Source organism: Lepus europaeus, chromosome 10 (assembly GCF_033115175.1).
Source record: "Lepus europaeus isolate LE1 chromosome 10, mLepTim1.pri, whole genome shotgun sequence".
Lineage (NCBI taxonomy): Eukaryota > Metazoa > Chordata > Mammalia > Lagomorpha > Leporidae > Lepus > Lepus europaeus.
In genome coordinates, this window is record NC_084836.1 from 112,264,257 (window position 1) to 112,403,884 (window position 139,628).

General features: G+C 54.1%; 3 protein-coding genes across 4 annotated transcripts; 2 read left to right on the top strand and 1 right to left on the bottom strand.

The window, feature by feature from the left end:
* The first annotated feature begins 5,448 nt into the window (after nucleotides 1-5,448).
* SLC12A5 (solute carrier family 12 member 5) lies at nucleotides 5,449-39,249 on the top strand. Its single transcript, XM_062202384.1, has 25 exons — nucleotides 5,449-5,569; nucleotides 18,630-18,724; nucleotides 19,023-19,154; nucleotides 19,440-19,586; nucleotides 20,330-20,384; nucleotides 20,844-20,974; nucleotides 22,866-23,107; nucleotides 23,853-24,064; nucleotides 25,594-25,764; nucleotides 26,055-26,153; nucleotides 26,290-26,347; nucleotides 28,501-28,675; nucleotides 29,313-29,431; nucleotides 29,736-29,834; nucleotides 30,678-30,797; nucleotides 31,179-31,283; nucleotides 32,305-32,473; nucleotides 34,855-35,050; nucleotides 35,785-35,954; nucleotides 36,328-36,459; nucleotides 37,586-37,693; nucleotides 37,913-38,035; nucleotides 38,126-38,325; nucleotides 38,876-39,009; nucleotides 39,157-39,249. The coding sequence occupies exons 1-25, from the start codon at nucleotides 5,449-5,451 to the stop codon at nucleotides 39,246-39,248; spliced, it is 3,405 nt and encodes a 1,134-aa protein (XP_062058368.1). The 3' UTR covers nucleotide 39,249.
* Nucleotides 39,250-42,123: 2,874 nt separating this feature from the next.
* NCOA5 (nuclear receptor coactivator 5) lies at nucleotides 42,124-79,501 on the bottom strand. 2 transcript variants are annotated; one of them, XM_062204284.1, is made up of 8 exons: nucleotides 79,370-79,501; nucleotides 64,132-64,198; nucleotides 53,697-54,023; nucleotides 50,341-50,477; nucleotides 48,278-48,404; nucleotides 45,987-46,186; nucleotides 44,359-44,679; nucleotides 42,124-43,902 (listed from the first exon to the last, which is right to left on the bottom strand). In XM_062204284.1, the coding sequence occupies exons 2-8, from the start codon at nucleotides 64,167-64,169 to the stop codon at nucleotides 43,313-43,315; spliced, it is 1,740 nt and encodes a 579-aa protein (XP_062060268.1). In that variant the 5' UTR covers nucleotides 64,170-64,198; nucleotides 79,370-79,501; the 3' UTR covers nucleotides 42,124-43,312. The 2 variants fall into 2 exon arrangements, with proteins under 2 accessions (XP_062060268.1, XP_062060269.1); XM_062204285.1 differs by lacking the exon at nucleotides 79,370-79,501 and adding an exon at nucleotides 65,340-65,613.
* A 26,912-nt stretch (nucleotides 79,502-106,413) lies between these two features.
* CD40 (CD40 molecule) lies at nucleotides 106,414-117,535 on the top strand. The gene is made up of 9 exons (XM_062204286.1): nucleotides 106,414-106,519; nucleotides 109,470-109,548; nucleotides 109,848-109,973; nucleotides 110,492-110,638; nucleotides 110,882-110,975; nucleotides 113,703-113,764; nucleotides 115,724-115,810; nucleotides 115,913-115,941; nucleotides 116,216-117,535. Exons 1-9 carry the CDS (start codon nucleotides 106,469-106,471, stop codon nucleotides 116,372-116,374), a joined length of 834 nt encoding a protein of 277 aa, XP_062060270.1. The 5' UTR covers nucleotides 106,414-106,468; the 3' UTR covers nucleotides 116,375-117,535.
* Nucleotides 117,536-139,628: the final 22,093 nt, after the last annotated feature.

The following is a 139,628-nucleotide window of genomic DNA, read 5'->3' on the forward strand; positions in this document are numbered from 1 at the left end:
AGAGGGTGGCGGGGGGTCATACTTGGAGGGCACCCAGAGTGCGATGTTTCACACTAAAATAAGGTATGTGTGTGTGCACATGTGTGTGTGCGCGTGCGTGTGTGTCTGTGTTGTGGTTGGGGTCAGGGAACATTTCTCAGTCGTGATGACCTCGGAACTGGAACTGGAACTGAATTGGGGAAGAGGAGCCAGTGTTCCTTCTTGTACGAGTGGCTCCGTCTTCTTAGAACGCTCAAGCCTAACCACCCGGGTGCTCTCTAATACTCACACATGCGCACAAAGCAGCATGTAGAATGGTGTTGACTGCAGCATTATTGTACAGTGGGAAACTGAGAGAACCCAGGTGCCAGGAGGAAGGCAGAGGGTAAGAAAAAGATGGATCACTCCCCCTACGCTGTTTCCTGTGCTCTGGGTGTGTTGAAACAGCCCTATGAGACAGACACTATGATTATCTTTTGGTGCTGTTATTACCGTATAGCCGGTTGGGTTGTCATCACCAACTGCCCTGTTTTGCAGTTGAAAAACTAAGGCACAGAGAATTGCACAGTTCACCCCCAGTCCCGGGGCAGGACAGTGGCGACACATTTTTTTTTTTTTTTGACAGATAGACAGTGAGAAAGACAGAAAGGTCTTCCTTCTGTTGGTTCAACCCTCAAGTGGCCGCTACAGCCGGAGCTACACTGATCTGAAGCCAGGAGCCAGGTGCTTCCTCCTGGTTTCCCACGCGGGTGCAGGGCCCAAGCACTTGGGCCATCCTCCACTGCACTCCCAGGCCACAGCAGAGAGCTAGACTGGAAGAGGGGCAACCGGGACTAGAACCCGGCGCCCATATGGGATGCCGGCGCTGCAGGTGGAGGATTAACCAAGTGAGCCATGTGGATCCTTGGTGGAGTGTCGGGAGCTGCTAATGGCTCACAATTCTGTTGCATGGTGGTAGCAGGTGGATTGCAGGGGAACAGAGTGGTTCTGGACCAGTTGAGGGAGAGGTGATAGTCTGGGCTAGATGACACCGTCTGAGTGCAAAGCTAAATGAGGGCCGGCGCCGCGGCTCAGCAGGCTAATCCTCCGCCTTGCGGCGCTGGCACACCAGGTTCTAGTCCTGGTCGGGGCGCCGGATTCTATCCTGGTTGCCCCTTTTCCAGGCCAGCTCTCTGCTATGGCCCGGGAAGGCAGTGGAGGATGGCCCAAGTGCTTGGGCCCTGCACCTGCATGGGAGACCAGGAGAAGCACCTGGCTCCTGGCTTCGGATCAGCGCGATGCGCCAGCCGCAGTGGCCATTGGAGGGTGAACCAATGGCAAAAAGGAAGACCTTTCTCTCTCTCTCTCTCTCTCTCTGTCCACTCTGCCTGTCAAAAAAAAAAAAAAAAAAAAAAAAGCTAAATGAGGATGGACTTGACTTCCCAGGACGGCAGGGACCCTCGACAGAGAGTTGGGGTGGCAGGGGAGGGCTCGAGCGGGTCTGAGGGTCCTGTGGCCCCAGAGCTTGGCGGGAACGTAAGGAAGAATTCCGAGAACCCCCAAGCCTCCTCTGGGGGAGCCTCTCCTGACTCATCAGTTTCTGGCTCAGGAGTGACTTCTTCCCACGGCATACAAACATTCTTTTAAACAATATTAATGACAGGGCCAGCGCTGTGGTGTATCGGGTAAAGCTGACGCCTGCAGTGCTGGCATCCCATATGGATGCCGGTTCAAGTCCTGGCTTCTCCACTTCAGATCCAGCTCTCTGCTGTGGCCTGGGAAAGCAGTGGAAGATGGCCCAAGTGCTTGGGGCCCTGCACCCTCGAGGGAGACCCAGAAGAGGCTCCTGGCTGCTGGCTTTGGATCAGCGCAGCTCTGGCCCTTGTGGCCAACTGGGAAGTGCACCAGAGGATGGAAGACACCTCTCTCTCACTCTCGCTCTGCCTCTCCTCTCTGTTCTCTCTGTGTAACTCTGACTTTCAAATAAATAAATGAATCTTTTTTAAAAAAGTACTAATGACAGAGTGAGCAAGTGAGCACTTCTATCTGCTGGCTCACTCCCCAAATGCTCACAACAACATCTGTGGGCTGGGTCAGGCCAAGCCAGAAGCCAGGAACTCAATCCAGGTCTCCCCATGGGTGGCCAGGACCAAGTACTTGAGCCATCACCCTTGCTCCCAGGGTGCACACTAGCAGGAAGCTGGAGCCAGGAGCTGAAGCTGGGAGTTGAACCCGGGCTCTCTGACGTGGGACATGGGTATCTCCATTGCCCAGCTAAACACCTACCCCCAGACGTCACTGCTGCTTGTTTAAAACCCCTGTGGACCCCTCTCTTAAGGTGCGAATCCATTACTCCACCCCACCCCCATTCCCAGGAAGACTTCCCCAAAGTGCGACCTCTGCTGTCCGGACTTCCTCAGTTCCCATTCTGTGATCAGCCACTTCCAGCTCCCAGCCCCCTCCGCCCCGCCACCTAGGACCTGCCTGCAGCCAGAGGCCACAGCACTCCTTTGTGCTTGTCCATCCCACCCCCTCTGCCTGTGTGACAGGGTGGGGCATGCTGTTTGCCCACAAGCCTTTCTCCACTAGGTCTGGGGACACTGCTCCCTCAGCCCCTGCCCCCACCTGCTGAGCCCTCCTGCTGCTAACCTCTAAATGAGAGAGTGCCCTTGGGCTCAACCCCCAGACTCCTTCTCTGTGTGCATGCCTTCCCTGTGATCTTGTCTAGCCCTACAGCTTTAAATAGTAGCTTTCTGCTAACAGACTGGAATTTATATCCCCAGCCTTAACCTCTGCGCTGAGCTCAACTGCCGACTCCACGCTCAGCCTGATGCTCTCCAAACCTGCTCCTCTCTCAGTCATCACTGCTGGAATCCGAGACAACACCACTCTACCTCCGATCGACCGCGGCAGAGTGGCTGGGACACAGGCATCCATACAGGAGTGCCTGGGCTTGCGTCCCAGCTCTGTTCCAGATTCGACTTCCTGCTAACGAAGACAGCTGGGGACGGCTCAAATACTTGGGTGCCTGCCACCCACATGGGAGACCAGACTGAATTCCCAGCTCCTGGCTTTGGCCTGGCAAGACCAGCTGCTGTGGGCATTTGGGAGTGAAGCAGCAGATGAGAGTCTTCTCTCTCTCTCTCCAATAGAGAAAGAATTTCAAAAACCAAACAAGAAACCACCACCGCTCCATCCTACAATCTAGGAAGCGGTTCCTTAAACTTCTGGTTATTGTACAGCATTTCTCAGCCTCAGCATGGTCCCATTTGGGACAGATAATTCTTTGCAGTGGGGGCTGTCCTAACTCTGGCGCCTTCCTCTAGGATGTAGTGGGCCAGCCGCCAGGCTCATTCAAGACCGGTCCTCCCCCCGCCCGATGTGGGGGCAGGGCGTAGTGAGGCAAAGCTGGGACTCAGGGTCAGTTCACCTGCTTGCAAACCCAGGTGGCCACAGCGGCCTTGAGTTACTCCCTCCAGTTGTGACAACCCAAAAATGCCTCTGATCATTGCCAAATGTCCCTAGTGGACCACACTGCCCCAGAGAGAACCACTGCTCCAATATAACACGTATGTCATTAAATGGTCATGGCCAAGCACAACTGTGTAGCCAGCACCCAGTTCAGGGATCAGCACCTAGGAGCCCCTCGTCCTCCCTATACTCACTGCTGCTGCTTGCAAGCATTGCCACTGTCATCACTTCCAACAGCCTGGACTTTGCCTCCCTCTCTCCCTCTCCCTCTCTCTCTCCCTCCCTCTCTCCCCCCCCTTCTCTCCCTCTCTCTCCTTCTCCCCCCTCTCTATCTCTCTCCCTCTCTCCCCCCCTTTCTCTCCCTCTCCCCCTCCCTCTCTCTCTCTCCCTCCCTCCCTTTCTCTCTCTTCTCCCTTCCTTCCTTCTTTCAAAGAAGATATGCAGTCAATCTTTTGTATCTGGCTTCTCTCGCTAAATGTTGGGTTTGTGAAATTCACCCTTAGTGTTCTGTGTTCTGTTGTAGATTTTTGTAAAAAGATTTATTTGAAAGTCAGAGTTACAGAGAGGGAGAGAGGGAGGGAGTGAGGGAGGGAGAGAGAGAGAGAGAGAGAGAATGAATCTTCCATTTGCTGGTTTACTCCCTGGATGGTTACAATGGCCAGGGCTGAGCCAGGCAGAAGCCAGGAGCCAGGAGCTCCATCCGGGTCTCCCATGTGGGTAGCAGGGGCCCAGGCACTTGGATCATCCTCAGCTGTTCTTCTCAGGCCACAAGCAGGGGGCTGGATCTTGGAAGTGGAGCAGGCAGGACTTGACCCAGCACAGCAGGTGTTGGCTTTACCCACTACGCCACAACACCAGCCCCAGATCGAGTCTTCTTAGCACTGTGTAGTATTCCAAGGTGTGAATGGTCCATGACGTATCCATTTTGCTGTTGATGGACATCTGAGTGGTTTCCAGTTCATGTCCTTTGACACACATGGGCAGCCATGTCTTCTGATAAGGTATGTCCCTCGGTGTGTAGCTGCCGGGTCAAAGGCCATGTGTCCATTCAGTTTTGGCAGCTGTGGCCAGTTGTCTGACGTGGTCTTGACTCCACTCTTGCTGTCCTGTACTCTGTGCAAGCCATCAGGAAGACTACCTGCCATGGGACACCAGCCATCGTGTCTGGATGCCGGCACAGTCCTGGCCTCCTCCATCCAGGCCTCACCCAGCAGCCAGAGTGACCCTGTTGCAATACAAACCAGTCCCAGCACTCTCCTGTCAAGCGTCCCATGGCGCCCCTGGAGGGCAAGGAAAGAGCTAAGGACCCCTCAGCAAAGCCTCCGAGACCACCTGAGGTGTGCTTCTCGCTGGCATCTCCCACCCCTCTCTTCTCGCCTCTTTCTGCCACACACAGGCGGCTTCTCACCGCTTCTTAGAAAGTCCAGGTTCCCGCTCGCCCCAGGGCCTTTGCACTTGCCTCTGCTGCAGAGAGGCTCCCCCAGATCTTGGCGCAGCTGGCTCTTCTCAACTCCGCCTCCGCCCCCTCCAGGAGGCCTGCCGAGCTCACCCCTTCGAGGGGTCCTCTGCCCGCCTCTATCTTTCTTCGCAGCACACAGTCACGTGGTCTTGTCTTTGTGCTTGCCCACGTAGGATCTCTCTCCCCCTTTGCTCGTTGGTCGGCTGCGTCCTCGGTGCCCAGTCTCGCACCACCAGGAGCCGTCAACGTGTGCTGAATGACTGAACGGGGACGCCCCGGCTCCCAGGAGCCACACGGGGTCCCTTGCTCTCCGCTGCGGGAGGGCTTCTCCCGCGCTCGCGGCGGGATGGAGAGCCCAGGGCCTGCGCCAGCGGCCACCGCGTTCAGGGCAGCGCAGCCCAGCGGGCACTAGGACCCGGCGCGGCGCCGCGGCCGGCGGGGGGCGGGGGCGGGGGGCGGCGGGCGGGGTGGGGGGATCCGCGCTCGCTCCCTCCCGGAGCCGCTGCGGCCACTTGTGCGATCCGGGCTTGCACCGCGGCCGCCGCGCCCCTCTCCGCGCCATGAGCCGCAGGTTCACCGTCACCTCCCTGCCCGCCGCGGGGCCCGCCCGGACGCCGGACGCGGAGTCCCGCCGGCATTCGGTCGCCGACCCCCGCCGCCTCCCGGGGGAAGACGCCAAAGGTAGAGGCCGCAGGGGGCGGGGCCTGTCGGAGTGGGCGTGGCGAAGGTGGGGTCGGGGCGGGCTTTCGGGGAGGGGGCGGGGCTGCGGCTGGGACCCGGGGGTCCTCAGAGAGGGCCGGAGAGGGGAGGGCAGCCGGGACTCCGGGACTGCGGACGTCGGAACTGAACGTGTGAAGGGGGAGGGGCCAGCCCCGGGGGCGGGGCCATCGGCAAAGGGGGTGTGGCCAGGGAGAGAGTTGGGGCCACCGGCGAAGGGGCGGACCTTGTGATGGAGCAGCTAGGGCCGCACTGGGCACGGAAGCGACGGGGACAAGGGATGGGGGCGAGGGCCGGGAGAGGGCGGATTGTGTGGGCCAGGGTGGGTCCAGGAGGAGGGGGGTGGGCCGGGCTGGGGGTTGGGCTCGACAGCGGGAGGAACCATAAGTCAGGGTCGCAGAGGCAGATGCCGGTCAGCGGGCCATCGGTGCCTATCGGGTCCTCAGTCCTGTGTCCCTATGGAGGCGGCGCGGACGCCTGGGACCCTGGGAGGAGACGGGGAAGTCAGGTTGGATCTTGGGCTGCTGGGTCCAGGGACGACCCCGTGGGGACTTCAGGACCCCTGGGGACCCCACGGGGCCTGCAGCTCCGGGAGGGTCGGCAGGGGCAGCTCAGGCGGGCCGGGGGCGGCTTTCTCTCGGGCCCAGGGCATGGACTGGTAACGGAAGTTCCCCGCCGGGTGCAGACAGGAGACAGGGGGGCCCTCAGTGAAGAAGTAGCATCCCGCTGCCCGCGAGTCTCCCCGGCAGAGGGCACTCACCAGGGGCCTCCCCCGGCTCTGCGCCCCTCGGGGCTGGAAGGAACGAAGCGAGTCGGCTTGCAGCGGCCCAGGCCGCCAGGGGTCGCTGCTGAGCCGCAGGTGAACTCGCTCGGACCGAAGCCTACCCCAGCTCCGAAACTCCCGGCGGGGCTGGGAGCAGGATTTCGGCCACATGCCTCCTCGCACCGGTGACCACATCGAGGCCGAGACTCCGGCAGGTCTCCGGCCCTGTGGTCGGCCTCCTGCTGGACCTGGCCGCCCGAAGTTCTTGAGCTGCTTCCACGCTGGGTGTTTCCCATCACCTCTGCGGGCATGGCCGTAGCAGCCTTCCAGGTTCTAAAGTCTGACACACGGGAGCCTTCTCCACGCCTTCTTTTCTACCCCCATCAAATCCATCTGGTGCTTTAAAACTTACCCGAAATCTGGCCACATCTCCCAGGCTCTGTCTCCAGTGTCTCTCACCCGGCCATGGTCCCAGGCTCCTCACTGGTCGCCCTGCCTCCATCCTGCCCTAACCATCTTTCACAGAAGCTCCGCAGCTCTCCTAGGATAAAGGCCACACCCTCCAGCTGCACCTCAGTCCCCCTCGTCTCTGCCCTGCTGTTCCTGTATCTGTCCATCACCTGCTTCCTGCAGCCAGGGAAGCCCCTACTCGTCACTTTCCCTTGCTCCCAGCCCACTGCAGCATAGAGCACAAGTCCCAGCAATGTCTGAGTGTCTCCTGCGACAGGGAGTGGGGGAGTGCATCCTTGCATCTCTGTGTTCTGAGTTCCAAACCCAGAGCCTGGTACTTAGGAGCTGTGTGTGGGCCCCTGCTTCCCACGCCGCGGCTTCCTCTCCTCCCACGCTCTGTCCCCTGCCTGGGGAGTGACATGGCCTTCTCTCCTGTCCCCAGGTGATTGCTCAGTCTTCCCACTCAAACTCCTGTGCAGCTGAAATAAATCCAGGCTTTGGGTGTGCAGAGGAGTGTAGGAGGGGTGTGCAAAGTGGATGTGGGTCTGGGATGCTGGGTGCTTGTGGCAGAGGCTGTGTGTGTGTGTGTGTGTGTGAGTCTTGAGGGAGGAGCATCCCACGCCACCTCTGCTGGCCTGTGGGGTGCTCGGTGAGTCAGTGCCTGTGTGTGTCACTGCGCTGCCAGTGTGTTGATGGGCATGTTGATGGGATATTTTTGTGTCTGGCCGTGAGGTGGACACCAGTGTGCCTGCATACATTGCAAGTTCCATCCTGAGGATGACTGGAGTGACCTGTAGCCTCTTAACCCAAGCATGGGACGGCTTCACCCACCCTCTCTGTGCTAGGTCACTGCATGGGAAAGTAGACGAGGGCTCCCTGGGGAAACCTAGCGTCTTGTGGCATCGTTTCCACAACTGTTTTTTTCCAAATAGTTAATTTATTCGAGAGGCAGAGGGAGAGGGAGAGGGAGAGAGAGAGCGAGGGCTTCCATCTGCTGGTTCACTTCCCAATGCCTGCAACAGCTGGGGCTGAGCTAGGGTTCGAGCAGGGAGCTGGGCGCTCCCTCCATGTCATCCATGTGGGTGGCAGGAGCTCAGTCATTGGAGCCATTATCCTCAAAGGGTCTGTATTAGCAGGAAGCTGGAGTCAGGAGCCAGAGCGGGGACTCGAACCCAGGCCCTCTGATGTGGCACCGGTGCCTTAACTGGCATCTTAGCCACTGAACCAAATGTTCGCCTTGCTACAGCCTCCCTGGCCCCAGAGAGCTGCTCTCACCACCTCTCATTGTCACCCAGGCCCAAAGGGAGGGAGGGCAGCACGTGTCCAATTGGGAAAGGCGGGGAGGGGGTTGTGCGGGTCACACGTGTATGCTGTCATGGTCTTTTGCTCTGGGCCAAAGTGGTGAGGTGCTTCCTGCCACCAGGGTGAGCACGAGTTACAGAGAGTGAGAGGAAGTCAGAGACTGGGCCTAGAACCCACCATTGCCCCTGGGCAGTCGCCTCATCTGTACCCTGGGAAGACAGGTGGAAGTGAAGCTGGGAGCAGCTGTTACAACCGAAGCAACTCCCCCATCCCTTTATGCGCCCCCACCCCCACTGTGCCTCAGTTTCTCAGGGAGGAGAGCTGGCTCCGGGCCTGGTAAGATGAACAGGGGTTGGGATGTGTTCCCATGGAGGGAGAGGGAGCTAATTTATGCCTGGGAGATGGGAGGAGACCACAAGGTAGCCCATACTCTGGTGTGGCTCTGTGGCATGGCCTTGGCACACCGTTTCCCTCCCCTGGGCCTCAGTGTACCCTCGCAGTGTATAGATGAGTTGACAGGCAGCTGTCCGAGGGTCCTTCTAGCCATAGGAATGCCAAGTGTTTTTGATGATCTAGAGGCCGAAGCTCTTGCCCCCCGCCCCAGACCCGCCCCTCATGTTGCAGTCTCTCCATCTGTGAATTGGGAAGAGTGCTGCTGCCATGGGTACATGCACTCGGTGTAGGGATTTCCACTCTGTCCCACGAGTTCTCCACTTGCTCTATCCTCAAGCCAGGACTCAGAACCTCACAGCCCAGTACCTCAGCCCAAGGTGAGCCCTAGGAATCTCCATGGCAACAAACTGGTTATGAACGGGGCTGCAGTTGCTATGGTGACAGGTCTCTCTCTTTTTCTCTTCCCCCTCCGCTCCCCTTCTCTCTTCTCAATGAACCAGAGCGATCCGCAGGCCTCAGCTCTCCAGGTGGGGTGGGGGTGGGGGTGGGTGCATGAGAAGGGGGTCCAGATTGGGAAAGGGGGAAGATGGGCTGAGTCTGCAGGGGAATGGGGGGCTGTTGGGGTGCCGTTGCCATGGTGATGGGGCTGCAGCCTGTTAATTAAGCCCCCGGTTGCCACGGAGACAGTGGTGGTTGCCGTGCTCTGCGGTGAGCCCTGTGTGTGGGGAGTGTGCTGTGTGCTGGACTCATCAATTCACTGCTAGGGGCTTGGGGCATGCAGATGGGGGAGAAGGAGGGTGAAGGAGGGGGTCAGGGCCTTTTCTCCCCGAGGCCAAGGCTGGGAGTGGGTGACTAGGTCCTGGGGGGCATGCTATGGAGATAAGGATGGATAGGGACTGAACCATAAGGGGGAACTCTGGGCCTGCCTCTTGTGGAAGGAGGACCTAGTCATGTGGTCCAACTTCCTCTAGACAACCCCTCCTCCTGGCTCAGTGGGTGGAGCCCTGGAGGTCAGAGAGTGGGAGACGAGTCCCCAGGTGCTCCCAAGGTCACCCCATCAAAAAAAAAAATGTGTCCCTTTCCACTCTGGCTTCTAATTTCATTGTAAGTGGGAAACATATAAAGTCTCTTCCAATTTCTAAATTCTGATACCCAGGAGGCAGCTCCTCTGTGCTTTTTTCTCTCTGAGAAACATAAGGAAGGAGGGGGCCGTGAGTTTTAGAGACTCAACTTCAACCATAGGCCCCTGGCCAGCTCTGTGTCTTCCATTGCTTTAATGAGAAGGTTCCCCTGGCCTGGTATCTTCCTAGGGCTCTGGGCTGGCAGCTGGGTTCCTGGGGCTCCAAGCTGGGGTCACCTCTTGCTGGCCAATGGCAAGTTGGCATTGCAGGAGGTGCTTCTTAAAGCTTCCCCCGGAGGACTGGCTGGAAGGCAGGATGGGGCCCAGACTCCTTGAGAGGCACCGGTGTCCACTGTGGGCCTGGCGTCTGCTCATGTGGCCTGGGGCCCTCAGGGAGGGTCTGCGGCCATGCTCTGGGACTAGCACGGCACACTGAGTTTTCCTTTTATAGTCGGGGACACAGGCCCAGAGAGAGGAAGCCAGTTTTTCCCAGAATTTGGGGGCAGGGGCTAGGATGGAACCAGTCTCCCATATCCCAGAGGTCTCCTGAATCAATTCTAGCAAGGGTAGACAGAGGGGACACCCGGGGAAGAGTAATCACTCCTGCCTTCGTCTAGCGAGCTAGATTTTCCACCTGTAGGTGGGCTCAATCCCCGAGTGGTCAGTACTTCAACGATCTCTGGACCACACGCAAAGGGGAATTCGCCCAGGGGGACAGCAGACCGGGGGCTGCTGCAAACCTTCTGCCTCACTTTATTCCTCCGTGCTCCTCATACAAGCGTCTTCGTGCTTCACTGTTACCCGCCTCTGCTAGCTGTAGTGCTGCCGCCAGTGTGTGTGTCGTAGAATGCGCAGAAATTCTGGAACAGTGGCTTTCCTTCCTGCTGTCCTTTTAACCCCTATCACCGACCAAAACTCGCCTCACCTCTTTTGTAGTTTTATCAGGACAGCCAAGAACACCAGGGCTCAGTCCTTGTCTGCATAGCTAACTCTCCACCCAAGAGGGTACATTAGGCATCCACAAAACAAAGTGGTGGTGACATCTGGTTGGTAGATCCCTCAGAAGCACCTTGGAGTCAGCTGCTGAAGACAACTTGTTGACCCCAACCTGAGATCAATGACAAATTTGTGTAAGAGAGTCTGAGCAGCGATCCTGTCCCTGGTTCTAAAAAAAAAAAAAAAAAAAAAAGTCCTATAACAGAGTCTCTGTGGCTATGGATGGCTCATTAGGGCCCTTACAGGCCCAACTGCAAGCCAAGAGGCCACTCTAGCCCTACAGCTCTGGAGCCCAGAAACAAGAAGAGGGAGAAAGCTCATCTCAGACCCAATTCCTGTTCTTTTTTTGGAGCCAAAAATCAGGGGCTGCAGAGCCACTTAGATATGACTGTGCCCTTGTCCCTTCTACTGGAGATAAGGCCAGTTCCGAAAGAGGTTCTGTTGGGGAGGGGAGTCCTAAAGTAGAGTAAACCGGCTTCTAGATAGAGTTCTGCCTCTGACTGCCATTGTGACCACGGACAATCTTCTCACCTTTTTGGGCCTCAATTTTTTCGACTGTAAAATGAAAGCTGTGCGTTACCCAATCTAAGATGACTTCTGGAATTTATTCATTTTCATTGTACTTAAAAGGCAGAGGGAAGGAGCAAGAAGGGAGAGGGAGGGAGATCTTATATCTAATTCCACTCAGGTTGACCTTCCACATGCCTGCAACAGCTAGGATTGGGCCAGGCTGAAGCCAAGAGCCAGGAACTCAATCTGGGTCTCCCTCATGGGTGGCAGGCACCTAAGTACTTGACCCTCCACCTGCTGCCAGGATGCACATTACCTGGACCCTGGATGGGAAGTAGAGTAGCCGGGATCTGAACCAGGCACTCTGATATGGGATGTGGGTATTCCAGACTTTGACGTAAGCTTCTGTGCCAAATACCTTCCCCTATTTGTTAATTTTTAAAAAAAATTTTCTTGAGAGAGAGAGAGAGAGAGCGAAAGAGAACTTCTGTCTGCTGGCTCACTGCCCAAATGCCCACAGCTTCCAGAGCTGGGCCAGCCTAAAGCCTGGAGCCCAGAGCTCTCAATCTGGGTCTTCCATGTTGGGAGCAGGGACCCAAGGACGTGAGCTGTCATCTGTTGTGTCTCAGGGCGCATCAGCAGGAAGCTGAGCTAGGATTTGAACCCAGGTGCTCTGATACGGGATAGGAGTGTCTTAACCCCATACCAAATGCCCGCCCCTCTCCTGGAATGTAAGGCCCAGCATTATGACCTAGGGCGAGTCTGAAGATCATTTCTACTCCTACCCTCGGATATTTAGATTCCCCAGCTTCTCAAAGGCTCCAATCCTCCAATGTCGCTTCCTGGGATGTCTCTGCCGCTGGCTCCGGCCCTGATCTAGGGGTGCTGCGGAGTCCCAGGACCATCAAGCTTTTGTAGATCTGGACTCAGGAGGGGGAGGAATGCAGAGAGCACGTCAGCTCTGGAGGCCTCAGAGAGCAATCCTGGATTAGGGGATTAGACTCTCCTGCCCCAGGAGAAAATCTGGTCCCACACCGACAGGCGGCCTCATTCCACCCTCCCCCACTCTGTCCCTGGCCAGCCTCAGACCGACCTGCCCTCCCTGCAGGCTGCACCATCCCAAGCCCTGGGCGTTCCGCCGTCAGAAGGTCTTGGTCTTGGGGTGGGATGCTGGCACTGCTGTTCTCAGCAGGTGAGAGTTCACTGGAACTCCTGAGCTTCCATCCCACCCAGTTAAAGATCCATAGACCAGCTATCCCAGGGACCTGACCTCTGCCCCCTGCGGGCAACACACTCGCTTCCGGTCCCTGGGGTCTGCATGTCTCCAGCACCCACCTCTTAAACAGCCAAACGGGAGGGGGTCTGGTTCTCCACTCCCTTAGGGGCTGGCCTCTCAGCTTTGCAGCGGGCTGCCCAGGGCTCCACTTCCAAAGCACCCCCCCCCCCGCCGCCTCAGTCCCCTTCTTCTCCCTGGGGGTCACTCCAGACCCCCAGTCAGGCAGCCGCTGCGGGGCCGCCTCCCCGCGGCCGCGACCTAGTTCCCTGCCGTTATTTTTAGGGCGCGGGATGGCACCTGCCCACGTGCCGGGCCCCGCCTGCGCCGGAGAGTGGGGGGGCGGCTAGCTGCGTCTGCTCACGGAAGGCGAGGTCCCCGTCCCCCGCAGCACCCCTGCCATCCCACCCGCGCGAGCCCCTAGTTTTTCTGCGAGGGGGCCGCCAGGCGCGCTCTGCCCACCCCTCGTCCCCTTTCCCCCTCCCTCCCGTTCTCCTCCCCACCCTAAAGCCCCGCCAGTGGCTCACGCCTCCTGCATACGGGATGAGGTGAGCAGCGCCGCCGCTGCGAGGGGGCGCGCGCGGGTGTGAGCGTGTGTCCGTGTGCGAGTGTGTGTGCGCCGGGCGGGCGGGCACTGCAGCTTCTTCCTCCGTGGAGCGGAGAGCGACAGAGCTAGAGCGAGCGGGCGAGCGGCGAAGGCGGGCAGAGGGGCGCGGGCGAGGCGGCGCAGCCATCCCCGGCCCGGCGCCGCGCCGCCACCATGCTGAACAACCTGACGGACTGCGAGGACGGCGATGGGGGCGCCAACCCGGGTAAGCCGTGGTCTGGGGGCGGCGAGCTGAGCAGCCACAGGCGGCTCTGGGGTCAGAGCCGAAAAGGCTGCCACCGAAGCGGCGGTGGGCGCCCGCGGCGGCCTGGCGCCTGGCTCCATAGGAATGCGCTAGGCGCTGTCCGAGGTGCTGGAATGCGCCGCGCTCTGGGGCACAGCCCGGGGCCCCGGGGTGGTTTTTGCCCACGGCCTGGGGGCGGACCCGTGTTAGTCAAGCCGAGGAAGCGTTGGGAAAGGGGATGGAAGGGCTAGAGTGGGCTGACGTGGAGCTCGACGGGCGGGAGGAGAGCTCCTTTTCCTGAGAGGGGACCCCGGAGTCCTGGCGCAGAGCCGGGACCGGTGGCGCCGGGGGGCGCAGTGTACTGCAGTCCCTGCTCTGAGACTTCCAGCTGGAAGGCTGGGGGGAAAGGTGTCTGTGGGAGGCTGGGGCCATATGACTGCCCCCGTCTGGGCTTCAGTGGCTTCTTAGGGGACACTTGGTGCAATGGGGGCCCCCTCCCCCAAGGCTTGCCGGGGTCCGACCTCACTGTGAAACATGCCTTCCCTGTGGATTTTTCAGCACTACTTTGCGGCATCTCCCTCGCGCTTCCCCGTGGGTTCCTATTCAGGACGGGAAGCAGGCTCACCCTCCCTTCTCCTTTCCCCCTCCTCGGGGTACCCTGGGGCGGCAGTGAGCGTTCCAGGGCGGGGCAGGGGGGAGTCTTTCTAGTTAGCTCAGCCTGATTCCCAGTGAGGCCTCGGAAATGGGGTCCCAGCGGCCGAATCGCCGGCGCCGCGGCGCGGACACTGCGGACGCGCTGCGGTGGGTGCGGAGACTCGTCAGGAGCAGGGGGGCTAGGAGCTAGTCCTTTGGCCGCTCGCGCTCCCGCCGCCCTCCTCCGCGATTTCCCTGCTCTGAGGTCTTGGGGCCAGCCACCCCCTCGGGCTCCCAGGCCCCCAGCCGCCCCCCAGCGGCCTCAGCCATCCATCACGGCTGTCAGCCGCCCCCACCCCCCACCCTCCGGCGGCGCTGCGTCCCCTGCGCACTAGCGTGCCTCCCGCGCCTGCTGTCTGCGCTCAGCACCTTCAAACGCTCCCCTGGGCATTGCTTGACCCTCTGGGCCGAGACTCCCGCAGCCCTGTCTGGGCGACAGCTGGAGGGCCCCTGAGGGCTAAGGGAGCAAGGTCTTCGAGGGACTGGCAGCTTTCATTGAGACCCTGGGGACCCTGCATCTCAGGCAGGGTCATCAGGCCCCTTGGGAAGGCTTGGGACACGAGGGTCCCTGATCCTTGGTCTGAGACACCCCCCTCTCCATCCCAGCTCCCTGGGGCTGAGCCGGGCCAGAGCTACCAGCTGGCCAACTCATCCATCTCCCCAGTGACCCCGGGGTCACCTCCTCCCCGCGGGCTTTGACCGTAGGGGGAGGGAGTTTGGCAAAGTCCAGTCTGCTGCAGCAGCACTGAGGTGGGGGTGGGGGGTGGGAATTTCCACCCAGGATCCCCTCCAGACAAGTGCTCAGCCTGTGAGGTGATCTCTCGGCTCCCCCAGACACAAGGTGTGGTCCAGCCCCAGGCACCTGCTTCCTCTACCAAGGCCTCACTGGGCCTCCGGGGTTCCCTGGGGTCTCAGGAGGCCCAGACAAGAGCCATCTATGTGTTTAAAGCCGCAGAGGGGCTAGGAACTCTTCTGGTCTGTGCCCTCCCTGTTCATTTCAGAGCTGAGTGTAGTGGGCCTGTCTGGAGACTGTCTATATATAGGGCCTAGGACCTGGCACTGGAGGGCCAGAGCCTGGGTCAGGCGTTCTGGGTCCCATAGAGAGAGGACTTCCCAGCAACGCCGAGATGGTGGCAGGAAGTGTTCTGGATCTTCTGGACCTGAAGGGAGAGGGAGTGTCAGATCAGGAGCCCCTGGTATCTGATTCCAGGATCTTGGGCTGTTGACCGCAGGGAGATGGGAACGGCCCCCCCGTGAGAGGGCTCCTCTGGACTACAGTGGAACTCAAGGATATAGACGCTGCCCCCCAGGCCCTGTTTTCCTTGGGGTCTGATGCCCCCTCTCCCTTCCCAAGGTGGCCTGGGGATTCCCTCGGGCCCATCCCTAGGCCCCGGGGGAGGCTCCCTAGCCCGCGCTGTTTCGCCTGTTTCCTCCCTGGGAGCTCTGGCCGCCGCAGCTTAATTGAAAGCCGATTCGGGCTGAGAGTTCCCAGGGGGCGGGGGTGGGGAGGGCTCAGCCTCGTCTGGCCCTGCCTCTTGCGCCGCACAGCTCGCCGCTCCCGCATCACCCTAGCTCCTGGCTCTGGGGAATCAGGGCGAAATTCCCCTTAGCTGTCCTATTCCTTTGAGGACCCAGAAGCTCAGCCCCCAACCCCCTCAGCCAGTGAGCCCGGCATCCCCGGAAGGGGACGCAATCGGCTCTGGCAGACAGGGTCCGGAGCCTGGCGTCCCGCCCGAGCGGCGAATGCAAAGGCGAGACCCAGAACGAGCCTACCGAGCGGCCCCCTCCTCTGCCCTCCTCTCCTGGCCCGGATCCGGCCGGAGTCTAGCTCCGCGCTGCGCGCCGCGTTACATAAGCGACTGCGGGCGCGTGGCCGGCTCGGAGCTGCGCTCTCGGCCCGCGCGGTCGCCATGGAGACTGGTGCGGGGCCGCCAAGTTGCGGGGTCTCCGGCCCGGACGCCCACCTTCCTGCCCGCTACGCGCCTTCTGCCCCCGCGAAGGCAACAGAGCTTGGGAGCTAGCGTGAAAGGCGGAGGGGAGGGACTCGCCTGTCTGTCCTGGTCCTGAGGGGATATCGTGGGGAGAGGACCCTACAGGAGGCAGAGCCCCCACATTTTGCTGCTAAAGGGTGTGGGCTGGGGAGCTGAGGCTGGGGCAGCAACACATAAGGCTGTTAATAATCATAACCGTAGTAGTGGCTGCGGGGGTTGGCCAGTGTGCTGGGCACACCCAGTGGGCAGCCTTTCCTGGTCTCCCTGCAACCCTTTGAGCTCAGCGCACCCCATGTCCCTTTACAGAGGTGGAAACTGAGGCTTAGGGAGTGTAAGTGATCTGCCCCATGTGAGGATGCACCTGGATCCGCGTGACTTCAGCTCTCTCTGTCCATTAGGAAATTTCCTGGCACCTCCTGGCCGGTCAGCCTCTGCAGTCTGCGTCCTGGTGTGGGGACGCGGGCGGCCTCTGCCAGCAGAGGAGGGGACCCACCTCACTCTTCTTTCTGGTCCCTGCTCAGGAAGGGTGCCTGGAGAAGTTACTCCAAAGATGTTTTTTTATGAGCACCTATTGTGTGCCGGGCTCCCAGGGGGAGGGGGAGTCTGCTATGCCCAGGAACTCACACATGCTTGTGAGAGGCGCTGACGCAGGGCAGGTCCTATTTGGCAACCAGGAGCCTCGGCCTGGGTAGCTGAGGTGGAGGCGATGGGGGGAGGCTGGGCGGTGGATTTGCTGGAGCAGGTGAGGCACGCTTCTTGCCTCCTCTCCCGTGTTGGGATGGGCTTGGTTTGTAACAGGGACAGGGCGTGCTCCAGAGATGTAGCCTGGCCAAGCAGATGGGGACAGGGAAGGAGAGGTGTTGGAGATGAGGGCACAGAAGGCTAGCATCTACAGGGCCTGAGCTGCTCTTGGGGTTTGGTCCCTGAGAAGTTTCTCAGGACCCAGAGAAATGTCTGCTACTGGGGTTCAGCCCTGGGACCGGGGCAGGGTGATGGTTGGAGCCAGCGGAAAGAGCCTATGGGGGCTGCCTGTAGCTTTTGGAAAGTCCCCTCCCTGATGCCCTGAAGACTTTCATCCTGAGTGATTTCAGCCAGGTGCCTGGGTTTGCACGCGTTTACGGGGATGTCTCCATCTCCTTCTCCTGCCTCTTTTTTGGGTGCATCCTGACCCGTACACCCAGGCATGGATGTATTTGCTCAAATACCTTAGCCTTAACTAAATCTCACATCTTCCCCATCCCAAACTCCTCCCTTTCTTCCCATTTGCTAAATAGCACCCCATTACCCACTCATTTGCCTATGCTGGAAACCCCAGGCACTATCCAAGATCTGTCTCTCCCCTCCCCAAACATCTGGCCTAGGACTGTACCAATAATAATAATTATTATTTTTTTTGACAGGCAGAGTTAGACAGTGAGAGAGAGAGACAGAAAAAAGGTCTTCCTTCCATTGGTTCACCCCCCAAAATGGCCACTACGGCCAGTGCAGCCGATCCGAAGCCAGGAGCCAGGTGCTTCTCCTGGTCTCTCATGCGGGTGCAGGGCCCAAGCACTTGGGCCCATCCTCCACTGCACTCCCGGGCCACAGCAGAGAGCTGGACTGGAAGAGGAGCAACCAGGACAGAATCCAGCGCCCCAACTGGGACTAGAACCTGGGGTGCCGGCGCTGCAGGTGGAGGATTAGCCTAGTGAGCTGCTGCTCTGGCCCTGTACCAATAATTCTTGGCCCACGTTTCTCTGACCTCGTTGAAACCAGCCATTTCTCAGATTACCAGGCATCTCTAGTTGCTAAGGGTCAGAGTGATGGCTCTAAAATTGAGTCTGTTCATGGCGCTCCTCTGCCTGGAAGTCTTCAATGGTTGCCCATTGTCCTTTGGATGAGGTCCAAACCCTTGAATAGGACCCAGCCCATACCTCTCACAGCCACCGCTTGAACTTCAGCCCTGGATGTGCCTGGCTCCCGCCAGATGATACTTCCTGTGGCTCCTCTACCCGCTCTGTTCACTGTCACCTTTGGGCCATTGAACAGGCTGTTCTGCTGTTCTGTCTGCCTGGGACACCCCCCTGCCCCCGCCTCCCTCCCAGTCGTGTTCTTACTCATCCTTCAGTTCTCAGCCGACACGTCACTTCCTCTGGGAAGCCTTCTGTGATCTCCCAGGTTGGGCCGAGGTGTTCCCAGAGCCACGTGTTCCCATGCGGCTTTTCCCATGGAAGCTGCCTCCCTGGGTTGGCAGTGCTTGGCTGCTGCCTCGTCTCCCCCACCCCTGAGGCAGGGACGGTGGCTTGCTCTGGGTGTTGCTCCTCGTGGTGGTACCTGGTAGACGTACAGTACGTGTGTGTTGACTGAAGGTGAACGAACGGCATAGGAGGTGCCAAGGGGGTCAGTCCTCCAAGAGTGGGGCGTCCTCAGGGCGTCCTCAGGGCGTCAGGCTGCTCTCTGCTTTCCTCCCGTGGGAGAGAGCATGCTTCCATCCCAACACACTGGGCTGGGCCCAGTTTCGGTCCAGAAGGGAGCTCTGGAGAGGGGCAGGGCGCCCTGGGGAGCCAAGCGGGGCAGCACTCGCACGTTGGGCTCTTCCTACATGCTGTCAGCTGAGCTCCTGCAGGGCAGGGAGAGGCAGCTCCACGCTCCCACAGTGAAAGCCAAGGTCTGGAGGGCTAACGTGGCCACACAACCAGGCCCCTGACTCCTCTGCCTTCTCAGGTGATGGCAACCCCAAGGAGAGCAGTCCCTTCATCAACAGCACCGACACGGAGAAGGGAAAAGAATACGATGGCAAGAACATGGCCCTGTTCGAGGTGGGCTGCTGGGGGTGCGGTGCCCCCACCCACAATGCATCATCCCCTAGGGAACAGCACCCTCCTCTCCACCCCTGCCTCCAGGCCACTTTCTTCCTCGAACCTCCCCACCACTCCTCTCCCTCTCTGGCTTGACTCCTGTTACACCCTGCTCCCCTCTCCCCTCCTCCATTCGCCTCACCCTGCCCTCCTTGCCTCCTCCTTTTCCTTCTCATTCCAACCTCCTTGGTCCCATCTGTCCCTCCATCCCCACTATTTGGCCCACCCAGCCTAATATTGCTACCTTCCCTCTCTGTAGGAGGAGATGGACACCAGCCCCATGGTCTCCTCCCTACTCAGTGGCCTGGCCAACTACACCAACCTGCCCCAGGGAAGTAGGGAGCATGAAGAAGCCGAGAACAATGAGGGTGGAAAAAAGAAGCCAGTTCAGGTGGGGGCCCCGGGGAAGAAGCGGTGGGGGAGGGTGGAGGAAGGAGGAAAAGTGGACTTGGATGGAACCACGGATGCTGGAGGCGGAGGGTGGGAGGCTGGAGGCTGGAGGAGAGGAGGGAAGGGGGCTGAGGGCAGGCAGGGGCAGCTCTGGTGGGGAGGGGGAAGTGGAAGGGGATGGGCGTGGAGAGAAGAGGAAATCGGGGTGGGAGACGTGGAGGAGGAGTAGGCCTGGGGCACTGGTGATGCCTCAGGGCTGCAGCGATGACTCTGGCCTCCCTGGCAGGCCCCGCGCATGGGCACCTTCATGGGCGTGTACCTGCCGTGCCTGCAGAACATCTTTGGCGTCATCCTCTTCCTGCGGCTCACCTGGGTGGTGGGCATTGCAGGCATCATGGAGGCCTTCTGCATGGTCTTCATCTGCTGCTCCTGTGTGAGTGACCCCTCCCCTGCTACCCCCTGACTGCCGGGGCTGGGGGCTGGACGTGGGAGCCCTGAGCTTTTATAGGAACCCCTGATTCTGGTCTTTGAGAGTCAGTCAGATCTACCTGGCCCCTCCTGCCTCTCTCGACCCTGAAGGCTGCTGGCCAGGTCTCGCCTGGGTCTGGGCGTGTGTGTAATTACACAAGGAGTACAGGTTCATTGATGAAACTGGGAAGTGTAGGGAAGAAAGTCCAAGTCACCGGTAATCCCATAAGTGTTGACATTCCGTGGGTTCTGACCTCACAAAGTGATGAGTGTCACAACAGTATGGATTCCTCCCCTCCTCTCTGAAAACTCAAATGCTCCCCCGACACTGTGCACTTCTGGGCATTTATATGTCCTTGCACGTGACCCTGAGGTGCCTCTGCATATGATGTAGCCAGGGCCAAGGGGGTGTGCGTGTTTTACAGATGGATAACCCGAGGCCAGAGGAGCGACATGAGTAGTCTCGGGTCCTAGAGCTGCTCGGAGGTCGCCCCGAGGTCTCCGGAGCACGCTGACGCCCCAGGCTCTGCTCCTGCTGTTTGCGTGGTGAATCAGGGGTTTTCTTGAGAAGGACTTGGCAGGAGTAGATGTTGGATTGGGCCCAGGGAGAGGCTCAGCCGAAGAGGACGTGTGGGTCTGGCTGGTGTTTACGGGGTCTGAGGCCTGGCCCTCGCCCAAGCACCGCTCTCATGATCTCTCCCCCCACAGACGATGCTCACAGCCATCTCCATGAGTGCGATCGCCACCAATGGCGTTGTGCCTGGTACGTGACCGGGGCTCCCTGGAGGGAGGGGAATGGGGGTGGCGCCGGTCAGGTGGCGAGACAGGGCCCAGGGCTTTGGGGGCCATCAGGACCCAGGAGAGGCTACTGCAGACCAGGGGCCTGGGCTGCGACCCCTGATGGCTTAGTTCGGGCCAGCCCTGTTGGGGAGGGGAAGAGGCAGCTGGTGTTGAGTGGGGGGCAACGGCAGCCCTGCCCCTCAGCCTGAGACCCCCTTTTCTCCCGTCCTGTTTTCTGAGCATGACCTCCTTACAGAGCAATTAGCAATATGGTAATTAGTGCTGCAAAATCCACACGGGGTCTCCCACCAGGCCCCTTTCTGGGGCTGCAGCCTGTGGGGCCTGTGAGACCCAGAGCAGCTCCCTTCTGCCTCTGTCACTGCCCCCTCACCCCCCACAGCAGCCCCTCCCCCCTCATGCTGATACTAGGTTCTCTCTGCAGCTGGTGGCTCCTACTACATGATTTCCAGGTCTCTGGGCCCAGAATTTGGGGGCGCCGTGGGCCTCTGCTTCTACTTGGGCACTACCTTTGCTGGGGCCATGTACATCCTGGGCACCATCGAAATCCTGCTGGTGAGAGGGGCTGAGGAGGAGGTGTGGGGGTCCCAGGTTGTCAGCCAGTTAACCAAAGCTCCCTGGACACCTCCTGTAGGCCAGGCCATTCAGTAAAGCCACAGAGAAATCAGATGGGGTTGTGTCTTGACAGGGTTCCCAGTCTAGTGGGTGAGACGAGATACGACAATTATGTAACACAAACAGCTGTCGCGTATCAGGCACCCACTGAGCTCTCAGCTTCGTTCCAAGTGCTTTATAGTCATTCTCTTGAATGCTTACGAGGTTTAAGTATCATGATGACCATTTTACAAGTGAGAAGCTCAGAGAAGTGGGATAACTCGCTCAAGGCCACTCAGCTAGCAGGTAGGTGGTTGGCAGAGGTGGGTTAAGAGTTCAAGTAATGGTAGAATAATAATAGTAATGCCACCTGATGGCTACTATTTCGTGTTGCCTACCGTGTGCCAGAGACTGTGCCAAGTCCTCTGTGAGTGATAATTGTAGAAGGCTGTTGGGAGAAGAGCCATCCATTCCCTCTACTGACTCGGGGGCGGGAACAGATTGCTGGGCACTGTTTGAAGGACAGGACTGCTGACTTAGGTCTCTGTTCTTTCTGCCCTTCCAGTGCAGGTAAGGTGGTGCAGGTGAGGGTACCTTGGTGTGTGGAAAGCAGAGCTGACACTTGCCAAGCCCCTACTCTATGTGAGCTCCAAGGCTTGCAGTTTATCACTTTATTTTATCCCCACCACCTCTCATAAGTTAGAAGGTGGCCATTTCATAGATGAGGAAAGCAAGCTCAGAGAGTGTAGAGGATGCGTGGCAGGGATATGAACCTGTGTCTTTCTGACTTCCGAAGTCTGGAGTTGTCCCCCGTTTGGTATGGCTGCAGAGAACTGGAACTAACAGGTGCACGGCTCCTGGCTTGGGGCCAGGCTGGAAGAGTGCAGGCACAGGGAGAATGGATGGGAGTAAAAGGCCTGAGGAGGCAGTGAGAGAACGATGGACCCCAATCACTTCATTAAAAATTAAATATTTTGCCCATCGCATGAAATTAGAAACATATCAACATAAAGACAGAATGTGAAGAAGGAAATAACAATACCCAAAGAGAACTACCATTGACTTTTTGGTGTATTTCCTTCTAGTTTTTGTTTTTCCATGTGACGTTCTATTCTGCATTTGTCAATTCCCACATAACTCAAAACTCTGTTTGTAAATACAGTTTGCAAGTGAACTGAGGATGACTTGTAAGAATGTGAACATCTTGCTATTTGCTATAGAAAATTTAAAACATACATAGGTATAAAATGAATAAAGATTATGCACATTTTCAAGATTCATGGAAACTCCTGATAACATTTTGATAAACTTACACGCACACACAGATACATGTGTGTATGGGTATGTCTTCACACATAAATTTAAAATTATGAGATCATAAGACATGTTGCTTTTTAAACTTGTCTGTATTCACCTAGTGTAACATGGATCATTTTCTGGTGGGTCCATAGAAATCTATGTCATCCTGTTTAATAGCTGCATGGTCTATGTGGGAATATTATGATTTCTTCACCCAGCCTCTAGTGATGAAGATCTAATTTATTTCCACATTTCTATTAGAAATAATAAAAGCAATACATGCTTTTTAAGATTTATAATTAACAACCAAATGAATTGGAATAAAAAATTGCTCCCAGTATCTTATCTTTGAGTGTCATTTTTTAATGACTGCATCATAGCTGTTGTAGGACAGGTACTGGCTTCCTTGGCCACCCCCCAGTGCTGGCTGTCACTGTGCCATGATGAGCATCAACTGCCCCCAAAGCCCTCACACACAGGTTAATTCTCTGGGGGTGATTCTCAGCTGCTCTTTACTTTGTACTCTCCTGATCTCTTTTCCCCTTTCCTACAGGCTTACCTCTTCCCAGCTATGGCCATCTTCAAGGCAGAAGATGCCAGTGGGGAGGCAGCCGCCATGTTGAACAATATGCGTGTGTATGGCACCTGTGTGCTCACCTGCATGGCCACTGTGGTCTTTGTGGGTGTCAAGTATGTCAACAAGTTTGCCCTGGTTTTCCTGGGTTGTGTCATCCTCTCCATCCTGGCCATCTATGCTGGGGTCATCAAGTCTGCCTTCGACCCACCAAATTTCCCGTGAGTGCTGCCCCTCTTGGCCTGAAGCCTTGCCCTCCTCTTTCCCTGGCCCCTTTCAGGGTCTATACTTCAATCTTTGCTAAACCTTCTCTCCCTACCTCTTAGAATCTGAGTGGTGTGGGTTGGCAGCAACTCCCTTGGGAGGGAAAAATCCCTCTTGGTTTGGGGCAGTCTTCTCAAGTGAGCTAACCCTTCTGGAGGTGGGAGGGTCAACTGCTTGATGGTGGGATGGGCTTGGGGAGAACAAAGTGGGAATGGCTTCTAGAGTGAGCGTTCAAGTGGCAGGGAGACCTCTCCTGGGTGGGACACCTCCTGGAATGGCTCAACCTCCTAGTGTTAGACAGTTTCTCTGTAGTTGGAAAGGACACAGAAAAGAGGACCCAGGGACTCAGATCTCTGTTGGTTCTGCTACTGTCTAGGAGTCTCCCTCATCCCATTGGCCAGAGGACAGCACCCAGAGACTGCTGTCCATGGTGCTGAAGCACAGGGTTGCCCTGCTGTGGTGTTTGCTTTGACGGCATGTTAGAATTTCTTGGGGGAGACTGAAAAAGAAAAGAAAAAGAAAGAAAGAAAAAGGAAAAGAAAAAGGAAAATCCAGTGGCCACATTCCATCCAAATTAAATCAGCATCTTTGGAGATGGGGCCCCAGCATCCATGTTTTTCACAGCTCCCCTGGTGGTTCTGTTGTGGGGCCAAGGGCAAGGGAGTGTGCCTCCCCATCTTCCTCCCTTGTTTCTCTCCCTAGGATCTGTCTCCTGGGGAATCGCACACTGTCTCGCCATGGCTTTGATGTCTGTGCCAAGCTGGCTTGGGAAGGAAATGAGACAGTGACCACACGGCTCTGGGGCCTTTTCTGCTCCTCCCGCTTCCTCAACGCCACCTGTGATGAGTACTTCACCCGAAACAATGTCACAGAGATCCAGGGCATTCCTGGTGCTGCCAGTGGCCTCATCAAAGGTCTGGGGATGGGAAGAGGGCTGATGCCCAGGGAGTGCTGCAGGGATTGTAGGTCAAATGGTCAGGATTAAGGGGTTGTCCTGGGATTCAGTTAAATTCAATCAGTTTTAGTTGAGCATCTAGTCTGGGCTATGTTTTATCCTTGGTATCATGGAGGGGTAGAGATGAAAGAGAGAAAAGTCATCAATTTGACAAGTGTTCACTAAGTGCCTCCTAAGTGTCTAGCCCTGTGCTAAACACTAGGAACACAGACAAATAAGTCACAGTCCTTGGCCTCAAGGGGTCTAATGGCAGAGACAGATGTATTAGCAAATAAATTATGACGTGCCTAGACGTGCATTCATGGAATAGAGATGTATCCTCAGAGACCTCCCAGGGGAGGGAGCTTTCTGTGCAGAAGATGGCAAAAACAGGCTTCCTGGACTCGCCCGAAGAGGGCTTTGAAGGACAAAAAAGAGATTTTCAGTTATACCAGGGAATAGGGGAATTACAGACGAAGAACAGCTTGCCTAAAAGCATGCAGATGTAGAAGAGCATATTGTGTCCTTCCAACCACAAGTAATTTAGGATGACTGAGGTCTAAGTGCAGAGGCAGGAGGAGCAGAGTGGTGCTGGGGAGGATGCCAGGCCCCGGAAGTCATGCTGAAGAGTTCGGCCTGTATGCCAGAGGCACCCAAGGGTTTTGAGTACGGAGGGCATGTGGTCGGACCTTCATTCCTGAAAGTTTGCTTTGGCTTCTGCTATGAAAGGGGTTAAGAAGCAGGAGAGAAAATAGGTGGAGGCTGAGGCTGGTGGTCTGGGGGAGATGATCTAATGAAGTGGGGTGATGGGACAACGTCAGTGGGGTGGAGCCATGGTTCTCAACCTGGGCTGTTTTACCACCCAGGAGGCACTTGGCCTTGCATATCTGCAGACAGCTTTGGTTGGCAGAGTAAAGGGGTGTACACAGGGGCCAGGGCATTGCTAATCATCCTGCAGGGCATGGGGTAACTCCTCCACAACAAAGAATGATCCAGCTCCAAGTGTGGCTAGTGCCAAGGTGCAGGAACACTGGAATAGAGGGAAGGGGGCATATTGAGAAATGCTAAGAAAGAGTAAGTGGACAGAAGTTGGGGATGGCTTTGAAGCAGGGAGGGGAGAGGGCCATCGAAGGCAATGCCAAGATCTGAACAGGTGCTGATGCCCTTTGTTGAGACAAGGGATCTAGGAAAGGAACTGGTGTGGGGTGGATGTGTGGAAAGATCAACTTGGACACACCGAGTCAGTCTGAGAAGGTCTTTGTGTGTCTATTTACTTCAGTAGGTTGGGCTAGTTGAGGGTAGGGTCTGTATCTGATTCAGTTGTGTAACCACTGCATGCGGCCTGGCCCAAAGCAGTCACTTTGGGAATGTAGCACAGAGCCACAGCTGACAGGGGAAAGTAGGATGTGGTTGACCTTGACTCTTACTTCCTGCCCACTCTACCTCCTGCTCCCAGAGTTCTGGTCTCCAACCTCTGGACTTCCTCCTGAGCCTCCCATCTCTCCACAGAGAACCTCTGGAGCTCTTACCTGACCAAGGGGGTGATTGTGGAAAGACGCGGGATGCCCTCGGTGGGCCTGGCGGATGGCACCCCTGTCGACATGGACCACCCCTATGTCTTCAGTGATATGACCTCCTACTTCACCCTGCTGGTTGGCATCTACTTCCCCTCAGTGACAGGTGAAGCAGGGCTCGGGGTGAGTGGGAGGGACTCAGCTGGGGACTGGCAGGGTAGGATGATGTTGGAATTTGCAACAGCCCCATCACATAAGCAGGAGCTGCTGATTCTGTTCCTATTGGACAGATGAGGGAATTAAGGGCAGAAGAAGGCGAGGAACATGCCCAAGGCCTCACACAGTCAGTGTACTAGGACTAGACCCCAGGCTCCTATCTCCAAGCCTGTGTGTTTCTTCTGTCTGTCTTGGCTCCTATGGCCCTGGCCCCTGTGCTAACTGCTCATTTGTTCACAGGGATCATGGCTGGTTCTAATCGTTCTGGGGACCTGCGGGATGCCCAGAAGTCCATTCCTACTGGCACCATCCTGGCCATCGCCACCACCTCTGCTGTCTGTATCCTGTGCTGTGGCACTGGAGCCATCCTGGGTGGGGAGTGCTGGAGGGCGGGCAGCCTAACCTGGCCAGTGCAGGGGCAGCAGAGAGGAGGGGGCACTTCACTTCGGGGATTTTCCTTCATTCTGTTCTGCAGATATCAGCTCCGTTGTCCTGTTTGGGGCCTGCATTGAGGGGGTTGTCCTGCGGGACAAGTAAGTAAGAGAATTAGGGCTGAGGAGGGGAAGGGGAAGGCATTGGGACCCACACAAGCAGCCTGTGGGAGACGGGCCACGGGGGCTGCTTGCATTGTCACCTCCTCACACTACATTTCGTCTTTCTCATGACACTCCAGGTCTGGAAGCTTGAAAGCAGCCTCATTTCCTCTAGGATAACGATACTTTCTTTTTCTTTAAAAATCTAGTGATTCACTAATTCATCTAGCATTTATCGATGTCTATGTGGGCCACTGTCCGAGGCTCGGGTTGAATGGCAAAAGAAGTAACACCTGGTTTTTGTCCTGAAGGAGCTCTTTGTGGGTATTGACTCCACTTGCAAGTGAAGTGATAGGGTGGCCATGAAGGAAGTCAGGGCTCTGGGAACACACAGGGGGCCGAATCCAGTCCTCAGGTCGGAGAAGCCTTCCCAGAGGAAGGGAGGATACAAGTGTCGCAGGCACATCACTGTGGATTCTGCATCTGGGATTCAGATAACCATGGATTGAAAATATTTGAAAAAACAATTGGTATCTGTACTGAACATGTACAGATTTTTTTCTCGTGAAACTCTTCCCCAAACAATACAGCACAGCAGTGACTTCTTTAGCATTTGTGTTGCATTAGCTATTATAATCCATCTGAGATGATAAAGGGTAGAGGAGGATGTACATAGGTTCTGTGAAGACTCTACTCCATGTATGTAAGGAACTGGAGCATCCTGGATTTGGTATCCACAGGGGATACTGAGGAATGGCCATAGCTCATCTATCCATCCCACGGTCCATGCTGAGTAGAGATCAGTTGATGAAGAGGGTGAAGGGAGCCTCAGACAGGGAAAAAGTGGACAAGGGTTGGGACAGGAAGGGCTGTGCGTGTATGTACCTGTGCTTGTGCTCATGTGCATGTGAGGGTGTGTACACGTGGTTCGAAGCCATGTGCACGTACACCCAGCAGAGTGAAGGGAAGGTCTTATCACAGAATCACCTTCCATGGGCACCACCTGGGATTCGGTAAAGTGATGTCATGGGGACATAATTCTGTCACCCTAGACTGGAGCCAGGACTAGAGATGCGATTTTCAGCTGCAGGAAACTGGAAATTTAGTATATACATGAAGACAGAGGAAACCAAAGAGATTTAAACATAGGAGTGACCTGGACAAATGGACAATTTGCACACATTGCATTTGTTAGTTTGGTGCACTTCAGCCTGTTAATCTCATTTAATCGTAGTCTGCATAGCAGGTCCTTCCGCACAGCCCTTCATCTGGTTCCTGGGACACTACAGCAGTGGCCCGTTTGAGCGCACTGTTCTGCTGGGGCAGCAGCTCCCATTTTAGGACACTGTCATGGTTAGAAAATTCTTTTCTTTCTGACACCCTGACCCCATGATGAGCCCAAAACTCCCATCTTTTCTTAAAGTTTTACATTTTTATTTATTTATTTTCATTTTATGGGAGAGAGAGAGAGAGAGAGAGAGAGTGAGTGTGTGTGTGTGTCCATCCACTGGTTCACTCCCCAAATTCCTGCAAAAGCCAGGGCTGGGCCAAGCCAAAGCCAGGATCCCAGAACTCCATCTGGGTCTCCTATGTGGGTAGCCTGGACCCAGGTACCTGCTAGCTCTGCGGATGAGAATTAGCAAGAAGCTGGATTGGAAGCAGAGGAGCTGGGACTCGAATCAGGCACTCGGGAACATGATGCAGTCATCCCGTCCCAAATGGCGATCTAACCACTTCACCACTCTGTGGACTCCCTGCCTCACCCCCAGAACTCCCATCTTTCAGATGGAGACACTGAGTTTCTAATGGGCTGAGATTGTCCCAGGGTAGCATCCTATTAACATCTGACCATTTGCTAGGATCGATCGCATGAGCGCCTTGGATGCTGTCGTCATGGTAATGAGGTGGGTGTGTAGTGACTCGATCTACAGCCGAGGAAGCTGAGGCCCAGAGTAGCCACATGGTTTTCCTGTCTGTGTGACAGACAGGAAGTGCCCCGGACTTTTAGGGATTTGTGACTCCTCTCACCCGTCCAGAGCCTCAGCCTGTGGTAGGCATGCAGTAGATCCTGCAGTTGGTGTGGGGGACCTGCCCTGGAAGTCAAGTGGCATCGCTCACCTGGCATCTCCTGTCCCCTTACTGCTTCATTCCAGGTTTGGCGAAGCTGTGAATGGCAACTTAGTGGTGGGCACACTGGCCTGGCCATCCCCCTGGGTCATTGTCATCGGATCTTTCTTCTCCACCTGTGGGGCAGGGCTGCAGAGCCTCACGGGGGCCCCTCGCCTGCTGCAGGCCATCTCTCGGGATGGCATAGTGCCCTTCCTTCAGGTCAGTTTTGGAAGGTGAACTGCCCACTCCAGTGGACCAACCAGCCAGACCTCTGTCCAGAGAGGCCTCACGGTGAACCTCACAGGGCCGCCACCAGCCTTGAATTGCCTCCTGGACACATCTGCTCTACATTGAGGGAGTGGGTGGCCATTATTTGGGATTTGGCCCGTGGTTGGTGCCATGAGCACTATCTGAGCACTTTGAGTACTGTCTGGTCTTAGGGAAAAATTAAATGGCCCTTCTTAGGCCGAGTAGTTGGCCCGGGACTCAGAGAGGTAGCCAAAGGGCAAGAAGAGGGAGTACTGTCCATGGTTCTGAAAGCACAGCTTTGTGAACCAGTCACAGCCTGCGGGCCGACCTGCTGGCTCCTCTCCCACCCGTCCCACTGGAGCTTCTTTTCCCCTTCAGGGGTCATTTGAACTTCAGCTCACGGGGCCACCAATGTCAGGGTGGGAAGGACACAGCAGGAGCCTGCCACTCCCTTGAGTTCCCCAGAGGGTGAGAAATAGAGCATCCCCTGCCCCCCCCCCCACCATATGTTATAGCATCCTGCCTCTGCTCCAGGGTCCCCAAGACTGGTGGGGAGAGCGAGAAATCCTTAAGGTCCCAGTCTCCATGATGGTTGCTCTTTCCCCAGGTCTTTGGCCATGGCAAAGCCAACGGAGAGCCAACCTGGGCGCTGCTGCTGACGGCCTGCATCTGCGAGATTGGCATTCTCATCGCCTCCCTTGACGAGGTCGCCCCCATCCTCTCTATGTGCGTGTCTGCCCCATGCACTCCCCATCAGCTCTGCTGTGACCCTTGACCCCACACCCAGTGCTAATTACCCCAGGAAGTTCCCCGCCATTCCCAGAAGCCTCTCCTTTGTTCTATAGAGATTCACCCCTACATGTATCAGGGTGGGTGGTAAGGGGGTTTGGCCTTTAAACTCTCTCCTAATCTCCAGAGGCCGATTCTTCCATCTCCCTGGTTCTTTCCCCTTTCTCTCCCGGTGTCTCTGTTTCTGTTTTTGCTTTCCTTTTGCATCTCGGTCTCTCTGGGGGGCTTTTCTGTGTCCTAGGTTCTTCCTGATGTGCTACATGTTTGTGAACCTGGCCTGTGCCGTGCAGACCCTGCTGAGGACACCCAACTGGAGGCCACGCTTTCGATATTACCACTGGTGGGTGCCTACCCCGCCCTCCGCCAAACCGTTCTCTCACCTCTGCCCAGGGCTCACCTTACCCTGGCCCATCTCCTTCTGGTCTAAAGACCCCACACCTGAACAGAGCATCCCATTCTCTCCAGACTTGGTGGTCCAGCTAGCTAGCTCCAGGTTCTCCTTGTAGTCCTAGATAATAATGTACAGTCATGAGCAGTCTCAACTCTCACTCCCCTACTGTCTGCAGTGCTCCGTAGGTTTCAGTAGAGTGTGGAGGTTGGGACTCAGCCTGGCCCTGAGTTCAAATCCTGACTCTGCGCTTCCTAGCTGTGAGATCCTGGGTTGATGGTAGGGCTTCTCTGAACCTGTTTTCCCACCTGTGGAATGGGCATGACAGCTGCCCACCACCCTCGTGGGATTCTCGTGAGCATTACAGAAGGTGCTCAACACAGAGGCTGTGGTGCTTCTTGTTTTACTGCACGGCCATTCTAGCCCTGGCAGATGGCCAGGGGAAGGGACTGGCCCAAGGGAGCCCAGAAAGAAGCGGGCATAATGGGACTAGAGCTGGGGCTGCCAGACTCTCATCTGGGTGCTCCTGCCTTGCCGGTGGCCTGCCTCCAGGAGGCCCTGTCTCAGAACCGAGCTGGCCAAGGCTGCCTGGCAGGGACAGAGGCACAGGGCCTGGAAGCACGGTGACTCAGGAGTGAGCCAGGCTGGGGTGGTGCCCGTCGTGGCTGCCCTGCAGCCCTCCTGGATGTGCTGCTGGGAATTCCCCCAGCCCTGGGCTCTGACCCTTGCCGCCCGAGCCCTGGCTCCAGCGACAGCTCTGTCAGGGTTCAGAGGCTGGGTCTCCTCGTTGTCCAGGACCCTCTCCTTCCTGGGCATGAGTCTCTGCCTTGCCCTCATGTTCATCTGCTCCTGGTATTACGCGCTGGTGGCCATGCTCATTGCTGGGCTCATCTACAAGTACATCGAGTACCGCGGGTGAGTGAATACCAGGCTGGGATAGGGTGAGGGGTGGGAGCTGAGGGAGGGGGTGGGGCAGTGGGTGCCTGGGGTGCTGGGTGTGGGGACAAGGCAGGGAGTGGGAGCCGGTGAGGCTGGACTGGCAGGAGCTGGGTGATAAGGGTGGGGTTGGGACCTGGGGGGGACAGGGCCAGGAGCTTTGTGAAATGGACAGGCGTGGCATAGGAGCCATCTAGCCAAGGCTTTGACTTTGACCCAGCCTGGTGGCCGCAGTGGCCTGCATGTCCTTTCAGAGCCCAAGATGGGTGGCACAGCCCAGGGGCAGCCACTTCAGGTAGTTGGTTCTCCCTGCGGCTCGCTGGTTCCCTGCCCTCACGTGGTCCCCTTGTCGGCCCCCAGGGCGGAGAAGGAGTGGGGTGATGGGATCCGAGGCCTGTCTCTCAGCGCTGCCCGCTACGCCCTCTTGCGCCTGGAGGAGGGGCCCCCGCACACCAAGAACTGGAGGTGAGTGGGGAGGGTGCGTGTGTGAGGGGCTGTTGTGCTGCGTGGCCCCGTGGGTCCAGCCTTGTCTGACCCCTTTCCCCCTCCCATAGCAAGGCTGAGCTGAATCCCAGACGTTTGCTCACCCACTCCCCACCCGCCAGGCCAGCCTGCTCATTCTCTGTTCATTCGCTGTTCAGAGCTGCGACAGGTGGCACAGGGCCACACAGAGCCACACGAACATCCTGGAGGTGCCGTTGGCTCTGGGGGAGTGGACTCGCTCACACTCAGGGTGACGGGCTCTCGGGATCTCTAGAGCAGTGACGGACTCGTCCAATCCATTCCAAGTCAGCGTGTCAGGGGCCAGAGGGGGTCTCAGGGGTCACAGAAGGCGGGGTTGGGACCGGAGTCTTTGCCCCCCGGCCCGAGCCTGGCTCGCTTTCTCACCAAGTGCTCTGCAGGCCCAGAGCCTCCTTCATCTCTCCAAGTCCGGTACCACGTGCTGGGGACACTGTTGGCTCCTCCTTGCTAACCTGCGTCTCCTGGAGACCAGGGCTGCACACGACTTGTGTGTGAATTCTCAGTTGCTTGGCACGGGTGGTAGCCGGAGTAGGTGCTTAGGGCAGTTAGCTTGGTGGTGGTCAGACGAACGGGAGGGAGGGACTAAGGAGTAAAGACATGAGTGGATTCATGGCAGGGTGGATGGGTGAGATCTGTATGGGAGGGCAGCTGGGTGAGGAGACGGATGTGTGTGAATGGAGAGTGGGGGTGGCTGGGTGGGTAAATGAGTGAATAATGCATGCGTGGGTAAATTAATGTGGCTATGAGTGGGTGAGTGGAGAGCAGAATAGATGGGGGTAAAATGGCTGGATAGCGAGGTGGGTGGAGAGAAGCACGGGTGGGCGCGTGGGGAGCTGGGGGATGTTCAGATGGCTGGCTGGGTGCTGGGGCTGTCGGTGGGTGGGGGTGTAGGGTGGCAGTCGGTGGACTGGAGATGGGAGCGGGGGGGTGACGGAGACTGGGATGTGGCTCTGCTCTCTCTCAGGCCTCAGTTGCTGGTGCTGGTGCGCGTGGACCAAGACCAGAATGTGGTGCACCCCCAGCTGCTCTCCTTGACCTCCCAGCTCAAGGCCGGGAAGGGCCTGACCATTGTGGGCTCCGTCCTGGAGGGCACCTTTCTGGACAACCATCCCCAGGCCCAGCGGGCGGAGGAGGTGAGTGCAGGCCCTGGGAGGGTGAGGGGAGGCCAGGGTCCTCTGAACTCTCCTTGCCGTGGGCACCTTGGGGCCGAGGGGGCTCAGGCTTTTCTGTCCTTTTCTGTAGAAGAGGAGCCAAGAGCTCAGGGCTCCTTAGAATTCAACTCACAGAACCAAAGCCCATCGGAGTCAGGATGGCCCATTTTATGGATAAGGAAACTGAGGCCGAGGGAAGGCAGGTGGCTTGTCTATGGACAGAGCACCCAGGCTCAAGTTAGGACTGCTGGGCTCCCACTCGGACTTCTTCCTGCCCAAGGATAAATCTTTCTGTGTTTTCGCATCCGGACCCCACTGATCCCTACCTTGTCGGGAGTCGGCAGGGGGAGTATCCATGTTTGGCACAGGGAGCAGCTGAGGCCCCGTGGGGGAAAGCAGTTTGCTGAAGCCCACAGAGCTGGCTGGAAGCATAGGCAGGGTTTGCAGCTGGGTCCCTGGCTCCACGTCACCTGCTCAGGGCTGCAGCCTCTGGCCCGTGTGCACAGAGCCGCGTGCGCAGTCGGCGGGGCCTGGGGTGGCCAGAGTCTGCACTGAGCACACTTGGAGGTGTTTGGAAGCCGATGGGCAGCCGAGGAAGTGAGTTCTGCTGCTGCTCAGGCCTTTCTGCCCCCTCGGGGCTGTGGCTGGGATGGGAGAGAGAAAAGGGAGCCTGGGGGAGGCGAGGCGGAGTGGGGAGGGCGCCCCTAATGGCTTGTGACAGTTGCTGTTTCTGCCTCACTGGCCCGCTCACGCGGATCTGTCAGGGCCTGCAGCTGGGGGCCTCCATTGGTCAGTGCGATTCAGTGCTGTGGCCAAGGGTGGCTCTGTGCCAGGCACTGGGCTGAGCAGTGGGCGAGGGACGTGTTTAAGACCAGGTGGCGGCCCCGAGATCGAGGGCTGGTAGGGAACACCGGGCAAACTCAGCAGTCCTCAAACCCGCTGATGGAGATCAGTGCTACGTTAGAGCCGGTACCAGGTGGGACTGGGAGCCCCTGCATACACCACGCCGTGCCCTTCTCCCTGTTCCTAAGTGGGGCCGCTAATGACCCCATTTGACAGACAGGAAAACTGAGACTCCTGGAGTCCAGGTAACTTGCCCAGGATCACTCCGCCAGGAGGTGGGGACAGGGCTTGGACCTCTGAAATCAGGGTGGTGATTAAGAGGGTGGGGCTGGAGTCCCGAACCTGGACTCAAAATCCCCTCATTAGCTGTGTGTTCTTAGGTGACCCCCTGTTTTTTTTTTTAATTTTTAAAAAATTTTTTTTTATTTTTTGACAGGCAGAGTGGACAGTGAGAGAGAGAGACAGAGAGAAAGGTCTTCCTTTTGCCGTTGGTTCACCCTCCAATGGCCACCGTGGCTGGTGCGCTGCGGCCTGTGCACCGTGCTGATCCGATGGCAAGAGCCAGGTGCTTCTCCTGGTCTCCCATGGGGTGCAGGGCCCAAGCACTTGGGCCATCCTCCACTGTACTCCCTGGCCACAGCAGAGAGCTGGCCTGGAAGAGGGGCAACCGGGACAGAATCCGGCACCCCAACCGGGACTAGAACCTGGTATGCCAGCGCCACAAGGCGGAGGATTAGCCTAGTGAGCCGCGGCGCCTGCTGCCCCTGTTTGTTTTAAAATATTTTATTTATTTACTTGAGAAGCAGAGTTACAGAGAGGTAGAGTGTGGTCCACTCCCCAAATGGCCACAATGGCCTGAGCTGGGCCAATCCAGAGCCAGGAGCTTCTTCCGGGTCTTCCACATGGATGCAGGGGCCCAAGCACTTGTGCCATCTTCCACTGCTTTCCTAGGCCATAGCAGAGAGCTGGATCAGAAGAGGAACAGCTGAGATAGGAACTGGCACCCATATGGGATGCTGGCACCACAGGCAGAGGATTAACCTTCACCACAGTGCTGGCCCTTAATTTCTCTGAGCCTCAGTTTCCTGACTGATAAAATGGGCACAATAACACTCCTTTCGTAGTGCAGGTGCATAAAATACTCACTATTATGCTACTTGAACAACGGTTAAAACAAGCTGCCTGGTCATGCAGAGAAACCCAGTTTAATTCTGGTCTGGGTGGGGGTGGTATCTGAGGAGGCTGGGCCAGTGGGGGTGGGGCGGGGGGGACTGTGTGACAAGTGGGAGGGGAGGGTGACAGAGAGCCTGGATTGATCAAAGGAGCACGGATCCTAAACTGTAGGGAGCCAGCGGGATGCTGGCGCCCCAGGCTGACATGATCAGAGCTGAGCTTTGGGAAGATGGGGGCGGAGGGAGGAGCGAGGGGGAGGCAGGGAGGCTGCAGGGGCCCAGCCAGAGCCCGGGCAGGGGGAGGGCCCAGAGCGAGTCCGTGTCTGAACCCGTGCCCCCCACCCGCAGTCCATCCGGCGCCTGATGGAGGCGGAGAAGGTGAAGGGGTTCTGCCAGGTGGTGATCTCCTCGAACCTGCGTGACGGCGTGTCCCACCTCATTCAGTCCGGGGGCCTCGGGGGCCTGCAGCACAACACGGTGCTCGTGGGCTGGCCCCGCAACTGGCGGCAGAAGGAGGACCACCAGACCTGGAGAAATTTCATTGGTAATGTGGGGCGAGCAGGGGGCTTCTCTTGAGTCCGAGGGGTTTCCCAAACAGCCTGACCGCTGTGGATTTGGCCCGTGCCGGCCACGAGCTGGGCCTGTGCCAGCCGCTATGCTGGCCGCTGGGGACTCGGCTGTGAATGAGATGATGGTCTTGGCTTCTGCGGGCTCACAGGCCCTGGGAGGAGGGGTGTGAAGGGCAGTGCGGAGAGCGTCAGCTTTGGAGTTCCAGTGGCCAGGGGGCTGCGTCGGCTCTGGTGCTCCCTAGCTGTGTGATGGTGCACACGGGACTCACCCTCTCTGAGCGGCCGACCCCTCGGCGGTGCCGGTGGGCAGGAGCAGTGCACTCCCTCCCATCGTGGCGTGCGTTCTGTGCGCCTGGACAGCGAAGCCATCTGAGCCTCAGGAGGGCGAGGCCTTGTTAGTTCCGCGCTGTTGGTGTGAAACTGAGGCGCAGAGGGAGTCTGGAATGTTCTCCAGGTCACGCAGCTGGGACGTCAGGCTTGAAGCAGCCCCTCCAAGCATAGGTGGACCGTGGTGAGGAGGAGGGGTTGGGAGGATTCCGTGAGGCCGTGCCTCCGACGGGGCTGGTGACGCTGCCGCTGGACAGGGAGACATGGAGCTCCAGAGAGTGATGCTACCGACAACCACGTGATGAGGAAAGGCTGAAGCCAGGCAGGGTGGGGCGCCGAGAGGGCCCCCTCTGACCCTCTCTCTGCCCCACCCCCACCCCAGAGCTGGTGCGGGAAACCACAGCCGGCCACCTGGCCCTGCTGGTCACCAAGAACGTGGCCATGTTTCCCGGGAACCCCGAGCGCTTCTCGGAGGGCAGCATCGACGTCTGGTGGATCGTGCACGACGGCGGCATGCTCATGCTGCTGCCCTTCCTGCTGCGCCACCACAAGGTGAGCGCCGCGCCCGCGCGCCCGCTGCAGGCCGGGCTCAGGGGCCCTGGTGGGGCCGGCCCGCACCCCCTCTGTCCCTGTGAGCTCCTGGGAAGGGAAGCGGATGCCGAACCGCCTCCACCCAGGGACAGTGGGCATGACTGGGTGTCTTGGGCGGGGCTTGGCTGTAAGGGTGAGGGATGCGCCCCCCACAAACGAGTGAGACTTTAACAGGGGACCTCAGACCTACGCGGGGGCTTCTTTGCAGGGAGTGGTCCCGAGATACAGGAGCTCAGGCCCGCTGGTGCGTGCCGAGCATGTGGGGAGGGTGGGCGGGTGCCCCTCCGGCCCTGGCTGTCCTCCAGGCGTCTTCCACAACCCCCCCCCCCCGCAGGTGTGGCGGAAATGCAAGATGCGCATCTTCACTGTGGCGCAGATGGACGACAACAGCATCCAGATGAAGAAGGACCTGACTACCTTCCTCTACCACCTGCGCATCACTGCGGAGGTGGAGGTGGTGGAGATGGTGAGTGCCCAGCGCTGCAGGGGCCTGGGGCGCTGGGGTGCCCCTCCTCAGGTCTCTTTCCTCTTTGCCCCAGCACCTCACTGGGCAGCCCTGTGCCATGCCATTCGGCTCCTGATGCCGGATCTCTTCCTACTGATCAAGCGCTCAGGCCCTCACAGAGCACGCGAGAGTCCCTCCCTCTACCCCTCAGTCGCGTCCAATAGGGCTCATTCCAGGTCAGGCACGGATTGTACACACAGCAGCCAGTGCGGTGGATAGCTTATCAGCAAGTCCCTTTTATAGATTAGCAAGTGGAGGCACCAACAGATCTAAGTAATTGGCCCAGCACTACACGGGGAGGGGCAGTCAGGATTCGAACCTGGGCAGGCTGACTCTAGTCTGTGTGCCCGGCGACGCCACCACAGCCTCTCATGTATGTATCCATCCACCCATCTCTCCGCGTTCGTTCCTCTGTCTTTGTACCCATTGATGTTTCCACTCACTCAGCCCTCCATTCACCGTGGATATACTCATTCATCCTTTGTTCCTTTCCTTACTTCCTTCTCCATTCACTCAGGTGATTAATTAGTCCATTCATTCAGTAGTTCCTCTGTTCACCTGCCTGGTCCCGCACTGGGCTGAGGAGGGAGCAGGCTGCCTGCCTTCCAGGAATGTTGCCCTGTCTGCTCAGTCCTTGCCTCCACAGCCCTTGATGAGGTTAGACACCGGCTGGGTTAGACACCGGCTGGGTTAGACACCGGCTGGCTTAGATACCGGCTGGCTTAGATACCGGCTGGGTTAGACACCGGCTGGCTTAGATACCGGCTTAGATACCGGCTGGCTTAGATACCGGCTGGGTTAGACACCGGCTGGCTTAGATACCGGCTGGGTTAGACACTGGCTGGGTTAGACACCGGCTGGCTTAGATACCGGCTGGCTTAGATACTGGCTTAGATACCAGCTGGCTTAGATACCGGCTGGGTTAGACACCGGCTGGCTTAGATACCAGCTGGGTTAGGTGCTGGGAAGCCTGAGGCTGGCAGCAGGAAGGGGCCTCCCTGCCCCTTGACCTTTCACCCGGGCACAGATCTCGTGCTCTGCTCCCCTGCCGCTCTCACCTCGCACCCCCACCCCTGGCCGCCCACAGCACGAGAGCGACATCTCGGCTTACACCTATGAGAAGACGCTGGTGATGGAGCAGCGCTCCCAGATCCTCAAACAGATGCACCTGACCAAGAACGAGCGGGAGCGGGAGGTGAGGTTGCCTCGGCTGGGCTCTCAGAGCCTCAAGCTGCTGCCAGGAATCCTTTCGTTACTGGATGGTGAGGAGGTGGGGGAGCCAGGTCGTGGGGCAGCAGCATTGCTCTGTTACCACTACCGTTCTGGGAAGCGCGCATCCTGGCTGACCAACAGCTGTGGGGGAGGGGCGGGGAGGTGACCTCCAGCAGAGCTGTCAACCTGTGTCACTCCCCAGATCCAGAGCATCACCGATGAGTCTCGAGGCTCAATCCGGAGAAAGAATCCAGCCAACACTCGGCTCCGCCTCAACGTCCCAGAGGAGACAGCTGGCGACAGCGAGGAGAAACCAGAGGAGGAGGTGTGGCCCTGGGTGGCGTGGCCCCAGCTAGCAGGAGCACAGCCTTTGGCCTCCCAGGAGTCACCTGCTGGCCATTCATTCATCCTCCAGGTGCAGCTGATCCATGACCAGAGTGCTCCCAGCTGCCCCAGTAGCTCGCCGTCCCCAGGGGAGGGGCCTGAAGGGGAGGGCGAGGTGGATCCCGAGAAGGTGCATCTCACCTGGACCAAGGACAAGTCTGTGGCAGAGAAGAACAAGGGCCCCAGCCCTGTCTCCTCCGAGGGCATCAAGGACTTCTTCAGCATGAAACCGTACGAGCACTGGGCTGAAGGCTGGGGCTGGGGAGGACCCAATGGGTCTTGCTCCCCACGGCACAGCAAATGGGCACAAGGGGTCCTGGCTGGCAGCCTGGAGGCCCAGCCCAGGCACTGCCTTGCTTTCCCCATTGGAGGACTTGGGAGCCAGGGTCAGAACTCCCTGGCAGGTGCAGGCAGCGGGGAGGTGATGGATGTGGAGGCTGGGCGAGCAGGTGCAGACGAGTGTCTCAAGCCCCTGCCTCTTCCTCTTTTTCTGACCCCTCTCTTTCTCTCTCTTTGCTTCTCTCCTGTTACCTGAAGGGAGTGGGAGAACTTGTAAGTGCGCCTGCGTTTTTTCCTTCTCTGTGCTTGGCCAGGGTCCCTGCTCTGCTATTCCATCAGGAACCCCTGGAGTCTGAATAGCCCAGCTGGGAGGTGTCTGGGGTTGGTGGTCCTGGCCTTGCCAGGGCCGGAGCCCCAGCAGCCCAGGGCGGCCTGGGAGGGCAGCTGGCTCCAGCGCCTGCTCCCTGGGGCTCACGCGCTGCGCGCCTACGTGCTCCCGCAGGAACCAGTCCAACGTGCGGCGCATGCACACGGCCGTGCGGCTGAACGAGGTGATCGTGAAGAAGTCCCGGGATGCCAAGCTGGTGTTGCTCAACATGCCCGGGCCTCCTCGCAACCGCAACGGCGATGAGAACTGTATCCTGGGCTCGGCGCGGGGGCGGGGCGGGAGGCGGGAGGCCGGAGGGCACGCCGGCCAGCCGAGCCGGGCCTGCCCCGGGGTCAGCACCTCGGCCAGGGCCGCGGTGGGAAGGGCCCCGGGCTTTCTCCTTGACGGCCTCGCAGACATGGAGTTCCTCGAGGTCCTCACGGAGCACCTGGACCGCGTGATGCTGGTCCGCGGCGGCGGCCGCGAGGTCATCACCATCTACTCCTGAGAGCCGGGACCTGCCGCCCGGGCCGGGGCGCGCCTGGCCCGCGCCCCCCGCCGCCGTCACCGTTTACATACAGACCCCGTGCCCGTGCCCCGGCCCCTTTTCCCGCTGCCTGAAGCCCGAGGCCACGCCCGCCGCGGCTGACTCGGAGAGGGCGCGCCGCGTGGGCCCGGGGGTCTGCGGGCCCCGGCTGCGCTGCCCCGATGCTGAGCCCGGCCTCGCCCCGCTGGAGGAGACGCTGCAATAAAGGTCGGGAGGAGGCGCGGGGAGCAGAGGAGCTGGGGCCCGAGGACCCCAGCAGTCGGCGCGGCCCCTGCCCCCTTCCCCGCCGCGCCGCGGTCCTCGCGCTGCGCTCGTGCGCTCCGGGCGGTCCGAGCGCCCTTCTCGCCGCCCGCGGGGGCCGCGCCGGCCGAGCCTATACATAGTGTACAGGAGACATAGCGTGTATTTTTAACGTCCCCATATTTACATGACGAGAAGCGCAACGGACTTCTCTTCTCGCCGCTGTCGAGCTCTCCCGCCGGGGGCGCCCGGGGGAGGTGGAGCCCCAGGCGCCGGGGTTTCCCTGGCCGTCCGCGGGATTCGGAGAGCCCAAGTGCTTTAGGCCCAGGCGGGGGTCGTGGTCCTGGCCCCTCGACACCCCCGCCCTGCTCTCGCCTCTTGCGCGCGCCCTCGGCTTCCCCTCGTCCCCCCTGTTCTTTCCGGAGACTGAGACCAGCGTCCGACTCCTGGATTCACCCTCTCTTCCCGTCGGCTCTTATGCAAGTTGGGGCCAGGATAGGGGAGGGGCGCTCGTCCAGGCGGAGCGGGCGAGACAGCCCCGCGCCGGTGCCTTCGCCGGGGAGCAGGCGCCTCTCCCCAGTCGGCTTGTCGCCTGCTCCCCCTATTCCACGGCTCCTCGCCAAAGACTGAAATCGTGGAGCTGGAGGGCGCCTCCTTCCCAGCCTCCTCCCTGGGACAGGTGAGGCGGGGGTGAGGGGCGGCTACTCTGGTTTAGGGAGGCCCCAGCACCACCCGTGATGTTCCCTCCCCTGTCCCCAGCTCCCGCCTCCGGGACCCAGCTGGGGCCCGAGTCCGCTGCCCAGCAGCCGCCGCCAGCTGTCTCCTAGGCTCCTGGGCCTGGAGTCGCCAAGGCGCCTTGCTCTGAGCGCCTCTCTGCCCTGCTCTACCCGGGACCCGAGGCCTTCTGCTTTCCCACCTCCAGTCCCGGGCGCTTGGGCTCCACAGCCCGGCCAGAGGCGCCCTCGTGTCTGCGGAGAGGGAGAGGCGTTGGCTGGGCTCCCTTCCCCCAGGGCACGTTTCGCAGGGGGACAGGCACCGCATGCTCCTTCCAGTGCCCTCTGGGACTGGGTACAGAACCTCCAGCCCCAGAGCCCTGCCCCCCCAGAGCTGGGGACCCCGGCACTCCTGACCTCACCACCTCCTGTCCTTTGAGCCCGAGGCAGAGCTGCAGCTGGTGCCATCTAGACAGGGGTGCGTGCGTGCGTGTGCATGTGTGCGTGTGCAGAGGGGAGGTCTGGAGGGCTGCTGGTTAGGTCAAGGCCTCTGGTATTTCAAACGATCAGGGGGCTGGACAGATTCTCCCAGCACCAATCAGGAAGTTGCAGGCTTCAGACACCAGCCCCTGCATCCTTCCGACGACCTCCCTCTGCGAACACAGCTGGGTCCCTGAGCATCCTGGGCGGCTGCAGTGGGCTGGACGGAAGCGGGCAGGGGCTGCGATAACACCACTTAGGGAAAGAAAGTTGCACTCTGGGCCCAGACTGTCTGGTTGGCAAGAGCTAAGTTTCCGTTGATGAAAAAAAAAATCCCACAACAAAAACCCAAGTTCTCTGTGCTACACGTGCAATATTTGTTATGAATGTTATCCCAGTCATCCATCAGATTATCTTTATAAAAACCACTGTAGCTAGGTGTTTCATGTCCATCCAAGTGACTTTTATTCTGAGTGCAATATTTCAATAGCCTTGTAGTGGTGACTAGTGTTGCTTCCGTTTTAGCCAATCCGTGTGCAGAGCCCTTGTAAATACGAGAGGTTGCAGACCAAATCAGAGTATTTATTACTATTATCACTATTATTACTAGGCCTGCCTTTCACTTTGTGTTCCGGTATTTCGCATCCTGCCTCAGTACTGCTCTTGTGTTCTTTGTGCCAATACGAGAGGAGAGGGTTGGTTCTTTCCTTCAGTGTTGAATGCTCCCATTTAATGCTTTATGGCTTTTACTGTATTTTTTAGATTCCTGTCTGCACAAAATGCAATAAAAATAATTTTATTATACCCTTCACAGCCTGAGGTGTGCTGTCTGACACTCCAGGGGGCCCCTCCAGGACCCAAAGGCGTTGTCAGCAGTGCCACGGGTCCCTGACGGAAGGGGTGGCTGTGGCCCAGCTCTGGGTCCATCCTGGGCTGCACACCTCCCGAGACTGGCAGGCGCTTCGCCAGGGGGTCAGGCTCGGTGCTGCCGGCACTCGGGTCCCTAATCCAAGGGAGGCCTGTGCCGCCCCCTTCGCCACACTTACCCCAAGTTCATGAACACTCCTTCAGTCTGTGACTGCGGGTCCCTGGCACAATGGGTGACACAGAGGTGGCAAAAGAGAAACCAGGACAGGAGAGGGCTGCCTTGCCACGCTTCCGCCTGCTCCCCAGCACTAAGAGGCCGAGCCTGCCGCCACCCCGGGTGTCGCCTGAGGCAGACCTGAACACGGCGCTGTCAGGAGCCACAGGCTTCTGCCTAGGTGAGCCGCGCTGGGCTGGCTGAGGCTGAGGCCAAGGGACACACCAGAGCTCCGAGGGCAGGGCCCTCCCCCGGGATCCTGGGAAAGAAAGAGGAGCACAGCTTTGACTTTTTCATTTTAATTAAAAAGTAATCATTTCATCTTATTAACACAAGGGTTTTAAAGAGGAAAAAAAAAATTCACTATGTAACATAAACAGGTCAGAACATAAAATGCTGCCATCTGGGGGACCTTGAGTTTTGAAACCATTTCTTGGTCACTGGCAGGAGCTCTGCCAAAGCCACAGTGGCTCCCTCCCCCCTGCCAGGGGCCCCCCGAGGCTGCCCCACAGGGCTCCACTGCCCAGTCCCTAGGGAGAGGGCAGCTCCCCTCTGGCTCACTCAGAGCAGCGCCAGAAGCCCTCTCTGCAGTTTTGCTCCACTCCACAGCGAGACAGGGCCACCTCTGCAGCACGTGTGCAGCTACCGAAGGCTGGCATCGCAGTGGCCCCACCTCCTGCCGCTCAGAAACCAGAACCCGAGTCTGGAGGAGAGAGCCTGGGGCTTGGAGCCCAACACTCACACCAGTCAGCGAGAGGCGAGGAGTCCACGGCAGGGCCCAGAGCTGCCCCTCAGAGGGGCGCAGGCAGATCTGTGAGGGGAAGCACGGGGGGTCCAGAGTCACAGTCTGTGTCAAACGGCTGGTGACTGGAGCTGTTCAGTCCACTGGAGATCCTCCAGCAAAATGGGGGAAAAAAGCCAAAAACCAAAACCCAGCGCGCTGCCTAGGGCAGGGACGTTCTTCCTTTGTAGCTGCCTCGGCCACGCTCCCGCACCGCAGAGCGGCTGACCCAGGAATCCCAAGGCAGACCCCACGTGGGGGGAGGGCACAAGGACACGGAGCCTCCACGCGCAACCCTAGGGGAGCTCGAGCTTCTGAGGTGCGTGGACAGCCTTGGTGAGTTCAAAATGAACAATGGTGGCGGCCACCACCATGGCCAATGCCGGTCCCAATGCTGCTGGCTGGGGCTGCCTCCTCCCTCCTTTCCTCCCCCAAATCCAGCAGAGAGGGCCCAGAGACGCTCCCTCAAGTATAGGTGGAGCCCAGACGCCTGTAACCGCAGAGATAGTTATCTTCTATATCAAAACAAAAACAGAACAAGGAGGATACACCCCCAGGCATAGTATGAACTTCGACTCTGTAGGGAATAAGTAATACAGCTTTGGGCAGAAGAGAGCAGGTGGCAGAAACCCATGACAGTGGATGGAGACCTGGAGAAGGCGAAGGACGTCCTCCAAGCCGCTCTATTTAGAACGCAGTAGCTGGGAGGAGGCCAGGGGCCCTGGGGACGTCAGTAATGCCTCTGGTAAGAGCCCATGGGGGCCTGGGGCCGCCCCACCTGTGCCGTGGTCTGGCTAACCAGGTGGGAGAGAGCAGGGCCACTCTGGATCAGGGTGTCCAGAGCCTTCTGTACACTTGGATTGTCAAAGTTGATACCTGTGGAAGACACAGGCCTCTGGCTAGCCATGTTGCTAGGAGGTGCCAGGCGACTGGAAGGCTGGCCAAAGAGCCCTTGGGAGGGAGCCCCAGGCCTGGGGCCCATGTTCCGAGCAGATCCTGCCTGTCCCAACATGTTCGGAGGCTGATTGCCAGAGGCCTGTGATCTCTGCTGAGGCTGGCTGTTCGCTGCTGTGGGAAAACTCTGGTTCTGGGCGCTTCCGGCAGCAACCGAGGGGGACGCAGAGCTGCTGTTGGCCGCGACCGTGCCACTGTTGAAGAGGCTCAGGATCTTGGCCTGAAGCTCTTGCTGGGAGGTGGAGGGTGCAGCGGGGGCAGGTGTAGCGGAGGGGAGCACTTGGCCGCCCTGGAGCGGCTGGGAGCTCGGCTGTGTCTTCAGCGAGGTACCCGAGGTCGCCCCGAGTGGCTGGCGGGAAATCGGGCCTGGAAGACAGAAGAGGGAGGCATGTGGTTGAAAGCACCTCAGGGGCAGGAGGCCTAGCAGCCGAGGGAGGAACAAGCAGCGAGTCGCAGCGGTCACACAGGACACAGAAGGCAACGTCGGCTTCCCAAGGGGCCACACCACGGTGGGCACTGCTCACAGCACACAGCCTCGTTCCCCCAGAGAACGGCTTCAAAACCGAATGAAAACAAAGAGCATCCATCTCGGCTCCCAGGGCGCCAGCACCAGCCGTCGGGCCGTCCACCCCACAGTAAGTACTGCATCAGATTCAGTGCGCCCCATTACTACAGTCGCACGGACAGCGTGCGGGAGAGCCCCAGGGCCAGGCTCGTTTCCCCTCCCCACCCCAAGGAGCCCAGGAGCTGCCCTCCCCACAGGGCCTGCGGACTGGAGAAATGCAGGTGGGAACTTCGCCTCGGCCCTGGCATGTAGCTCACCGGGCAGAGCGTCGGCGCTGCCCCTCAGCAGTCTCTCCTTGCGCTCCCGCAGGTAGTTGATGATCTTGTCCGTCTCCTCGGCCGTGAGGTACCTGTTGTCTGCCAGCAGGTTGATGAGGCTCTGGATGGCCGGGGGGTGCCCCCCGCGCACGCCCTCTTCGGGGCCTCCTCGCTCTCTCTCCTGCAGGATGGCGTCATCGGCCATCTTGGCTGCCTGCCTGGCAATCTCCTCACGCTCCTTCTCCCGGCACTCATTCTTGTAGCGCTCGTAGTTCCTGGCCACCAGCACCATGGCGTCAGCCTGCGGCATGTTGCGATGCTCTACGGGAGGGAACGACAGGAGTGACTGCTCCCGGCGCAGGGCGCCCACCTGCTGCACTCCACCAAGCCTCTCCTCACCTCAAGGCAGCAGGAAAACTATTTCCACAACAAAAGCCTTGAGGTTGGGAATGGAGTGGGGAGGCAGGAAGACAGGTGAACGGGGAACACATACCTGTGGATAGCGCTGGTTCTCTGGGGAAATTCCTAGATCACAGACTTGTAGCAAAAACCAAAGACACATGGCAGCCTCCCACAGAGTCACACAGACCACGTGGGGAGCAGCCGTGGGGGGCAGGCCCAGTGGCCTCGGGGCCAGCAGCAGGCGGCCAGAGCCCCTCTGGAAAGCCTGGCTCTCTACTGTGCTCCTCAGGACAGAGCTGGCCTATTGTTTTTGAATCCATCCACTCAAAAGATATGGATTAAGCCCAAACTGTGACCTCCTCCCCTGCCCCAGAAGGCGCCACGGTTTACAGGACACTGAGAGACGTCTCAGGGCTTTCTAGAAAGGTCTTCACGCATCTCGAGGACTATTCCTGAGACAAAGGCCTCGCTGGGAATCTTCTGAGCTCTATGGCTGCAGACGCACTGTCAGGCACACATCAAGCCTGGCTGTGGAGCACTGTCAGGCACACATCAAGCCTGGCTGTGGGAGCACCGTCAGGCACACATCAACCCTGGCTGTGGGAGCACTGAGCAGGACATCAGGGGGCAGAGCTGCAACACCACAGGCTTAAAGTACCACGCGTGACCCCCAAGAAGGACTTCAGGAAACCCACTGTGGGCCCTGTGGGGGTCAGGCCCTCCTCCCTGTCCCCACAGCCCCCTACTCACTTCCCTGGCACACTTATAAACAGTATTCTCTAGCCTGCGACTTTCCGTGTCCCCCAGTTGAAAGCTGGGAGAAGAGAGGATTCAGTGGTGTCTGGGTTGTGCGTGCCAGACATGCCCTGGAGCCAGAGCTCATTGGCCAGTGCCAAACACGTGCACTTCTTTCCGACTCTCTTTAAGAACTTCATGCTGGTGACTTGAAATGGGACACAGAAATCAGTAAATGCGACAAACCAGTCCCCACTGCCCTAAAATTAGTTGTCAAAAACTACCCCGCACACCGCTGTAGTGTATATCTAAAGGCCAAGTGCAGCAGGCCCAGAACTGTATCCACAGAGTGTAGGTCTCCTCCAGCAGCCTACCATATCTGGGCTGACCCTCGAATTTCCTTCCCCAGACCTCCTTCTTCCGGGTAGAGCATCACAAATTACTGCACCAGAGACGACCTCTGGGAACACGACCCACTTGAGCCCTCGTACCTTGTGGAGTTCCAAACATGATATTGACTGTACAAGAACGGTGAATCTGGTGCTGCTGGGTAATGACGATGGCGAAAGGAGACCCTCCTCTGCTAACATCCTCCAAGGCTTGTGACAGCGACACTTCAGTGTTGAGGAAGATCAAGTCCACTACCATGCCCAGGTCTCGGACCTTCCGCCCCACAGATTCAGCATAATCTCTGTACGAGCAGACGGAATTTAGGTGAGCACTCCCTGACCAACCTCAGTCCTGAACACTGTGTACTGCAGCTGGCTGTACTGCTCCCACAGAGGACTCAAACCCGAGTCCACCCAGCGCTTCCTTCAGGCTACGAGGATCTGGACCAATCCCCTCTTTACACAGGCCCAGAACGGCTCTGACTTGCTAGGGTGACATGGAGTTGACAGCTGCCAAGTTTTCTGTCCCCTTCTCTAGTCTGCCAGCGCTTCCTTAACACCATCCTGCTGCCCGAGACCTGCGAACTTATCTGTCCTTGGGGAGACAGCAAAGCAGTGGAAAAGACACGGACTTTAATACTGGAAACGTGGGGGCCGGCGCCGTGGCGCACTAGGTTAATCTTCCGCCTGAAGCACCGGCATCCCATATGGGTGCCGGGTTCTAGTCCTGGTTGCTCCTCTTCCAGTCCAGCTCTCGGCTGTGGCCCGGAAGGGCAGTGGAGGATGGCCCAAGTGCTTGGGCCCTGCACCCACATGGGAGACCAGCAGGAAGCTCCAGGCTTCGGATCGGCGTAGATCCGGCCGTAGCGGCCATTTGGGGAGTGAACCAATGGAAGGAAGACCTTTCTCTGTCTATCTCTCACTGTCTGTAACTCTGTTAAATAAATAAAATCTTTTTAAAAAAATTTTATTCTCAGCCCAAACATTTGCCTGCAAAGTTATGGAACTTTAAGCGAGTCCTTTTAACTCTTAGAAACTTCATTTTCTTAACTAGTAAGACAGGAATACGACGACTCAGCCCACTTGTGTTTCCATGAGCTTCTCTCTAACTACTGACGTTCTCTTTCCATAGGACTCATCACCTATATATTTCTTGTTGTCATCTGCTGTAAACTCCACCAACAGAAGGGGTAGAGCGAGCTTTGGTTGTTATCATTATAGCCCTAGTACCTAGCATCTACCATGCATAAAAAAACCGTGTAACGTGATTCCTGGAGGATTAAAAATAGTCAATGTGAAGTGCTTGCCATGGGGCAGGTGCAAAAAGTAGGTGCTCTGAAAATGACTGCTATTACTATGTATCCCAAAAAGCTGCTTACAGCTAAAGCAGTGTCGGTCTACAGACAAGGCAGAGCCGATCCTGTGAACTCTGCCTGCTGCTGTCCCGACACCCATTTCCCTAGTCACTCTCTTGAAATTAGCTCTTTAACCCCAAACTGCTAGAAACTACATACAGTTACTGACAACCTCCTGGGAAAGAAACACAGCTGCCACTAAGCCTGTAAGCTGCTGTCCTGGCTCTGTTCCTCTGCCCTGCCTCTTCACGGACCGAGTGCCAACCCAACGGCGGAGGCAGTGCTGTGGACTCTGCTTGGCCAACGTGGGCATCTAACAGTTCTGTGAGGCCAGGGCACTTCACAAAGAAGGCTTCGTTCTTGACTGACACACACAGAGAAGCGTGCCTCCCAAAGAGCTCAGTTCAGGGTTGGCCCATGAAGCAGGTTATCCACGGCTTCACTTGACCTGCATCTACTCCCTCTCCCTATGGTCTACAGGGCTACTCCCACTTCCAACTCCAGGGGTAGGCATGTGACAGCTCTGGCCAGTTAAGAGCATTCTGGAATACCTGGCCAAAGTGACAGGTTCAGGTGTAGGAAAATAAGCCAGATTAGTCCTATGAGAAGCAACTCCAGGACTTCAGGTGGGAGGATGGGGAAAGAGAAGCTCTCTTCCCACTATTTTTGCTAAGCTAGGACTGTCTGGTATCAGTGCCATCTGCCTTTCCAAGCAGAAAACCTGCCTGAGAATGAAGGCATCACTAAAGAAATCAGTGCTTAGAGACCACCTCTTGATGACATAGTCTGACCCTGGCTGTGGCCACACCTGAGCTTCCTACCCACTCTCCAGTTAAATAAATGACAAATGTCCCTTTTGGGCTTACGTCAGTTTGAACTGGGTTTTCTGCCACCTACAACTGAGAACTCCCCAGCTAACAAAGCCTAGGAAGGCCAGATTACACAGCCCAGCGTCAGCAGGTAGGGCTGCCCAGGGAAGCCTGCATCTCTCTCCTGACCCTTTTCCTTACTTGGGAGAAGTAGCTAAAGGGTCCTTACTTAGTCTGTTTGTTGACCACAATCACAGAACAATCCACAGGCCTCTCGGCATCAAAGCGTCTCTGGATTTCCTCAAAATACTGACGATAGAGCTCCTCTCTCCGCCGTTCCTCACGTTTCAGACGCTCTGTAAGACACCACCAGGGAAAGCTGAAGCCAGCACTGTGAACGGCGAGCTGCTTAAACACAGAGGTCGTGACACACCAACACTCGGAGCTTCTCAAACCTGCCTCCTACAAATAACTATGATTACTGCCTTTTACAACTACAAATTCATCACAATGGAACGGGTGGACTGAAGGGCACGGCTGTTTCAATGCTTTTTTTTTTTTTAAATTTATTTTATTTATTTGAAAGACAGAGTTACAGAGAGAGGTCCTCTATCCGCTGGTTCACTCCCCAGATGGCCACAATGGCCGGAGCTGCATGATCCGAAGCCAGGAGCTTCTTCAGGGTCTCCCACATGGGTGTAGGGGCCCAAGAACTTGGGTCATCTTCCAGGCCATAGCAGAAAGCTGGATTGGAAGAGGAGCAGCCAGGACTAGAACCAGCACCCATATGGGATGCCGGCACTTCAGGCCAGGGCTTTAACCCGCTGTACCACAGCGCCGGCCCCCCAATGCTTCTTAAAGCATATTGGCAAAGTGCCCTCTAGAGAGACCGCTACTAACTTGTACTACCACAGTCATGGGCCACCTGGTGCAACGTGGAGACAGTCTGGCCCGGGAAGGCCTGCACACTCATGTGGTCACGGTCTGCCAAGCAACCGCAGGCAGGACTCAAAATCCAGTGAACCTACTGCAGGCTCATTTTTAAGTTAGTAACTTTGATGGCCCACAGATGATGTTACAAATATCCAAATGGCTCTTGGCAGAAAAAAGTTTCCCACCCCTCATAGTGCCTACATCTCCATACCTTTGTCAACACTGGGTACTGATATCCTTTTAATTTCTGATAACTTGACAGAGAAATAATAGTATTTCATTGTTCTAGTCTACATTTTTGTTGATGTTTTTTGAAAAAGAACATCCATGTAGTTAAGTTTTACAACAAATTAAAAATGTGGTTTGTGATGGGTACTCCACCTAGGGGTCAGAAGCCCAGTTAGAACGCCCAGGCGCCATAGAGTGGGTCCACGTCCACGTCCTGATCCCGGGGTTCTGCTCATGCAGATCAGGGAAAGCAGCAGCGAAGGCTCAAGAAGCGGAACTGCTGCTTCCCACGTGGAGCCCTGCGTGATCCCCGCTCCTGGCTGTGGCACCCTGGCTGCTGCAGGCATTCAGGGAGTCAATCAGCAAACAGAAGCTGTCGGTCTCTGCTCCTCAAATACACAAAGTTGTACAGCACAAACTTGGCCAGGTACAAAACAATTTGAAAATTAAAGATGGACTGAGAAAAAAAGTAGGCTTTCAAGAAACATGCTTGGGCCCAGCATCATGGCATAATGGGTTAGGCTGCCGACTGCAACACTGGCATCCCACATAGGTGCAGCTTTGAATCCCGGCTGCTCCACTTCTGATCCAGCTCCCTGCTAATGCATCTGGGAAAGACGCAGAAGATGGCTCAGGTCCTCGGGCCCCTGCACCCACATGGGAAAGCTGGATGAAGCCCCTGGCTTTGGCCTGGCCATTGTGGCCATTTGGGGAGTGAATCAGCAGATGGAAGCTCTCTCTCTCTAGCCCTGTCTCTGTAACTCTGCCTTTCACATAAATGAAAACATGTGTGTATAAACACGCTTGTCTTTACTGAAAAAAGAGATAAAAATTATAAACAACCAACACCCCCTCCAACACACACACACACACACACACTGCAGTCAGTTACAGTTATCTGGTTAACGGGCAGAAGGCACAGACAGCTTCAAACTTCTATTCATTTCTTATGGCTGCAATTTCTTATTTCTTGTTGGATGGCACTAATCTGCACTTAAAACTCATCTTCAAGCTTGTACTTCTTCTCGTGAAGTGCCTGGCCGAGTCACGAGCGCCCTGTGACTCGCTGGACTCCTGGCTCCTCTCCTCCGACTCTGCCGGGGACGGGACCCTCTGCTGCTGCTACTTTACCTTTTGCACGAGACTGACTTTCTGGCCCCGGGGGACCTCGCCCATCAAAGCTGTCTCTGTAACGGTCAAAGTAAGAGTCCTCTTTTCTCCGGCAATAGTCATCCACTCGCAGGTATCTGTCGTAAGAGCCTTCTCTCCTGAAAGGTGAAGGACATTTTTACAAAGTTAAAAATTCTTCCCAGCCTGCAAAAGCCAGATGCAGAGAATCTTCAATACCCAACCCCCCGAGTTAAGCACATGAATGTAGGGCTTGTCAAAGGAGTTTCTATTTAGGACTCACTGCTCCTTAGCTCTGTGGCTGAGTTGACCTGTCTCACAAAATGAAGTGTGGGTGGGGGCAGGGTAGGGCGGGGTGAGGGTGGAAGAAGAACACAAATGATACACAGAAAACATTTAGTATAACCTCTGGTATGTACTACATACAAGTAACTTGCAATTTCTTCCATAAAACATTTTTTTTCTATGAACTTTTTAAAAATACTTTGTATATAATAATTTGCCATATTATCCTCTTGGAAAGTATTTTATTTGAGAGACAGAGACAGAAGTAGACAGCTCCCATCCACTGGATCACTATGCAAATGACCACAGTGATGGGCTGGGCCAGACTGGATCCAGAGCAGGGGACTCAATCCAGGTCTTCCATGGGGCCATGCGCTCCTGCCTTTTAAGGTGTGCGTTATTGGCAGGAAGCTAGAACTGGGAGAACAGGGTACTGAACCCAGGCATTCTGATATGGGATGTAGGTAGCTTAACCAGCGCCTTAAATGCTAGGCCAAACATCTGCCCCAATACTCATTTCTTATTACTATTTTTTATTTATTTTAAAGATTTATTTATTTACTCGAAAGGCAGAGTTAGAGAGAGAGAGAAGGGCAGAGGCAGAGAGAGAGAGATCTTCCATCCACTGGTTCAGTCCGAGAGAGGGAGGGAGGGAGGGAGGGAGGGGAAGAGAGAGAGAGAGAGAGAGAGAGAGAGAGATCTTCCAGAGAGGGAGAGAGGGATGGAGGGAGGGGGAGGGAGGGAGGGAGAGGGAGAGGGAGAGGGAGAGGGAGAGAGAGAGAGAGAGAGAGAGAGAATCTTCCATCCATTGGTTCACTCCCCAAATAGCCACCACCAGCCAGGGCTCCAGGGCTGGGCCAGATAGAAGCCAGGAGTCAGGAGATTCATATGGGACTACCATGTGGGTGCAGAGGCCTAAGCACTTTGGTCATCCTCCACTGCTTCCCCAGCAGGGAGCTGGATCAGAAGTGGAGCAGCCAGGACTCCAATTGGCGCTTATATGGGATGTTGGCATGGTAGGCGGTGGCTTAACCCACTACACCACAGTGCTGGCCCCACACCCAATTTTTTTCATTTTTAATTTTTTTGACAGAGAGCTAGAGACAAAGAGACAGCTCCCACTCACTGGTTCACTTCCCAGATGGCTGCAATGGCTGAGGCTGGACCAGGACAATTCCGGGTCTCCTGCTTATTTGGCAGGAACCCAACGACTTGAGCCATCACCACTACCTCCAGGGCTCTGCATCGGTATGTGGCTGGAGTCAGGAGCTGGAGCTCTGATGTGGGAAGCAGATGTCTTAACCACCAGGCTAAATACCATCTTAGCCACTTCCAAGTGTGTAACTCAGTGGTACTCTAGCCACAGTGTTGTGTCATCAACACCACTATCTACTTTCAAGATCAAACAGAAATTCTATTCTCAAAGCAACTCTCCATTCTCCCTCTCCCTAGTCCCTGGTAACCTCTAATCTATTTTCTGTTTTTATGAATTTGCTTGACCTAGACATTACATGAAGTGGAATCACAACACCTTTTGTTATCTGGCTTATTTCACTCAGCAGGTTTTCAAGGCCCATCCACGTTTTAACATATATCAGAACTTCCTTCTGTTTTATAGCTGAATAATATTCCACTGTATGGATCTATCACCTTTCTTTCCTTTTTTTTTTTTGACAGGCAGAGTGGATAGTGAGAGAGAGAGAGAGACAGAGAGAAAGCTCTTCCTTTTTGCCGTTGGTTCACCCTCCAATGGCCGCTGCGGATGGCGCATCTCGCTGATCCGAAGCCAGAAGCCAGGTGCTTCTCCTGGTCTCCCTTGCGGGTGCAGGGCCCAAGGACTTGGGCCATCCTCCACTGCCTTCCCGGGCCATAGCAGAGAGCTGGCCTGGAAGAGGGGCAACCGGGATAGAGTCCGGCGCCCCAACCGGGACTAGAACCCGGTGTGCCGGCGCCGCAAGGTGGAGGATTAGCCTGTTAAGCCACGGCGCCGGCCGGATCTATCACCTTTCTTACATTCATTCATCTGCTGATGGACACTGGGATTGCTTCTACCCTTTCGCTATTATGAACAGTGCTGGTAGGCACATTCACGTACGAGTACCTGAGCCCCTTTCCATTCTCTTGGATACACACTCAGGGGCAGACATGGCAGGACTGTGCAGTAACTCTATATTCAACATCTGAAGACTGCCAAACTGTTTACACAGTGCCTGTATAATTTTATATGCCCACCAGCAGAGGGTTCCAATTTCTCCATGCCTTGCCAACACTAGTTATTTTCTCTGTGTGTGTATGTTTTAATTTTAATTTGGTAGATGGACAGGTGGGGGGAGAGACGGAGGGAAGGAGGTAGGGAGGAAGGGCGGGAGAGAGAGAGAGAGATTGATTGATTGATTGATTTCCCATTTGTTGGTTCACTCCTTGAATACCTGCAACAGCCATGGCTTGGCCAGGCTGAAGGCAGGATAGAGATATTTAATTTGGATCTCCAAATGGGTGGCAGGGACCCAATTGCTTGGGCTATTATGTGATGCCTCCCAGGGTACACATTAGCAAGAATCTGGAATCAGAATCAGAGCCAAGATTCAAAACAAACGTTTCAATAGGAGATGCAGGTCTCCAAAGTGGCTGCTAAACCGCTGTGCCAGCTGTCCGCCCCTTCTCTGTTTTGTTAAGAAAACTACTACGGCCACCCTCGTGCGTGTGGAGCGGTATCGCACTGTGGCTCTCATTTGCATTTTCCTGATGCCTGATGACGCTGAGCATCTTCTCACACCTTTACTGGCTCATTGTGTCTCCCTGTGTTTTCACACTACCACGCTAAGTTCACTCCGTCTCTTTTCTTCCATTCACATAATGGTGTCTCTCACAGGTCACAGGAAGCGCCCACATGCATTCACTAAGCCTAATTCATCAATCACTCACACATTCAGCAAAATTCATTGAGTGGCACATCTCCCACTTGATAAGACACTGAAAATACAAGGCTGACAAAGTTACCATCCTTACAGTTTTCAATGAGTTAAGCAGAACACGCTGTTACAAAAAAGCAAGCGGAATGGCTGCGAATATACCTGTACATAGGCTCTCGCGAGTCTCTCAGGTCTCGGTATCTGTCATACATGGGGTCCCGGTGATCTCGAAAATCCCTCGAGTCTCTTAAATCCCGAAAGTCTCTGAGCTCCCTCATGTCCCGAGCGTCACGCATACTCCTGCTGTCTCTGTGATCCCGCAGGTCTCTGCTGTCTCTGTGGTCCCGCAGGTCTCGGGGGTCTCGGATGTCTCTGCTGTCCCGGGCGTCTCGGCCATTTCTGCCATCCCTTGGCTCTCTTCTTGGACTTCCCCGAATGGGAGATCGGTCACGCCTTGTATCTCGACTGTCTCCAAAACCATATGGATCCCTGTGGAAGACAGCAGGAATATACTAAGACAAAGAAATCGAAGGGAGCCAATCCCACAGCTCCTTATAGGAGAAAGCCCAAATCTTCCAAATATTTTTCTCTAAAACATGGCAGTCACACCAAGAGCATGATTAAAACTTAAGGACAGCTACCCATTTGGCCAGTAAATAAATCCTAGTAGATTCAAGAATCTCAAAAGACTGGAGCATCAGTGGAAGAATGTGCAGCTGAAAGAGGTTTGGGCTGGGGTAATGGTGTCTATCAAGCGTCAGAGAGTAATTCAGTATTCCTCACACATGCCAAATCATCTCAATTTCAACAGTAAAAGTATTGGGGCCTGGCGCCGTGGCTCACTTAGTTAAACCTCCGCCTGCGGTGCCGGCATCCCATATGGGCGCCGGGTTCTAGTCCCAGTTGCTCCTCTTCCAGTCCAGCTCTCTGCCATGGCTTGAGAAGGCAGTGGAGCATAGCCCAAGTGCTTGGGCCCTGCACCCGCATGAGAGACCAGGAGGAAGCACCTGGCTCCGGATCGGCCCAGCGCCCGCATGAGAGACCAGGAGGAAGCACCTGGCTCCGGATCGGCCCAGCACTGGCTATGGTGGCCATTTGCGGAGTGAACCAACGGAAGGAAGACTTTTCTCTCTGTCTCTCTCTGTCTATAACTCTACCTGTCAAAAAAAAAAAAAAAAAAAAAAAAAAGTAAAAGTATTTCCCCCATCAGACTTGTCTGAAAAAGACATAAGAGCAAGAGGGGCAGGTGTTGTGGCGTAGCAGGTAAAGCCTGCAGGGCCAGCAGCCCATATGGGCGCCGGTTCAAGTCCCAGTTGCTCTTCTTCTGATCCAGCTCTCCGCTGTGGCCTAGGAAAGCAGAAGATGGCCCAAGTCCTTGGGCTCCTGCACCCGTGTGGAAGACCTGGAAGAAGCTCCTGGCTTCAGATCGGCACAGCTCTGGCTGTTGCGGCCATCTGGGAAGTGAAACAGCAGATGGAAGACCTCTCTCTCTCTGTCTCACTCTGTCTCTCTGTAACTCTGCCTTTCAAATAAATAAATACTTTTTTTTTTTTTTTAAAAAAAAGGGGGCAAGAAATCTAGGGGGACATAGTGAGGGCTAAGAGTCATGAAGAAAAAACAGAGCAAATGGCACAACCTCACACAAAGTGATCAAAAGAGTTGCCCTTAAAACACAGAAAATTTCACGAAAAGTTATCTAACAGAATCATCAAATTAAGAGGGGGAAGCACAGTATGATACATGCAGTTAAGGATCAAAACCAATCAAATCTGGTTCCCTTTTGTCTAAGGTCTTTCAAAAACTGAAGTCACAGACATGCTTGGCCTGCTCTGACTCAATGTTTGTCATGAGACATTCATCCCACCGGAAACTCACCCCAACATATCTAAAATTAGAACTTCCTATTCCAACCCACAAGCAGTCCCTTCCTGACTTTCTCACTTCTGCCAATAATCCACTTTCTAGTTACCTAGGTTTGTTCTTGAAAGTTAACTTTGATTCTTCCTCTCCGTCCCTTTTAAGTCAGTAGAGTCCTATTTACCTTTCTATTCCTCTAGATTTATAGGTCCAATTCAAAAGCTTATTTATATTTATTTATATGCCAGCACCAACAAAAATTTCCAAAAAACAAACAAAAACTAATATTCTGGATTTCAAGTCATTTGACACACAAATATGGTATCACCCATCCAAATTCGCCAATTCCCATCAGTGGTAATCTCAGCTTGCCCCTCATGCCTCTGGGAACCCTTGCCTCAGAATACCCTCTTCTAACTATCACCTCCTCATTTCCTGACTGTTTCCTTAGTTCGACCTAAGCTGTTCTTCTCACCTTACTCACATGTCTCTCAGTATTTCTGTTCAAATGGCTTCTCTATCTGGAATATTTTTCCAGGACTAATTAAGGACCACCTGATCCACAAAAGGCAGATCATGTCCCACGTCTCCCAAGAATCCTTCCCTTCCTTTCCTGGTAACTGCAGATCTCCCCTCCTACTCTCAGAGCACCATTTCTGTTACTCATCTTGACCTGGTATCTTACGTCTGATCCACTCTGAGATCTGTCCTGAATGCTTTGAACTTCTCCACAATATGCTGCTCCTCCAGTCCTTCCCATCCGAGCAGACAGCACATCCAATTACTCATTTGCTCAAGCCAGGAAACTGGACATCACCCTTCAAGATTTACCTACTCCTTTCAACCATCCGTCTGAAGTCTGCCCATTCGCTCTGAAAACTGCTACCCATTCTGTTCACTTCTCTGCAGCTACATGGGCACCACTGAAGGCCAACCATAACCATGCACTCTAAAGCCAAAGAAAGTGGGAGCTGAAGCAGCCCCCCAACTTCTGTTCTTAGCTCTTCTCTAATCTTTCCTCACAAAGAATGTTCTAGAGTGAGCTTTTAAGTATGTAAAGCCCTTCATTGGTTTCCCACAGTATTTATTTAGGATTCAATTCAAAACCTCAGCCAAGGTTAGGAAAGTCCTTTATGCCTTGGGCTCCTGTCTCGCCTATCTCTGCCTCAGGTCACCACTCTGCAGCCACACTAGCCTTTCCTGATCCCTTGAGATCCGCGCTCACTCTCCAGGTCTCAGCATGTAAATACCCCTTATGTCAATGTACAAGTCTACCTTCTGCTCTTAAATCCTCACAACACTTTTTTTTTTTTAAAACTTATCTCATTTGCTTTGCTAAGTTTACTTATTTAACACCCACCTGCCCAGGTAGAACACAAGCTTCCTGAGGACAAGGCCTGTGTCAGCTTGACTCTGCACTGTAAATCCACTAGAACATCTGGCACACAGCTGAAGCTCCATAAACACGTGGAAAGAATCTTGCTCCCGCACATACTTTTATTACTGAACTTACCACACTGTTCTGTAACTACAATTATGTGCTGCCTAATGATAAGATTATATCAGCTTCTGATGTTGTAGCTTAGGTTGTGTAAGTTTACTCTGTGATAGTCATGCAACAAAATCACCTAATGACCCATTTTTCAGAAATTATCTTGATGTTAAGCAATATATGACTGTATTTGTTCACATGGCTTCCCTAGCAAACAGTAAGTCTCCTGAAGGCTTTGGGTCCCCATGACACAGCGCTGAGTTCAGCACAGTTTAATGAATTGAATTTTTCTACTTAAAACTGTCAGCCTCAAGAGCAGGCACCATGCTTTGTTTTTGTCATCTACCATGATTACACACAGTAGGCATCCACCATGATGCTATCAGCCCCCAGAACACTTCAATTTCACTTCATTTTCACGGGCACAGAAGAAACAACTTAAATGCCAAGTCTTCTTTTTACAAAAGTCCCTATCATATATTTTAAGGTTTACGATTACTCCTGGTTGTGGTAGCAACCACACAGCAAACTAGAGAACTTAAATAAGGATAGCTAAACATTAGTTTCCAAACTAGAATAACGTGCCGACTAATCAAGATGATTTCGATTTTCCCTATTATGTCAAAAAATCCTCCTACACTGTAACATCTGATCTAGTGCATAATGTGGGCAAACACCAAGGGTCCAATGGGAAGGACACTGCAAAGTATTTCTGGATCATTAATGATCGGTGGGTAAACTTGCCTTGGGGAGCAGTTAGAAGTCATCATTAGAGGCAGAATCACATTTCAAGTGTTCTTGGCAATCAGAGCTGAAATACCATGAACCTGACAGACCACAGACCACAGAAAGTTTTGGTCTGGTGAAGCAGGGCTGGGAGTGCAGTCATGAGCACCACGTCACAGCACATTCTTTACAGTCTTAGGACAATCAGATACCATGTTTGGCTCTAATTCTTTTTGATCTATTGGAGAACCTTACTTACCTGTCTGAATCCACCCCTGCAGGACAACCCTAACCCTAAACCCACAAAGTCTGGGTTCACGCTTCCAGCCTGCGACAGCAAGCCCTTCCCTTTTCCTCTCAAAGAATCTAAAGTTTGTAGGCAACAAAATTACTAATTCCCTCTCCACTGCCTTCTGGGCAAAAAGGCAGAAGAGGTGACAGGCACGAGAGAAGAATCTAAGCACTGATGGAAGTAGAGGTAGAAGATGATTCTCCACAACGACAAGGCAAACCTTTTCCTGCTCCAAAAGATGAACACTGGCACATGTTCCTCTGGAGACAAAAACAAAACAAACGACCCTTTAGGGTCACTTCAGGACCCAAAGAACTCCTCAGAACAAAAGGGCACCTGCTGCTGGTCCCAACATCTTTCTCAAACCAAGAACACAGCTAACAAGAGTTGTACAGTGGCCGGACTCAGAGTGAGGAGAGGACAAAGCCTCCTGCATGAGAAGCTTGACCTCAGATGATGAGTGAGTTAGAAGCAGGTTCCCGGGGCAAATAGTAAAATTCACAGTATCATCTCAAGGCACCAGAGCTATTTTACTAAAGGAAGCCAAATGCATACTCTCAGGTACCACATTGTAAGAGGGTAAAATGAAACTGGATAGCAGTCAAACTTCAGTACTGGAGCCCACAAATTGAAGCAGGTGGCAAACACAGGTAAAATTCTGCTGTAATCCTTTATCTATTCAGGAGGGGAGAAGAAAGGCAAATGCTTGTATCACTGGGCAGCATTTATGGGTAAAGGAGGGGTGGGTGAAGGGAAAAACCACGGCTCAGATGGGAAGTGATGTGCTGCTGGCAGAACTGCTTCTCCTCCTGAGGACTTAAGTGGTGTGGACAGTGCCTGGTATTTGAGATTTTACAGATCTTGAGAGACTTTGAGCTTCTTTTCATCAGGAGATAGAACCCCAGGTCCAGGATGGCGCTCTTTGGCCTTGGCTGTGCAGGTCAGGGAGAAAGGCCCGTCTTCGTCTTTCTGTTCTGCAGAGGCCAGCCTCCCTGTTTTCCTTTCTGTTCCCTGGAATACTTTCCTTGGGAGGGCCAGTCTTTTTTCTGACCCTGAGAAAAATCCTCCACCAGCTTTTTAAACTTTTATTGTCAAACACTGTCCACAAATATCATCTAAATAAGATGGCTGCTGTGTGACGCTGGTCCCCCGCCACGGTGGCTCCATGCTGCTCTTAGAAATGCAGAGATAACAGATTTCACCATCAGGTGTAGGCAGGATATGGGAGGAAGGAGAGACCACATCTCACAGATCCAAACTTTGTAAGTGCCCGTGCTTCTCCCTAGGAAGCACCGATGATTTTCTCAAGCACAAGTGAGTTTTCTGTTGGCAGAGGTGGCACTCGCTGACGGCTTTTCTTCAAGTGTTAGTGCAAAGGAAGCCACGGCCTGGAATCTTTCAATGTGAGGTCCACCCAGACCTAGGGCTGTTTCACACTCAAGGAGCAAACAGTTATCCAAGAAATGAATACTCTTTGGATAAGTAGAAAACATTCCAGGTCCTAAAGGAAATTTGCCTGCAGCCAAGTGACTTGTGATGAATCAATCCCCAGTGAGCTCTACCATGGAGGTGTTGGGCTTAACTTCTTTCACAAATACACGGGGGGATCCTCTGCAGAGCTTTTGATGTAGAAGAGCTAGTTCTGTTTGGGAAGGTTTGGGAGACACCGTCTTACTTCAGCAAGTCAAGCTGGCATAGGCTCTGAGACCTGGACTGCCACACTGCTGACATAGCCGAGGGCATCCAGCCCCAGCCAGAACCTTGATCCAGTCTGTGAAGGAGGACCAGGGCCTAAGGCCACGCCAGACAACTGTGCAGTGTACTCAAAAGGAATCCAGTGGAGTGGTCCAAGGGTTCAACGACAGGAATTCAAGCTGAAATGTAATCCAGAGCAGGGATTCTCGTGCAGAGATTGGTGCGTGGCTGGACCAGCACTGTCAGAATTATACCCTGGCAGCTGAGTCCTCACTGGACAGCAAGCAAAGCCAGCAGAACTGCTGCTTGAAGGGCTGACAATCCTGTGAAAACGCCCAACATGCCCAGGTATGCTGACACTCGAGGTTAGTGTCAGCAAGAGGTGTTACAAAGATTTTGCCAACATAAAGAATAATGTTCTTACTAAAAGTAGACAGCACTGGACATGTAGGGGTATAACTTAAGGAAATCAGGAAATCATTAATAGTGGATTTTTTTGTTTTGTTTTTCCTTCTGCTGTGAATGATACATTCCCTATGGTGGTGACACACAGAAGTATTAGGGCTGCCAGAAGGCAGTTTGGTTATTACCAACAGGCCAGGACATTTGGAATTATCTCAAGGCTTTGACTGGAAGCATGCACCCCAAAACAGTGATCCCCAGTGTACACCCTGAGAAATGGTTAGCCCTTCCTAGGCTAATCACACTTATCTTGTGAACTCTTTTGTATTTTACTTCTATCCTATCAGTGCATCTGAAGAGATAATGCATGATGAGGGTAATAATCAAAATGTTAGTACTCTACTTTGAATATAAAGTCCAATTTATCTGGCTTTGATTTTTTTTTTCTTTCTTAAGATAAAAAATGGAGACTCTTAGATGGGGCTCAGAACAGACTCTACTAAATGTGACCACAGTTTTTCCCTGAAGTAAATACGCACCGACTGTATGGAGCTTCGTCATGGTAAACAACATGTTAGGGACATATATTCCAAGGGGAAGATTGTTAATGGACTTTGAATTAGCTTGGCTATTCCTCCTGTCGCTAAAGCAGGAAGCCACTGATCTATCCACATTCCAAATAATCTCATTTTAGAATTCATTTCTGAGGAAAGTGGTATTTTAAAATCTATATAAAGGAGACATTTATATGTATGTATCTAGTAAGGAGCTCATTTAAAAACATTCTTCATTTACTTGAAAGGCACAGCAACAGAAACAGTGAGAGAGACTGATCTATCTGTTGGTTCACTCCCCAAATACTTGAAACAGCCAAGGCTGGGCCAGGCCAAAGCCAGGAGCCCATCAAGATCTCCTACGTCAGTGGCAGGGGCACAAGCACTTGAGCCATCGCGTTCTGCCTGCCAGGACGCATTAGCAGGAAGCTGGATGAGAAGCAGAGCGGCCAGGACTTAAACTGGCACTCTGATTTAGACGTGGGCATGCCAAGCAGAAGATTAACCAGCTATGCCACAGCCTCCATCACTGGAGCTCATTTTAAAAGGTATTTTCCAATGCTGTTTGTGTGTTAGTTTGTTGGGAGGGAGGGGAGTGGAGGAAGGAGTATTAAAAACACAAGAAAAAAAAAGTTTATAGCTCTCTTTCTTTACATTTGAAATTATGGAGCTACATTTTAGGTTGGAATGCAGTTAATCTTTTCATTTATTGCCCTTTCAACAACTAAACTGAACTCCAACTAGGGTAGTTAGTTGTTTCCTTGTTACTTACAATTAACCAGAGCAGTTAAAAAGCGATTGGTCAAGTATCATTAACAGGATGACAGAAATTACCCTCCTCAATCCGTAACAATAACAGGAACTGCTCTAGCCTGCAATGTACCATTTCTTTTTGTCCTGAAGAAACACACAGACATTACTCAGAAATAACAAGCACCATGAGAACAACTGGAGGGAGTTTTCTACTGGAGTCTGTGTCTTTCAAGTTCCACACTCCTTCCAGTAAAACATCTAGTTCAGAAACACACACATTAGGGCACAGTGCTGTGGTGTAGCAATTTAAGCTGCCACCTACAACACTGGCATCCCATTTGCGCTCCAGTTCCTGTCTCAGGGGCTCTCCTGCAGACCCAGCACCTTGCTAACGGCCTGCAAAAGCAGTGAAAGACGGCCCACGTCCTTGGGCCCTTGTACTCAGGTGGGAGACCTGGATGAAGCTGTTTGCTCTTGGCCTTGGCTTGGTCTAGCCCTAACCATTTGGGGAGTGAATCAGTGGACAGATATATATCTCCTTTGCTCTGTAAATCTGCCTTTCAAATAAATTAATAAATCTTTTAAAACACACACACACACACACACCTTATCTCCATTTAACTCATTTGGCAACTACAATTTCCAACAGTAGCCCCATAATTCTGACCATCAGATGCAAACTCTTAGCCATGTGTATTCCATATTTATTGGGGCTATAAGAGACAACATGGATGGGACTACCCAACATCTGCAACATGGTTAGATGTAGCCTAATGGAGAAACATATTATATGGAACTGTTGAAGTTCTTCAGGATTCATTTATGTTCTTGAAGATACAAGTTCAAGCAAATCAACCTACACACTATTGATTCGTAAGTTGCAGGCATTTTTTTTTTTTTTTTGTATTGAGAGAGCAGACAGACTACCAATGTGTATGCCCACCTCTGCAGTGAAATTATTGGATGGCCAGGGCATCTACCTGACAACTGTGTGTAGCCATAGTTGCAGCGGTGGATACAACTTCTCTGGCACAGGAAGAATGGGCAAAAAAATGCAACAAAAACAGCAGCATTACCTGGTCCCTAGCATCTGCGTGGACATGTAGAGCAGACATGTATAATCTATGCCTGGTAGCTAGAACACATCCTCCCTGCACATCCAAACAAGAGAATTACACAAAACTTACAGAAGCCGTTCTATCCTATAAGTAACAAAACATGAATTTTTGCCCAAAAGCAGGACAACTATGTGTTACATGCTAATGCTCATTCAGTGGGTATATCCCCAAGTGACTCTGGAGATACCATAACAGACTAGGATTCATTGTGTTCAGCAATGTTCAATTCACGGCAGGAAGTGTAGTTTACTGTGGTAGGTAGTTTACTGTGGTAGGTAGTTTACCGCGGTAGGTAGTTTACCGCGGTAGGTAGTTTACCGCGGTAGGTAGTTTACCGTGGTAGGTAGTTTACTGTGATCGGTAGTTTACTGTGATAGGTAGTTTACTGTGGTAGGTAGTTTACTGTGATCGGTAGTTTACTGTGATCGGTAGTTTACTGTGATCGGTAGTTTACTGTGGTAGGTAGTTTACTGTGGTAGGTAGTTTACTGTGGTAGGTAGTTTACTGTGATAGGTAGTTTACTGTGGTAGGTAGTTTACTGTGAGAGGTAGTTTACTGTGAGAGGTAGTTTACTGTGATCGGTAGTTTACTGTGAGAGGTAGTTTACTGTGGTAGGTAGTTTACTGTGGTAGGTAGTTTACTGTGATAGGTAGTTTACTGTGATCGGTAGTTTACTGTGATCGGTAGTTTACTGTGGTAGGTAGTTTACCGTGATAGGTAGTTTACTGTGGTAGGTAGTTTACTGTGATAGGTAGTTTACTGTGGTAGGTAGTTTACTGTGATCGGTAGTTTACTGTGATAGGTAGTTTACTGTGATAGGTAGTTTACTGTGATCGGTAGTTTTTGTGGAAAACTGACATTTCTACTCCAGGGCAAGAACAAAAATCCATCCTGACCTCCCACGTGGGCCTTGAAGATACGAAACACATCCTCTCGACCTGCATTACACGCAAAACTGCACGCACTGCACCCACGTATGTGCTGTTATGGGACCACAAAGTCTGGATATGTTTACTCATAGTTGGTGGAAATGAAAACATTTTTTAATAAACATGCTTCTTTGAGAGAAGGAACCAATTTAATGTACATCTTGAGGGTACGTGTCAGGACTGCCTCTTTGGTACGCACTGAAGGAAGAGTATTTTGGGGAAATGCCCTCTATTTCCAGAGAAGCTAAGAAAAAGGGAGACTTTGAGAAATGCAGTGTTTTGCCCTTTTTATTTCCCCTCAAACAGGTAACCCCAAGCAAGCGAGCCAACACAGGGTCTGGCGCACGGCACCGCAGCAATCTCTCAAGCAGCACTCTCCGTAAACCTGGGTCACCATCTGGACCGGCAGCCATGTGGAATGAAGAGTCGACTCTGCCGCCTGCTGCAGTGCAGTGTGGTGCACACCAGCGACCCTGGGGCACTCCTCCTGACACGACAGCCGGGGACAGACAGAGGTTTATCCTCTTCCAACCGCCTGCAACACAGGTTGCAAGCTGAACTCGCTGGGTTTGCCACCGAAAACACAAAGCTTCCTCTGCATCTCCTGTTGTATGCTTTAAAAAGCAGCAAGGCCCTTCACACAAGGTTCACGTTCTTACTGTTTGCTTGAGCGTTTCTGATTTGTTGGGGGGAAGAAAAGACCCTTGATGTGCGAAGCTGGGCTTAACTCCCCAGAGCCCAACTCTCCCAAGGTAACTCACTGCTTCAGGGTACTTTACCTTCGTGTGGGGCTGGGTCTTGATGGAGCCGTATTCATATTTCTTCTTTCCGCTGCCTTATTAATATCTGAAAAGAATAATCAACCCATCTGTTCAATGCTACGGAACAAAAACAAGATCATCAGCACATTTCAAATGAAAGCAACAACAAAAAAATTACAATGGCAACCAGATGGTGTAAGAAAAATCCATTCAGCAGCGACACACTGTCACTTGGTCAGTTTTTTTTATGAAGTCAAGGTAGTACATTGTCTTGGCTTTGTAAGGAAGGTCCCTTAGTTTTCCAGCTAAAATATAATTTGTATAAAACTGGTTACATTAATGCTTCACCACCCTGACAAAACCTAAACCTAACATTCCCTGCCTAAAGGGAGGAAAAGGTTGTTTTCTATACTCTTGGAGAGCTAGCTGGAAAATTCTTTTTGTGGAGAGAAAAAGTAGGGAAAAGATAAGGAGAGTTTTAAAAAATTCTATTTTAGGTTACAAGAAAGTGATTGCTGGAACCCAGTGTCTTAAAACTTCCAATACTCCACGAAGCAGGGCTCCCTTTTAGTGTGTCTTGTGTTGTATTCCACTGGAAAGACTTTTCCAGAATGAGTAATAAGCAGGAAAGAAAATTATCTTTTTTTTAATAAACCAAAGATATAACTGTTAACATCTACACTCTTCATAGGTAAGTACCTAAAAATAAGAGCTGGTATTTGGCATAGTAGGATTAGGTAATAAAACATAATTTATCTAAGTTTTCATTAGGAAAGGTTGGTGTATACTATTACATAGGAGAGAACGGTGGAATAAGCTTACAGAAAAGCTAATTTATGTGGTTAAATCCTGTTGTGCTAAAAACAAAATATACTTGCTTTAAAAAACATATTAAGAAAGAACTGATGAGGTCTTTAAAGAAATATACCAATATATGCCCTCTCGAGCCTGACAATTATTATGACTTAAGGATAAATAGGTGCATTAAAAATTTCGTACTCCAGATGAATGCAGATGTAAAATGCTCCCTGCTGCAGGGTGCCTTTATTCTCCTTGTTTCATATTAAGCAATTTATAGCACACCTAGTGACATAAATGGTATTAAGCACTCACATAATTAGAGTGCTTTAAAATAGCAATTATATATTTTAAAAATCCCAACCAGATTCCTACCATGTGAGACAACAGCAATAAGAAGAAACTGAAGGGTCTGGTGTAAACTTTACCCTGCTATGTTGCCAACTTTTGAGTTTCTGAGTTCCTGTTCAAGTGAGAAAGATCTTCAATTCCATTTTAAACCGGAAATTTCTATTATGCCTAGAAGAAGAATGGCTTTTGACAAAACTGAAGAGAACATAAAACCTAAACAGAGAGGCACATTCTACTTAAGTTGCTTCTTACCTTTTCAATTAAGATGACACAGGATATAATTCCTCTATTGCACACACACACACACACAGAGGAAATATTTTCTATGTAAGACCTGGCCAGTATTCTTTGACCATAGCTTTGGTACTATGACAGTTAACAACTCTTAAAGTTCACAAATATCTGAATTATATAATGGCAGCCTTTTATGTGTAAATGTGAAGAATACCAGTTCAGGGCTAGAAGGGCTTATTGACCTGGTCTGCTCACTTGTTTTATGCCGCTTTCTAATACAGGATGGCTATGAGTCAGAGAGAAACGTAATGACTTTGATTATTTAAACAGTTTTTGCAGCATTTCTGGAACACACTAGATGTGTGTATTAGGACTTATTTTTAAATAAGTACCACATCTTCAACATGATTCTGCATTTTATTAAATGGTCTTATGACTTAAAAAAAAAAAAAAAAACTCATCTGAGGGGCCAATGCTGTGGTGCAGCAGGTAAAACCCCTGTCTGCAGTGCCGGCATCCCATATGGGCACCAGTTGAAGTCCCGGCTGTTCCACTTCCGATCCAGCTCTCTGCTATGGCCTGGGAAAGCAGTAAAAGATGGCCCAAGCCATTGGGCCCCTGCATCTGCATGGGGGACCCAGAGGAGGCTCCTGGTTCCGGAATGGCTCAGCTCTGGCTGAGGCAGCCATTTGGGGAGTGAACCAGCGGATGAAAGACTTCTCTCTCTCTTCCTCTGCCTCTCTCTAACTCTGCCTTTCAAATAAACAAATAAATCTTGAAAACAAAGAAACAAACAAACAAAAAAAAACTCATCTGAAAAGACTAGACCTTGCAAGCATTTAGGTTAAGAGTACAGAACATATGGTGCTACTTTACTTGATAAATTTCTATTAATGCTATAATATGCCCCCCACACATATGAAAAGGGCTGTCATATTTTATTAATTAATCTACTTCAGTGAATATAGAATGGGAAGACCAAAGTGATCATATATGATATTATATACCTTTGGGGCAAAACTAGTTCCAGATAGAATGGAGGTAAATATTTTACTTTGAAGTTGGTGACATTATTCTGCCATTACTTAGAAAACTGAAGAACATCCATAAATATATTTTTAAATATTGTGATTTGCCTCCCAGTACCTATTTTCACTGAGTAGTGCAAAGCAATTATATTTGGATGGTGTGGCTCATGTTTCTTTTGCAAAAAAGTACTTCTAAACCATTTCCTTAATTTTATGAGTTGGCATGCTTAATCTGGTATGTCAATTTTGTTTATTTACCCCTATTTAAGAGTTCCTTAAGCTTTCAACTTGGCTGAGATATGAAGAAGATGAGACCTGAAAGTTCCGAGTCTCACTTCTATCCCAGAAGACTGTGCAGGTTAGAACAGGGTTCAGAGTTTTCAGTGAGAATTGTGAAAACATAATCACAAACATTACCACCAATCCCCCTCCTCCCAGCAACAACAAAAAATCCTAACACATGCACATAGAACTATGGAAAAACTTTGAGTTGGAAATTATAGGAAGAAGAGAAGGTGACAAAAATACAAAGAATTTTGGATAGCTGATCTCAATAAAGATTTAAAGAGCCAAGAAAAAAAATTTTTGTCACAGAATTTGAAAATCTGTCAACTTGGAGGTTCTTGGACACGTTTTTCTTTGAAAAGGCAAACACTGGGACTAAAGGCTTTAAATTAGTTTAATCAGATTATTTTCTTCCTAAATCCTTACAGATATAAAATCAACACCAAGAAAATAGGATGTTAATGTAAAGGAGAAGGGGAAACACAATTAGAGAAGAGGTTTTTCCAGATATTAGATAGGGGGGGCTTCAATTGGTGAGAAGTCAATCAACAAGAGAACCATAGCAATTTGGGAGTCTTTCCAAGCAGAGGTGGAATGATTCCTCTAGAAAGAAAAGGGAAGAAAACTTGGTGCTTCTTTCCATTTTATCCTGGCCAACTGACCCTAAGACCAAAAGTCAGACTCTGTGTCTTACCCATATTAGTAATTTCCAAGTAGTCTTCTGGAAATAGTTAAAAGCACTTTTAGCTAAGAATTTGTACACATGGGGGCTGCTGTGGCACAGAGGGTTAAGTCATGGCCTGCAGAGCTGGCATCCCATATGGGTACCGGTTCAAGTCCCAGCTGCTCTACTTCCAATCCAGTTCTCTGCAATGGCCTGGGAAAGCAGCGGAGGATGGCTCAAGTCCCTGGGCCCCTCACCCACGTGGGAGAACCAGAAGATGCTCCTGGCTCCTGGCATTACCCTGGCCGTTGTGGCCATTTGGGGGAGTGAATCAGCTGGTGGAGGATCTCTCTCTCTCTCTCTCTCTCTCTCTCTCTCTCCTGTCTCTCTCCCTACCTCTGCCTTTCAAATAAATAAACCTTAAAAAAAAAAAAAAAGAATCTGTACACAAGAGAAACAGCACCAACTCAAAGGATTTATATTGGGGCTGGTGCTACGGCATAGCAGGTAAAGCCACTGCCTACAATGCCAGCATCCCATATGGAAGCCACTTCGGGTCCTGGCACCTCCACTTCCAATCCAGCTCTCTGCTATGGCCTGGGAGTGGAGGATGGCCTAAGTCCTTGGGCCTCTGCACCCATGTGGGAGACCCAGAAGAAGTTCTTGGCTCCCGGCTTCAGATCGGTGCAGCCCTAGCCATTGCAGTCAACTGGGGAGTGAACCAGTGGATGGAAGACCTCTCCTTCTCTCTGCCTCTCCTCTCTCTGTGTTAACTCCTTCAAATAAATAAATAAATAAATAAATAAATAAATAAATAGACAGGCAGAGTGGACAGTGAGAGAGAGAGACAGAGAGAAAGGTCTTCCTTTGCTGTTGGTTCACCCTCCAATGGCCGCCGCAGCTGGCATGCTGTGGCCGGCGCAGCGCGCTGATCCGATGGCAGGAGCCAGGTGCTTCTCCTGGTCTCCCATGGGGTGCAGGGCCCAAGCACTTGGGCCATCCTCCACTGTACTCTGGCCACAGCAGAGAGCTGGCCTGGAAGAGGGGCAACCGGGACAGAATCTGGAGCCCCAACCGGGACTAGAACCCGGTGTGCCGGCGCTACAAGGAGGAGGATTAGCCTAGTGAGCCGCAGTGCTGGCCTTAAATAAATATTTTTTTAAAAAAGGATTTATATAAGAAAAAAAGGGAGAATAATCTAGAAAACACGAGGCAATACAGATAGTGGCAGAGCCATTTTAAACCACAGAGAGGAACAGAGTGAAGCGCTCCCAAAGACATATCTAATCTACAAATTTATTTTAGACTAATATGCCAGACAGGGTTCACACAATGGTCCTGGGGTAATGTTACCGATAAAAATGCATGCTTCATTCACAGTATGAAGAACTGTTCTGTTCTACCTATTTTTAATTGTAGCATCATAAAAAAACACTTTTTATCTTAAAGCCCATTTCTATTACAACAGAAAACAAAAAAGACTAAAAATAACAAGGGACAGTAAAAACCACACCGCTTAGTGTGACAGTACTACTACTACCTGTTAAAAGAAACCAGAAGCCTATACAATTTTAATAATGGACTACAAATGTAATAAAACTCCCCAATAAGGCTTAGCTGAAAATCAACTAACAATCAATAATTATTACATTGGAATTACATGACAATAAAGATGCCACCTGGAAAACTCTACTGATAAGATAGCAGGTAACACATATCAAATCCCAAATCCGGGGGGGGGGGGGGAGGAATGACAAGACTTCTTACTTACACTATATTTATGAAGATGATTTTGATGATACTTTGTAACATCAGAGATATTGTACTGAAGTAGAGAGCTTGCTGTTCTTCTAAATCAACCCTTTAAACTTACTATATATTCCCTCATATTAGATTGTTTGCTTCATTCTCTAATTGAATGTATTGTATCTTTAAACTCCATTAGAATAACACTCCCAGGGCTGGCGCTGTGGTGTAGTTGGTAAAGCTGCCACCTGCGATGCTGGCATTCCATATGGGCACCAGTTCAAGTTCCCACTGCTTCACTTCTGATCCAGCTCCCTCCTAATGGCCTGGGAAAAGCAGTGTTATATGGCCCAAGTGCTTGGACCTCTAATATCCACACGGGAGACCCAGATGAGGCTCCTGGTTTCCAGCTTCAGCCTAGCACATAGCCCTGGCTGTTTTAGCCATCTGGGGAGCGAACCAGCAGACGGAAGACTTTTCTTTCTCCTTCTCTGTTACTTATGTTTTAAGTACGTAAATAAATCCAGGCCTGTACTGAAAATATTATACACACTATTTCATTCAATCCTTTTACAACACTCAGAGTGGCATACTATTACGATTAACATTTTCGCAAATGAGGAAATTTGAGGTTTAGGGGAACTGACTTATCTGAAGACACATAAACATTATGCTATGCTGCCTCCAACAGGGAATGGACAGATATGGTTTCCCTTCAAGAACATTCTCCAAGGACTCCCAGATGAAATGCTGATGGAACCTGGAAACAGACCAGTTTATATCAGACACTCCAATGTTTAAATGCCCCACAAATACCTAATAGGGTAGAACCTACTTATTGAATTATTTACTGCTCCAATTTTTATCACTTCAAACGACAATGTTTCTGGGTTTTGTTACTGATACCTTACTCCCATCAACTTCCCCATTTTACTTCAGAAAAAAATTCTCTATCAACATTTAATTTTCTGCCTCCTTTACTTGTTTTTAAAAGTTCAACTTTTGGGGCCCGTGCTGTGGCTCACTTGGTTAATCCTCCACCTGAGGCGCTGGCATCCCATATAGGCACCAGGTTCTAGTCCCAGTTGCTCCTCTTCCAGTCCAGCTCTCTGCTGTGGCCCAGGAGGGCAGTGGAGGATGGTCCAGGTGCCTGGGCCCCTGCACCTGCACGGGAGACCAGGAAGAAGCACCTGGTTCGTGGCTTTGGATCGGTGCAGTGCCGGCCGTAGTGGCCATTTGGGGAATGAACCAACAGAAGGAAGAACCTTTCTCTCTGTCTCTCTCACTGTCTATAACTCTACCTATCAAAAAAAATTTTTTTAAAGTTCAACTTTTAAATTTACTTTTGACAAATTATAATTTTATATTATAATTAATTATAATTTTGACAAATTATAATTATATAAAATTATGTGGGTATAATAATGTATACATAGAATACAGAATAACTAAATGAAGTCAGGACATCCATCACGCTTATCATCTGTCCCTAACTGCAACGGTTTGTTTGCCCTTTGACCACCATTTCTCCCTCTCCTCTCCTCCCCAGCCAGTGGTAACTGCCAGTTGAATTTCTGCTTCTATAAGTCAAGTTGTTTCAGATTTCACATGAAAGTGAGAAAATGCCTTTTATCTTTCTGTGCCTGGCTTATTTCACTTAATATAATGGTCTTTTAAAGATGTATTTATTTATTTTTAAAACTTATTTATTTATTTATTTATTTATTTATTTTGACAGGCAGAGTGGACAGTGAGAGACAGACAGACAGAGAGAAAGGTCTTCCTTTGCCATTGGTTCACCCTCCAATGGCCGCCGTGGCTGGCGCACCACGCCGATCTGGAGGCAGGAGCCAGGTGCTTCTCCTGGTCTCCCATGGGGTGCAGGGCCCAAGCACTTGGGCCATCCTCCACTGCACTCCCGGGCCACAGCAGAGAGCTGGCCTGGAAGAGGGGCAACCGGGACAGAACCCGGCGCTCCAACCGGGACTAGAACGTGTGTTGGTGCCGCAGGCAGAGGATTAGCCTATTGAGCCGCGGCGTTGGCCAGATTTATTAATTTTTATTTGAAAGTCAGAGTTACACAGAGAGAGGAGATGCAGAGAGAGAGGGCTTCCATCCGCTGGTTCATTCCCCAATTGGCTGCAACAGCTGGAGCTGCACCAATAGGAAGCTAGGAGCCAAGAGCTTCTTCCGGGTCCTCCACATGGGTGCAGGGGCCCAAGGACTTGGGCCATCTTCTACTGCTTTCTCAGGCCATAGTAGAGAACTGGATCGGAAGTGGAGCAGCTGGGTCTCGAAGTGGCATCCATATGGAATGCCAGCACTGCAGGCAGTGGCTTTTTTTTTTTTTTCTTTTTTTTGACAGGCAGAGTGGACAGTGAGAGAGAGAGACAGAGAGAAAGGTCTTCCTTTTGCCATTGGTTCACCCTCCAATGGCCGCCGTGGCCGGCGTGCTGCGGCCAGCGCAGCGCGCTGATCTGATGGCAGGAGCCAGGTGCTTCTCCTGGTCTCCCATGGGGTGCAGGGCCCAAGCACTTGGGCCATCCTCCACTGCACTCCCGGGCCATAGCAGAGAGCTGGCCTGGAAGAGAGGCAACCGGGACAGAATCCGGCGCCCCGACCGGGACTAGGACCCAGTGTGCCGGCGCTGCAAGGCGGAGGATTAGCCTAGTGAGCCGTGGCGCCGGCCAGGCAGTGGCTTTTTACCTGCTATGCCACAGTGTGGCCCCCAATATAATGTTCTTTTAAAAGAAAAGAGCACTTAGCTGGGGATCAACAAGTTTGAACTGTAGACCCACTCTGGGGAATTTAGTCGACACAGATTCCTTTGAACCTATATTTCCTTCTTGATAAAACTGATACTTTATGGGGCTGGTGCTGTGGTGTGGTGGGCCTGCAGTGCCAGCATCCCATATGGGCACTGGTTCTAGTCCCAGCTGCTCCACTTCCAATCCAGCTCTCTGCTATGGCCTGGGAAAGCAGTAGAGGATGGCCCAAGTCCTTGGGCCCCTGCACCCATGTTGGAGACCTGGAGGAAGCTCCTGGCTCCTGGCTTCAGATCAGCCCAGCTCCTGTCATTGTGACCAATTGGGGAGTGAACCAGTGGATGGAAGACCTCTCCCTCTCTCTGCCTCTCCTCTCTTTGTGTAACTCTCACTTTCAAATAAATAAATAAATAAATCTTTTTAAAAAAATTGATACTTTACCTGTGTTAGCTATGTTGATTCAAGGAGAAAATCAGCCAAGAGAAAAAAACTCACTAATTGCGATTCCCAAAGGTCGAGATAATATAAAGTAGTAAAAACATCTGAACTACAAAATAATTAAAATATGGGTTTAAAACAGGTGAAAGTTTAACTAAACTGTACAAGTGGAGAACTACGATGAACTTGAAAAGGATAGCTTATAATCAGTTACATCATAGCCACCATTAATTTATTTGCCAATGCCTACTATGTGTCATACACTGTACTGGGCCTAAAAATAATGTGGAAACGATACAGCTGAAGTCTTTGACTTAAAGGAGATCACTATTTAATAAGAGAGGGACAGTTCTCAAGTAGTTACAGTATAATCTGAAGTGGGTGATATTATCATCTCTGAAGAACGGAGGCCAACTGAGTACGTGTGTAGAAGGGGAGAGGAGCAGGGAACACAGCAAACTGGGAAGAAGGTACCTGTGTGCCTGAGGGGGAGGGGGAAGGAAAGCCTAATGGTAACATCTACACTGGCTCTTGAGGCATGAGGAGCTGTTAACAGAAAGAGGTCAGAGGAGGCTGGTGTTGGGGCGCAGAGGGTTAAGCTGTTGCTGGCAACGTTGACGTCCATATGGGTACCAGGAAGTTTGCTGGTACCAGTGGCTGCTCCACTTCCAATCTAGCTCACTGCTAATGCACCTGGGAAAGCAGAAAATGGCCCAAGTACTTGGGTCCTTGCTACTCATGTGGGAGACCAGGACGGGCTGACCCGAGTTCCTAGTTGTTACAGCTGTTTGGGGAGTGAACCAGCAATGAAGAAGATCTCTGTCTCTGTCTCTCCTTCTCTCCATCACTCTACCTTTCAAATAAATAAATAAATTTAAAGAAAAAGAAAAAGGTCATCCTAACTCATGCAAAGTAAAGGAATGCCGGCCGGCGCCGCGGCTCACTAGGCTAATCCTCCGCCTTGCGGCGCCGGCACACCAGGTTCTAGTCCCGGTCAGGGCACCGATCCTGTCCCGGTTGCCCCTCTTCCAGGCCAGCTCTCTGCTGTGGCCAGGGAGTGCAGTGGAGGATGGCCCAAGTCCTTGGGCCCTGCACCCCACGGGAGACCAGGAGAAGCACCTGGCTCCTGCCATCGGATCAGCGCGGTGTGCCGGCCACAGCGCGCTACCGCGGCGGCCATTGGAGGGTGAACCAACGGCAAAAGGAAGACCTTTCTCTCTGTCTCTCTCTCACTGTCCACTCTGCCTGTCAAAAAAAAAAAAAAAAAAAAAAAAAAAGTAAAGGAATGCCTTGAAGGACCTGGTAAGTTAGGAAAACTACAGGAAGTTTAGTGCGGGAACATGGGGGCAAGAGGAAGGAAAAGAGGAATGACAGATGAAGCCAGAGTTAGACCTGACTGAGACTCCTGTGAAAAATGAAGAAACTGGTGGCAACAGGATCTTTTAGGAGGCTATGAACTAAACTGTCAGAAACAGAGTCTCGATGAAGTCAAATTAATGAAGCTTTACTGTATGGATATTATCTCCACAGGGGGAGGGGAGTATTTAAACTTACGACAATCAAAACACTGATATTGCCCATTATAGAAATTTTCTTCAGGGACCACTGATTTGATACTGAAGGGAACAAGTGGGAGAAAACACTTATCTGGTCATCATTTTACCCTAACAAAATGGACTGATGGCTAGAGGAGTTGGTAATAATAGCCAACAATTACTTCAGTTCATTGTTCCAGAAAACAGACAACAAACCACCCTTCCTCACTTTTCAACATTAAAAATAAAAAACCCTATAGTTAAAACCATAACATAAAATTCATTGCCTTGTTCATTTTTACAGGTACAATTCAACATCCCATTGTGCAAGAGATATCCACAACTTTTTTATCTTGCAAAACCAAAACTCTAGATCCATTAGAGAACACTTCCTATTTCTCTTTACAGATGCAAAAAATAAAACTTTCATTCCTTATATTACATTTCCTTAATAAAGACACCTCAGTACCACCTGGAAAGAGAGTTGAAAATCAGATTTCCAGGTCCTGCCTCAAACTTGCAGAATCTGTGGATTGAATTTAGGAATCTGTATTTTAACAAATTTCTCAGGTGATTCTTGGCACATATTTAGGGCTCTATTATCCATTTATTTCTATGTAATCCTGCTTCTATATAATAACATACACACAAATGTCCCATTTTGAAAGCTCTCTAAACCCCTGTGTTCATGGGGGAAATAACTCATAATCTGTTACAAAGAAAGTGTCATGGCAAAGACTAAAGCCAGCAAAAATATTAATAGCACAAAAAGTATAAGCACACTGCTATCTCCAGAGAAAACGGAGCCATCAGTCAAGTTTCTAGAGTGCTAAAGCTTTCTAAAATTTCTTTTTGCTGTTTTTAGTGTTACAGTCAACCATAATTGTGACAATTCCGAGGTCACTGACCCCCTTCACAGCAGGAGTGTTCAACCTATCAATCCTTCCATCAACTCTTTAGTTTCACTGAACATTGTAAAAGTATCCTGAGAAGTTAAGCTTCTTCCAACTACCTAGTTATAAAAAGGCAGGAAAAATGAAAGCATGTTACCCACTTCTCTGGTTAGGGACGGCAAACTGCCAAGTGAAGTTCTCTCTCAATTCCGCAAACCCGAGCTGTCAGTACTGTCTTGCTGGTGAGGGCATAACTACACACAACTCTTGGCAAAGGAGAACAGTCACACATAGGATTTCATATCCACACAACTAAACGCAAAGTGGAGCAATTCTGAAATTAATATGCAGACCATGAAGTCTTTGTTCTTAGGAAGGTAAAAGCACCCTGGAAGGCAGTAAAATACTGAAAGCCACACAGATGTTCCAATTATGCCTTTTACTACTAGTTCAAACCAGGAAACCAAAAATATTTTATAAAGTCTTACTTAAAACAAACCCACCAATGTATTGCAACCATAAATCAGAGCTGTTAATTTGCATCAGCAATCTGTGGTGATGAGATCAGTACTAAGATTTGCTTCTACCTTCTATTTCCCATGAAAACGCATTAAAAGGGACAGAGCCAGGGGCTTTCAAACTTCCAATGTACATACAACTCACCAGAGTGGCTTTTAACAGATTTCCAGAGTTCCACTTCTACAGTCCAGTAAATTGGGAGGGGGGCCCGGGAACTCCAAGAATCTGTGTTTCCAACAAGTTTTTCTGGTGATTGATGTTTTTGGGTATCGGATTTAAATAAATGCTGTCCTAAGGTAAGTTTCCCAAAGGCTACAAAAGGTTCAGTTACACATTAATAGTTATAAGTTTAAACATTTTATGAAAATTATGTTTCCCTAATTTTTGTCTTTTGGATATCAATACTAATTTTAAAAGATTAAAAATAAATCCCTTGTGTTTTCTCTGACCCTAAATACAGGTCATTGCCATTTCAATCTCTAACTGCAATGAATGTTAAGTGTACTCACTTAAAGCCAAATTATTTGTAATCCAGAATTCTCAAAATCTCACCCATTTGCTGCAGGATCAGTCTAATCTTTAGTAATTCAATCATTCTAGACCCACGCCAGGGACCACTAAAACTAAAGATACGTGACCTCCATTTTCCACTGCAACTTAAGCTGTCTGAATTCTTGCCTAAAGGTGTCCTGTCTTTTTATAAGTCAACAATGCAGGGCCTGCACTATGGCATATTGGGTAAAGCTGTAAAGCTGCTGCCTGCAGTGCCAGCATACCATATGGGCGCCGGTTCGAGTCCCAGGTGTTCCACTTGAGATCCAAATCTCTGCTATGGCCTGGGAAAGCAATATAAGATGGTCCAGGTCCTTGGGTCCCTGCACCCGCATTGGAGACCTGGAAGAAGCTCCTGGCTCCCAGCTCCAGATCAGCTCAGCTCTAGCTGTTGTGGCCATTTGGGGAGTGAACCAGTGGATTTAAGACCTCTTTCTCTCTCTACCTCTCTATGGCTCTGCCTTCAAATAAATAAATAAATAAATAAATAAATCTATCTTAAAAAAAGTCAACAATGCTTTAAACATAAAACAAAGGGATACAAGGAATAGTCCTATGGTCTGGAACAGTTCCAACTGTTAAGAGAGTTATTACTTTCTTAACATAAAAGCAAATGGCCTAGCTGACCTAATAGCTCTTATTTTTTTGGTGATAAGATAAAGAACGAAAATGACTAGCCCTATAAATATTCATATCTGGTACTAATAAAACCACCATTTAAGAAGCAGCAGGCCTGCTGGTATTAAATATTTAGCTGTCAGTATACTTCATATTTCCCTAATGTGCTGAGGCGTTAGCCAGTGGCCTGACCCTGGTCCTTCATTAATGTCTCTCACTAATGACAGTCCACAGAGGGTGATTTCTACTGGGCACTGCCCCTTAACTCGTTGACAGGTTACTTCAACTCTGCTTACGCAGAGTAGTCCAGATGAACGTGTACGCTGTCCACGGAACCATTCTTTGGGCACTAGGAAGCTAACACTGAGCTTCAGAGGCACGTGTTTCAGAGACACAGAAATCATTAATACATCACAGGGTACTCGGAGCAAACAGTACGGTACAAGAACAGCGCATCTGGGGGAACACTGTCGCCTCAAAATGTCCACGGCAAGACCGGCAGAAAGGCACCCGGCCTTCCCTTTACGGGGATCTCCACTGCACGAGGTTAGCACACGGACGCCTTCAGACCCTCGCCACTGCACCTCAGCACTGTCCAGTTCTGCTTAACCAGCAAGAAGTCCCTCCTCTCCACCAATATCCTGCACGTGTTCTACCAGAAAATATGTGAACTGTGCAAGAAACCGACTCTCTGTGAGCCATTATTTCATTTGCAAAAGAGATATAACAATGGCAGTGGACAAGATGATTGGCAGGAGCAAATGAGCTGGAATTTCCCACAAGCACTGCTAGCTGTTATTATCACTGCTAATAAGGAGTTTAGGAAGAGAAACTTCCTTCTTCACGTGGGGAGTCAAAAACAAGAGAACAAAGTACGCTGAAGGGGATAAAAGTAAATATACATCCTCCAAAAGGTTCCTATCCTGTCTCTCGTTTCTAAAGGTGTTTCCACTCCTAACAGCACAACTCAATTCCAATCATCTTCACCGCAGTAGAGCCTACACAGGCACCGCCACCTGCAGGCCGCAGGCAGAGAGCGCCTGCAATGGGTATTCCATTGAGTTCAAACCCTCGAACCTTTTCTCACCCCAATTCCAAAGCCTTTCCAAAAGATGTGCACTCTTAGGTTTTTAGCGCTAGTAGACGAGGCCCCATTTGCTGGAGTTCTGACACTGACTCCTGATTAAAACCAAATTCTCACTTCTCTGACTCACACTGCTACTTAGAAATGTGAAGAAAACGACCTTAGCCTTCTGCAAATTCTACCTTGTGGTCATACCAAAGCAATCACAAAGGAATATGGATTTTTTAAACCGTGTGTGTGTGTGTATATGTGTGCGTGCGCGCGCGCGTTTAGGGGAGTGAGCAGACTTGAATGACATCAGCTGACTTTTCTTTGAGTGGATTGAAGTCCATTTGCTCTCACATTCACAAAAGTAAAGTATATGAGCAGACCATCAACTTACAACCCGTCCACACCCCGCCGACGCGGCGGCCTACACCTGGAAGAACTCCTTCCACAGAGCCTTGCGATACGGTTCCTCCCAGCACATCCGCCAAGGACAACCAGTGTCCCGATGTCTCAGGCCAAGAGACCGTCGGGGAACGCGTGGAAGCTGACAGATGCGCTAAGGGGACGGCAAGGAAACCGCGAGGGAGGAGACGGACGCGAAGCAGCCGAGAGATGCCCCACGCCCAGCACGCTCTACGGCTTCCAACAGGCCGAGCCCAGGTCAGTGTCCACACTCGCGCCTGGCTCCTACAGAACCCGCGGGTACATGTGGAGGTCTCCAGAGCCGTCTTGCCTGGAACCCACTCGCGGGTGGCAGCCACATCACAGCGCTGGGAGAACACGGAGGCGGCGCGCCAGGGCACTGCTCGGCCAATCCCGAGGCCAGTTTACAACGAGGACGCAATTCTCCTCCCGCAGGGTCCCAAGCCAGCAGCACGACCATCAACCCGCACGCCTAGGGCAGCGTCTCCCACAGCGTGGAACGCAGAATAACTCCAGGAGGAACAAGGACGCACTGTTGATTTGAATAGACAGGTATTTATTTATTTCTCATGCATTCGAAAACGAAGTGGCTTCCATTATACGGCTTGCGATCGCGGCTTCCGCCTTGAACATATTTAAGCAGGAGAAAGAGAGAGAGAGAGAGTCCGTTTCAAGAGTAAAAACCAACATTCGGTAAGCCCGTGGCCGTACAGGGGGTACACGGAGCGAAGGGGCAACGCGAGGGACTGGGGGCGGGGCAGCCCCGGGCCAGCAGGTTCCGACGCCGGCTCGGTCGCTCGCTCCGCGGTGGCCTCGGCCACGGTTTCCTCCCGGTGTCCGGGCTCGGGGTCCGCGTCTATAAAACGAGGGGGTGTCACACGACAAGGAGACTCCGCGAGGATGCGGCGCTGCAGGTCCCGGACAGCGCCGGGGAGACCGACCGCCTGAGCCCGGTTCGAATCCCCACCGCGCCACCGACTCGCTGAGGCCCCGCAGGCGAACGACTGACCGTGTGGAGAACGGGTGCGGGGTGTGCGGCCCTACCCTACAGAGGAGCCTCGCAGGCTCTTGACCGATGGTTCACGCACAGCCGCCGCGGCCGTGCACCTCAGCCCGCCCCGGGACTGCAGGGCCTCGGCCTGACGGAAGCCAACAGCGGCCGCGCCCCGCACCGGGCATGCGCAGCCCCGCGCGCACCCGGGGAGCAGCCGCGGCCGCGCGTCAAGCGGGCCTCCCGCCTCAGCCTCCGCGGCCGCGTCCGGCCCGGGCCCCCGACAGACCGCCTGCCCATCAGCCCCGAGCCTTGGCGGACAGCCACCGCTTCCCGGCACTCACCGCTACCAGCGCGGCGGGCTCCCGGCCGCTCCTTCGCCTCAGGCCCGCCGCTGCTGCCTCCGCCTCAGCCCACCTGCCCGCCGTAGGACAAAGGCGCCACCAACCGACCGGCGCGGGCACGAGGCAATGGCGGCCGGGGCGGAGAGCGGAGATGGGGGCAGAGGGCGCGCACGCAGCGGCAGGCGCGGCGGTGTCGCGCGAGCGCGAGGGTTTACGGCAGGGCTGAGTTGGGGCGTCGATCTCCTTGGCGATGAGGGCGGGGGAGCGGCTCTGGGGCGGCGGTTGCGTTGCCTAGCAACAGCGTCCTCAGCTGCAGATAGGCCCAAGCCTGGTGCCCCCCGCCCCCAGCCCCGCGGCGGAGCACTTCCGCCGAGGCTGCTGCGTGCGGGGTGCGTTCGCTCCTGCCTCGCTGGAGAAAGCACGTTTCGACCCCCCCCCCCAAATACTCTGATTTAGTCTTGCATAAAACGAACGCGAAACCGCGGTCCCCCGGACGTGTACGCTGGGCTCCCGCACCATCCCGATGCCCGAACAAAGAACGGCGGGGCGGCGGAGAGGCTTCACTTAAATCTGCATTTCAGTAGGCCGTGTACTCTATTCGGTTCGCTGACAGGAAGCAAAAGGCTTCGGGAGATAGAGCCGCAGGTTCTCCCTGAGTCTTTTATTTCTTCCCGGAATCTTCACTCAACGTCAAAACCAAATTTCCTGGACTGTAGCTGCGGACCGCGAAGCACGTGAAATGCTGTGTTGTTCGTTTAATCTGCACAATGCCTTTGTCACAGGGAGTGGGATTTGCTCGCGCCCTGTTAGTCACAGCCAGAGCTACGGGGTCGGGAGGTGCTTTTCTTTTAGCTGGGAAACCCGTCGGGCGCCATGGGGTCCTAGCTTTTCTCCTCGTGAATGGTGCGAGCTGGGTAGAAATGGTGGCCGCGGAATATAGGCGCTAGGTGCCTTCCCGCCCTCATTTGCCCACTGACTGTTTGCTACCTGCTTGTTACCGCGCCCTAAGGTTAAGGTCGTGCACCTGCTCGCTGGGCGCTGTTCTGAGCAAATGCACACCCACAGCTCAGCTATCTTGGAGACTGCGGTCTGCCGGAAAGATAGGGTTAGGCGTCTAACTACATTAGAGTCCATCGACGCACACTGATGGGGAGAAATAGGACTAATCAGAGCTGTCTCCGGAACCCGGTTTACTCACAGGCACAGTGGTTACAATTCCTACTTTGTGAGACTGGGTGAGGTTAGAGACGCAGATACGAAGTCTGTATCTCATTCCTTACTCTCATTCCTTCCGGGCTGAGACAGGTATAGGGCTAGGAAACTTTGTGAAGAATCATGCAAATTAGATCGTTAAGATCATCGCGCTAAAGGCAAAAACACACTGTTGGTTTTCGGGGTTTATGGCAGCTCCTTCATCCTGCGCTTGAGTTGGGCAGTGGACATAAGCCAAAGGCTGTATTCACTGACTCATTAGGAAGCATCGAAGGAGTGCTCGCTATGTGCTGGGTGTGTAGGTGGTGGAGCATAAGATAGCCAAGGTTCTCGTCATCAGAGAGCTTACAACCTATCAGAAATACAAGAAACGAGCAAATTGTAATATAATGTGCGATGAGTGTTTCGTGACAGAAGAGCAAGTGAATTCTGTAAGGAGAGAGCCGTGTACACAGGCAAGTGCTCAGAACTTGGTGCCTTTCCATTTATATGTTTGCTTTACAAAATGGGGAACACTGGGGCCGCTGTAGTAGGTTAAGCATCTGCCCGTGGTGCCAGCATCCCATATGGGCACTGGTTCAAGTCCCAGCTCCCTGCTGATGGCCTGGGAAGGCAGTAGAAGATGGCCTGGGTGCTTGGGCCCCTGCACCCATGTGGGAGACCTGGAGGAAGCTCCTGGCTTTGGATCACCCATAGCGGTCATTTGAGGAGTGAACCAACAGATGGGAAATTCTCTCTCTTTCTCTCTCTCTCTCCCTCTGTCTCTCATTCTGCCTTTCAAATAAATGAACTAAATCTTAGAGAGAGACAGAGATCCAAGCTGTTATTTGTTCACCTCATATCCCGCATCAGAGTGCCTGGGATTGAGTCTTGCTTCACCTTTCACTCCAGGTGCCTGCTAAGACACATGTTGGGAGGTAGAGAAAGATAAGTTTATTTTGCTGCAAATTATAAATATTTCTTCTTAATTCGCATTTTCTGTGAATATATTGAAGACTTCTTGTATGCATGCATTTCAAATATTTTGCACCAAAATAAACTTTTTTTTTTTTTTGGACAGGCAGAGTGGACAGTGAGAGAGAGAGACAGAGAGAAAGGTCCTCCTTTGCCGTTGGTTCACCCTCCAATGGCTGCCACGGCCGGCGCGCTGCAGCTGGCGCACCGCGCTGATCCGAAGCCAGGAGCCAGGTGCTTCTCCTGGTCTCCCATGGGGTGCAGGGCCCAAGCACTTGGGCCATCCTCCACTGCACTCTCTGGCCATAGCAGAGAGCTGGCCTGGAAGAGGGGCAACCGGGACAGAATCCGGCACCCCGACCGGGACTAGAACCCGGTGTGCCGGCGCTGCTAGGTGGAGGATTAGCCTATTGAGCCGCGGCGCCGGCCCCAAAATAAACTTCTTTCTAAAGTTTTATTTATTTATTTGAAACCCAGTGTGACAGTGTGAGGGAGACATGTGCACACACGCACCCATACACACACACACAGATACCTTCCATCTACCTGTTCACTCCCCAAGTGCCCACAACAGCCAGGGCTGGGCCAGCCAGAAGCCAAGACCCAGGAACTCCATCCAGGTCTCCCATGTGAGTGGCAGGAACTCAAGTACTTGAGCCATCATGTGCTGCTTCCCAGGCTCGTTAGCAGGGAGCTGGATCAAAGGTGGAGTGGCTGGGCCTGGCACTCTGCTATGGCATGCAGACCTCCTAAGCAAGCGACACTCAACCCTCTGTCCTACAACACCCACACCTAAACTTACCTTTTAATTTTATTTTCCCACAAACTTTGTAAAGGACCCTGGTACTCTCATGAACTCTTTGTGTATCAGGAGAGGTATTTAAGAGCGCTTTGGTCAAATCAAAGCTGTGGTGATAGAAGTCGGAGCAGCAGTGGACTGATAGGATGACATATAAACTGGAAAGAAGCTGGACGGAACTTTCTAGGGGGACAAAAGTGTTCTTTATTTTAATCCCATAATGGTTACATGGAACATATACGGTAAACATGCAAAGAGCTGTGTGTTTAAGACTGGGTGTTTTACTGTATGTAAAGTATACCTTGATAAAAATTTTTAAAAAATGAAAACAGAAGCAGTGGATTAAAGCTTTGGAGGGAGGGTCAAATGATTTTGGTTCAGATCTTGGCTCTGTTCTTTAATAGCTATGTGAGTTTCTGTCTTTTTTTAAAGATTCATTTTATTTATTTGAAAGCAGAGTTAATGGGGGTGGAGGGGTGGGGAGATGTGATGGTTCACTCCCAATGGCTGGGCCAGGCTGAAGCCAGAAGCCTGGAACTCCATCCAGGTCTTCCCAATGGATGGCAAAGGCTGAAGTACTTAGGCCATCTGCCACTGCTTGCCCAAGTCATTAGCAGGGAGCTAGAGTGGAGCAGCCGGGACTTGAACCTGCACTCATATGGGATGCTGGTATTGCAGGCAGTGGTTTCACCTGCTGTGCCCAAATGCCTGCCCCACCCCCATCTTCTTTCCTGCATTCAGTATTTATTGAGTACCGACTCAGTTTGCTGGTCAAGGCTCAATGATAAACAAGAAAGATGAGATTCATGCTTTCCTAGAATTTCAGCCAAGCCACAGGTATCTGTCTTGGGAACAGGGATGATAACATCTTAATCACGGGTCATTGTAAGAACTAAAGAGGGGGCCGATGCTGTGACATAGCGGGTAAAGCCGCCACCTGCAGTGCCAGCATCCCCTATGGGCGCCGGTTCAAGGCCCGGTTGCTCCACTTCCAATCCAGCTCTCTGCTATGGCCTGGGAAAGCAGTAGAAGATGGCCCAAGTCCTTGGGCCCCTGTACCCGCATGGGAAACCAGGAGGAAGCCCCTGGCTCCTGGATTCGAATCAGTGCAGCTCAAGCCATTGCAGCCAACTGGGGAGAGAACCAGAGGATGGAAGACCTCTTTCTCTCTCTGCCTCTCCTTTTCTCTCTGTGTAACTCTGACTTTCAATTAAATAAAAAATTTTAAAAAAAGAATTAAAGAAAACATGCAGGTAGAGTATCCGGGAAGCAACTGATGCTCAAAAACAAACAGCCTGACCAACTGTTTGATGGACCATGGGACCCTGATGCTTAGGTTGTCCACAGCCAATGGGTTAACTGAGAAGTCAGAGCTGGAGCTCTTATTTAGCTTATTGTCTGATGTTCATTGCTCTGCTCAAGGCAGGCCCACGCGAGTTATGTTCCATAGGTTCTGTAGTGCATGCTAATGTCTGCCTGCTGTATTTATAATTGAATGGTGACCTGACTTTGTAAACTCTTGGAGTGCACTTTCCTTCAGAACCTTTGGGCACTTCTTCATTGTTTTGCGCACTGTTAGATATTTCGAGGTGGGAGGGAAGAGCTGTGCTGGGGCTGTGTGCAACCTTTGGTACAGACCTGGGCTCAGTGCTTGCTTTAGAGACTCGGAGGATTGGTGTTCCCCAGATGCACTCCACCAAAGCAGGGGTGTCCGGAGCCTTGGAGCAGATACGGTGGCGTTCAGAGTGCTGCTGCAATGCATCATGGGCCCAGGAAAATGGAAGCTGGGTGGTTTTCCACCCTCTGCTGAGAGCCCCTGGAGGCAGTAGGCACGTCTGATCCCAGCTGTTCTTTCTTTACTCTTTCCCAGGATAGTCACTCTAGGAAATCGGTGAGACGTCTCAGGGTTTTGTGGGTTCATCTGCCTTCCTGATACTCTTGTTCGGTAAGGTAAGAACCACACTTGATTCAGTCCGGAATCTTCTGTCTCTTTCCTTGGTGAATATGTGTTTCTCCTCACCCCCAATTCACTTGGTGAGCCTTAATCCCCAGGGAGATACTATTTAGAAGGAAGGCCCTTGGGAAGTAATTAGGTTTGGATGACGTGTGAAGGTAGAGTCCCTATAATAGGAAGCAGCGATCACAGCTCTCCCCTGCCTTCCCCTCCCCTCCCCCCCTTCTCCCCTCTCCTCTCTTCCCCTCCCCCCTTCATCTACATGCTAGGAAGAGGGCCTTCACCAGGCACCCAATCTGCTCGCACCTTGATCCCGGACTTCCCAGCCTTTAGAGTTGTGACAAATAGATGTTCTTTAAGCCACCTGGTTTACGGTGTTCTGTTAGAGCTGCCCAAGCTGCCCAAGACACTTGGTTCCCTCTTTGATGTTCATTCCACAAAGCTGTACCCTTTCCTTTTTTGTTGAATTAATTCTCTTACTTTTTTGAGTACCTTTTAATTTATTATTATTATTATTTGATTAACTTTCCCTTATTGGGGAGACAGAGAAATAGAAAGAGAGAGCTCCCGTCTGCTAGTTCATTCCCAAAGGCCAACAACAGCCAGCGCTGGGCTGGAGCCAAAGTTAGGAGACAGGAATGTTGGCCGGCACCACGGCTCACTAGGCTAATCCTCCGCCTGCAGCACCGGCACACCGGGTTCTAGTCCCGGTCAGGGTGCCGGATTCTGTCCCGGTCGCTCCTCTTCCTATCCAGCTCTCTGCTCTGGCCCGGGAGTGCAGTGGAGGATGGCCCAAGTCCTTGGGCTCTGCACCCGCATGGGAGACCAGGAGAAGCACCTGGCTCCGGGCTTCGGATCAGCGCAGTGCGCTGGCCACAGTGGCCATTAAGGGGTGAACCAACGGAAAAAGGAAGACCTTCCTCTCTGTTTCTCTCTCTCTCGCTGTCCACTCTGCCTGTCAAAAAAAAAAAAAAAAAAGAGAGAGAGACAGGAATGCAATCCCAGTCTCCTGTCTGGGTAACAGGAACCCGATTACTTTAGCCTTCACTGCTGCCTCCCAGGTGCACATTAGCAGGAAACTGGATTGGGAGCTGGAATCTGGTATCAAACCCAGGATGTTGATGTGGGAGGCGGGTGTCTTAACAAGGGTCCTAACTGTTAGGCTGAATGCCTGCCCCTTTTTTCTTTTTGAAAATCTTTAACAGGGGGCCAGTGCTGTGACACAGTGGGTTAACGCCCTGGCCTGCGGTGCCAGCATCCCATATGGGTGGCAGTTCAAGACCTGGCTGCTCCACTTTGGATCCAGCTCTCTGCTACAGCCTGGGAAAGCAGTAGAAATGGCCCAAGTCCTTAGGCCCCTGCACCCGCGTGGGAAACCCGGAAGAAGCTTCTGGCTTTGGATCGGCGCAGCTCCAGCTGTTGCAGCCAGTTGGAGAGTGAACCAATGGATGGAAGACCTCTCTCTCTCTCTCTCTCTCTCTCTCTCTCTCTGCCTCTCTTTCTGTGTAACTCTGACTTTCAAATAAATAAATCAATCTTAAAAAAAATCTTTAACATTTGAATCTTGCATTAAAGTGCATAAAATGATATAATACAGACCTTTCCACTCACCACTGTGATTAGATAAATGTAAATGCTTTTGCCAAATTTGTTCGGAAATGAAAGGATTAAAGAATCAGCCAAGAATGGGACCCCCCTCTTCTCCTTCCTGTCCCCCACCACCAGAGGTAATCACACTCCTGAAATACATCCCCATGTATATTATATTTGTATTCTCTTATTTTTACTTTTTAAAATATTTATTTATTTGAAGGGCACAGTTAGAGAGAGAGAGAGATTTTCCACCCACTGATTCACCCCTCAACTGGCCACAATGGCTAGGGTTGAGCCAGGCTAGGAACCAGGAACTCCATCTGGGTCTCCCATGTGGGTGGCAGGTGATCAAGTACCTGGGCCATCTTCTGCTGCTTTTCCAGGTGCATCAGCAGGGAGCTGGATTGGAAGTGAAGCAGCTGAGACTCAAACTGGCACTCATATGGGATGCTGGCATGGCAGGTGGGAGCTTAACCCAGGGCACCACAACACTGACTCCTGTATTTGTACTTTTATCATAAATATATGCTTCCATAAACTGTATAGCCTTGTTTCCTATGTTTCACTATGTTTTGTATATCTTTCAAAATTTGATTATTTTTAAAGATTTATTTATTTATGTGAAAGAGTTACAGTGAAAGAGGGAGAGACAGAGAGAGAAGAGAAAGATCTTCCATCTGCTGGTTCACTCCTCCTCAAATGGTTGCAACCAATCACCAGGGCTGGGCCAGGCCGAAGCCAGGAGCCAGTAGGTTCGTCCGGGTCTCCCACGTGGGTGCAGGGGCCTGCCATTTCTGCTGCCCCAGTGAAGATCTGTTTAAATCAGAAAGTGTCCATGTAGATCCAGCCACCAACTGTCCTTTCCCAAGCCCTCCTGGTGATCCTGATACACTTTAATCATTGAGAACCACTGCTCTAATTTATTTGTTTTGTTTGCTGTCTGGCGTTGGACAGTGTGAGTCAGCCACAGTTAGCTGTTTTTTGTTTGCTTACAGATAACGCTGCATTGAACATGCTCGTACTTCTCTCCTTGGGTAGAAATGCCAGCACTTTCCAGGGTGCACGCTTAGGAGTGGGGCTGCTGACTTCGTATTAGTTCACGTCTTGAACTTCACAAGGTTTAGCAAAGATAACTCTCCGAAGAAGTATTAAAGAGGCATGCAACTTCAGGCAGTTATAAGAAGTACTGTTTCTGGGACCTGTGTTGTGGCACAGCGGGTTAAGCTGCAGGCTGCGATACAAGCATTGCATATCTGAGCTCCAATTTGAGTCTTGGCTGCTCCACTTCCAATCCACTCCCTACTAATGCACTTGGGAAAGCAGCAGGAGATGACCCACTTACCACCCACATGGGAGACTAGGATGGAGTTCCAGGCTACTGGCTTTGTTGGGGCGATGTGGGGAGTGAACCAGTGGATGGAAGATTTCTCTCTCCCTCTCTGTGTATCTCTGCCTCTCTCTTTCACTCTGCCTTTCAAATAAATAAAACATTCTTTTAAAGATTTATTTATTTATTTGAAAGTCAGAGTTACACAGAGAGAGGAGAGGTAGAGAGAGGTTTTCCATCCTTTGGTTCATTCCCTAGTTGGCTGCAATGGCCAGAGCTGTGCCAATCCAAAGCCAGGAGCCAGGAGCTTCTTCCAGGGCTCCCACATGGGTGCAGGGGCCCAAGGACTTGGGCTGTCTTCTACTGCTTTCCCAGGCCATAGCAGAGAGCTGGATAGGAAATGGAGCAGTCGGGTCTCAAACCGGCACCCATATGGGATGCCGGTGCTTCAGGCCAGGGTGGTAAGCCATTGCACCACAGCACCAGCCCCAAAAAACCTTTTTTTTTTTTTTTGTTTTGTTTTTAAGAAGTACCATTTCTAAATATCTGATCTAACTTTTGACATCTTCAGACTTTGTTCATTTGTTTATTTTAGCCTCGTGGTAAAAATTATATCTGTGGGGACCATCGCTGTGGCATAGCAGGTATAGCTGCCGCCTGCAGCGCCAGCATCCCATAGGGCACCGGTTCATGTCCCAGCTGCTCCACTTCTGATCCAGCTCTCTGCTATGGTCTGGGAAAGCAGTAGAACATGGCCTAAGGCTTGGACCCCTGCACCTGCATGGAAGCACCCAGAGGAAACTCCTAGTTACTGGCTTCAGATCGACATAGCTCTGGCTGTTGTGGCCAATTGGGAAGCGAACCATTGGATGAAAGACCTCTCTCTCTCTCTTTCTCTGCCCCTCCTACTCTGTCTTTGTAGCTCTCACTTTCAAATAAATAAATAAATTTTAAAAGATGATACCTTTGTTGTTTTAACTGTAATTTCCCTCAAAATAGTGATATTGAGCATCTTATCTTGCAGACTACTCTGGTTTCCTCCTTTGGGAATGACTGTTGATGTTTCTGGCTCATTTTCCTGTTGGGTTTCTGTATGCTTTCATTCATCCAAGCAGTTCTTTGCATACTCTGGAGACTGATTTCATGCTGAGGGTAGGTTGTTGTTGTTTCTTTCCTCTCTCTCTCTCTCTCTCTCTCTCTCTCTCTCTGTAGTTTGTTTCCTCACTTTGTTAATGGCATCTCCTCATTTAAAAGTTTTACATTTTAATGTAGTCATTTGGTCCAACCTTTCCTTGTATGGTGTATGGCACACTGTGTCTTACTTACGAGTTCCTTTCCCAGTGTCCTATAGACAGTCTCCCTGGTAAACACTGTGATGATGTCCACTTTATAATGAGTCAGTTGAGGCAGAGAGAGCTTACATAACGTGCTCCAGGCCACAGAACCCTGGAGATGAGTGCCTTGGGCTCTTGGTGCCGGGTTGTTCTGCACTTACAGTTTAGGAACGTCTTGCCATTCTGCTCCGCTGATTGCCTCCTAAGATCTCTCAGCGCCTCTCTGTAGGTGGAGAGGCGCTCAGTGCTTGGACAGAACACAGGTTAAGTGCAGTCCTCATGTACTACACAATGGAACACTTGGCTCTAGACTTCAGAATTAAAAAAAAAATAATTTTTCAAGTAATTTCAGACTTACAGCAAAGTTGCAAAAACAGTACACAGGAATCCTGAATGCGGCTCCTTCCTCCTCCTCCTCCTCCTCCTCCTCTTCCTCTCCCTCTTCCTTTCTTCTCCTCTTCCTCTCCCTCCCCCACCTTTCCCCCCTCCCTCCCCCTTCTCCTTCTTCCCCAGAATCCAGTCTGGGGTTCCACACTGCCGTCAGCTTTCGTATCTTGTGAGTCTCCCTGAATCACATCAGTTCTTCAGCCTTCACCTTTGCTGACCCTAATATTTTTGAAGAGTACCAGCATTTGGGGCTCGTCTGAGGTTTACTCATGGTTAGATACGGGTTACGTATTTTTGGCTGGAATATGCAGAAGTTATGTTGTGTCCTTCCCAGGTAGTAGTTTTTTTCTGAAAATCCTTTTGAACTGGATCCCCTGCAATTTTATGTGCATACCTGCATTTTTCCAGGTGGGGAATTAATCTCTCATATTCAATTCTCAAAGAGGTTACACAAGCAAAAGAAAGCCAAGACATTTCACATTCTTCCTTGTTGCTCTTTGTGGGAGTCTTAGCCAGCAGTGATGTCTGAGAGGAGAGGACAGCGGCGTGGAGAGCCAGGCCGGAGGCACTGCAGCTCCGCTTAGCAAGCTTCACAACCCACCAGGACCCACCTGTGCTGCCCTGCCTGGCTTTCCCTAGTTTGTCATGCAGAACTACGGGTTTCGGTTTACTGGGGGGAACTTGCCGCTTGAAGTCTTGGTGGATCAGAGCACAAGTTGTGGAATCAGCAGGGTCTATGTTCATGTTTCTGCTCCGCCGCTTCCCAGCCGGGCAAACTCGGGTTTGTTCTTTCGCATCCCTGCACCTGGGATAAGGTAAGTGTGAAGTAAGGTAGTTGAGACGAGATAGCGGGAGTCACGCGTAAAGCCCCTAGAATCACACCTGGCTCAGTGCGCGGGCTCACAAGCTTGTAGAGCTCATCTTCTCCAGGGCATGTATTGACATCACGGTTTGTGTCTTTTACAGATTTTCTTCCTAGAAAGCAGAGGCTCTTAGTTCTCATGGGCTGTGCTGTTCACAGGTGGAACAAATGTCACAGGAAGCTGATCACTAAGTCCTGGGGCCCCAGGACACTGGAATAGGGGGGAGTGAAAGGCACTTTTTTGGTGATGGTATTGAGTTCCTAATAATTGCTGACAGCGATGAAATGTTAAGGCAAGGTTCCTTAAACAAAATGGATCTGAATGGGAGTGCTCCTGCTGTTGTACAGTGAAAGAGGTGGCTCAGGGAACTACGGAGTGTCCACCACAAAGTCCTTCCCAGCCATCAGAGAGCTCTCTGGCAGGGTCACCTGGTTTGGAGCCTGGCCACTGTGGCACACACCTGTTTCAGTATAACTTTGTACAGCTGTGATCGTCAGCATAATGACCCCTCCAAAATGTCTGTGTCCTAATCCCTGGAGGCAGGCCACCTTCCATGGCAACAAGAACATCATCCTGAGATGAGGAGACGGCAGGTGGTCCCATTGTGGTCACAAGCATCCTTATAAGGGAAAGGTAGGAGGCCGAGAGTTAGAGAAGGAGATGACATGATTGGTAGGATGGAAGATGCTACACTGCTAGCTTTGGAGACGTCCATAAGGCAAAGAAGGCAGGCAGCCTCTGGGAACTGGAAAAGGCAAGAAACCCGATTGTCCCCAAGAGCCCCCAGAAAGAACAATGCCATTCAGATCCATTTTTTAAAAAAGATTTATTTATTTATTTATTTATTTATTTGAAAGGCAGAGCTACAGAGAGGTAGATGCAGAGAGAGAGAGAGAGAGAGAGAGAGAGAAAGGTCTTCCATCCACTGGTTCACTCCCCAGATGGCTGCAGTGGCTGGAGCTGGGCTGATCTGAAGCCAGGAGCTTCTTCCAGGTCTCCCATGCGGGTGCAGAGGCCCAAGGACCTGGACCATCTTCCACTGCTTTCCCAGGCCATAGCAGAGAGCTGGATGGGAAATGGAGCAGCTGGGACTTGAACTGGCGCCCGTATGGGATGCCGGCACTGATGGCTGGCCCCCTCTGATGCATTTTTGACTTTAGACTTTCTTCTTCCCAGAAAGCCTAATAAGAATAGTTGTTTCCTTTTCCAATTTTACCATGGCTTACTTTTTCCCTTTTTAATAATTATATCTTTAATCCAATTAAAATGATTTCGATGGCTGAGGTCTCATCTTTGGTGATATTAGATTAATTAGATTCCTTCTCCCCCCAAGCTATCCCGACACGGAATAACACCCCAAGACCATTTTTTGTGTCTCTTGTGTATCATATGACATTCTTTTTTAAAAAAAAGATTTATTTATTTATTTGAAAGTCAGAGTTACATAGAGAGAGCAGAGGGGGAGAGAGAGAGAGAGAGAGAGAGAGAGAGAGAGAGAGAGAGGTCTTCCATCCGCTGGTTCAATCCCCGATTGGCAGCAATGGCTGGAGCTGTGCCAATCTGAAGCCAAGAGCCAGGAGCTTCCTCTGGGTCTCCCACACGGGTACAGGGGCTCAAGGACTTGGGCCATTTCTACTGCTTTCCCAGACCATAGTAGAGAGCTGGATTGGAAGTGGAACAGCTGGGTCTCAAACCGGCACCCATATGAGATGCTGGCGCTTCAGGCCAGGGCATTAACCCACTGTGCCACAGCGCTGGCCCCCATCAAATGACATTCTTTTCTAGGGGAGGGTCACAATATCTCAATTCACTGTTGTTTCAATGATTGTTGATCCAAATGGAAGATTTTTTGCCATTCTGTTGCCAGAACCATGTGAAATGCACTTGAAAACTATTTAAAGGAGATTTTCTTCAGTGAAGTAAGTGAATTTTGTTTATACTACTCAAATGACCAGGCCATTGGATCGTGGTATGGTAGAGCTGGGAGCACAGACTGTGGGTTTGGACAACCTGGGTTGAGATCCTGGCTGCCCACTAACCAGCTAGGTGACCTTGGACGTGCCATCAACCTCCTCTCACCTCAGTCTGCTCCCTTGTAGCAGTGGAATGGTATCAGAACCCACTGCAGAAGATCAGTGTGCGTGCACATGCGTAGACATAGACACACCACTTAGAACTATGCCACCACAGAGTGCTCGGTGAGCTTGCTGGGCGTGGCTTGTTAGCATGGTGCTCCCTCCCGTAGGACTGCATATGCCTCTTCTTGAATTACATCCATTAAGAAGCTGTATAATGGGATGTGGGAAGATTTTTCCTGTTACCTCCTAATCTGTGACTTTGGGCACACAATTTGGGACAAGGTGCTACCCAATATATTGTAATGCAAAGGCCCTTAGCCTGAGGTTCATGAACCTGATAGGAAAAAGCCCACTTCCTCATTTTCACTTTTTTTTTTTTTTTTTAAACAGGCAGAGTGGATAGTGAGAGAGACAGAGAGAAAGGTCTTCCTTTTTGCCGTTGGTTCACCCTCCAATGGCAGCTGCGGCCAGCTCATCACGCTGATCCGAAGCCAGGAGCCAGGTGCTTCTCCTGGTCTCCCATGCGGGTGCAGGGCCCAAGCACTTGGGCCATCCTCCACTGCCTTCCTGGGCCATAGCAGAGAGCTGGCCTGGAAGAGGGGCAACCGGGATAGAATCCGGCGCTCCAACCGGGACTAGAACCCAGTGTGCCGGCGCCTCAAGGCGGAGGATTAGCCTGTTAAGCCATGGTGCTAGCCCTCATTTTCACTTATCTCTAACTGAAATTATTTTTTTCTTGTGAATGTAGGCTAATATTGCACATCAAGTATAGTCTGCTACATCATCTCCAATAGAAATCAGATATTTCTAATAATTTTTGGAGTTTGTTTAGGATTTATTTGAAAGGCAGTCACAGAAAGAAGGATAGATAGAGAGCCACTGGTTCACTCCCCAGATGGCCACATCGGCCAGGGATAGGCCAGGCTGAATCCAGGAACCAGGAGCTTCTTCTGGGTCTCCCATGTAGGTACAGGGGCCCAAGGACTTGGGCCATCTTCTACTGCTTTCCCAGGTCATAGCAGAGAGCTGGGTCAGAAGTGGAGCAGCCAGGACTTGAACCAGCACCTATATGGGATGCTGGCACTGCAGGCGGTGGCTTAACATGTTGCAGCACAACACCAGCCCCTAACCTCCTCACTTTACAGCTGTCGCGATGTCTTGAATTACTGTTTGCATCCACCATCAATTCAAAGTTATGAAGGCTTTGGGGGCAGGCATTTGGTGCTGTGAGTTAAGGCTCCGCCTGGGACACCTGCATCCCACAGTGGCATGGACGGCTTCACGCCCTGGGTACGGGGCTTCCAGTCCAGCTTTCTGCTAATGGGCCTGGGAAGGCAGCAGATGACAGCCAAGAACCTGGGTCCCTGCATCCTTGTGTGAGACCAGGTTGGAATTCCTGACTCCTGGCTTCAGCCTGGCCCAGCTCTGGATGTTGTGGGCATCTGAGAAGTGAACAAGTGGATGGAAGAAATCTCTACCTCTACCTCTACCTCTACCTCTACCTCTACCTCTCTATCTCTATCTCTATCTTTATCTCTATCTCTATCTCTATCTCTCTACCTCTATCTTTATCTCTCTCTACCTCTATCTCTACCTCTACCTCTCTCTCTACCTCTATGTTTCTCTACCTCTACCTCTATCTCTACCTCTCTCTCCCTCTATCTCTATCTCTCTATCTCTATCTCTACCTCTATCTCTGTCTCTATCTCTGCCTCTGCCTCTACCTCTACTCTCTCTCTACTTCTATCTCTACCTCTATCTCTATTTCTACCTCTCTCTACCTCTATCTCTATCTCTCTTACCCTGCCTTTAAAATAAATAAATAAATAAATCTTAAAATTTTGGAGGCTTTAGAATTGCTGCTCACTCTTGGTATTTAAGCTATTAATAAAGAAGCACGTCACACTTGCCTTAATATTTTGATTTCTGTATTTTAATATAATTGGTTTTCTTTGTAACTCTATCTTATTTTATACATTTACAGATTTCTTATGAGAATGCTCGTAGAATTCCCCAGACAGGGGGCCAGCATTGTGGCATAGTGGTTAAAGCCACTGTCTGTGACTTTAACCCATTGTACCATAGCACTGGCCCCAGTAAATCTTAAAAAAAAAAAATTCCCCAGATGGCTAGAGGAACCACAACACACTCATGCACACACACACACACGGGATTCCTGCTCTTAAGGAGGTAAGGAGTCTCTGAGGTGAGAAGCCCTCCTCACTCTCCCTGGGAAGCACAAAGAGGTGGGGACTTCTCTGGGTCAGGCACTGAGCTGAGGGTTTTGTGTATTTATCTTTATTTAATCTTCCCAACACCTTGATGTAGGTTTTTTTTTTTTTTAAGATTTATTTATTTATTTATTTTGACAGGCAGAGTTAGACAGTGAGAGAGAGACAGAGAGAAAGGTCTTCCTGTTTCCGTTGGTTCACCCCCCCAAGTGGCCACCTTGGCTGGTGTGTTGTGGCTGGTGCGCTGCGCTGATCTGAAGCCAGGAGCCAGGTGCTTCTCCTGGTCTCCCATGGGGTGCAGGGCCCAAGCACTTGGGCCATCCTCCACTGCACTCCCTGGCCACAGCAGAGAGCTGGACTGGAAGAAGAGAGACCGGGACAGAATCTGGCACCCTGACTGGGGCTAGAACCCGGTGTGCTGGCGCTGCAGGCAGAGGATTAGCCTAGTGAGCTGCGGTGCCGGCCTATTTATTTGAAAGTCAGTGTTACACAGAGAGAGAAACAGAGGCAGAGAGAGAGAGAGAAAGAGAGAGAGAGAGGTGTTCCATCTGCTGGTTCACTCCCCAGTTGGCTGCAATGGCTGGAGCTGCACTGATTAGAATCCAGGAGCCAGGTGCTTCCTCCTGGTTTCCCATGCGGGTGCAGGGCCCCAAGGACTTGGGCCACCTTCTACCGCTTTCCCAGACCGTAGCAGAGAGCTGGATCGGAAGTGGAGCAGCCAAAACATGAATTGGCGCCTGTGTGGGATGCCGGCACTGCAGGCGGCGGCTTTACCCGCTACGCCACAGCACCGGCCCCAAGAAGTAGGTTTTTATTATTGTCCCCATTTTATAGAAGAAAATATTGAGGCTCAGAGGAGTGCGTGAATTGCTCATGGTCCCGGAGCAGTGACTGGTGCTGGATTCCATGCACCTGATAGCTGTGCCTGCCACACAGAACCTCTGAGCCTGGCCACTTGAGATAAGTACCTCGTTCTCACTCTACAGATAAGGAAACCGAGTCTCGGAGAAGGAAAGTCCCTTTTCCTCACCGCTGGGTGACACCGTCAGGCTGTGACTTCAAAGGTCCTGCACTCTCCTGCGCCCTGCAGGGATAATTACATGTGTAGCCTGGGAGAGGTGATGGTTGGCCAGATACATGACTCAGGCAAACCGTTACATGCCTTCCATCAGGATTAGATGGTTTGGAAGGAAATTACTACTCTGAGTGTGTTCACTCTGAGGCCACAGAGCTGTGTGGGGAGCGTCCTGGTGGATGTGAAAGACACACCAGCATTTGGAAAACTCCATTAGCTGCTATTGTCTAGACTAGAGAGTCAAAAGGAGGAAGCCGGAGATAAAAGAATTCACAAGTGGGAAGTTCTGTGTTGGGGGCTCCTGCTGAAACAGAAAGAACCATTATTTTGAAACCATTAATGATGAACTTGGTAAGGATCAAAGTAGTCTTGTGACCTGTAAATCTAATGAAATGAAAGTGAGGTAATGGCATGTTTTATAACGCCGACGGATCTGAGCCGCTGAAAATTATCTCAGCGTGAGCACTACGCGGGAAGGGCGAACAATGGAAGCCATCCAGACAAGGATCTTTATTCAGCTGTATTTATAGCAGGCCTTCGCCTTGTCTTTCAACAAGGGGATCACAAAGGCGCCTGTTGCACCTTGCTGGGTGTATGAACATGCAGCGGTTGTCACAGTCCCTGCACAAAGGAGGGAAAGACGAAGAGGGGGATGAATAGCTCTGGCTCTGGCTCCGAGGGGAGGGGAGACAGGAAGCAAGACAGAACCTGGGAGAGAAAAGAACTAAAAGAGGGTCTCCCCACCTCGTCCAAGCCCATTTCTCTAGAACTGAGCTGTCTAATAGTCACCACTGACTGTTTGTGGCTATTTACATTTGCCAAAATTAAATACAGGGGAGGTGTTTGGCCTGGGGGTTAAGATGCTGCTTGGGAAGCCTGCGTTTGGTATGGGAGTGCCTGCGTGTGTGTCCAGCTCTGTTCCTGATCCCAGCTTCCTGCTGTTGAGCACCCTGGGAGGCAGCAGGTGATAGCTCAAGTGGTTGGGTCCCTGCTCCCCAGGACAGACCTGAATCAGGTTCCTGGATTCTGGCTTCAGCCAGCCCAATCTTGGCTCTTGTTGATATTTGAGTAACGAAATGGCAAATGGAAGTTCCCTCTCAGTGTCTCTGCCTTTGAAAGGAAAAATGAAAGAAAGAGAAATTCCATTAGTCGAGGCCTCTTGTCATGCATTTTTTAAAAAAAGGAAAAAAAGTAAATCTAATTGTTGAAAGCTCACTGCCTCAGTTAATAGGCACCCTCCAAGTGTTCAACAGGTGCAAGTAGCTAGTGGATACCACACTGGGTACTGCAGATACAGCGTGTTTTCTTTTTCTTTTTTAATTTTTGATAGGCAGAGTGGACAGTGAGGGAGAGAGAGAGACAGAGAGAAAGGTCCTCCTGTGCCGTTGGTTCACCCTCTAATGGCCGCCACGGCCGGCGCACCGCGCTGATCCGAAGCCAGGAGCCAGGTGCTTCTCCTGGTCTCCCATGGGGTACAGGACCCAAGCACTTGGGCCATCCTCCACTGCACTCCCTGGCCACAGCAGAGAGCTGGCCTGGAAGAGGGGCAACCGGGACAGAATCCGGCACTCCGACCGGGACTAGAACCCGGTGTGCCGGCGCCGCAGGTGGAGGATTCGCCTGTGAGCCGCGGCGCCGGCCGGATACAGCGTGTTTCCATCACAAAGTTCTCCTGGGCAGTGTTCAAAAGTCAGCACGGGGTCCATGATAAGATGGAAGAGTGGAGTCTTCTGAGATGGCGCAGGGGTCCCAGGTCCTGTTGGGACCCTCAGTGAGCTACTGGCACTCTCCAGAACTCGGTTTCCTAATATTGATTAATATCATTTTAACCAGACATTATGAAGAGATAATTGCATAATTAATTTAGTCTTTTTTTTTTTTTTGACAGGCAGAGTGGACAGTGAGAGAGAGAGACAGAGAGAAAGGTCTTCCTTTGCCATTGGTTCACCCTCCAATGGCCGCTGCGGCCAGTGCGCTGTGGCCGGCGCACCGCGCTGATCCAATGGCAGGAGCCAGGTGCCTATCCTGGTCTCCCATAAGGTGCAGGGCCCAAGCACTTGGGCCATCCTCCACTGCACTCCCGGACCACAGCAGAGAGCTGGACTGGAAGAGGAGCAACCGGGACAGAATGTGGCGCCCCGACCGGGACTAGGACCCGGTGTGCCAGTGCCGCAGGCAGAGGATTAGCCTAGTGAGCCACGGCATCGGCCATTAATTTAGCCTTAGGATGACCAGGTGAGTTCTTAGGGCCTCTTTACAGGAGAGGAAGCAGAGGTTAAGAACCTGCTCAATGGGGCTGGCTTTGTAGTGCCCCAGATTAAGCTGCCACCTGCGATGCTGGCATCCCATATCAGAACACTGGTTCGAGTCCCAGCTGCTCTCTTCTGATCCAGCTCCCTGCCAATGTGTTTGGGAAGGCAGCAGATGATGGCCCAAGTATCTGGGCCCCTGTCACTATGTGGGAGACCTGGATGGAGCTCCTGGCTCCTGGCTTCAGGTTAGCCCAGCTCTGGCCAATGCAGCCATCTGAGGAGTGAACCAGTGGATGGAAGTGTGCTGTCTCTGTCTCTCTCTGTACCTTTTTTTTTTTTCCAAAATAAAAGTCCCATAGTCAATAGCAAAACTGGGTTTTGTATCCAGATCTCTGACTTCTGAAGTCATTCTCCTATCCGCCTAGCCACACTGCCTCCCACTTTAGTCTTCATTTGTAACTCACGGAGTCGTAGCTGGAGTCCCCCAGAAAAAGAAGCTGAAATGAGGATTTGAGTCAAGTAGTTTATCTGGGAGGTGACCCCAGGAAGCACGGGTGAGGGCGTGGGGAAGTGAAACAGAGAGGGGAAGGAAGAATTTACCGGGTGAGCCAAGAGCAGGTTCCACTGTGGGCAGCTTCATCTTGGAGACCACATAGAACTTCCGCCTCTCAGTTGTCCTACATAATGGAAGGGGGAAGTTGGCGCATCTCTCCACCAACTCCTCACCTGCCATGGTAGGAGGCCATTCCAGGGGCATTAACCATGGCACTTCGGCTCTGCCACCTCAAGGGCTAAACATTCTCTTGTGGTCACAAAAGATCTGTCCACACTGGAGAGGATGGGAGGTTGCCAGCTAAATGTGTGAATTTGCAAAGTTTTTCGGAAAGTATTTTGAAAATTTCTGTTAGCGTTTACAATATACTTACCCACAAATTCACTCTATAAATATATTCGAGGGAAATACAAGGACGAGTGCCTAAGCATACGTACACACGGCTGTGTGTTCTTGCATGCTTTCCCAGCGTGAAAAACTGGATGGTAGAATCAATTGTGCCAAGTCCACACCATGGAATATTACACATTTTTAAAAAGAATATGTCCTATCTGTGTTTTGCTTGGACTTACTTCCATGATACATTGTTAAGTAGAAAAGTGGCTGCATAAAAATGTTGAGATTCCTTTTCTTGTGAAATGAAGAAATATTTTCTTAAACATGTAGGAAACACACCAGGCCATTATGGGCAGGGTAATGAGTAGCTAAATGGAAAAAAAAAAAACACAGTTGTTGATAACAATTGAAATAATGTAGATATTATGATGTTAAAGGAAAATGAGAAACAGGTGCTCCATCTATGGTATCCTTGGGGAAAAAAATCTAAAGGGAAAAAGGTTACAAGGTGACTCATACAAATGTAACTGTGTAAACATTGATTTAATTTGGGGATGGGCCCCTGGGTCATTTTCCGATCTGTAATAAAGTGTCCGTTTCATGTAAATATCTTGAGTGGTGATAGCTGGATAGTCACTGGGCTATGGCTGCATGAGAAGATGCAGAATCGTATCCTTGATCTGGACTCCCCACATTTCTTTTTCTCACTCTTTCACTGAGCAGAAGTTTCCCGACTTTTGACTTTTGAACCTAGCTCCCCTACGGGATCGGGCCAAGAAAGCATCTGCTTGCTTTGGGTTTTAGGGCCTGGCGTGCGGGAGGAAGGTGAGAGCAGGAGATTCCACCCTGCAGAGATGAAGGCAAGCTGGAGCAGGTGCACCGACGGCCGGAGGCACACGCTGGACCATGGACTGCTTTGGCTGCTCGGCAGCTGCACACCCTCCTTACTTGGGAGGAAAAGGGCCGGCAGGCAGCCAGAATGTGGGGTGTAAGCCAAGTGTGGCCACTCTGAAGTTCCTTCCCAGGACCTTTTTTTTTTTTTTTTTTTTTTTTTTTTTTTAAGATTTATATGAGTTACAGAGAGGAGAGGCCCAGAGAGAGAGAGGTCTTCCATCTACTGGTTCACTCCCCAAATGGACGCAATGGCTGGAGCTGGGCCAGTCCAAAGCCAGGAGACTGGAGCTTCTTCTAGGTCTCCCACGTGGGTGTAGGGGTCCAAGCCTTAGGTCTTCTTCTACTGCCTTCTCAGGCCATAGGTAGAGATCTGGGTTGGGAGTGAAGCAGCCAGGCCTTGAACTGTCTTCGCTTTGTTGGCTTCTTCTTTTTTTTTTTTACAGGCAGAGTGGACAGTGAGAGAGAGACAGAGAGAAAGGTCTTCCTTTTGCCGTTGGTTCACCCTCCAATGGCCGCTGCGGTTGGTGCGCTGCGGCCAGCGCACCACGCTGATCCGATGGCAGGAGCCAGGTGCTTCTCTTGGTCTCCCATGGGGTGCAGGGCCCAAGCACTTAGGCCATCCTCCACTGCACTCCCTGGCCACAGCAGAGAGCTGGCCTGGAAGAGGGGCAACCGGGACAGAATCCGGTGCCCCAACCGGGACTAGAACCCGGTGTGCCGGCGCCGCAAGGCGGAGGATTGCCTGTTGAGCCACGGCGCTGGCCTTTGTTGGCTTCTATGGGGACACACAAGGGTTATCTTGGAGGTCAGCTTGGGAGAACTCTTCTGTGGCAGGGTGTCATGTACATCTGGTGTCCTGTGGTTGGTGCCCGAGCCTCACTCTTCAGCCTTCTGGTCAATTCCATGAGCTGCCCAACATGCTTCCAATACTATTATCCTCTATTTAAGGCCATCAGCTCTGTCTTCTATTGTTCTCAAGGACAACCTGGACTGGGACAGGTGTCACGAGAGAGGACAGTGGCAGGGGAGGTGGCTTGGTAGTGGAGGGAACTCATTTTTGAGAAGGTGGGCGTGGGTGGCCTCTCTGAGGAGATGCCACCTGCCCCAGCCCTGGATGGTGAGGAAGGCTCAGCAGACGGCGCCTGGAGAGGGGGCAAGGGAGCAACACGAGGCTCTGGGGTGGGATGAGATGGCTGGCCGGCCGGCCGGAGGGTTAGCAAGCTGGTGGGTGGTGGAGGGGGAGGCCAGAAGAAGCAATGGCAGAGATTTGTATCCCTTGCCTGTGACCAAAGCCATCTCTTATCCCAGACACTAGAGTCTGCAAAGCCTGAGGACCAGACCCACAGCCTCCTTGTCTAGAAACCAGAATCGGTCAGGTCAGTCAATAGCTTTAACCAGATTGTGAAAAAGAAACTGCGGTTTGTCACTCACACATCCGTTTGTCTGGTTCTTGGGTTTTCCCAATTTTTATTGGGTTCTTTCTTGAATTCCTTAGTTCCTTTTGATAAATTCCAACCTAACTCTGCAGAACTAAAGTGAAAGATTTCTGTGAGGCCTGGGGATCCCAGCTAGGGAGCCTGGTCATCTGGTGGAGATGAGCAGCTTTCCAGGCTAGCGTGGGGCTGAGCAGGTGCACCTGAAGCAATCCCTTCCGCCTCATGACGTCACAGTCCCACATCTACACAGCAAACACGTGTTTAGCATTCGACATGTGCCTGGGCTCTTTGTCAGCATCAGGTCACACAGATGACCCAGACACTGCTCCTCCTCTCCAGGAATCAAGCTAGCTAGGGGTGGCCCAGTGCAAAGGCTACTGAGTGGGAGTTTCTTGTTGCCTAGGAGTCACTAATACCCACAGCCAAACAGAACAGGCCCAACGTCCCCTACATTCTTGGGGACCAGGTACTTTCTCTCCAGAGTTCACTGAAGGAAGTGGAGCTGGCCCTAAACCCACTCACCAAGACCCTGGTTTCCTCTTCCTTGACTATGTAACCATCTGAGCAAGGGGAGGTCTTGCAGCGTGTCCAGTGGGGGGTAATCCCCTTCTCTCCCAGCAAACACCAGGGGAATTCCAAAGGACTCTCAGGTGGAGCCTGACAGGTAACTGCAAGAAGGGCTGCTGGGATGCTGCTTCCTGACAGCGGATCTGCGTGGCAGTGGACACTGCCATACTGAGAGGAGTGGGAAGGGTGGGTCCCGTGGAGCAGCTGGCCAGGTGGACACTGCCATGGTCAGCCAGGCTGCAGCACCCAAGCAAGCCGGGCAGGAGGATCCCACCAGTGGATGGACTTGGGTGGTGGGGTGAAGTAGGAGAGATCAAGTCTACATAGGATGCCTGTGCAGGGGAGACGTGCAGGGGAGAAGCCGCCAAGAAACCTACTCTTGGCTTCTCTTCTGTTTCCTGGCCTCTTGCCAGGAGGGGGCTGGCTGCAGCCCTGCGCCCCCAGGGTGCATGGCCTTTGGGCCACCTGCCCTAGGCTTCCTTGCCTAGATGCTCCTCCATGTGCCTGGTTCCTGGTGCTCGGTATGAACCCAGATTTACCTCTATCTCTTAGATAAAGCTCTCACTCCTCTATGCATCTTTCTCACTAAATAAAAGCCTAAAATGAAGAAAGAAAGAAAGAAAGAAGCAAAAAAAAAAAAGAAAGAAAGAAAGAAAGAAAGAAAGAAAGAAAAGAAAAGAAAGAAACCTACTCGTGGGCTCCCTGAGAAACCAGATATAGACACTCTCCACTCTGGGGAGCCAAGGAAGCTGTCAGCCAGCAGAGAGGGGGCCCTTGCCTGGGGCTGGACCTGAGCCAAGGAGGTGCGCTAGGGTGTCTCCCAGCCAGGCCATATCCCCTCCCCCTCCCTTTCGCCTTCTACTTGTAGCAGGAGGATCCTGGTTCGAGTTCACCCTTGGATGAGTAAGAGAGAAGACAAAATGAGGTTTAAATTGAGTTTGTGAATCAAGCTTTAAAGGATGGATGGAGGTCTAACAACAGAAAGGGATCCAAAAGTGATGCAATCCGCTCAGGATGCCATCAGGTGATGAGGCAAGGCGATTCTGCACCAGAGAGGAAAACTTCATTATCTTACCCCACAGAGTTGAGTCAGCTCAACACACCGGTTCCACAAATAAACAAGATATCGGAAAACTGTGTGGTGGGGCTGGAGTCTCGCTTAGGGAAGCAGCCACTGCCCAGGGCTCTCGGAGGGCCCGAGGTTGTAGGTGTGTGCATCTAGGCCGGGCTGCCACGGAGGGCTTCCCAGAGGAGGGGCACCCAGGCTGAGCCTTGAAGGATGAGATGAAAGGAAAGTGGGGAACGGGCTTCCCAGGTAGGGAGACAGCGCAGATGGTCTGGGCAGTGGGCTGGAAGGATGTTTAGAGAGGAAGACCAGGACGCGTGCGGCCTTGAGTCTCTATGAGCTTAGGGAGGGAGGGCCTGGAGAGCGGCCTCAAACCAGGGAGCACCACAACCAGGTTTAGATAGAACTCTGGTCACCAGATGCCGGCAGCGCTGGGGACCCTTGACCCCCAGGCATGCTCCTGTCCCTCTCATCAGCACAGTGACCCCACTGCCCTACTAAAGCCAATTCTACTGTGATCCTAAAATCCTGGGTCCTCCCTCCTCTGACTACCCTTGCCATTCTCCCAAAGCTGAGCCCTGCACGGATTCTATCTTGGATGGGACTGAACATTGCTCCCCTCCCTCAAGTCCCCTCTCCTCCCTCACTCCTGCCCACTCTGCTCAGTGCACAAAGATTCTGTGCTTTCTCTGGGCCTGTGCCTGCCAGCCCATGGCTCCTCAGGATACACGGGTACTAAAATATCTTCCCTTTATCTTCTCTGATCTTCGCCCCATGGGCCAATCCGAAGGCTACTATTTATTCTTTCACACATTAATTTAAGCTGCTGTAATTGCTGCTATGATATGTTTTATATAATATAATTAATGTTTTAATTCTGTGTACTTGCTTCTCCAGGCAGTTTGTGAAGGGCCCAATTTTGGAATCAAGTAAATAAAGACTAAGTAATGGCTGAAGTTATTATAGGAACGCCTCCCTCCCAAAGGAATCAAGACTCTGCTGGCTTTCTCGGAGTGTGTTAAAAAAGGAAGAGACGTTGCCATCTCCTCTTCGTCCTGGGCATGCTTGGGTGGTTCCAGTGAAGTCCCCGGGGCCCGGTTTTGTGTGATGCTGGTCTTTTGGAGTCTGCCTTGCAGGCCTCGGTCCATGGGGCTGCCCGGGCTTGAGGTCTGCATTGAGGCTGACAGCTGGTACCCTCATCCCCTGTTGCTTCTCACAGTAGAGGCTGCACTCAGGATGAGATGGTGTGGAACCTGTTCACTCACTGCGTTAGGCAGCCTGGCCCCACGACAGGGAAACAGCTGAGGCAGCTCGCTGTGTGAGGAGAAAAGGCTTATTTCGTTCAGTTTGGGCAGTTCAAGTCCAAGATCAGGCCTCCTCCGTGCTCTCTGGCGAGGGTGGCAGATGGCAATGGCAGGGCGCGTGTGGAAGAAGGATCACATGGTAAACCAGGAAGCAGAGAGTGCGTTGAGTCCCAACTCCAGTGTCAATCCCGTTGTGAGAATTGCCTTCCAGGGGTTGGCGCTGTGGTGTGGTGAGCTAATGTGCAATACCAGCATCCCATTATCGGAATGATGGCTGATGTCCTGGCTGCTCCACTTCTGATCCAGCTCCCTGCTAATGGCCTGGGAAAAGCAGTGGAAGATGGCCCACGTGTTTGAGCCCCTATCACCCACATGGGGGACCTGTATGGAGTTCCTGGCTCCTGGTTTCAGCCTGGATCAGCCCTGGCCATTGTGGTCATTTGGGGAGTGAAACAGCAGATAGAAGATCGATCTTTTGCTCACTCTCAAATAAATAAATAAAGCTACCTTCCAAGGACACGTCCCCAGGGACCTCAGGCCCTCCCTCTGGGCTCACCTAAAGCTTCTACCACCTTTCAATAGTATCGCCTTCAGGGCACTCCACATCCAAACCACAGCACTCATGTAGGTATTGATCCAACCAGTGTGCATCGGCGGCCTACTATGCACCCAGGATGGAAAGATTCAGCCCTGCTCGTTGGGCGCTCACGGCCACATGGGAGCAGGCAGATAGAGTCAATGCCTGGGAACAATGGGGAGGAGGCAGGGTGGGGGGAGGACCCACCTCTGTCACAGCGGGTTGGGGCAGGCTCGAGGGAGGCAACATTTAAACTGGCTCCAGGAGTGGGAATGGAAGGAAGGAACAGAAAGACACAGGGAGAAAACCAGTAAGGGAAAAAAGAGGGTGTGTTTGGGAGATGAGGAGGTGGACACAGCCGAGCCCAGTGGGCTTCGGAGGACGTGGCAGGAGTGAGCATGGTGAGAGAGGCCGGAGCAGAGTGCAGAAGGCTTGCTGGCTGGCTTTGCCAAGATAAGGAGTTTGGACAATCCCGAGTGTCTAGGGGTGCTCCAAGAGGTGTTTAAGCAAGAAAGTGCCCTGGTCAGATCAGATCTGGAGTTCACTAAGAGAACGCCACAGTGGGGAGAGAGAGGGAGTGGCCTGGCTGGTGGTAGGGGCTCAACAAGTACTTACTGAGTGAGGCTGGTGGGACAGACCTGATGAGCCTCTGAATCCTGCCAGTGGCGGAGGTGACCGGAAAAGGGGATGGATTCCCCCAGGCAAGAGTGCCCTTGGCAGCACGAACCCTCCTCTGCCAGTCCCCGGCTGTGCAGCCTGTCCTCTCGGCCTGCCAGAAACTGCCAGGGCTGGGGGGGAGAGGGTCATCGCGCCAGTCACCATCTAGTTTGAGTTCCTCGGGTTTCCTTGCGGGTGGGGGGACATTGAGGCACAAGGCAACACAGTTCATCAGAGATTGAGCTTGGATCAGAATCCAAGTGTTCCACAGTGCAGAGCGCCCTGAGGGAGGAGGCTGGGAGAACAGAAGTGCCAGGGGGTGTGGGAGGGACTCTGGTCCCCTAACATCGTCAGAGTCTGTGATTCCACAAAAGGCTCTTTTTTTTTTTTTTTAAGATTTATTTATTTCAAAGACAGAGTTACAGAGAGAGGTAGAGAGAGAGAGAGAGAGAGAGAGAGAGAGGTCTTCCATCTGCTGGTTCACTTCCCAAATGACTGCAACAGCCAGACCTGAGCTGATCCGAAGCCAGCAGCCAGGAGGAGCTTCTTCTGGGTCTCCCCCGTGGGTGCAGGAGCCCAAGGACTTGGGCCATCTTCCACTGCTTCCCCAGGCCACAGCAGACAGCTGGATTGGAAGTGGAGCAGTGGGGACTCAAACCGGCACACGTATGGGATGCTGGCACTGCAGGTGGGGGCTTTAACCCACTGTGCCGCAACGCTGGCCCCATGGTTTGCTCTTTAAAAATCGTTAGTTTTGTTATTCCCCTGAAGGAGTGACAGAGAGAAGGAGAGGCGGAGAGCAGGGAGAGAAGGGAGGAGGGCGCTTCCATCTGCTGGTTCATTCCCCAAACGGCTGCAACAGCCGTGGCTGGGCCAGGCGAAGCCAGGAGCCCGGAGCTTCACCCGGAGTGGGCGGCCGAGTCCATCCTCCACTTTCTCCCAGGCGCATTCGCAGGGAGCTGGACCAAAGCGCAGCAGCCAGGACTCGAACCTGCGCTGCCGCCTGGCTTGCTCTGGATTGACGTCGGTCTCCAGGAGCCGGGAGGAACGAAACAGAATCCAATGGTGACGCTTGGCTGGGAATTTCCCTCGCGGCAGCGCGAAACTGGGAGCCGGGAGCTTTTCCTTGAAACGGCCCGCCGCGCGCCAGCGCTGCCTTCCCGTTTTCTGGGGTGGCCGAGGTGACGGGGACTTCCTCGGGCCACGCTGTCCATGGTGGGGACACTTTCGGTTCTGCCGGGATTCCCGGGGGCAGCTGGGGAGGACAATGGGGGTCCCTGTGCGGCCCCCAGCAGGCAAAGGACCCCTCTCCCGCCTCTGCGGCCCTGGGAGCAGGCTGGCTCCGAACCCGCCCTTACTTGGTGCTTGGGGGTCCTGAGGGCGGGCGGACGGGCCCCCGCGGGGACCACACCGCCTCCCCGCTCCGCTAAGCCGGTCCCTAAACTCCCGGGGGAACGAGGCTCCCGGGAATGTCCTGGGGAAATGCCCGAGGCCCGAACGGCCCGGGGCGCCGCCCCCTCCGAGGGCGGGCCGCTATTGGCCCTCCGAGGCCCCGCCCCTCTCCTGGGCGGGGCCGCGGCGAGGGGCCAGGGAGTTACTAGGGGCCCCGCCCGGGCGCCGAGGGCTGCCGCCGCCCGGGTCTCGCCCGCCATGCTTCGGCTGCCGGTGCGGTGTGTCCTCTGGGGCTGCTTGCTGACCGCCGTGAGTTTCTGCCCTGACCGCTCGAGGCTTTGGGATTTGAGAGTCGGGAGTGGGGAGGAAGGAGAAGCCGGACTTCGGGAAAGGGCATTCCTTGCTGATTTTGGCGGGATGTTGTGTGTGTGGGAGGGGTTTGACGCTGGGCCAAATGCCTGGGGGTGCTGGCTGATGGGGCGGGCTGCTTCTCTGTGCCCCGGCTAGGGGTCCCAGGGAGCCCACCGAGGGCGCTTGGTGGTGGTGGTGGTGGGGTGCGCTGCAGGCGCACACCTGCCAGGAGGCTGGGGTTGGGGGACCTGTCAGCCTTTCCCTGGTTGGAAGGCTGCGGGCCTCAGAAGTTGGCGGCGCGGAGCCTGGGAGGGCTTCGGAGGGCGGGAAGGGGCGGGAAGGGGCGGGTCTGGCCGTTTCCTTCTCATCCCGTCTCTTTCCCCTGCTGCTTATCCTCGCCTTACCAGCGGGGTGCTGCCTTCTTCCAGGGTGTCTGGTGAGAGCCTGGGATGGGTGCAGAGGCCCAGGTACTTTTTATCAAGACGAGCTGCTTTCAATGTCCCCCCTTCCACTTCCCCCCGACCCGCCCCGCCATCCTGGGCATTACCCTAGAAGGGATGGCCTAGGCTATATCCCTGCCTCCCGAATTTAACATGGCATGGGGGCCCTGGGGGAGAGGAAGGGTTCATGGGACCCAGGAAAGGGTTAGGGGTTTCAGCAGGGGTTTCTCCAGACCCCAGAACGGCCGGGACTCAACCAAGCAGATCTCCGGGATTTTCAGAAGCCTACACTTGACTCACTTTGTGCTTAAAAGTAATTTTGTAGTTCCTCATTCTGAAGGCTGGGAGTCCCCCACGTACCTGGTCCTCCCATCCCAGCCCCTCGGGCCTCCCCCAACTCTCAGGGGGCACGAGGTCTGGCCAAGAGTGACCCATGGGTGTTGGGGGGAGGTGGGCTGGAGGGCAGAGGCACAGTGGAGAAGCTGCTCTGGGCCTGAACTTTCATTTTCACTCTAAGTAGTGACTCCAGGAGAAAGGGGGCAGGAGGAGGGAGGGGCTGGAGAGAGGCGGGAGACAGCCCTGTGGACAGAGTGGGGGGAGAGCCAGGGAATTGGGGGGGGGGCGGGTTGTCTGGCTTCCCAGAGCACAGTCTACCCTCCTAACGCCCAGCTTTGGCTCCAGGGAGAGGCTGGGCTGGGCCAGTAGGAGGGGCTGTTGTTGAAGCTTCCCAGGTGATGGGCTCTGAGCAGGCACCAGCTCTGTTCTCCGTTTGATTGCTCCCAACTTCTCCATTCCCCAGATAAGCAGACTGAGGCTCCGAAAGAGGCGTTGTCTTGCCGAAGCTCTCAGGTCTAGGTAGTGGTGGGAGCGAACCTGAATCTGAATCCACCTCGTGGCCGAGCCTTCCTCCTGGCTGGTGAGGGTCTCCAAGCCCTGGTCCTGAGATCCGTGGCAGAAGGACCAGGGCTAGGGGGAGTGGCCCCTGGGGATCGGCAAACTGTCGAAGGAACAGCTGCAGCTCTCACGCGGTTCAGGTGGCACCAGGGACTCTTACTGCTATGGGGCAAGGACCTTTGAGTCCTTGGCAAGAATGGTGCCTGGTGGTGCCCTGGTGGGGGCTGTGGCCTTTTCCACAGTTCTCTACGTAATTTGCTCGCATTGCCAGTTGGAATGAGAGCCGCTGATTAGGCAGGGTCCGGAAAGGCCAAGCGGATGCTCACTGCTGTCGTGTAATGAGCCCCTGCCACGTTCGAGAGCCCGTGCCAGGCCATGCGTTTATACCCTTTCTCATCTGCACAACCCAACCTGCAGGGCGGGTTCAATGTCTCCCATTTCAAAGATGAGACAACTGAGGCCGGGAGCAGCAACATGACTAGTAAGTGTCCCAAAATCTGGAGCCTAAAGCTGTGTGACTCTCCAACCTGCGTGCTCTCCCCTGGCTGTGCCCGAGTGTGGAGGGATTTTAGGGAGTGTCTGCGTATAGAACTAAACCCAGACTCCCTTTATAGTTCTTCTAAAAAAAGATCCTCATTTTTTTTTTTTTTCAAGGAGGAAGTCTCTGGCGCTAGAGTATATAGTTAATGGCTCTCAACGGTTCTCTGCTAATCCTCCTTTTTAAACAAAAACCAAGAGCAGGCTTGAGGCCGAGGGCCCTCAGCAAGCGAAGCAACCAGCCGGGGATTATTACCATTGTTTTGTTTCTGGCGAGTTTATTTTTAGGGTTTTTTGACTTATGAGAAGTGAGACTGGTTCTTCTCTCTTGGAAATGATGTAAGGTTTTACATTACCAAGAAGTAACGAATGGCATGGGCGGACGTGTGTGTTATGAAAATGGCACACGTGAAACTGGAGGCCATGGGGGGGCAGGTGCATCAAGACCGGAGTTCTCGTTCAGGTTCTGTCCCTGTGGGACCCTGAGCAAGGGCCCGGCCTCTCTGGTGCTCAGGCTGCCCTTCTGTGAGATGGAAGCACTGAATTTGATCCCTCCGGCTTCCTGACCCCAGTGTTTTACCAGGGAAGGGCCAATGAGGAGTCAGAGGGGAGAACCTGATGGGGCTTGGAGAAGGGAAGGGAGAGAGACAATGGGAGGAAGAGGTCAAGCGTTAAAATAACCCTGTCCGTGTCTGGGGCCAGCGGGAGCCAGGCTGCCCCAGGAGTCCAGGGGGAGGCGCTGGAGTCCGCACACGTCAGTGAAGCCAAGAGGAAGAGCAGTTCAGTTCAGAGCGTGTGAGGTTCCAGGGCGTCGCTTTGTCCAGAGCCGGTGGGAGTCTCGGTCCAGGTGCTGAGAGTCAGAGCAGGGGGCAGTTTGGAACGTACTAACAGACACAGCAAGTGCGGGGCAGGCTGTGTCGTCTGCTTTGGACTTCCGCTTGGTTGTGGCCCTGTCCTGGCTGACTTCCAACCTTCTTGCCAACGAGGCAACAGCAGAGATGTCAAGATCCCTTCAAATGGCACAATTCTGTTGTCAGGTCCTCCCAGAACCGCCCACTGCCTGCAGGGAAAATCAGTACCAAGTGAACAACCAGTGCTGCAATTTGTGCCCGCCAGGTGAGACGCCAGCCCTCCGGCCCCATGGGGGGGCCCCTCCTGGTTGCTGGCATGGGCTTAAGTCTGAACCGACCCCTTCTCACCCCCACCCCACTGTCAGAATGTCTGGGTTCCCTCTGCACGGCAAACCTCTGTCTACACTGGGCCAGGGTCCCCATCTTCCATCTTCCCCACCAGACTAAGGCCCCCTGAGTCACCTCGGAATCCCACCCCTGCCCCGAGCCTGGCCTGATGATTGTGTGATAAATGTCTGACTCACTGAGTTGGCCAGAGCCACCTCATTTCCTGCTGTTTTCCAGGAGAGAGACTGGATAATGAATGCGTAGACGGCACCAACACAAAATGCCTTCCTTGCTCTGATGGCGAATTCTTAGACACCTGGAACAGGGAGATGCGCTGTTACCAGCACAAGTACTGCAACCCCAGTGCGTGGGCTGCTGGGGAGGGGACTGGAGAGCTGGGTTCATGTTTCAGACACTGCAGCTATTCTGAGAGAGAGAGAGAGAGAGAGAGAGAGCGAGCTTCTGTCGGCTGGGTTACTTCCCAAATGCCTGCAATTGCCAGTGCTGGGCCAGGCCAAAGCCAGAAGCTAGGAACTCATTCTGGGTTTCCCATTCGGGTGGCAGGGACTCAGGTGCTTGGGCCATTATCTGCTGCCTCCAGGCATGCATAGCTGGATTGGAAGCAGAGAGGCCAGGGCACTCCAACGTGTGATGTGGGGGTGCCAGGAGGTGACTTAACTTGCTCCCATGCTGTCATTTTGACTGCGTAACCAGGGTCTGTTCTGATTGGGTGGAGTCTGGGTTGTACTGGTTGTTAAGTAGCTTGATGGCCGTCTCTCCTTGGAAGGAGGTCTAAGGGAGAAGAGCAGGCCGTGTGAGGAGCAGGGCTCCGGGCATAGCTCAGTGAGGAGCTCCCGTCCTCCCTGCCCGTCTCTGCTCAGAACTAGGGCTCCAGGTCCAGACGGAGGGCACCTCGGAGACAGATACAACCTGCACCTGTCAAGAAGGTCAACACTGCGTCAGTGATGCCTGCGACAGCTGTGCCCCACACAGCTCCTGCCCCGTGGGCTTTGGGGTCAGGCAGAAGGGTAAGTGGCCCGTCTGCAGATGGAAGGGCAGAGCTGGTGGCCAAAGGCTCTCAGTCCCAGAGGCCAGCAGCCTTGGAAGGGCAGTGGGAGAAGTCCTCCTGGGGGCTGTAGCTACCGGGGAAAGCCCTACATGGGGACAAGAGTGCTCTGGACAGGCACCCTTCCTGCCTGTCCCCTGGCTCTCCTGAGAGCGGGACTGTGGCCCACGCTGGGGGTTAATGTCCCCTCTCCATCTGCTCCCAGCCACCGAGGTTTCTGATACCATCTGCGAACCCTGCCCGGACGGCTTCTTCTCCAATGTGTCGTCTGCTGTTGAAAGCTGTCACCCATGGACAAGGTATAAGGACCCCAAGTGTGGCAGGAGCCTGACCCCATTCTCTCCATTCCCTGTTCCCCTGGCCACACTCATGGGTGAGCTTGTGCGACATCCCCAGAGCAGTCTTGTGGCTGAAGCAAGTGGGCCTTTTTCTTGCCTGTTCTGAGAGGTCACAGACACCGTTGGTCTCTCCGTCTTCTTGAAGTTCTCCCCTCCTGACACCCTCGGCCCCCTTCCACCCTCCCTGCTTCCCTGCTGCCTGCTCCTCACTGCATTTCCCAGGGCTTTGTCCTCTTCCCCGGGCTGTCCCAACCACGTCCATGGCTTCACTTCCTGTCTCCCTTGCATGGCCCCCAGGCAGTCTCTCCTGCTCAGATCTGTCTCCTGGGGCCCAGTCTGGCATAGGCAACCACTGGGTGTGTGTCTGCATCTGGTGGCTCACGGGCACCCCCAGCTTTGTGTGTCTAGGATGGGCGCACCTGCTTCCTCCCCTCACCCCGGTGAGAGGCGCCACCACGGACCTGGGTACCCAACCCTGGCACCTCCCTCCCTTTGCTCCAGCTCTAAATCAGTCTACCCAGCCAAGTGTATTTTGAGAATCCATCTCCTCTCTGATTCCACGCTTTTCATTTGACTGGCTGCAACGCTGTGGTCTGGGGGATGCCTTCGCCTCCTCCTGCCCCCAGCCGCTCCCCTTCAGCTGGTTCTCCCTCCTCTCGCCCATGGGGGCTCTCCACACTTCCTTTTGAGTCATGATACTCCCATATTTGAAATGTTCCATGGCCCTCTGCTTCCTGCCAGAAACCCAGACTCCTTTGCGTGGCGCTCAGCCTTCCAGCGGCACGTCGTGTCCAGCTGCTTCGCGCAACTGCAGCCCCTGTTCATTTCCCAGCTCCTCTCCTGGCGTGCTCTGACACACACGCCCTGCTGATTTTGCACATTCATTTGTAACATGGTAGAACGGGCACGTGGGACAGAGGCGCAGGAGGGCCCAGGGTAATAGGTCTCTCTCGGTCCTGCCTCGCCGCGTCCCAGTTCTCCCAGGAGGCAGCCACTGTTCCTTTTGTGTTCTCCAGAAGTTCTGTGCATGCGCACGCGCGCACACACACACACACACTCACACACAGATCTCTCACACAAATAGTATATACCATGCACTCTTGGCTTTCAGCCTGCCTGTCCCCAGGAAATGGCAAACTCCTTAGACATAGAGAATTGACTTTTTTTTTTTTAACCCCACTGACCCCTCCCCTGCACCTAGAAAAGTGCCCGTCACGTGGCAGGTGCTTGGTCAGTCTTTACCAAAAGCTGACTTTAATTGGGGTACCTGGGCTGGGGCTGATCAGAGTCCTGGCCTGTCGCCTGCGCGCCGTTCAGGAAGCGTGTGGCCCTCGGCCCTCCAAACCTTGGTGTTCTCATCTGCAGAGTGGGAATGACCTTCGTCCCGGAAGGTCTGAGACAAAGTGGCGCGGGGCTCTGGTGGGCGCTGGAATGCGGGTCTCTTGCACTGTCTGCGAAGCTTCTCTCTCTCTCTCTTGCCTTCAGGATCCTTTCTTTGCACTGTCCTTCCCTGTCCGCCCCTCCTGCTCCTCCTGGGCCCAGCCTGGGCCTGGTCCCATCAGCTCAGATCCAGGCTCCCGCCATGCCTCCTACTGGCCAGTGGCATCCTCTCCCTGGGAACGTCAGCCAGCTGGCTGCTGGGAGACTCACGGGCTGCATCCGGGAGAAGCCTGCGGGCCTGGTTGTCAGGGACCTGGGGTCAAGGCCACTTCCTGCGCTTCCCTAGCATACCCTGTGCGCCACCCACCCACGCACCGCTCCGCTGCTCTGGTCAGACCTTACTTCCACAGGGAAATCCTTCCAGAAGGCCTGGAAGCCAGAGCTTCCGAGTCGGGGCATTTGGCAATGTCTGGACTCTTTGTTTTTTAAAGAAAGGATTTATTTACTTATTTGAAAGAGAGAGGGAGAGAGGGAGAGAGTCTTCCTTCTGCTTGTTCATTGCTCACATGATTACAACAGCCAGGTTTGAGCCAGGCCCAAGACAGGAGCCAGGAACTCCAAATGGGTCTCCCAGGTGGGTGGCAGGGGCCCAAGTTCTTGGGCCACTCTCTGCTGCTTTCCCAAGTGTGTTAGCAGGGAGCTGGATCGGAAGTGGAGCAGTGGGGACTCTGGCATGGGATGCTGGCATTGCAAGCAGCGGCTTAAACGGCTGCACCAGCAAGCCAGCCTCCCGCGTCTGGACACATTGTGGTTGTCACAGCTGGGGAGGTGAATGCTACTGGCATCTAGTGAGTAGAGACCAGGGTGCTGCTAGACATCTTACAACACGTGGGCCAGCCCTGCATCTGAGAGGCACCCCACTGCTGCCGCTGGTGTCGAGGTGGAGAAACTGACTTCAAATGAACGCATCACGTCTCTGTTGCAGCCGGGGTGGGTTCCATCCCCTTGGGACAGTCCCCACTTCACATTAGCCTGGACTCGAAGCTTAGCGCTCACTGTAGGCTCCCCTGTCTCTTCCTCCTTCAAGACATGCAGTAATCTTTGCTCTGCACTTAACGAGTCCTGTGGAACAGTGTCTTCGTGACAGGCAGCCTAGAATGTCCCATGTCATGTGTGTGCTCAAGCCAACTTGTGTTTTCTAGTTGTTGCCTCCCCTGTGGGGTTGGGAATCTTATGGTTGGTGTGTGTGTGTGCGTGTGTGTGTGTACATGCGTGCACATGTACTGATGCACACGTGTCTGTGCACAGCTGTGTGACCCACAACCTCGTGGAGCTACAGGCGGGAACTAACAAGACAGACGTGCGCTGTGGTGAGTTCTGGAGAAGGAGCCCTGGGAAGTGGAGGGGGAGACTGAGGCACACAGAGACATCGGGCGGGGCAGGAGGGAGGGGAGGGCAGTTCAGGGGTGTGGTATCCCGGCTCTGCCCCTTATCTTGGGAGCCTGGGCAGGTTATTTCCCCTATCTGGGCCTCAGTCTAATTATCTGTAAAATGGGGCGGTAATAGCGTCTCTCTTAGAAGCCTGGTCCAAGTGCTCGTCGTGGGTTCCTGCACTTTGGAAGCATGCTGGGTAAATGCTGGTGTGCCACCTGACACTGCAGGCCTGGCCTGGGTGATCTTGACCCTTCATGATCTCAGTTTTGGTTTTAGAATGAGCAGCTTGGCCCACAGCACAGATCACAAGCACAGATAAATACAGGGGTTAGTAGGCAGGTCATGTTAATGAGGGCAAGTGACCGGGAGTACGAAAAACACATTCCCTTTGCTTTTTCTCAAAATTTACTCTCCTCCTGGCAGAGCTGGCCCCAGAACAGAGTGAGGGGCATTTGGCCTTGGGCACAACTCTTAAAGAAGTGCCACAAAAATGCAGTAATTCAGATTAGTGGCATCGTGGTGTGCTATTTTAAAAGACAAAAATAAATGCAAAAATATCCATGATGAACGAAATTGCAAAGTTCTAAATGAAGAGAGGATCTGACCACGTGTTCGTGCATGGCCTTGCCTCGCTCACTTCATCATCATGGTTCCAATAAAACTTTATTTAAAAGACAGGTGAGCAGCCTGCCCATAGGGTGCTGACTTGGCCTCTGCCTGCTGATATTCAAAATGCGGCATTAAAATAGCGCTGATCTCAATTGCTGAGTTCTCTAGCGGCCCCTTGGTGTAGGTTTTATCTGCATCCCTAGCCTCCTGCCGGCGCTCACCTGGCCTCTTCCTGTCATTCGCCAACCAAGAGACTTAGGGCAGAGGGATCTTGCTTTCCCCTCCTCTGTCCTGTAGCAAAAGCCTCAGAGTGGCCGTGGATGACACGGGAGCAGGCGGCCACGGACTGAGTCCCAGCTCGTGGTTGTCCTTTTAAAGATTTATTTATTTGGCTGGTGCTATGGCTCAATAGGCTAATCCTCCGCCTTTGTGGCGCCGGCACACCGGGTTCTAGTCCCGGTTGTCCCTCTTCCAGGCCAGCTCTCTGCTATGGCCCAGGAAGGCAGTGGAGGATGGCCCAAGTGCTTGGGCCCTGCACCCCATGGGAGACCAGGAGAAGCACCTGGCTCCAGGCTTCGGATCAGCGTGGTGCACCCGCCGCAGCGGCCATTGGAGGGTGAACCAACGGCAAAGGAAGACCTTTCTCTCTGTCTCTCTCTCTCTCTCACTGTCCACTCTGCCTGTCCAAGAAAAAAAAAAAAGGGCCGGCGCCGCGGCTCACTGGGCTAATCCTCCGCCTTGCGGCGCCGGCACACCGGGTTCTAGTCCCGGTCGGGGCACCGATCCTGTCCCGGTTGCCCCTCTTCCAGGCCAGCTCTCTGCTGTGGCCAGGGAGTACAGTGGAGGATGGCCCAAGTTCTTGGGCCCTGCACCCCATGGGAGACCAGGAGAAGCACCTGGCTCCTGCCATCGGATCAGCGCGGTGCGCCGGCCGTAGCGCGCCTACCACGGCGGCCATTGGAGGGTGAACCAACGGCAAAGGAAGACCTTTCTCTCTGTCTCTCTCTCACTGTCCACTCTGTCAAAAAAAAAAAAGTATTTATTTGAAAGGCAGAGTCACAGAGAGAGGGAGAGAGAGAGAGGTCTTCCATCCGCTGGTTCACTCCCCAAATGGCCGCAACGGCCAGAGCTGCGTCGATCCGAAGCCAGGAGCCGGGTTTAAAAAAACCAGATATCCGGACTTGAATCTCCCAATCTTGAACCGTGGGCCAGAGTCCTGACGCCGCGAGGGCGAGCCGGGGTGGGCCCGAGAGGGACCGGGCAAGCCGAAGTCTCCGTTCCCCCAGGTGCCCAGGACCGGAAGAGAGCCCTGGTGTTGATTCCCATGGTGCTGGGGGGCGTGTCCGCTGCCCTCTTGGTGTCCGTTTATATCCGTGAGTCCCCAGCTGGGGCGAGAGGGGAGGAAGGGAGGGAGGGGCAGCGGAGCTGGCCTCCTGGTCCCTAATCCGGCCTGTCCCCCCACCCCCATCCTCTAGGCAAGGCGATCAAGAAGCCAACAGATAAGGTAGGTCACGGCGGGACGCGGACAGGGTTGGCGCCCCGGCCGTCCCGGCTCAAGCTTTGCCAGGCACCGCCCTCGCGTCCAGCACGGGCTGTCCCTTCCGGGCCGAACAGGGGCTGCGTCCAGGCCTCCGGTGGGGGCCGGCTCCGGGAGCTGCTTGTCACCCTCGGTGTGGCCAGGAGGGGGCAGGAGGCACCCAAGGAATCCTCGCGGAGCCGCCGCCTGGGCAGGGCCCGGGGCCCGGGGGCGGAGCTGACCGCGGTCCTCGGCTCCGCAGGGCTACCGCGTCGGGACGGTGGGGCAGGACCCCGTGGAGATGGAGGACTTCCCCGGCCATAATACGGGCGCGCCGGTCCAGGAGACCTTGCACGGGTGCCAGCCGGTCACCCAGGAGGACGGCAAGGAGAGCCGCATCGCCGTGCAGGAGCGGCAGTGAGGCTGCGCCCCCCGGGACGTGGCGGCCCCGCGCGGGACGCCGGGCGGACAGCCTGGGACAGCCGGGGGCCGCGGGGCGCGCAGGGGCTGGCCCTGGCCGGCCCCTCTGCCCTGAGAAGGACAGGATCGCGTCGCCCGGGACAACGGCTCAGCCCAGCACCGAGGCACAACTCTGGGAGGGGGCGCACGGACAATGATATTCACCAGCTGCCCCCGGCCGGGCACTCCGGTGCCCAGAGACTTATGATGACCGTGGTCTCCACGTGTCCGGGGCGGGGGGCGGGGGACACACACACACACACGAATGTCCATGGCAGTCTGCTCTCTGTGCCTGAGAACTGGAAGTCACTTAGCTGTCCATGAGCTGGGGACGGCGACATGAAATTACAACGTATTTATACAACACAGGCTCAGAAACACCGTGGGGTGGGCGAACAGGCAGCTTGCAGGATGATGTGGGAACGATTGTTAAAAGAGCACACAACCGCAGAGCAAAGTGACCCGCTACCCATGAGCAATGCCACACACGTGATACAGGAGTGCATGGGGACAGCGGGGTCTGGAAGGACCCACGGAGGACTCAACTCCTGTCCTGGTGACTTCCGGGGTGGGGGAGGATTGGTGAAAGGGAACTTGGCTTTCCCAGAATGCTTCGTTTTTTCCCCAAAAGGAGAGTGGGTTCCTCTGATGCTTATGTAATTAAACGATCATCAAACTTGGGAAAAGAAACACGGGGGTGGACATCCTGGGTGACACTGCTGTCAGGCTCCCGGAATTGGGACACTTTCTGAGGATAAATAGGAATGTCCCACCCGCCTGCGTCCCTGCAGGGCAGCCCCCACGTGGGCTCACACTCCAGATCCAGTGTGCGACGCTCTGATTCAGGGTCATGAAGCAGCTGTCTGGGCAGACAGGACTCACCACCCACCCCCTCGTTCACAGGGGTCCAGAGAGGGGCCGGGACCTGCCCGTGGTCGCCCAGGAGGGCGTGGCCCAGTGCTGCCTGCTCTCTGAACCTAGCTCTGTGCTCCTCCCAAGGAGTCCCTGGCCCCCGACCTCCCACCTCACCGGAGCTGCTGCTTCTCAGTCATACGGTGCCCCTGTCTCCCCCTCTCCCCCAGCAGCTCAGGATAAAAATAAACCGCCCTGTTCCCTCTTCCTGCTGTGCCAACTGAGGGGAGCCGAGCCAGGAGGGGCGGCAGATGGAGCAGGGACGGGGGGGCGGAGGGGAAGGCAGGGCAGCGCCACGTGGCGTGCAGGGGCCCCAGCTTGGAGATTTGGGGCGGCGGTCTCACCCCGGGACTCAGCCTTTCCCGGCAGGGCTGCTTGGATTTCCCCAGCGCGCCCCGCTGGCTGCGGGCTGTCAGGGCAGCTGGGAGTCAGGAGGGCCACCTGGCTTGGCTGCCTTCCCAGAAGAGAGCCATTTGGAGGCACCAGGTGGAGGCCTTTGGTTTAGAAAACGGAGCAGAGTGGCGGGGTGTGTGGGGGGGGGACTTAAGGACCTCACCCCGACCCCCTACCTGCAGTCCCAGGGCTCAAGTTGGTCCTGTGTGGGGGGGTACGGTGCAAAGAGACAAGCCCCCACACCTGCCACCTGTTACCCTTGACCTTGGGCGAGTTCCTCCCCCCCTCCCTTCACTGAGTTCCCTTATCCGGCCACGGCTGACAATCCCCGGAGCAGGTGCTGTCGATGTCTACTGCGTTCTCTCCTGGGTCAGAGGCTCTCAGCTCGAGCGTGTGTCACAACCACCTGTGAGGTCTGGGAACTGACAGATTGGTGGGCCCCACCCTCCGCATTCCGCATTCAGTAGGTCTGGGACGGAGACCAAGAGTTCGTGTTTCTAACGCGGTTCCCAGGTGGTGCTGGGATCACGCTCTGCGAACCACTGCCCTTGGCGTTCATGTTTCTGTCTGCACTGCCCCTTGCCTGTGGGGAGCGTGTTTGGGATCGCTTGTGCCAGGGCTTGCCCTGGCCTTGAAACCATGCTTGGTTCGGATGACGGCCCTGGAAACCACAGCCGCTGCGTGCCCTGAGGACTCCTAGCCCACAGAGGATGAACGCTGGAGGGTGGAGACCCCAGCTTCCATGCCCTGGGGAGGGATGGATGCTCGGTGCGTCCTGCACGGCCCCTTGGGTCCCTAGAGGAGCCCACGGCTGGCACTCAGGTTGGTCCTGTCCCTGTGCTGCTTTGACTCCCCACCCCGCTGCCCGCATTCATTCCCCTTCTTGGTGGTTGCAAGGTGTCTCCTGGAGAAACAGCACAACCGCTCACAAGGCCAGTTTTGTGTAGCCTGGCATCCCTCGCCAACAGAAAAAGTGGTTTGTAAATGTTTCTTTATGTTTAATCTACTTGAAAGGCAGAGTAATACACACACACACACACTCACACACACAGATTTCCCACCAGCTGGTTCACTCCCCAAATGCATGCAATGGCTGGAACTGGGCCAGGCCAACGCCAGGAGCCCAGAACTCCATCCTGGTCTCCTCCCTGGGTGGCAGGGGCCCAGGCACTTGAGCCATCGCCTGCTGTCTCCCTAGGTGCACGAGCAGGAAGCTGGAGGGGAAGTGGAGCACCTAGGACTTAACTCACTGTGCCACAGTGCCCACCCTGAGGGTGGTTTTTCTTGGCAGTCCTAGCAAGTTCTGGTTATAAACGGACCTTGTCCAGGAGTTTTCTGTGTGTCCTCGTGGAAGTTACTCTCTGGTTCTGGGCTTTTGTCCCTGGGTGGGCAACGGAAGGCTGGGTTTCTAGAGTCTAACAGAGAGACAACTTCACCATGTAGGGCCTGCCCTGGTCAGGGGATGCAAAAGGTGGCTGTGATGCACACACTGGCCAGAAGGTGGCGCCAAGGTAACGTCCGAAGGCTGGCAATAGCTTGGACACCCTTGAATGAAGTTGACTTTGCTAGAGTCCTACATACCTCGGAGATGTTATTTGTTTGTTTGTTTGTCTGTTTTTAAAAAGATTTGTCTATTTGAAAGGCAGTATGACACAGGAAGAAAGAAACAGAGATAGAGAGGAAGAGAGAGAGAATCTTCCATCCACTGGGTTCACTCCCTAAATGGCTGCAACAGCCAGGGCTGGGCCAGGCCAAAGCCAGAAACCAGGAGCTCTATCTGAATTGCCCCCGTGGGTGCAGGGGCCCAGTACTTGGGCCGTCCTCCACTGCTTTCCCAGGCTCATCAGCAGGGAGCTGGATCAGAAGTGGAGCAGCAGGGACTTGAACCTGCACTCAGATGTGGGATACGGGCATCCCAGGTGGCGTCTTAACCCGCTGTGCCTCAGCCGTGGGCCCCACGTTGGAGATGAGCCCCCTCCTCTGCCCCATCGGCCGCCCCTCCCCCCCCCCCCCGCAGCTCCGTATGGGGCTTCCTGCACTCCCCAGGCCTCCCTCTCTGTCAGTTACCTCCTGCGAGCGAGGCTTGTAAAAGGTGATACAAGCAAGAGTGCTCACGGGCTGAGTGCTCCCTGTGTGCCAGGTACAGTGCCGGACTTTCCAAGTGTGGTCTGCATCTGTGCAAGCAACCGCTTTTCTTTTCTTTTCTTTTTTTTTTTTTTTTTGACAGGCAGAGTGGACAGTGAGAGAGACAGAGAGAAAGGTCTTCCTTTGCCGTTGGTTCACCCTCCAATGGCAGCTGCGGCTGGTACACTGCGGCCGGCGCACCGCGCTGATCTGAAGGCAGGAGCCAGGTGCTTCTCCTGGTCTCCCATGGGGTGCAGGGCCCAAGGACTTGGGCCATCCTCCACTGCCTTCCCGGGCCACAGCAGAGAGCTGGCCTGGAAGAGGGGCAACCGGGACAGAATCCGGCACCCTGACCGGGACTAGAACCCGGTGTGCCGGTGCCGCTAGGCGGAGGATTAGCCTGTTGAGCCACAGCGCTGGCTGCAACCACTTTTCATAAGGCATGATCTCTTGTAATACCCATTTCAGGGGCCGGCGCTGTGGTGTAGCAGGTAAAACCTCTGCCTGATCCCATATGGGTGCTGGTTCAAGTCCCGGCTGCTTTACTTCCGATCCAGCTCTCCGCTATGGCCTGGGAAAGCAGTGGAAGATGGCCCAAGTCCTTGGGCCCCTGGGCCCCTGGGCCCATGTGGAAGACCCGAAGGAAGCTCCTGGCTCCTGGCTTTGGATTGGTGTAGCTCCGGCCATTGCGGTCAACTGGGGAGTGAACTAGCAGATGGAAGACCTCTCTCTCTCTCTCTCTCTCTCTCTCTCTCTCTCTCTGCCTCTCCTTCTCTTTCTGCATAACTCTAACTTTCAAATAAATAAATAAATCTTTAAAAAAAAAACCCCACACCACTCTTAAAAAAATACCCATTTCACAGATGAGGCTCCCAAGTTAGATGACTTGCCCTGGGCCAGAGCTAGGACTTTTGACTCAAAGCCTGCATTGTTTACTCGCTGAACCAGTGGGGACCCAGGCTCATGTGGGAGGAGGGGCTGGAATCCACTGCCCTGGGGGAAGGGCAGTGGGCGGGGTCAGCAGAGTCCCCATGGTGGGACTCCCACCAGTGGTTGCCCAGAAAGGATGAGGGGGGTACATTTAACAGATACACACATCCAAAGTTTTATGTGAAATCTGATGTTTAAATGCCACCGATTCCCATGACGCAAAAGCCCTGTGAGAGCCCAAGAGAGCAGTTTCTAGAGGTCGGGGATCAGAAGAGCCTGGAAAGTTAATGGTGTCTGATAGATTCACGGGGAAACTGAGGCCCAGGGGCGGAGCCCAGAGTCAGGTCAGGCAGAATTCTCTTTCCTCTGTGCTCAGGCGGAGTCTGGAAGGACTGGACAGAGAGGAGAGCCTTGCTGGGGCCGCCTGCTGGGGGCACCTGTCCTCCTGGCCACGCCCCCCCAGCCCCCTTCCCAGGGCCCTGCGGTGGGTTCCTCGGGCAGCACCCTTAGTCCAGACTCTGACCTAAGGATTTCTCTCCCCCAGGGTGACACTGGCGTGCAGAAAATCACAAACCTGCCTGCAGGAGAGGGGAAATGTGGTTGCAATTTGTAAAAAAAAAAAAAAAAAAAAAAAATAGCAAAAGGCACCCGCGGTGGTCCTGGAGTCTGGAGGAGGGGAAGCCGTGGGGGCTCCCTGGGAGGAGCAGCATGAAGTGGGGCGCTCCAGGCGCAGCGAGGTCGGGGGGGGGGCAGCCAAGGCCGGGGCAGGGGCTTCCAGTCCTCTACCTCTCTCCCTGCTGATCAGCACACCCTGCAGGGGCCCAGGGGCCCAGCTCCCTCCTGCCTCCTCCTCCCTCCCACCCTGGCAGCTCCCTGCTTCCGGCCTGGCTCCCTCACCTCCTCCTCTGCTGGCCTCAGCTCCTCCCTCCTCACCCCTGTTCTCCTTGGAAGGAGCGCTGTTGTGCCGCTAATTATGGAAGTCAGACTGTAGCGGCACACCTCTCCTCCCAAGCAGTACACGGGCCCAGGCCCCGAGACCACCTGTAAGCTCCCCTCCTCCCCTGCCCTGCGGGCCCCTCCAGACTATGCTGCTGTGCCCCAAATCCAAGTTCAGCTGGAGGAGGGGGCTTGGGGGGGCGCTCCGTGCACTGTTTTGTCCTCAGCCGCCTTTGCTTGGCGGCCAACGCCTCTTGTGCCAATAACTATAGATCGGCAGCGTGGTTTTTAATTGCTGTGTGGGATTCCATTGTGTGGCTGCGTTGTGATTCCTGGGAGCCTTCCATCTTGGTGGGCTTCTAGCAATTTCTCTCTTGGGTCCCCAGGTCTCCCTTGGGGGTTCCTCCATGCTCTCTGTCCCTCTCCTCACCATCTCTGGTTTCTCTCCAGCTTCCCCCCTCCCTTCCTCTCTCTCTGTCATCCCCAGTGTCTCCACCCTAAGTTTGGCTCTTTCTCACCTGCACACCTGCCCGCTGCCCAGATGGACACCTCCAGCCCTCCCCGTGGCCTCCTCCAAGCTCTCTGGCCCCTGCGGGGGTCGGCGGAGTGTGACGCCCCTCCCCTGCGTCAGACACGTGCCGGCTCATTAGTGTGCTTGTCCCCCCAAGTGAGGCAGTCAGGAGCCACGGTGGCAGCGAGAGGCCTAATTGAATGTAGCTAATTATTCACTCCCTTAAATGGGCCTGGGAGGGACGGAATTACTCACTCGGAACTGGGGAGACGGAGCTGGCCGGCTAGCCAGCAAATCCTGGGGCCGATGGAGCTGCTCCCTTGGAATACTGATTAGAGCAGGAGCCTCGGGACAAAAGCAGGCCAGGACGCCACTCCCGTCCCTGCTCCCCCAGGAATTTGGGGGTCCAGAGGAGAAAGGGACCCTGGCAGAGTCTAATTGGAGGAGGGCGCCTGGGAAGGGTCCGGGTGAGGTGGGGGCCTGGCGTTGCGGAAGGTGGACGAGAGGCAGGAGGGGCAAGCAGGGCAGGGGAGGAGGCGGTGCGGGTGGGTGGCAAAGGGGCTTGGCCCCTGCTGGCTCCTAGGAGGAAGCCCCTCTGCCCCCAGGCGCAGCCGAGTGCCAAGCCCCATGCTGATCGCCCTGTGATGCCCACGGTGGGTTGGCAGCCTCGTGGTCTCAGATGGGGAAAGCTGAGGCTGGGGAGGGGGAGGGGACTCACACAGCCCAATCAGGGCAGAGCTGTGGTCAGTTCTGGCCAGTTCCAGAGCGCCCATTTCCAAACCCCAGCATAACCGAGGGCGCCTCCCAGACCAGCGGAGCACGGTTCAGGGTGTGGGTGTCACGGCGGCAGTCCGGCTTCGCCAACTGTGGTCTTAGCTTAATTCCACCACACCCAAGAACCACGCCCCTGCCCCTCGCCTCCATGCTCTGGCCTTACCACGGCCGATGGCGAAGATTGCGGCCCGTGGGACAAGCGGGGCAGGCTGATGGAGGCCACCAGCGTGGGAGGAGGGGAGAGGACCTGAGTGTGGCCCCGGGGGCCCTGAGCTGCACGTTCTGGGGGTTGGAGGTGACAGGTCAGTTAGAGGCTCTGCAGACATGGCAAGGGGGGGTGGAGTCAGGCTATGGAGAGCAGACAGTGAAGAGACTGTGTGTGTGTGTGTGTGTGTGCGCGCGCTGCAGCCAGGGGAATGGGAGTGTGGAGAGGTGTAGCAATTATTCAGATGCCATTAATGTACCATTCTTCCACATCAGCTCATTTGATTCTGACAATCTTTTTATTTTATTTATTTGAGAGAGAGAGGGAGGGAGGGAGGGAGAGACGGAGAGAGAAAGGTTCTATCTGTTGATTCACTTCCCAAATGCCTGCAACAGCCAGGCTGGACCAGGGCAAAGCCAGGAGCTAGCAACTCAGCCCTAATCCCCCATCTCGGTGGCTGGCATTATCTGCCACCTCCCAGAGCACACAGCTGCAGGAAGCTGGACGAGGGAGCAGTGCCAGGACCCCGACTCAGGCTCTGACATGAGTCACAAGGGTCTCACCAGGCCAGACACCTGCCCCTAACACTGCTCTGAGGAAGGGTGGTTAGCCTTGCAGCTGAGTGAGGTGCGGCTCAGAGAGATTGAGTGAGTGGCCCAAGGCCACACAGCAGAGCCAGTTTCCAATTTCTGCTTCTCCCCAGTTCCAAATCCCATGCTCCTTCCTCCTATGCGGCTTTGATTCCGCGCCTGCGTGTGTGATCTCTTTCCAGGCAGGTGCTAGTGTGGGCGTGCTACTATTCTGCATGTGTGCAGGCTTGTTAGCTATGGGTGTGTGTGTGTGTGTGTGTTCTCCCGGCTGTCGACAAGCCTCCTACTCCTGACCAGCGAGAGGCAGGCGGGAGGAGGAGCCCCGCCTCTGCTGCCCGCCCCAACCCAGCTCGGTGCCCGTTCTGCTGGTGGCCGCCTCTCCCAGAGGCTGGGGGCTGCGGGGTGGGGGGGAGGCAGGTCACCGTGGCCGCCCAGGGACAATGGGCTTGCTTGTTACAAAGCTGGAGAGAGGACCCTCACTCTTACCAGGGCAGGGAGCTCCTTCCCCTCTCGCTACTGCACCTCCCAGCAGGTGTCTGTCCAGGCCAGATGGACGGTCACTCCCATCACACTTGCCCCTTTCCACTCCCACCCATCCTGCGCCAGGGACTTCTTGGGCGCCTCCTGGAGGGGCAGAAATTTACGAGCCCCACACTGATTCCCCAATCACTCACAGGCCGATCCATCTTTCTGGAGCCAGGGTTGAAATGAAATTATCGTGAAATAAATCTGTACAGATGACGGAGGGCCTGGCGGGGGAGGGGCAGCCAGGGGTGCGGGGCTGATTCGGAGAGGCTGGGGCTCAGATGGGAGGGCCTTGGCCATGCCTCCCTGGTTGAGACCCAGAGGGAATCCCACTGACCTCCCTACTACTGTTATCTAAAGGGCTGCAGGAGGGGCCCCCCAGCCTGGGGTGAGTCCCAGGGGCTTCGGGATCCAGGGGGCCAGTCCCAGAGCAGGGCAGCCCTGGACCAGGGCAGGTGGGGAAAAGACAGGGGAAGGTGGAGGTGAGGCCAGATCGAGTCCAGGGTGATGCTGCGCATACTTAATTACCCACCTGTAATTCCCAGAGCCAGGCCCCCTGCTGTGCCCAGTGTTAACTGTTTCATTTCTGGGACTACACGGAGGGCCAGGGAAGAGACCAGTGCTGGCTGCAGACAGAGCCTGAGGGCAGCTGGTCAGCAGGTCAGGTCTGTGTTTGACCAACCCCCTGCTGTGGGGCTGGAGCCTTCCGGCTGAACACCAGCCCAAGAGCTCTAGGGCCTCCTCCCTCCCCTCGGCCCGTCAGTAGCTGAATCCCCTCTCCAAAGAGCCTGTAGGGTCCCCAGTGTACTTGCCAAGCCGGAGTGCGGTGCCCCCCCCCCGCCCCGCTCGCCCAGCCAGCCCTTGGGGGACCCCCCAGCACCCCGAGCTCTGTGAGGGAAGCGGATGCAGCCAGCCAGCGGGGATAACATTCTGCCCCCCCCGAGTGAGTGTGGCCTGAGCCACAGTGAAATAAATGGCAGGTCCCGGGAGAGGTCAGGCGCGTGTCCAGCCACTGGGCAGGTCCGCGGCTCCCCAGCCCACCTGGGACCCCTCCCTTCTTCCCAGCAAGCAACACTGGCTTTGGGGGTGGATGAGGGCCACACAGGCCGCCGTCAGCACCCACTGATGTTGCAGTGGCTGGAGGCCCGTGTCTGAGTGCAGCGGCCCCAGGGGCTCATGTTGGGTGGGATGGGGGTGGGAGCCGCCGCAGACTGCCCTGGAAATGAGCTTTGCCTTCTTATCGGTGCTTGCTCAGGCCTCAGGCCTCGAGCATCAACCAGTGCAGCCAAGGAGTTAAGAAGAGGCGGGTGCTAGGCGGAGGCTGGGAGCTGAAACCCAAGCTGGGGTGGACAGAGCACCTGCTGGGACACGTGTCCCTGGCGGGCGGTGTGCATGAGTGGGTTTCTGTCTCCGACAGCATTGTGCTTTCCTGGTTAGTGTGGCTGTCCTTAAAAGGAGGTCTGTGTGAGGGCTTTGCTTCCCGCTCGTGTGTGTCGCTGTTTCCCTGTAGCGTGTAAGTGTGTTGCTGGGATTAGTACGCGCATGTCTGTTGGCTGTGTGTGTGTGTGTGTGTGTTTGCGTGCATGGACAGCCCGTGCATGCCTTCCAGTTTTGTTTGTGCATGCCCTGTTTATGCCCCACGCCATCAGAAGCCTGCAGGGCCAGACGCGGCACAAGTGCCAGGGCCAGGTGGGCAGGGCGGGCAGGCTGGGCTGCACTCAGGGGCGCTCTGGGCATCTTCCAGAGGCATCAGCCTGGCAGGGAGCGAGGGGCAATCAGCTGAGAGGCCGTGAGAGCGGGGTTGATTGAGGAAGAGAATGAGTGAGGAGCCTCCTGGGGCCCTGCAGGGGGTGGTGGGCTGTGGGGGGCCCTGGCATCCTGATTAGGAGGGGAACAGGTGCAGCTGGGCTTACCTGAGCCTCAGGAAGGCAGGCGGCCGGGGGGCTGGAGGGGGCAGAGAGAAAGCCCAGGAGCGGGACAGGGACAAGCTGGAGCCGGCCTGACGCTGAGGGCCCCATGGACAACCTTGAGGGAGTACGGTAGAGGGTCCTGGGCAGGGGGCACGGAGATCATCCCCAACCCCCAGCTTATCCAGAGCTCGTTGTGGGCCTGACCATGGGCTGTGCACCTGCTGCTTAATCCTCAAGACGCACCGGTGAATTCTGCCATCAGCCAGGCTCACCCACAGGCCCGCAGAACCCAGAGAAGTGAGGCAGCTCGCTGAAGGCCACACAGCTGCTGCCCACTCAGATCTGCTTGCTCTTAGGTGGTTTCTAAATTTTTATTTATTTGTTAGGTGGAGAAAGAGAGAGAAAGCAAGAGTGACAGCCGAACACCAGCCTGAGAGCTCTGGGGCCTCCTCCCTCCCCTTGCCCCAGCAGGAACTGGATCCCCCCTCCCCAAAGAGCCTGTGTGGTGGTCCAGCTCTAGGCTGGTGAATCAGGGGATAGGTCTTGACACAGAGAGCGAGAAAGAGAAAGAGAGAGAGAGAGAGATCTCCCATCTGCTGGTTTACTCCCCAAATGCCTGCAACATCCAGGGCTGGGCCAGGTCAAAGCCAGGAGCCAGAACTCCATCTCAGTCTCCCACGTGGGTGGCAAGGACTTGAGTACTTGGGCCCCCACCCACTGCCTCCCAGGCACAGTAGCAGGGAGCCAGACAGCAAGCGATGGACAGACGTACCGCAGGCGTTCTGGTATGAGATGTGGGGTCCCGGGCAGTAGCTCCGCCAGCTGCACCACCACCCCTGCTCCACTTTCTCGATTTTATTTTATTTTTTAAAAAAGATTTATTTTTATTCATTTGAAAGGCAAAGTGACAGAGAAAGGCGGGGGGGGGGGAGGGAGAGACAGAGAGAGAAAGAGATCTTCTACCTACTGGCTCATTCCCCACATGGTGCAACCCACTGAAACCAGGAGCCCAAAACTCACCTGGGTCCCCCACGTGGGTGCAGGGGCCCGAGCACTTGGGCATCTTCTGCTGCTTTCCCAGGCACGTTAGCAGGGAGCTGGATCAGAAGTGGAGCAGCCGGGACTCAAACCTCTGCTCCCATATGGGATGCTGGCGTTGTAGGTGGCAGCTTCACCCATGGCACCACAGTGCCAGCCCCTTGATGCTGCCTCTGTCACTCCCAGGCCCCTCGGCCGGTGGGGTGAAGTCCCAGGGAGAAAGATTGCAGGCACGGCAGAAGAGGACTTCCCAGATCCACCTGGCTCCCCAGCGGGTTGTCTCAGGAGGTGGTGAGATGCCCGCCACTGGAGGTGTGCAAGGAGAGGCCCCTGACGAAGGGGCTGCTTGCTGTAGGAGATTGGATCCCCCTGTGACAAAAGCTGAGAGGTGGGCTTGAGTCAGAGCCTCTGGGCTAGAGCCCCAGCTCCACGGTTTACTCACTGTGTGGCCGTGGGCAAGTAGCTAGGTCTCTCTGTGCTTCCGTTTCTCACGTGCGAAAGGGAGGGGTGTGAGGCTCACGTGGAAGTGCAAAGGGCTCGGAGTAAGAGCTAGCAGTGTGTGTGTGTTGGGGGGGGGCAGAGTGAGATGGGAGGGGTGTGGAGGGTCACGGCCAGCTGGGGGGAGGGGCTGAGCAGGAAGGCAGGCGTTTGAGGCTGAGGCTTGAGGGAGGCGTAGGGTTCAAGCTGTCTGGGCTTCGCGTCTCTCCCCTGGGCCGTTGCTCCAGCCTCCTTCCTGCTTCTCTGGTCTGTTCTCAGCCCCTTTGGAATGGACCGGGTCACTGCTTCGTCTGCAGCCTTCGCTGGCTCCCCTCTGCCTATGGAGGGGATTCTCGGGGTGTGTGTGTAGCGGGGGGAGAACTCCCAGACTCAGGGACAGCCTCAGGTGATGCCCCGGGGACGTCTCCGTGCCCTCTCAGTGCCCAGGAGGACATCCCAAGTGGAGGTGGCCGGGAGGTCAGCTCAGACTCAGAGCCGTCGGCCAACGGTGAGAACTCAGCATCTCCAGTTTGTCCTAAAACTTGACTTCTCCCACCGTTTCCCTCTCTGTTCGGCTCCTCAATGTCACGCGTGCTCATGTGCCCTCCTGCCTCCTGCCTGCTGGGCTGCTCCCCACCGCCTGGCTCCCTCTTGGCTCGTCCTCTGCAGCTGCCCTCCACACTCAACACAGGTGCACCACCAGCTGCACGCCAACCCTGCTTGTCCAGGACTCCATCGGGTCCCGTGGCCTTGAACCCCGCCAGCGATTGCCAAATGCACCTCCCCAGGCTCAGGTCAGTTTCCAGCTGCCTTCTTGACATCTTCTCTGGGATGTGCAGCCTGGCGTTGGGGGGCGGAGCCTGGCACGGCCCCCACCCTCCTCCTGGCCCTGTGGCAGGAACTGGTCAGCCAGCCAGGAAGCCTCCTTAATTCCCTGGCCTCCTCGCCCTCCCCATCGGATCCATCAGCCACGCCTGTCACTTTACCTGAAAAACAAGTTCTGAAACAGCCGCGGGGTGAGCCCCTGTCACCCCTCACTGCGTGCAGCGGTGGCCGCTGCCCCGTCTCGCTGCTGCCTCTTGGCACCCCGAGTGCCCAGCACACAGCAGCCAGAGGGGCTCCGCAAAGCCGCCACCCGGTGACGTCACTCCGCTGCTGAGAACCCCCAGCGGGCGCGCTCTGTGCTCACAAGCACCCTGCCCTTTGCCCTGGCTCCCGAGGCCCTGTGTGCTGCCGTCGTTTTCTGGCTACGTGTCTCCCTTCATCCCGCAGGGCTCTCCCCTCCTTGCCCACTCCGGGGCTATCGCACGGCCCCATTTTGTCCTTGAACTTACCGAGTCCCCCTCCACCGCCTCCCTCTGCCCGGACTCTCTGGCCCTTGGCCTTGGTGCTCTCCACAGCTCCCCCAGGAGGCCCTCCCTGACCACGCAGCTGTAACGCAGCTCCTAGAGACGACGGCACCCTGTCTTCTGCTCTCTGCAGAGGGGGACACGTTCCCTGTCTTCCACTGGTGGTTGTTTTCTTTCATACAGTTTAAGAGGCCCTGGTGCCAGTTCTAGTCCTGGCTGCTCCACTTCCGATTCAGCTCTCTGCTGTGGCCTGGGAAAGCAGTAGAAGATGGCCCAAGTCCTGGGGCCCCTGCACCTGCGTGGGAGACCTGGAAGAAGCTTCTGGCTCCTGGCTTTGGATCAGCGCAGCTCTGGCCATGGATGGAAGACCTCTCTCTCTGTCTCTTCCTCTCACTGTCTATAACTCTACTTCTTAAATAAATTAAAAAAAATTTTTTTTTTAAAAGAGGCCCTGTGAGTAGAAATGTCACCTGTCACTTGGCACTCAGTGCTGAGAATGGTGTCTGGGTCATAAGAGATAATTAGGACGCGTTTGTTGATTGCATTAATGAGTTTTATTTATTTTTACAATTCCCCTTGATGAATAGATAGCTGGGGTCATTGTTTTTCCATTTTAGCTAGGGATATCCAGTTTTCTTTGAAGAATAAAGCAAGAAGGATCTGATAAGAGACTTGTATCGGGAATGTGTGAGAACTCACCTGTAAAAAGAGAAATACAATTTAAAAAGTGGGCAAAGGATTTAACGGACATTTATCCAAGTGTGCCCAAAAGCACACGAAGCATCCCTGTGGGAGAAACACAAATCCAACCCGCAGGGAGACGCCCGCTGGGACCACAGTGCGTTATTCCGGCATTAGAGTGGCTCCAATCAGGGAGGCAGACGATGGCGCGTGATTGCAGGCCGTGGAGAGGTTAGGCTGCTTGTACGTCCCTGGGGGAGTCTCCTGGGGTGCAGACACATTGGAGACGGTTCGGCAAGTCCTCAGAGAGGTAACCGCCGCGTGGCTGTCACCGTGTGGTGCAGCGGTGCCTCGCTGGTTCAGACCCAAGAGGAGCGGAAGCATCTCCGTACAGAGCTCCTACACGCATCTCATTCAGAACAGCGAGGGAGCAGAAACAGCTCAGGGCCCCTCGAGGAACGGGTGAACAGTGTGGGGAATGCGCACCCAGTGGAATATTATACGACAAGGAAAAGGAGCGGGCACGGAGCCCGGCCCGCGCCGAGGCCAACTCTCGGACAGTCTGTGCTGCTCCAGGGAAGCCCTCACAGGAGGGCCCTGGTGTCCGACTCTGGCGACAGGAAGCGTCCAGAACAGCGAGGTCTACGGGCACGGGAGGCCAGTCCTGCAGGGAGCCGGGGGGGGGGCAGGCCATTCCTGCGGGGAGCCGGGGGGGGGCAGGCCAGTCCTGCGGGGAGCTGGGGGGGGGCAGGCCAGTCCTGCGGGGAGCCGGTGAGGGGGAGGGGGGAGTGCCCTATACGGGGTGGGGGGAGGCGGGTTACTTTTTGGGGGTGAGGGGAATTGTTCTGTGCAACTTGGGGAACACACTAAAAACCACTGACCTGTACAGTTTAAAAGTGAATTTCATGTTATGTGAATCACATCTCAATAAAACTTACTAAAGAAAAGAAAGTGAAACATGACAGTGGTACAGGCCTACAAGGGCCTGCGGCAGAGCCACGGGAGGGGCCGTGAGAGGCTGCCGTTGGCTTCCCGGCTTACAAGGCCAAGGTCTAGACGCCCGGCTGAAGATCCCGGCTCCGTGGCCCACCGTTCTCATGCAGCCATATTGGCCTGCTCCCGTGTCCAGAACACCCCGGCCCCTCTCCAGTTACTTATCTTTGCAACTGTGGGGCCCCTTTCTCCTCCTGGTGTCATTCAACCCGCTCAACCTCGGTGAGCCCGACAGGGGGTGGGCACGGGCCAGGCACTGGGCCCCCGACTGCCGATCCAGTGCAGGGAAGCCGTGGACAGGATGGGGCTGACCCAGCTCCTGGACAGGATGGAGCTGACAGATGAGCACCGTGCAACGCAGGGCCTGGGGAGCAGTCCCAGGAGAGTCCACGGGAGAGCAGTGGGAGGACCCGGGACCCAGAGGTCGGGACAGGAACCCCCCCCCCCCAAGCAGGGGAGAGCGTCCCAGACAGAGGGGCAGTCTGGGTGGAGGCCTCAAGCCCAGAAGGTGGGAGGGAGGGGTGGGGAGAAACGGAACAGGGAGGGAGCGGGTGAGCGAGTGCCAGCCTGGCAGCCAGGGCCTTGGCACCGCAGCCAAGGAGTCTGCGTGTTTCCAGAGCTCCGTGAGGCTCCATACCGTACGACGTTATGGTTATGGTGCCTGTAGATCCCGGCCCCCTGCAGGACACAGCCATCTGCCTCCCGTCTCTCCTCCCGGACAGGCCCGGCTCACGGAGACACCGGATGCCTGGACTGACCTGCCGTCTCCTCGCTTCATGGAGTTACTTCGAGTCAGGGCCCAGCAGCCTCGGCGGCCCCAGGACCCTCGCAGGGCGTGCTCATTAGAGAATGAGTGAACGAATGAGCGTCTGCCCACCTGTCACAAATTCCTAGGGGTCGAGGCCCCCAGGACGTCCATCCCCAGCGCCCAGGACGCTGCCTGGCAGAGAACAGACAGTTGGGGTTGAACTAAATGAGTCACTTCTGGGGTGGGGGCGCCCTGGGCAGGCTGGCAGTGGGGCTGATACCAGTGCCTCCTGGCCCCACGCGGAGATGCCCAGATGGCGGGGGTCTCAGGGTCCAAGTTGTGGGCTGCACTGTGTGGACAGGAGTAGCCTGGGTGTGTGGGGGTGGTCCTGGGGGTCCCCGACCCGACCCTGCACACGAGTCCTTCCACCCCACCCTTTTCTGGGGGCGAAGGGGGGCTGGGACAGATGGTGGGAGACAAGGAAACCCCCTGCCCTCCTCCATCTGTTACATTTAATTGACTTCCCGCAGAAAGAAAAAAAAAATAATAAACCAGTTGCAAGGATGAAATTGCTAATTAAAAGGCCCTCTGATTAGATAGACAAATATTTACCAATTATGCCTGACCCTGCCTGTCCCTCTTATGTCTGCAAACTCCTCTGTCGGTTCCGTGGCTGCGTCACGGCCAGCTGGTGGCTCTTCCCCCAATCCGTCTCTGGGGATCAGGCTGACTGTGGGCCCACCAGGGGAGGAGAGAGGCGAATGCTGGCAAAAAGTCGTTCAACAAACACGATGCCTGCTGCATGCTCCGCGGGGGGCCCTGGGAAGCCAGAGCAGGATTTCCGTGGACAGTGCTGTACCCGGGCGCACCTCTGTGCACGGGGGACTCCGCTTGCCAAGCCAAGTCCACAGGAGCGTGCCCACGCCACAGGGGTGCTCAGTGGGGGAGAAAAGCATGCCAATGGCGAGTAAAGTTTCACTTAACAAACGCTTATTGAGCACCTAGTGTTTGCCTAGCCCTGTGGTAGGTGCTGAGGGCAAGCGCGCCTTTCCTGCCCTCCAAGATCCCTGGCTCCTGGGAAGAGAGGACCACGCATCCAGGGGGCTCCCTCCCTGCTTCCTCTCTGCCTCCATGGCAAATAATCTCTGGCCACCTGGACGGACAGCCCTGACCACCTGGACGGACAGCACTGACCACCTGGATGGACAGCACTGGCCACCTGGACAGACAGCACTGACCACCTGGACGGACAGCCCTGACCACCTGGACGGACAGCACTGACCACCTGGACGGACAGCCCTGACCACCTGGACGGACAGCACTGACCACCTGGACGGACAGCCCTGACCACCTGGACGGACAGCACTGACCACCTGGATGGACAGCACTGACCACCTGGACGGACAGCACTGGCCACCTGGACGGACAGCCCTGACCTTCACATCCTGGCTCCACCAGGCCCTGCTGTGTGCTCTTGGGCGAGTTCCCTCACCTCTCTCTGAATTGGGGATTGTAATGGAAACAGCATCCCATGATGGGGGAGGAGTTAACACACGCAACTCCTGCCCAACGGAAGTGCTCCGTAGAAGGCGGCTATATTTCCGGAGTGTCTTTTGTAGACCTCCCTGTCGCTTGGGGACATAGAGTGGCGTCTCTCCTGTTTCCTCTCTTGGGACTCAGCGTGGAACACGCACACGGAAATCCAGTGACACGCACGATGTGCACACGCTCATGGTTTTGCTGACAGTAAGTTGTCACAACTACTGTGGCTCTGGAATGAAGGAGTCTTAGCTTAGAGAGGGGATTTGCGTGGGGGCCGGTGTTGTGGCACAGGGGGTTAAGCTGCCACTTGCAAGGCCAGCATCCCATATTGGAGTCCCTGCTGCTCCACTTCTGAGCTGGCTTCCTGCTGATGTGCCTGGGAGAGCAGCGGAAGATGGTCCGAGTACTTGGGCCCCTGCCACCCATGAGGGCTGGAGTTCCAGGCCCCTGGCTTGGGCGTGGCCACTGCGGCCATTTGGGGAGTGACCCAGATCTCCTTCTCTCTCTGTCTCTCCCATTCTCGCTCTGTCACTCTGCTGTTCAAATAAATCTTTCTTATGCATTTTTTATAAAGAAGGTGTGGGTTGTCTGGAGACCAACCTGGGGAAAGGGAGCGCTTGCCTGGGAAGGTAGTGAGCGCTACATCACCGGAGCTGGGCACACCCGAGTGTGTGAGTCAGCTCCAGCCATCGGACGCTGGCTTCCGGCTTGGCAGGCCCCTCCTGGGCCAGCTGAGCAGGCCCGTGGAAGCCTGCCATGGGTGATGTCCTGGGAGTCGTTCCGCCAGCAAAGAGACAGCCTGGCTTCCTGGCGTGTGTGCCCGTTCCCTGGGGCAAGGCATTGAATGGTGGGACCACAGGCAAAGCACAAAGAAGCATCCTCCAGCCCCTTTTAGGAGGACCAATCTGGGGTAGAAGAGAGTTGGGATGGCTTGGAGACCTCAGTCTCCCTGCCCGTAAAGCAGCAAGAGAAGGGACCAGAAAACACCAAGCGTCCAGCCCCTTGTTTCCTTCCTCCCACCCCGAAATGACAAACAAGGCGGACTGAACACTCACTCACTCTAGGCCCCAGCCCTGGGCCAAGCCTGCTGCAGGTAGCAGGCATCTCAGTTAAGCCTTACAACAACCCATAAGGCAGGCGCTGTTGTTTTCATGCCCATTTCACAGATAAGGAAACTGAGGCCCTCAAAAGTCGAATAAGTTGTCCAAGTTCACCCGGCATGGAGATGACAGAACCCAGTCACAAGGCCAAGCCTGGCTGGCGTTGAAGCCTGAGATGCTCTCCTGCCAAGCTGTCTGGGATGCTCTCCCCCCAACCCCGCCTGAACCACATGCTGGGGAACACTCCCCCACTCCCCGGGCCCCTCCTGGGCTCATACCACAGACACCCCTTGCCGAGCTTTCTCTCTAGTGGGATATATTTTATCTAAATTTGATAAGACAACTTAATTTCACTCCGTGTCTGTTACTGGCGATAAAACCGGGAGACTTTTATGACCCAGCGTCCCGGCAAGATTGTCAGGAACTTATTATACAAGGTCTAACTGGATTTCTCTCTGCACATGGCTGGGAGCCACGGGCTGGAACGCAACTCGGCAACACATTTGGGGGAATAAATGCAAAATGCTTGTTCCAGAGACTTAGATAAGGCTTCTGAGCGCCCCGAGAATCACATCCGCCTTTCCTGGGCCCGCGGGGCGAGGGGGCGGGTGGATCTGGTCTGTTGGGGGGAGAAAGGGTGATGGGCTCTGTCCTTTGATCTTTATGCTCCACGAAGGAACGTGGAGGTGCGAGAGTTGGGGTTCCGCAACAGCAGCCCCTGGAGAGTCAACAGTTAGGTAGAAGTGGGGGTGGGGGGCAGAATGGGGACAGAGGGCACAAGGACACATGGGCTGTGCTAGGGACCAGAGGGAAGCAGGAGCTGGGCGGGCCTTCCCTGCCTGGGCGGGTCTTCCCCCTGCCTGGGCGGGTCTTCCCTGCCGGCCCAGGATCTGCTCCAGGCTCTGATGGGCACCTTGTGGCCTTGGTTTGCTTGGTCCCTCCCTGTCACACCCCAGGGAGACCCCAAGCCTGGACAGGGGTTCACAGCCAGATTCAGATGTCCTCACGCCTGGCTCCCAGATACCCCAGGATGTTGAAGTTCACTGTCAGGGCCAGGGTGTCCCAGGTTCAGAGCTGACTTCAAAGTCTGATATCTCCCAGGCTTTTAGGTTCACAGACAGATTTGGGGTTTACCTTAGATTGTATTTGTTTATTTATGTATTTTTATTTGAAAGGCAGAGAGAGAGGGGGGGGTCCTTCATCTGCTGGTTCACGCCCCAAATGCCTGGAACAGCTGGGGCCAGGAGCCAGGAACTCAATCTGGGCTCCCACGCAGGTGGCAGGGACCCAAGGACTTGAGCCGACACCTGCTGCCTCCCAGGAAGCTGGCCGGGCAGTGGGGGGTGGGAATCTAACGCAGGACTTTGACCTGGGCTGCCGGCGTCATCTTTGTTTTGCCACAACACCTGCCCCTCATCTCAGTTTTGACAGAACCAAATGTCCGGCTGCTGAGCCCAACCTTGTCGCTTCACACCAGCACCAGCCCTGAATTCAGAGCTGACCGTCCAGGCTGACAGCCCCTCCACCCCACCCCCAAACCTGGGCTCGCTCACAGCTCTACATGCGGGGGCCCTGCCTGTCTCCCCACCCTTAAGTCCACCATATCAAGCTGTCTCCCCAAACTGGACTGCAGCCCCCGGCTCAGAGACCCCCAGGGGGTGGGGCTCAGGCAGCCCCCTAGATAAGCTCACATTGAGCCGCGGGGTGGGGGTGGGGGGCTCCCACCGCTGACCCTGGAGGTTCAAGGTCAGCCCTTGCTGCTGCACCTGCAGGCAGCTGGCATCTTTCACCTGCCGCCCACTCCCTGGTGCCTCATGTCCGTTCCTCTCCCAGACTCCACTCAGGAGAATTCTGTCTCCAGGTTTCAGTCCTTTCTTGCTGCTACTTCCCATCCCGCAGCTTTTGGAGGGGAGAAGATAACACGCACGTGTTCCAGGGTCCATGATCTCGAACTCTCGCCACAGTCCTGCAAGCTAGATTTTTCTTAGACCCATTCCACAGATGAACACACGGAGGTGCCGAGAGGTGAAGTCACTTGTCCAAAGGCACACAGCCCAGAAGGGGGAGCTGTGTCTCTGCCCCAGGGCTTGAAGTAGAACTGGGGAGTTGTCTCTGGATGGGGGCTTGGGGTGGGCGCCGTGGCCTCTGTGGGAGGCTGGTGGGGGGTGGTGTCCCTGAGCCCAAGCTGTACCGTTCTCACCCTGGCCACGAAGTCCTCCCAGCAGACAGGTGGTAGGAGTGGGGGGCACAGGAATGGAGGATCTCTGGTGAGATCAAGGGCACTGATGTCCTGTCGGGGAGGGGGGACAGGAGCTGGCCTTTGCCAGGAGACAGCTGGCCAACCCCAGCTGGCCGGGGGGCTGGGTGGTGGTGCTGGAGACCATTGCCACCCTGGAGAAGGGGGGATCTACCCCAGCTTGGGGACAGGCCAGGAAGTGGCACGCTTGGGGCCTGTGGCACACTAACGCCCTCTGGCCAACCCTGCAGCAGCAAGGCTGGCTGATGCCCCCTCCCACAACTTCCTGGAGGGGGCTGATGGGGACGCTGCCGTGGGCGTCCGGGCTGAACAGCCTGGCCGCAGTGGGGTGCACAGGCACCTTGGAGCCAGCTCTGCCACTTCCGCTGTGTGACCTCAGAGGAGTCACATCACCTCTCTGAGCTCCAGGTGCGCATGACAGGCGCAGCGATGCTGACCTGGGGGAAGGTGGAGAATGGTGCTTTACGTTAGACAGGGGTTACCACGCCTGCACCCCAACAGCAAGCCCTGACAATCATCTCCGGGGAGGGGAGCCCCCAAACCTCCCCAACCCCCCGGGGTGGGAAGTGATTTCATTTTCTTTTTAAAAAGGGAACAAGTCACATAATCCTCAAAGGACTTTCCCTCTTGGCTCTAAAAAAAATCTAATATCTTCATTTCCATCCCCCCTTTTAAGCTAATTTGTGGAAAATTAAAATGGGGAGCTCGCCGAGGCTGGCATTTTAATTGCATCTTGTCTGGCGTCCTCTCCAGGACTCCCTGATTAGCTGTCTCCATCAGACCCTTCGAGCTCCGAGCTCCGTTCAGCCTGGTTCCCGCCTTCCGTGCAGGGTCTGGCCTGCTGCCCGGGCCGCCCGGCAGCCCTAGGCTGCGGCTGGGCTTGGGGGCAGAGCCGCCCGGCTGGGAATTTCTGATCTGGGCAAAGCACCTGCTGGGGCAGCTGAACACTCTCCCCGGGAGGGTCCCCACGGGGGCTCCTTCCCCACCCCGCCTCTGGGGCTGCACCAGCTGCCCCTGGCATCACCATCGGTCCGGGCTCTGGCTCCAAAGCCGGTGCCCACTTCCAGGGTTTGGGTAAGGCTAACCGGGATGGTTCTCTCCTAGCCCCTGCTGCCTGCAGACTCTTGTTCTCTTTGCACAACCACCCGGGGAGGAAGGCATGGTTATTATCTCCCTATTTTATGGAGGAAGAAGCACCAGGAGGGTAGCTCCCTCAAGGCCAGGCAGCTAGTTGGAGAGGGAGCCGGTGCCTTAGCGTTCAGGCCAGCGACCCGGCAGGCGTCTTCTACACTGCTGCCTGATGGGAATTAACGAGTGTTTTCCCTGGATTTCCAGCACCTCGCTGGGGTCCCAGACCCAACGCCCTCGTCCCCTCTACCCGCCGGTGCTCGCCGGGGAAGCGCCTGTGTGCAGCCGGAGAGGCCCCCCATCGCCTGGGGCCCATCCAGCCGGGAGGCCCAGCTCCAGCCTCGGCCCCGCGGGGGTCCGCAATCAGCGCTAATCAGCCCTCCTAATTACCCCGCCCGTGGGGAGCAAATGCTGCAGCGCTGGGAGGCGGCGGGGAGGCGGCCGGCGGGGACCCGGGTGCCCCCCAGCCCCGCTGCGGCGCGGTGGGGCGCTGCCTAGCGCCTGCTCTACCTTCCTGGGCCTCTCTGGGCCTGGGACTCCCTTGGCTATGCCAGGGCTGGGAGGAGGCGGTCGGGGGCGGGGCAGGGGCCAGTGGGGGTGGGGGTGGGGATGGGGTCTCTAAGAGAGCGAGGGCGGTCGCAGAGCCGGTGGCTGGAGCCCTGGCTGGGCAGCTGGCCGGCCGCGGGGCACCTCCCAGTTGGTCAGCTCTCACTGTGCGGACATCCACTTAAAGCGGTTGTTAGGGGGAGGGCTGGGTGTGTACTTGGAGCGGATGACAGCTGGGGGAACTGAGGCTGGGGGCGGAGCCAGCGCTCGCAGGTGCAAGTCCCCGCCCCGTGCGTGTCCCCCCCCCCCCATGCCATGTCCCCTGGAGACAGACACACACAGCCCCCGGCCCCCAAGTCCCAGCCTCTGGCTCCCCTGGGAGGGACAGCGCCCCACCTGCTGTGTCAGCAGGGGTGGGAGGGGGGGCACTAAGGGAACCCTTGAGGTCTGGGCGCCCGACCATCCGCCTTCGCATAAACATCGCATGTAAATTTCTTTCATAATTACACTGAAAGCAATCAAACTATCTAATTTAATTTCTTTGCGAGAATAAATAGCTAAAGTGGCCCTAGGTACTGGCATAAGAAACGGCCCGAGACCGCGGCGCGTGCGGCCCAATGGCCGCAGTGCGCCCGGTGAGGACGGATTTGCGGGGCTCAGGCCCCCCACCGCGGGAGGGGCAGGAGTCCTGCTGACTCGGGAGCCACCCACAGGGGCCGCAGTCAAAATGTGGGCGGCAGGGGAGGGAGCCGCCGGAAAATATACCGGGGAGTTAATTTTCTGTCTTCGTACATCCATAGCTTTTTATTAAACAAATATGCAAATGCCGCCCACCAGTGGCTTTGGCCTGGGTCTGCCTCCAGGTCGACTGCTTATCTGCGGCTGGGCCCGTGGGCAAGGGCTGCCCCCAAGCTGGGCCAGGGCCGGGCCAGCCTCTCCTCTCTCCCTCACTTGCTGTGGCTCCCCTGGCCCGGGGGTGTGGGGTGGGGGGTTCCCAGCATCGTCTTTCCACTTTGCTTACCCAGGGCCAGCGATTGTGCCTGCCGGACTCCACTCCTCATCAGTTCTCCTCTCTTCCCCGCGGCCGGCCTCATCCTCTTGTCCTGGCTTCCATCTGCGTCTCCAGCCTGGTTCCTGGCTGTGGCCTGCTGTGGTCTCCAGCCAAGCTTGCTGCACCCCAGGACCCTTGCACTGGCTGTTTCTCTGTTTGGAAGGCTGCGTTTCCACGGCCAGCCCTTTCTTGCCATTCAAGTTGGAGGTCCCCAGCCAGCTGGTTGGAAATGCCTCTTTTGCTTTGACACTATCTTTTTACCCATTTATAATGTCGTCTATTACTCTGATAATTTTCTTTTTTATTAGCTTTTGAAGTTTATCTCCCACTAGAATGTAACTTCCAAGGCACAATAGTCTGATGTTATTTATTGCTGAATTCCCACTGCCTGGTACAGTAGTCTCTGCTAATAATTCATTACTCAAATAAGTGAACACAGACAGAACCTTTCACTCCTGTTCTTACCCCATTTTCTTTTTTCTACAATTTTCAGAAA

What these genes read in the sequence shown, in the direction of transcription:
- CD40 (XM_062204286.1), top strand. Translation starts at nt 106,469, where the DNA reads ATGCTTCGGCTGCCGGTGCGGTGTGTCCTCTGGGGCTGCTTGCTGACC. An exon ending in GCACAAGTACTGCAACCCCA is followed by an intron (nt 109,974 to 110,491) that starts GTGCGTGGGCTG and finishes GTCTCTGCTCAG; the next exon opens with AACTAGGGCTCCAGGTCCAG. An exon ending in CTTGGTGTCCGTTTATATCC is followed by an intron (nt 115,811 to 115,912) that starts GTGAGTCCCCAG and finishes CCCATCCTCTAG; the next exon opens with GCAAGGCGATCAAGAAGCCA.
- NCOA5 (XM_062204284.1), bottom strand. Translation starts at nt 64,169, where the DNA reads ATGAATACGGCTCCATCAAGACCCAGCCCCACACGAAG. An exon ending in TCGCGAGAGCCTATGTACAG is followed by an intron (nt 50,478 to 53,696) that starts GTATATTCGCAG and finishes TTCACCTTTCAG; the next exon opens with GAGAGAAGGCTCTTACGACA. An exon ending in CAGCGCCGACGCTCTGCCCG is followed by an intron (nt 43,903 to 44,358) that starts GTGAGCTACATG and finishes TCTGTCTTCCAG; the next exon opens with GCCCGATTTCCCGCCAGCCA.
- SLC12A5 (XM_062202384.1), top strand. Translation starts at nt 5,449, where the DNA reads ATGAGCCGCAGGTTCACCGTCACCTCCCTGCCCGCCGCGGGGCCCGCC. An exon ending in CACCAATGGCGTTGTGCCTG is followed by an intron (nt 20,385 to 20,843) that starts GTACGTGACCGG and finishes TTCTCTCTGCAG; the next exon opens with CTGGTGGCTCCTACTACATG. An exon ending in GCATAGTGCCCTTCCTTCAG is followed by an intron (nt 28,676 to 29,312) that starts GTCAGTTTTGGA and finishes CTCTTTCCCCAG; the next exon opens with GTCTTTGGCCATGGCAAAGC.